General features: G+C 62.8%; 1 protein-coding gene and 1 long non-coding RNA gene across 24 annotated transcripts; both read left to right on the plus strand.

Moving 5' to 3' along the window:
- The first annotated feature begins 37385 nt into the window (after positions 1-37385).
- On the plus strand, positions 37386-121660 carry FBRSL1 (fibrosin like 1). 23 transcript variants are annotated; one of them, XM_064578141.1, is made up of 21 exons: positions 37390-37881; positions 54766-54966; positions 69009-69113; positions 71250-71285; positions 91397-91426; positions 94131-94331; positions 107635-107680; positions 110197-110515; positions 110601-110821; positions 111547-111615; positions 111783-111798; positions 112789-112839; positions 113031-113229; positions 113673-113741; positions 113873-113902; positions 114094-114165; positions 115311-115443; positions 117560-117637; positions 117852-117935; positions 118150-118348; positions 119301-121660. In XM_064578141.1, exons 1-21 carry the CDS (start codon positions 37603-37605, stop codon positions 120301-120303), a joined length of 3441 nt encoding a protein of 1146 aa, XP_064434211.1. In that variant the 5' UTR covers positions 37390-37602; the 3' UTR covers positions 120304-121660. The 23 variants fall into 23 exon arrangements, with proteins under 23 accessions (XP_064434212.1, XP_064434207.1, XP_064434222.1 ...); XM_064578135.1 differs by having other exon boundaries at positions 37391-37881; positions 111783-111997; positions 113031-113126; XM_064578136.1 differs by having other exon boundaries at positions 37392-37881; positions 111783-111997; positions 113031-113126; positions 115314-115443.
- On the plus strand, positions 71294-78172 carry LOC135362547 (uncharacterized). Its single transcript, XR_010407375.1, has 3 exons — positions 71294-72959; positions 73253-73370; positions 73485-78172. It is a non-coding gene; the product is annotated as an uncharacterized LOC135362547 (long non-coding RNA).
- Positions 121661-121896: the final 236 nt, after the last annotated feature.

Raw genomic sequence — 121896 nt, forward strand, 5'->3', positions numbered from 1 at the left:
TGTGCCGAGCTGGCCACGGGGAAGGCTCCGGGGCGGGGGGCTCACTCCAGACGGAAAGCTAATGAGGCAGCGCGACTCGCGGGCACCCCTCCGCCCGTCCGTCCGACCGTCCATCTGTCCAGGAACAAGCCCCCTGCAGGGGGACGCGACTGCTGCCCCGGCCCCTCCCGGGACGCCACCCCAGCGCAACTCCCCGCGTCTCGGGTGGGCCTGTCCTCACCAAGACCCCAGTCTCCCAGGACCTCAGGCGTGAGACATCAGGAAAAAAACCACACGTGTTATAAAATCGCTAACAACCCGAGTCCAAGAAGGTCCCCTGCCCTGTTTCGGGGTCACATTATTACCATTGTACGCGGTAAGGACGGTAACACAAGCACATGCTGACATTGGGCTCCGCGCTGGGCGCTAAGCACCGCGGCTGGATAAGCCGACACAGGGGTGCAGTCACTCTCCCTGACACGGAAGAGGAAACGGGCCTGGAAGGTTAAGTATCTTTCTCAAAGCCGCGCAGTCCATGGGGGCTGAGGGCAGATGGCGCCGGCCGCCTGGTTTCTGACTGGCGGGATCCATGCGTGGACGTCCGGCTCGCGGTCCAACGCGCTTTGGCCCCACACTCACTGGTGGCGTCCAGCTTCAGGCGGCCTCTGCGAAAGGAGAAGCCATCACCGGGCTTCCGTGGCAGCACCCCGGAGCGCAGAGAGCGGGCCTGCCCGCTGCTCATCCTGGCCTGCTTGCTCCCCGACCCCCTGCGGATTCTCTGCTCTCCATTTGCGGGGCAGCAAATTAGCGTCCCAAACAGAGCAAGAGGGAGGAGGCCGCCCCACAGGTCTTGAGGCCAAGCGCAGGAGCCGCCAACTTTCTGCGGGGCTCTGGGGATGGCGGCCCTCGGGCGGGGCAGGGGGCTTTGCTCTGGGTTCCTGGGGCCTCGGGACTCCCCAGGACGGGGGCGAGGGGCGTGTGCTTCCGGCCTGGTCCTCTCCTACCACAATGGAGCCGTGATGAGCGTCCCCAGCAGATCTGGGGAGATCCACGCCCCGCCGTGGGCAGGCTCCACGTCCCTTCACGAACACCTGGGCAATTTCTGGCAGTCTCGAGTGAGAGCGCAGGACGGGGGAGCCCCACCATGCTCCTGTGGACTGTCAGTTGGGAGCCTAATAACTTTTCATCAAACATCAGATACTATTTCTCTTTGTATCTAGTCCTGATGGTTGTCCAACATCTTTTCTTCCTCCCCAAGGGTCCCTACTAAAGACACATTTTTGAACTGGACGACTAGAGCCCTTCTCTCTCTATGGTCCCTCCGGGTGGCTTCCCCGTGTGGCCTCCCCACGTGGCCTCTCCACAGTCTGGGCGGCTGAGTTCATGCCAATTCAGGGCACCCAAGGGGGTGCCCACAGAAGCTACCAGAACTTCTGAGCTGGCACGGGGGAGGGGCCACCGGCAGAACAGCCTGGGCCACGGGAGGCTGAAGGCGCCAGGACCCAGGGCCCCAGATGTACCTCAAGCACTCCCCACCGCCCCTCCCCTGGACTCCCGTGTTTTCCAGACCTGCCCAGGCTGCGGCTGGAGCACGACCCGGGGCCCAGAGTGGCCGGTTCTGTTTGGGGTTGAGCTCTGGCCAGGGGCTCCTCTCCTGGACACGGACAAGGGGGAGGAAACTGGTGGGCCCAGGGAGGGGCGTGCAACCAGATCTCCTAAGCAATCCCTCATCGTCCGGGCTCTGGCTAAATCCTAAGTGGGAGGACAGGTTAGACCATCTCGGGAGCTCGGGTCGGGCAGCTGGGGTCCCCCTTCCTGAGCCTCTCCTCTGGGGCAGAGAAGGGTGGTCCCACAGGGCTCTGCAGGCTCCATGAGTGAGCAGTCCTGGTGAGCACGCACGCGGCGCCCACAGGAATGGCCCACGCGCCCAGCCCCGCCTACTCCCGGGCACGGCTGTGCACACATGTGCATACACCCCCACGGGGGCCCGTGCACAGACAAGGAGGTGTCAGAGCGCTCAGTCATGCGGATGCTGAAGCAGAGGCGGGGAATCGTGCCACACAGGGGACCCCGGGCAGCCCCCACGCACACACCGGTCCCACCTGCTTGCTGCCCGGGGCCCCTCCTGTCAGCCGCACCCAGAGTCCCCGTGAACCACGGGCTCACCCTGCACCGACCGTGGCCCCGGAGAAGTGGGTGCTGCTGCCGGCCCCGAGGCCAGGCAGGGGTGTGTCCGCTCAATGCATGACCGGCCCGGAGGCCCAGGTGGTTCTGGTCAGGGACACTGGAGCTGTTGGCGGAAGGGTAAGCACAATGGCTGCCCACCCTCTGCATGCGGAACTCGGCGGGATGGCGCGGGGCCCTCAGGAGTCTGCACGGCCTCTGGGTGAGCATTGTCTGGCTCTGACCCTCGCTGTGTGACCATGGGCGGGACACTTACCCTCTCTGTGCCTGTGTCCCATGTATAAAATGGGGGTAATAACATACGTACGTCTCAGGAACGGTGCGTGCCTCCCGCTCAGAACGTGGCCTCGGTGTCCTCACCACTGCAGCGGAAGGACAGACCAAGGACAAAAAGCCATGTGGACAGTCCATGGGGCTAAGGGACCCCCCAGAAAAGGCCCTGGAGAGACCCTCCCTGGCTGGGGCACAGGGGAAAGGGCCGGTGGGCGCTGTTAGGGGTAATCAAAGCGCGTGATCCACAGCCATGCGGGAGAGGGGGCGGTGGCCTCGGCCAGGAGCAGCCTCCAGGCCTCAGGCTCTGTGTCCCCTTCACACCTAATGAGATTCCCTTGTAAAGAGAGAAAGGCTGTTACTTTGTATCGGGGCATCTTCCTCTGCAGGGCTGAGTTCCCAAGAGGGGAGAGCCAGACAGGGGGCTGGGGGGAAGGAGCCGGCACTGATGGACTCCAGAGTCAGATCCCGACAGGCTCAAATGGATTCTGCAGCCTGAGAAAATTGAATGCAGAGGGAATTGGATTTATGCCCTGTTAAATGTAACTGCCTCCTGGTATCTCTACCCAAAGCTGTTAAAATGGTAATCTCTGGAGATGTGTGGAGATTGTGTGTGAACAGACCGACGAGCCGACCCGGGGAGCAGGCTTCTTCCGTGGGAGCCATGCACAAGCCAGCACCAGCATCATTAATAACATTATAAACACCTTGCACTGCGGCTACAATTTAATCAGAGCATCTAAAAGTACGAGCAAACCCAAGGCTCCTGGCAACTTCTCCAAGTGTGGGGTCGCTCGGGCTTCTGGGAGCCACGGGAGCAGGCTCTGGGGGCTGTCGGTCCCGGGTGGGCTGGGGGGGTCTCACCTCTCCCGGCTTGGGGTGGGGAGGGCAGGATTCACATCTGTGCGTTCATCAGCCTGGATCCAGGACCTGCTCAGAGGAGGACCCGCCCCTCCCTCAGCACAGAGCCCAGGGGACGCTCACGACCCGCTGCCTGGCCCCACACCCCTGCAGATGCCCCACTGTGCCTCTCACTGTCTCTGAGGGACCCAGGAGTAAGGTGTTTGAGCGTCCCCGAGAAACGGCCCTGCGCCCACTGCCTCCGGACTAGGAGGGGAAAGGCAGAGCCCACTCGTGTGGGGGGGCACCTAGCAGTGGGGCTGGGGTAGGCTCTGCTGTGCCGCGGACAGCCCCCCACCGTGCATGCACATGTCCAGCTGCACCTGCTCCCCCGTGTCCAGGGTGGGCCAGCGGAGGCTTTTACTCTTGTGTTCACCGGGGGGACTGGGACCCCAAGCTGACACAGCTTTCCACCACCACCAAGCAGGAAATACCGTGAACTGACCTTCAAAGGCTCAAAGCCGGTCACGCAGCCAGGCCGAACTAAGAAGCAGGGGCACGTGTCTGAAAAAGGAGGCCAAATTATTTGAGAATAGCTCTAAAGACTCCTGTGGTCTGCCTTCCAGACCAGTTAATTCTGCTCGCTGTCTCCCCGGCCATACGGAGCCGGGGCCTGTGGGTGAGGCCTGCCCGGGAGGGTTCTTCCCCGGCCCACAAGGGGCACCTGTCATCTGAAGACCCATCACCTGAGAAGACAAAGCGTTTCCTCCACCCGCTCTGCGTCCCAGAATGTACCTGAGCCGGTCTCCCGGCTGGCGGCCAGGCGCGCGTCCCTGTGCAGCACACGGCGTCCAGGGGACCACCCACACGCCGTCGGACCTGGCTGAATCTGGGGGTCCGGAGATCTGTCGGCAGTCCCGGCACTGAGGGGCACAGTATTTGGAGTCTCATTCTCTCTCCTCCCTGCTCCACGCCGGCAGCTCCCGTCTGAGTCTGGCTCCTTCTCAGAGTCTTTGCCAAGCGCAGCCGACACCTGCTGGCGTCCTCCTCCTCCTCCCCCTCCTCCTCCTCGGGCCTGTGGCTGGCGTCCGTGGCTCATCTGGCCCCACCCCGTCTCTCACCGTGTGCACAGAGCTTCCTCTCTGTCTGCCACGTGGGCAGGCTGTGCCCCGAGTTTCAGGCTGCAGCAGTGCCCGTTGATCAGTGCCCATTCCTGCAACGGTCCAGGCGGGCTACGTTCCGTGGCACCGAGCCATCCCCAGGCTTCAGTGACAAGGGCTGCTTCTCACTCAAGCACAGCGGGTCCTGGGGGGACTCGGACTCGGGGGCCAGGCTGGCAGACGCTCCGGCAGCACACCCACCATGGGTGTGGGGCAGGAAAAGCCGCGAGGCCCCCGCCTCCCGGCCCTGGGGTTTCCCAGCGCTCGCGGACCCCAGAGAGGGGGCTCAGGAGGCAGGGGCCAGAGCGGGCTATTTTATCTGCTATCTTTGAATTTTTTGCAGGAATAGATTCGGGCATTAACTGGTCGAGCTAAAAAATGTTTCTCACAACTTTTTTTTTTAATATTTTATTTATTTATTTGAGAGAGAGAATGAGATAGAACATGAGAGGGGGGAGGGTCAGAGGGAGAAGCAGACCCCCCGCCGAGCAGGGAGCCCGATGCGGGACTCGATCCCGGGACTCCAGGATCATGACCTGAGCCGAAAGCAGTCGCTTAGCCAACTGAGCCACCCAGGCGCCCCTCTCACAACTTTTTTTAAGGAGAAAACAGGAAGAAAGGTTGGGAGTCGACAATGCTGCAGAGCGTTCCCTCCTGCACGAGGAGGCAATGGGAGGAAGCTGGAGCGGCCAGCGGGGGGCGGCCCCCCCAGCGGTCGGGGGCTGCAAGGGCCCCGGCCGCCCAGCCAGCCGGACACGGGTGTGAGGTGCCGCGTGCAGGCTCCAGCGGCTGTGTCCAGGCCTCTCCTTCCTTCCTATCCCTCAGCGGAGCATCACGGGAACAGGACACGCGGGGCAGGCCCTCGGACTGAGTTTCCTCCGATATGCTCAGGTTTCGAATCCTGGCCCGCGTCCTGTGGGGCGCAGAGACGTGGACCGCCGAGCATCAGAGGTGGCTTTGTCCCGGGCAGACCGGATCAGCCTAGGCTCCCTTTACCCGTCCTCTGCACGGACATTGTTTGAGGGCCGCCGCGGACGAGGATCCAGGCGCTGGGGGTGCAGCGGTCGGCGGGGGGGATAGGTGCACAAAGAAATCCCTGTTGTCCCTGAGCACAGGAGGAGGGGGGCGACAGAGGACCGCACAGGCGCTGACGGACGCCGTGGGGTCCAGCACGCAGGGACAGGAAGGTGCCGGGAGGGGAAGGTCAGGTAGCTGACCTGAAGGAGGGGAGGGAGTGGGCTACTCACACAGCTCGGGGCCGAGGGAAGGCCCAGCGCCCAGGCCCTGAGACAGGCACGTGGAAGGTGGGGAGACAGCAGACGGGCCTGCGGCTGGAGGAGAGGGGGTTCGGGCGGCTGCAGGAGGGCTCTGCTGTGCTCGGGGTGTGACGGGGCCGTGCTGACCTGAGATGGGGCCAATACAGGCCCACACGTCTGGGGTCTCTCCCCGCAGAACAGGGAGGTGAGGCGGGGGCATGGAAAACGCGAGACCAGAGCCCCCGAGGGCAGAACCCGCCCAATGCCTCCTACCTGCAAGCGGTCTCCGACCTCATGGCCACAGTCCTTGCAACTGAATAAATTAATCTCCGCAGGAAGGGGGAGCCATGGATGCCTTGGAGGACGCGCTGCCTGGGTCCCTAAACCCGCTAACCCTCCCCCTTAATCCGATTTCAGACTGAGGCCATGGCAGGTCCTTCATCAGTTTTTAAGGTTAGGGACAGCATCCCCGCTCCCGCGGCTGCCCAGGGCAACGGTGGGGGCTGGGCACCAGAGCTTGCATTCCTGCCCACGGGATCCGGATGCTGGACACTAGCCTGCTCTGCCCGCCCCCGAGAGGGGACCTAGGGCTGCGGCTGACGGCGGCCGCCGGTGTACCTTCCGTGCAAAGCAGTCCCCAGACCGAGGGTTGAGCGCCTGGCTTGGAAGACAAGATTTCAGGAAAGGGCCATGGCAGCACCAGCTCGGATCTCCAGAGGCCAGAAAGAACAGAAACAACCCTCCACCGAACACCAGTCCCGGAGGCCGCCCCGAGGAAAGCTTTCAGTCCTCCGCACCTGTGTGCCCCCGGCCCCTGCCCCCTCCCCATCTGCAGGCTGCTCTCACTCACTGGCCACCTCCCTCCTGGACCCCGGTCACTCCAGGGCACTTGCCACTGCCCGGGACTAACTTGCAATGAGCCTCCCTCCCCAGGATGAAGGTCCCAGAGGGCCTTGTGCATGAGTCACATCCCAACGCCTAGGGAGGGAGTGAACGGGTGGGTGGGTGGGGGACATGCGGGGTCACGACAGGAGGGGGCTGAGCGTGGCAGGAAACTCTCGGTGGGTGCGGTCGCTGAACCGCATCAGGCCCTGGGGCGCAGGGGCCATCAGCGCCTGTTCATAGACACAAGCCCAGCCGTCCAACCGGCTCGACCCGCCAGCGCCCAGCCCGGCCCCGCTCTCCATCCTGTAGGCCAGCAGCTGGTGACCCCTGGGCCCCAGACGGGGAGGAGCCCGTCCACCGTCCACTGGGGAGGGAATGGCTGCGCGGGGAGGCCAGGAGTCTCCAGGAGCTGTGGCAGCAGGGACGCTGGCCTCTCCTGGGGGGGCTTCTTTGTTTGGGGGTCTGGGTGTTTCCAGCCCTTGGGTTCCAGAGGCTCCTGAATTCTTCCCAATCGTTCCTGGATGACGTGTGCCCCATGCAGGATGAAGCAGACAGTGAAGGAAGCATCTGGGCTGGAGCCCGTGCTTGCGAGAAACCCCTGCCAAGTCCACTTCCGGGCCTGGAGGAGCCACAGGTGGACCAGGTACCCAGAATTTCCCAGAGCTCGGGCAGCCGCCACCAGGTGGCAGTGCGGGGACATCCCGCCGGGCCAGGCCGACTCTGGGCCGGATGCCGAGTTCTGCGCCCTGTGGGCAGCGGGTTGGCAGACCTCCCACACCAGGCTTCGGGCAGCAGGAGTCCCAGGTAGGACACGCCGCAGTACGTGCACTCCTGGGCCTGCGTGCCCCACCACACCTGGGACAAAGACCAGGCTCCACCTGGCTTTCTCTCTGCACCCCAGACACTCGAGCCTGGAACCGCCACTGAGCCGTGAGGAGGCCCAGGCCTTGGGGGAGGCCAGCGTCCTGTCGAGGCCACAGCTGACAGCCAGCTGGCCCTGAGAGATGAGCTTGACCCCAAGATGCAAGCCAGCCCCCCATGCCCTGCCCAAATCCACGAACTAGGTCAACGCTGCTGGGGCTGGATGCCGCTAAGTCTGGAACCACAGGTAACTGAAGCGTGTCTGCTCCCCACGGGGCCCCTCCGTGCACGTTTTCCACATCTCTGCCCACCCCACAGGGAGCTCGTGTTGTGTTGTACGGGTTCAACAACAACACACGCGTATCGTGCTGGGTGCATGGTGTCCCCCAAACACACGCGTCCCCTAGAATCTCAGAATGTGACATTACCTGGGAAAAGCGTGTTGCAGACCTCATCAGTGCAGATGAGGTCATCCTGGGTGAGGGTGGGCCCTGAGTCCAATGAGCGGTGTCTTACAAGGGGAGGAAGCAGACCCGGGGGAGGCAGGCAGGGTCACCGCGTGACCGGGGGCAGAGGGAGGAGGGATGCGTGGGGGAACACCAAGGCCACCGCCAGGAGCAAGGAGGGGCAGGAAGGACTCTCCCAGAGCCTCCAGAGGGAGCAGGGCCCGGCCTACACCTTGATTTAGGCTCTGGCCCCAGAATGGCAGCCGGGACGCCCCCACGTGCATGAGGGGCCACGGAAGCATTCGCTGCCACCCATCCTGGGCCCACAAGAACTCTGTCACTCTGGATTCCAGGTGGGATGAAGTGACAAGAAAATCCCGCCTGCTGCAGGGTCCACCAGCTGCCAGCCAGAAACACCTAGAAAGCCCCTTCCCCCGCAGGGGTGGAGGAAACTGTTCTCCTGCTGGGTTTGCAGAGCACCTGAGCCCGGCGACCCACAGGGAGAATGCCAGCCCTCGACCAGCCCAGGGGGCACACACTGCCGTGGCCGGTTTCCCAGACGCCCACACCGAGCCCGTGTCCCAGCCGCGAAGCTCAGCCTCTCGGGTGGGCGCCGCCCCAGAGACCCCACCGCGGCCCAGCCGGCAGCCCCCCGGCCTCCCCCTCCTGGGCACATGGAGGGCCCTCAGCCGCCACCTGCATCCCCAGAACCCGGAGCTCAGAGGCCACCCACCCGCCGGGGAGACATTGCCAAGTGGGGCCCGGGGGGCGGGGCAGGGGCTGGGCTGCAGCTGTTTCAGCAGCTTTTCTTCCAGAGCAAGGCCTCTGAGCCTCACTTCCTCCCTGCTGTTGGGAGTTTTGCCAAAGGCACTGAACGGGAGCCCCCGCTCTCGACCTGCCCCCACCTCCGCAGAACAGCATGCAGCTGTTCTGTCTGTGCCCAGACAAAGCGCCGCAGAAGCCAGGGGCCAGGCCCCCGCGTGCGTGCAGGTCCGCGTGCGCCGGCACGTCCCGTACACGCAGGCCTGCCCGTGCACACCAACAGAAAGGCCCGCCCGGGCCGGGTCTTCCGAGGTCCAAGGTCGGGGGTTGTCTGTCCTGCCAGCTCCCAGAGTCCCGGGCTCTGCGCTGCTCACCCCGCCCGCCAGCGGGCGGGGGCACAGGCTTCTCCAGCCGGCTGGGGTGGGGAGGCCAGCCCCAGGGCCTGCCAGAACGCACGCGTCCCCTGAAGAGGTCTCCCTGGTCTCCCTGGTCTCCCCGGCTCCGGAGGCGTCTGTCTCTCCACGGAAGGAAGCTCTGTCCAGAAAGGGAGAGCAAGTAGAAAACCTCCAGAGAAATGGGGCTCGTGCGTGTTAGAACCTCTTCCACGGGGCTCCCTTCCCTGCCTGCAGCCTCCAGACCCCTGTGGGCCCAGCGTCCTGCCCCAGCCCTGGGCGGCCGTGACAACAGCCCTATTCACCAGCAAACACTCCCCCTTATGTGCTTCCCTTGGGATCAACCTGACATCCTCTGCTGTCACTGCAGGAATGGGTTTGCCATCGTGAATAACAGTGATTTGCCACATTTTGTGTGTTCCATTGCCAAGCTGCGCTCAGGGCGTGAAGAGGGGCTGGAGGGAGCCCGGAGTGCTGAGTCATTAACCGTGTGATTAACGGTCCTCAGCAGGGTGGCCACGAGACCCCAGGCCCGACCTCCGAGGGTGGGGGCCCAGCTCTCAACTAGTAAGGCATCAGGTCGGGGCCTCCCAGGAGCTGGATCTGAGATCACGGGCACCTCCGCCTGCCCTCCTTCCAAGTAATGACCCCGACTCCCCCAAAGGCAGACGGGATCCAATCCTGTGGTTGTGGCATTTAAAGATCCCTTTTTGAGGGTCCCCAGGTTCCACCCCCCAAAAGCTGCAGGCTCTGTAGGGCTTCTGGGATGGGTCCTTCCCAGGGTGGGCTGGTGCGTGGCTGGTCAACACCGGACCCACCCTGCTGCCCAATCCAGTCTCCGTCTTGGGCCACCCTGCTGTTCGGGAAAAGCTTTAGGGCCGCCTCTCCTGGACTCCCTGTCCACTGTCTCTCGCACTGGCCAGCCCGTCTTGGGGGGCGTCCCCTCCCGGGTCCCCAGTGCGCACGGCTGTAAATCCTCTGTTTATAAGATTTCTGTACTTGATTCTTTCGTGCCGGTAGCCGGGGAGAGACCACAGGAGCCCAGCGGGAGCTGGCCACTGCCTCCACGGACAGCCGCGAACCCAGACGCGTGGCCGGAGAGGAGAGGTCCTCGCTGAGTCCTCTCCCTGGAAACCTCGCGGACGTCCCCTCCGCTGCGCAACCCCAACACTCGTGCCCTCGACAGCAGCACCCAGATGCCAACCCGAAGCCCCGGCCATCAGCACGGCAACGCCCCCTGCGCGGAGCCCAGCGTCCGAGGACTGGCCGTGTAGTCCGCGGGGCCCAGCGCGCCGGGAAACGGTGCCAATATGGGCCCCAAATGGGAAGTTTCTCTTTGTCCTCTGTCCCTGTCTGCTCGTCTGCTGTATTTAATGCCATTCTCACTAAATAAAAGTTACAATTATTAGCATGAATTTTGCTCCGCGTTTACGTTAGGTATCTCAGCGCCACTCGGGTGCACGTAAGCCACATCCCGCATCACCAAACCCCATGGTTTGTATCGTGCGTCCCAGGAGGCGCCTCCAGCTGCCAGAGAGAATATGCGACCCGTCCACGGACAGTCACAGGTCGCAGAGGACCCCCAAACGTGGAGGCCGTCCGAGGGCCGTTGGAAAATAACGAGTTTTGATGGGAACTGTGAGGCTCAGCAAGCCAGCGGGTCAGGCCTCGGCCACCTCCGCGAAGAGCGCGTTCCTCTGGGCCCAGAGGAGGGGCACGCCGGGCCACGCGGGGCGTCCGGGAGGAGGGGCATGCCAGGCCACGCGGGGAATCCGGGGGGAGGGGCACGCCGGGCCACGCGGGGCGTCCAGGGGGCCTGCAGGGTTGCTCAGGGTCGGAGGCAGGGGTGCAGGGGGCTGGGTGGTTTGCACACAGAAGGAGCCCCTCTGGCAGGTTGCTCACTGCCCCTGAGAATCGGCTAGTCCAGGGAAGGGCAGCCCTTCCAGGGTCAGCGAGCGCCCCTCCCCGCACCCCCCCGCCATGTCCATAATGCAGAGAACAGAAGATGCAGTTGGCGCGAGGGAGATTTCTGTGGGACCCGTGTGGACCCTCCCGGGTGCCCATAGCCCAGTCCTCCCACGTGGGCCAGCCCTGGGACTTGACAGTCGTCAGGCCACCCCCACCCCGCCCCGTCTGACAGCAGGGGCAGGATGGGGGGGGTAGTTGGATGAGGCGTCCCCCCTCCCACAGGCCCCCACAGCCATCCACGACAGATGGGTGACCCCTAAGGAATTTAAATCTCCGCACTGGGACATATGTGGTTCCTGAATCAGGACACAGCCTCCTGCTAACCCCCACCAGCCCTGCCGGCAGCCAGGGGAGGGGCAATGCCCCCCGCCTGCACTGAGACTGTGGGGGGATCCCCGACCCCTCTGCTCACGCCCCGGCCCCTGCAGGGGAGGCCAGCCAGCGTCTGGGATCCCGGGCAGGGGGATGGTGGTCGCGAACCTGTCCCCGGCGTGGGGAGGGGAACGCCGTGCCCCGGCACACCCTCCTTTGTCCTGTTGGACTTCATCACAAAACAAACACCAAGACAAAATCAACAAAGTTTTCAAGACTTCGACCAGGGAGCATCAAAGTTCAGCAAAGTCTCCTCGAGATGGGCCCTGTGCTGCCCCCAGGGGCCGGCTTTGGAGAGAGAGTTTGGGTCAAGGATCCCAGGAGAGCTGTGCGTCCCCCCGAGGAATCGAGGAATCGCAGCGCAAAGACCCTGTGGTTGCAGTGAGGGGGAGTGGGGGGGGGGGCTGTGCTCTAAGAGGACCTGGCCGGAGGCAACAGGTGCGCCCGAAATGCAAATTGCACGTCAGCTGGTGGGGAGTGGGGTCAGGGAAAGGTGCCTACGCATGTCATGGGAAGGGTCTTCGAAAGAGACGGCAGCGAGGCAGGAGGTAGGGCTGCTGGCCGGCCCTGGGGTGTGGGCAGGAAGCGGCCTGCCTAGGAGCAGGGCCAGGTGCAGGGAGAATGGTCACAGGTCAGGGCGGAGGCCGCACCCTGCAGGCCTGGGAAAGCCCTCTTCCCTTCGCTTCTCTCAGTGAAACAGGAAGCAAGGTCTCCCGAGAGTGAGGGTGGGGGCGGCGGCCGTGCGGGGGGAGAGCGGGGGCGGAGCGGGGGGAGCCGGCCGGCCAGCCTACAGCCCACAGCCCAAAGAACTCGAGGGAGCTCCGAAAGCCTCAAGTGAGACCCGTGGGCGCTGATGTGCAAAACAAAGGCAAGAAGAATAAAAGATTGAATTTCCTTACTCCCTGCAGCTCCTCCACAAGCCCTTGAACCAGAGTGACCTTCCCCTGGGAGCTTGGCTGCCTTGCTGTGGACACTCTGCTAAGGGCAAAAGGCAACCTTAGCTTAACCCTAGCCCGACCCCCCGGATCCTGTGAGTCTACTTTACCATACAGAAATTCCTCTGGAAACTCCCTTTATCTCTGCCCCCCAAGACACTGTCAGCAATCACCCCCCAAGCATACGGCCCACCAGTACACATCCGAAGGGTCTCATGACTGAGTATTTCCTAAACGGTAATAAATGACCTTTTCCTAACAATAGCGTGCCCCCTCAGGGTCCTAGAAATCTTGCTTCCAAAACACCTGGGAGGCTTGTGCTGTCCCCAACCCCCTCCCAACTTGAAAGTGTGTAACAGACCACTCCTCATGACCTCGGTGCAGCTCTTCCCACCGCGGGTCCTGTCCCCGTGCTTGAATAAAACCACCTTTTTGCACCAAAGTCGTCTCAGGAATTCTTTCTCGGCCTTCGGCTCTGAACCCCAACACTCACTTACTTTCTCTGCAGTGACTCAGCTGAAAGATGCAAAGAGCAGGAAGAGTGCTGGATTTCACCAGTCAGATTTTCAGCAGAGCAGATGAAGAGCTTCAGGAGTCTGAGCCATGAGACTGGGCTGAGGGGGCAGAGCCTGGGGACAGGAGAGGGATCATTGGCGGCAGTGGGACCAGGGATCCAGGTGGGTGCTTGAAACTGGTACCGAGGGACCCACCAGAAACCGGGGGGACCAGCGCCCTAGACCCGGAACCGGCCAACAGGGCGGCTCGTGCACCTGCGTACGTGAGGACCGGGAGCGGCGCCTCCGTGGAAGGCATCCAGGCGAGGGCGAGCCCGGACTCGGGGAAAGCTGCTTCGGGCCCGTTCTGGCCACACCTCACGGCACTAATCGTGCTGGGGACACAGGTGCTGCCCCCTCCTGCCCACTCACGCCAGCGAGGTCTGGTCTCCTGGCCAGGAAGGGTCCAAGGAGCACGGGAGAGGGGGCTGTGGCCCACGCTCGTGGTGGAGAAACAGTGGGGTGTCCCCTGGACCCTCCTCAGGCCCTCCCAGCGTCAGAACAGGACGAGGGCAGACCCCACACCTGCAGGCCAGTGAGCTTGAGGCCTCCGTCCACCATATCCCAGGGCACACACGAATGAGCGTAATTCCTTCCCCGTCACCTGCGAAGTTTGGGGGCAGCAGGACCACCCTCATTTCTGACAGTCACGTGTAATATGCATTCTCTTTGTTGCCTGCGTCCTGCAACAAGAGGGGCGTGGGCAGGGATGTCCCGGGTCTGCAGAGGGCCGTTCTGTGGGCTTTGTGGAGGGGGCTGAGGCCCTGGGCAGGGGGTAGCCAGAGAAGCCGGGGGGAGGGCTCACCAGGTGACAGGCCCGCACCCCCTCTCCTGGGGGCTTGCTGAAGTCCCGCCTGGCATCCCTGCTCAGTCCCAGCGTCTGGGCTCTCCTGTGGCCACGTGACACACACTGGGGTGGATGCTGGTGGAGGATCCACAGGACTTCAGGCTCTCGCAGGGGCCTGTCCCGTGTCTGGTGGGACCGTGGGTCGGGATCCGAGGCTGTAGGCAGCTGTCCTGTGGGAGGAGCTGGCAAGGGACGGCCCCCACAGCCCAGGGACGGCCTGAATCAGAGCCCCTGAGCTGTTGTTGTCCCCAGGAGACCCTGGTGGCCGGCTGCCTTCTCACCGACTCTGCCCACGGGAGGCGCAGCGAGGGGCTGCTTCCTGTCAGTGAGGACCTGTTCCCTGCCCAGCTCTGCCAACGCCCAGTGGCCTGAGCCAGCCCCCCTCCCCCATCAGGAGCAGGCTGCGGCTACCAGTCCCCAGACACCCCTTCCCCTGGGCTGCCCCTAGCCCTCCCGGCGCCAGGTTCCCTCGGAACCCTCAGAGGCTCCTGACTGACACGGGATTCTAGATGCAGTCCTGAGCCCCGAGGTCACCGCATACCTGTTGTACAGCCAAAGTGCCTGGAAGGACCCAGACCTGGTGTCCCCGCAGGTGCAGCCCCAGCCAGCCCCACCCTCCACCCCTGGAAACAGCCAGTAAATAAATGCTCCTCGTGACCTAACCCCCAGGAGAAGAGTCGCCCACCAGAAGAACGGATCTCCTTGCAGTGATGCATTAACCTGCTGGCCCAGCTGCCCCGTGCCCCTGCGGGAGGTGGGATCCCCCGTCTGCCCCGGCAATGTTCCAGCTGCGGCCTGGCATCCCCACACGCTGCTGGCCCCAGAGGGCAGGGCTGACCGAGAACCAGACGAGGCTGTCTGGGAGCAGCGGAATCCGGCATCGGGCTCCCCCGCACTCAGCTGCTGAGCCCACATCGATCAAACACCGGGAAGGATTTCCAAAGCAGGGTCACCTGAATGGGGAGCCCCTGGGCTGTGTGAAGGGCTCAGACCCCCGCCCCACGGCATGGACACAATCTGGCAGGAATAACCACAGACCACTCCGTGGGAGGCCCCCGGGAGCTGGGCCAGGCCTCACTGCCCCTGGGACACTGCCCCTACCCCTGAGCCCAGTGGGAAGAACCCAGGGAGCTCCTGCAGAGCCAATACTCCAGGCCTGGGCGGGCCTGCTGTGTGGTCCTCCCTCCACCCAACAGAGGCTCTCCAAGGGGCCAGACAAGGCCGAGCCCGTCCCCACCAAGCCCTGTGTCCCAGCCCCTCCAGAGGCCGGTGGGGAGGAGGATGAGCCTGGCTTGGCAGCCAGGGGGCAACGGGGCACCCGGAACTCGTGCTGGGCCGTGGGCGCCCTTCCTGGGAGCCTCCAGGGCCTGCCCCCAGCCGTCCTGCACCCCAGGACCACATCCACTCTGCCCACCTCCTGCCTGCTGGTCAAGAACTGTCTGGATGAAGGGCATTTCCTGGTGCGTGGTTTCTGGGGGCTTTTCTTTCTGCAGCTGCAGCCTGAAAATTCTCTTAAATGGGAGAGACTGGGCCCGGCATTCGCAGAGGCCGGTGGGGGGAGGGGCACATGGGGAGGGGGCACTTAGGGGCGGCACTCCTGCCCCTCCCCCACCGAGTGACCTGCTGGCATCTGTGGGCTAGGGAAGGCAAGGAGAAGCGTGGCTCGTCCACAAGGCACTGGGCCGCTGAGCATGCTGGCGGGGCCCCCGGGCAGCCCGAGACACACACAGGCCAGATGGACGGCTTCGGAGGTCAGGCCCTAGGGTCACAGGACACGTTTGCAGCCCCTGGGTCTCATAGCGGCGATTCCTGCCCCGCAGAGTGGGGCCATGGTCTCCTGCTGGTCCCTCCAGCCCCCGCCCCCTGCCCTGAACACTCAGGTCCCTGGAAAAGGCATCCAAGGCTGCAGAGCTAGGGGTCTCGGGGAGCAGGTGTGGGGCATGGAGGGAGGGGCCGAGGCCCGGGCTCGGGGTCCCCAGCTCTGCCTCGAGGGGTCACCCCATGCTGCTCCCTCCACGGGGGCTGCACAACAGCAGGATGCACCCCCTGCCTGCATTTCTGGGTGTCTTGCTCCTTGGGTTAGGCTGGGCGTGTGCTGGGGTCTGTCAGGGTGACAGGCCCTGCTCCTTGGCTGCAGAACCCATCACACGGTTCCTTCAGAACTCGGGCTCTGGAGCATGGACACCCAGGCCCACAAATAACAGCCAGGGATGCCCTGAAGATAGTCTCCAAAAGCGAAAGCACGTGGTCAGAGGGGCTGGCGTGATCTGCCGGGGACCGTGCTTCGTGCGGAGACCCAGGCAGCATCCACCAAAGCATCCCCTTCTTCCCGAAGTCATGGATGCCTGTGTGTTCCCTGCATGACTGGAGCCCTTCCTTGCTGACATATTCCTCTGTGGGCGTGTGAACGGCCTGGAGGCTCTGGGGGCTCGGGGACCTCTGCCTCCATCTTCACGTGACCTTGTCGGTGTCTCCTCGTCTTATAAGGACCCCAGTCCCTGGATTCAGGTCCCACCCTAATCCTATATGACCTCATCTTAACATGCAGAGACCCGTGTCCAAATAAGGCCACATTCTGAGGTCCCTGTGGACATGAATCTTCGGAGGGGACGCGACTCCACGCAGCACGCCGTCTCGCAGAATGAGGGCCTTGGAGGCTGCATCCCCGCACCTGGCTCTCCCTTCTGCTCCATCCCACAGCCCCCAGTCCCAACACCTTCCCTGGTCAGCCCTGGAGCCCAGCAGGCCAGCCATACCAGCTCTCGTCAGGCCCCATAACGAGGCACCAGCCACACGTGGCATACAACGTGGCTCCCCGAGGCCACTAGGCCCCATCTTACTGACCTTCTCCGCTGACTGGTCATAATCCCTGAGGCATGGCCGTGTCTCCTGGCACAGCTCCTGGCACAGCAGGGCCGACAGCTCGGGGTGGGGGAGTCCGTGCATGGAGGGCTGGGGGCTCCCGGGCAAGCCGGCCCCAGCAGCCGGGCTCCCGACTGCCCGGCCTCTCCCCGTGCCCAGTGGCAGGAGGGCCGCTGACTTCACTGAATTGCAGAATCCCTGTAATGAGCCAGGAAATGTGTACCTGTAGTTGGTGGGGCTGGGCCGAGCAGGCGGACGCCTCGGGCCTTGTTACTCATCAAAGGAGAGGATTGGTGGAGGCCAGGGAGGCCTGCGGCCAGTTAGCCACAGGCCCTGTGGACAGCTGGGCTGGGGGTGCCCTTCCTGCCCCCAGCATGCAGGCTGTAGGCCCAGGGAAGGGCGAGCGTCTGGCCAGCCTGGCATCCGGGTCCTCATCCTTGGCCTGCGTGGGAGGGGTTAAGGGAAGGTCTGACCCGCCATGTGGGGGGCTCCAGGGCCATGGGCAGGCCCCCGAATCCGCTCCTAAGGACTCTGATGTTTATTCTGGGAGATGATGTGCTGCGTGAACGGGGTCCCCAGAGCTGCCTGCCTCTCTGACTCCCCCTTTGCCAGGCCCACAGACCACACAGGACCCAGGACCCCCCTCCTCACTGTCTGGGGAACCCCTTCCTCCCCCACCTGCCCCAGAAGCCACTTGCTTTTCTCCGAGGAATCGGGGTGCAGGCCTGAGGCAGAGGCAGGCCTGGAAAACCCAGCTTCACAGGGACGGTGGGAGAGGGCTGAGGCCACCCAGGGCTCCCCTCCCCAAATCGGGGTGCCTGTGCAGCGAGGGGAGCACTGGCTGCACACGAGGACAGGAGCCAGAGAGGCCAGCGTCCTGGGAGCATCCCGGGAGCGTCCCAGGGCAAGGCAGCGGCGCTGGACGGTCGTGAGAGCAGGGGCCAGCGGTGGGAGGCGGGGGTCTGGGCAGGACTGCCTGGGGGGAGGGGCAGGGGCGCAGGGGCCTCCAGGGGTCTCCAGGGGCTGCTCGGAGAGGAGCGCTGCAGACTGGTGTGGGGTGCCCGCCTTCTCTCTGCTCCGAGGGCCCGGGCAGAGGCCAGGCACGCAGGGGCCCCAGCAGCCGCCCAAGGGCACACCACCCTCAGCGTTACACCGGCTCGCAGGTGGACGGCCCCAGCCAGGAGAGCCGTTGACTTGGAATAAACACGGGTGTTGGGGTGCTCTAGGCTATGGCCTTGTGAGGAAAATCCTGCGTCTCTGTGTGCGTGCGTGAGCGGTGAGCCTGTGTGTGTGCACGTGCATGCAGGTGCACGGGGTGAGGGCGTGCACGGTGCACGCACACCAGGCTTGGGGGGGCGGTGAGGGCGTGCACGCGCGTGCAGGTGCACGCACGCCAGACGGGGGGCGGTGAGGGCGGGGTCAGCCAGCAGGACGCCCTCCCAAGTTCAGAATAAAGTCAGACAGATGCCCTGCTGGGTTTGGGTGAGGCACGCCCGTGCTGGTAGCCAGCTGTCCCCTGCCCTTGGCTGCAAAGACAGCCCGTCCCGCCATCCCCCTGCCCTCGGGCGCCTCCCAAAGCAACTTGGCTGTCTTCCCATCAAGGGGTTCTACTTGCCCCACTCCAAACCAGGGCCAGCCTTGTGTCCAGCCTTGACCGTTAGGATGTGTGTGTGGGGGGGAGATGCCATATGAGCTCCGGGCCCAGGCCTCGGAGGCCACGGCAACCCCCTTGCCCTGGGGGAGCCCCGAGGGCAGCTGCCCCACAAGCCATCAGATTAGCCAGCTGGAGAGCAAGAGGCCACAGGAGGGGCCCCTTGATGGCCACCCCAGCCACCCGGCCGCAGACTGCGAGCACGCTGGAGCGTGACAGCCACGGTGCGGGGGCAGCTTCCTTCCTGGTCCCCGTGGAGAAGCCAGGGGCAGGTGACGTGGCTCCCTGGGGGCGCGGAGGCTGGCCCCGGGCCCCTGCCCCCGCCCGCCTGGCCGACCAGCACGCCCTCGCCTCACGGGGCGTCACACACTCGTCTAGGGGCTTGTCAGGGGCCCCAAAACAATGTGCCCAAGCCCTAACCCCCGGTACCTGTGAATGTCACCTTATTTGGAAGAAGTCTTTGCTGATATAATCAAGGTGAAGTGAGGCCTTATTTGCCACACTGATCCCCGACCTGTGAATGTATTAGGTTACATGGTGGGGGAGGGTTAAGGCTGCAGATGGAGTTAAAGCCGCTAATCAGCTGACCTTAAAACAGGATTATCCTGGATGATCGGGTGGGCCCAGTGTCTCCACAAGAGTCCTTTCCTGGGGGAGGCAGACGGGCCGAGACACGGAGAAAGACGCCCGGTGGGAAAACCACAGTGTCTCGGATGTTGCCAGGTGTCCCCCGAGGGCAAAATCACCCCCAGAGAGACCCCTGCCCCACGCCGTCCACAAGCCCAGTGCCACGTGGGGCTCTGCTGCAGAGAGGGGGCAGGGACACAGAGGGGTGCACGGTGAGGCACCCTGAGGGCCCGGGGCTGCAGGAAGCCCTCCTCCCCTCCCTCTGAGGGCCCTGGAGGGCAGGGGCCCTGGGAGAGCAGACCTTCGCGGAAGGGGGGCACAACGCCCCACCGAGCCCCAAGATACTCAGGAAAAGCTGACGCTGGGAAACAGCGTCCCTGCAAAACCTCCTAGTGGCTCTTAGACAGAAGGGGGGCTCGGCGCCCAGAGCCTGGGGTCCAGGACCCCCAGGATGAGGGTGCAAGCAGGGGCTCACTCCAGCCTCCACGGAGAGTTGGCTCCTGGCCAAATGCGTTCCCTTGAACGCACCTGCTGTGTTTCCGGGTACGCACAATCCTACAACCGTGGTGACAACACCCACTGATCCGAATGACAAGAAGAGCTGACGTTCCGAGCACGTACCATGTGCCCACGCTGTGCTCAGGGCTTCTCGAAGCACATGGGTTTTCTGCTGCCGCTTGACAAGCCACCCCAAACCCAGTGGCTTAATCCACTGCACGCATTGTTTTGCTTGCGAGCCCGCCGTGTGGGCAGGGCTCAGCAGCCACGCGCATCTCTGCTCCAGACGCGGTCCCCGGGGCAGCTCCGCTAGGCTGAGGACCTGCTTCCGAGGTGAGCGACTGGGGGCCGAGGGCCTTGGCTCCTCTCCCCACGTGGGCTGCGTGGTGGTTGTCCCCCGCGTCACTGGGCCAAGGGAAAAGCCTGCCAGGTTCCAGAGAAGGGCCAGGCCCCACGCAGACGGGAGGAACGCACAGGGGTGCGGGTCTCTGCCAGCATTCTAGAGACGCACTGTGCCACGCCAGGATCATCCTGCGGCGACCCTCATGCCCCTCTCATGTGGACTGTGCTCCCGGCGAGGAAACGGGGACGTGGCGAGGTCAGTCACTCGTCCGAGGCCACGTGTGACGAGCCAGGACCGGCACACAGGCCACCTGTCCCCAGCGGTGGGATGGGACACGGTCAGCACTGCCCTTGGATCTCTCCCTGGGGTCCCTTGTCCACCTGCATGGGCCCCGCAATCCAGCGGCCACCGCCTCCCTCAGCATCCAGCCTCACCTGCTGTAGCTCGCCCCGGAACACGTCAAAAGTCTGCCAAACACCCCGTAAAATCCACACATTTCCTTGTCACACGGGTGTGGTGGGCAGAAGGACAGCCCCAAGGACACCAGGCCCTACTCGCGGAGACTTGTGACTATGTCACGTTATAAGGCAAAAGGGACTTTGAAGAGATTGTTAAACAAAGGCTCTTCTGTGGGAGACTGTCCTGGATGATGGGGTGGGGAGGTGGGAGGGTCGGTCCACAAAGGAACTGAAGCAGAGGGTGGGGCGTGGGGGGAGTGGAGCCGAGGATCAGGGCAGAGGCCAGAGCCGGCGGGGGTGGGCTCTCCCCAGAGCCTCCAGAGGGAACCGGCCCACACGTGGACTTCAGACATCTGACCCAGAACCAGGAGAAGGGGTGCTGCTCTGAGCCACAAAGTTTGACAGTGGGGACCCGACTGTGGGGACTGCTTCCTCTCTGGACGCCCCCGAGCATCGTTTTAGGTGCCGGAGAACGTCGCCCAAGGCCCGCGTGTCCCAGTGGTCCGTGGGCTCCATGCCCTGTGCCCTGGTGGAAACGGGACCCCGCCTTGGTCCTCCCTCTTCCTCTGGGTCCCAGCCTTGTCTCCCAGCTGAGCCCTGCCAACACTGCTGGGGCAGGGGGCACGTGGACACGCCCAGGCCCAAGGCTCGCCCTCCCTGCTTCAGGGTACGTAGGGTCTGTCTGTTCAGAGGTGGGGAGCCAGGCTTGCATCCCCAGGTCTGAGGGGAGCAGCTGGGATGGGAAGGAATCGGGAGGCGAAGGCAGAGCCAGCCCTCAAATCCTGCCCTCATCAGAGCCCAGAGCCCCACGCCGCGGACCCTGGGGAGCCCCAGTGAGGAGAACATCCTCTGCAGCAGGGAGAGGACGAGGGGCCTGCCCTGGCTCTGTCACCCAGCCTCCTGCACCCACCCCCACCGTCGCCGCCAGGCCACCTGCCGTCCACCTGCCCCCCCAGCCCTGCCCACAACCCACCGACCTTCAGGGGTGGCGGCAGGGGCTCTCTTGTTTGTAGGTCCTTCAAATTTAAATTTTAATCTGCATTTAATTACCATCATTATCCACGTGTGTGTGCGCTCGCTCACAAATGAAGTGTAAGCAGAACGGAGGAAAAAGATGAACAATGGGGTCACCCCCAGCATCCCCATCCCTCAGCCTACCCCCCAGAGTTCCTAAACCCCACCTCTGGATTTGCAGAGATGACCAGCTCCGCCTGGCAGGGGCCCCTCCCCTGAATGCAGCTCTCTTGCCTACCATTTGGTGGCCCCCCAGAAGACATGTCCATCAGGGACATGAACTTTATCTGGAAAAAGGGTCTCTGTGATGTAATTCTGTTATGAGCCTAGATTAGGGTGGGCCCCCAACCCAGGGACAAATGTCCTTACAAGAGACACACAGAGGGGACGGCACGGGCTGGCCAGGCAGAGATGGGCCACGGCCACGGACCTAGGACACCAGGGGCCCCCAGAGGCAGCAGTGGCCAGCGGCCCCGGGTCTCAGACTTCCAGCCCCAAAACAGGGAAGATAGACTCCTGGGGTCTTCAGTTCCCGGGTCATGGAGACTTGTTTCGGCCGCCCGGAGAGGGGGGGTGGGTGGGAGGCGCTGGCGGAGTCTGGGCGGCGGGTACACAGGTCTGCCCTAGACGGTCCTGCAGCTTCTTTATGTGTCTGAAAGTTTTGATTAAAAAATGTTGGGAGGGGCACCTGGGTGGCTCAGTCGTTAAGCGTCTGCCTTCGGCTCAGGTCATGGTCCCAAGGTCCTGGGATTGAGCCCCGCATCAGGCTCCCTGCTCAACGGGAGGCCTGCTTCTCCCTCTCCCACTCCCCCTGCTTGTGCTCTCTCTTTCTCTCTCTCTGTCTCTCAGATAAATACATAAATAAATCTTTTAAATAAAATAAAAATAAAACAAGTTGGGAAAAACCTGAAAAATCAAAGAAATGCAAACCTCTCTCCCCACACAGACTCACTGAACTCTGCATGGGTGTTGAAAGTCTGCAGAGGAAGGGCTGCAGAGTCCAGCCCACCAGCCCATCTCCCTGCTGCCTGCTGCTTGGGCGGAGGGCGCCTGGCTCCTCCCCAGGCGGGGGCCAGGGACCCCCGACCCCTGTCCACCCTCAGCGACGCCTTCCTCCCTTGCTCCCAGACCCCGGGGGTGCCCAGGCCTGGAAGCTCCCGGGGGCCTGCTCCTGCCCCGCCTGGCCCCCACTGTGTCACCCGCAGAGGCTCCAGCATCCCTGGCCTTTTGAGGCCTTCCCAGGAGGACCTTTGTCTCACCTCCCACCGGATGGTGGACGTTCTTGGAGACAGATGTCAGCACCACCTCCTTCTGCCCCAGAGGTGCCCCCTGGGAAAGCCCCAAGTGGGGAGGGCCCCTCGCGTCCTGGTCTCTGCGGTCGCCGGTGCCCAGAACAGGGCCTGGCCCTCAGCACGCCCACCGTCCCACCTGCTGCTGAGCAGATGAGTGAGTGAGTGGCAGCTCTGGCCATGGCCCAGGCGGTCACCCCAGCCCGGCGAGGCTGTGGTGCCCGGGGCCCCCTCCCAGCTTCCAGACGAGTCCCCCTCGCGGGCAGCGCAAATACCGCCCCTCATGTCACGGCTGGCAAGGGCCGCTCCGGCTTCTGTTCTGTCTTCTCTCGAAGGAGAGCCTGGAAGGAGGCGCAGGAGCTTCCCACCGAGCGAGCTTGGCCTGGCCCTGCACTTCTGCAGGGATACCCGCCCCGCAGGAGGGAGGTAATGCCCAGAGTGCCTGCAAATGCCCACATGCCCCCACCAGGCTACTGTTATCCACGTGACCCCCTGGGGTTAGACATTGCCTCCCGAACAAAGTCCACCTGGGCCACACCCACAGACACCCTCCGGACCTCCTGCGCCCCAGGGAGGTGGAGGGGTCCAGGGCTGGGCGGCCAAGGAAGCCCAGCTGAGCGCAGGTCAGAGAGCAGGGTGACGCCGGGAGCCAGAAGCTGGATGAGGCCGGAAGGACCCTCCCCTGGGCCCTGCAGACTCCGTGATCTCAGACCGGTGGCCTCCGGGTCCAAGAGGGAATGAATTTCTATTGTTTGACGCTGCCCGTGTGTGGTGCTTTGTTTCAGTGGCCCCAGGAAACAAATACAGCACCCCAAACCTACCTCCCCCCAGCATGCCCCACTCGAGAAACGGCCACTCCTCCCTGGTTGCTGAGGCCTGTAGGACACCCTCAACGCCCTCCACCCTCCTGTGTTCCTCTGTCCCCCATCCCTCCCCGTAGGGGCACCCTCGCGCTTTGCTGTAGGTGGGTGCCGACCGCGGGTCAAGGACGGGGTCTCCGATGGGATGCATCCGACACGGGGAGGATGAGAGGGGCCCATCCAGCCCCACGCCCCCGGCCTGGGCTTGCAACCTCCCCAGCCGGCCTCCTGCTTTTGTTTGTCTATAGGAACTGGTTCACTCGTTATGGAGACTGAGCAGTCCCAGCCTGCCCATGCCCAGCTGGCGGCCTGGGAAAGCCCGCGGTGGGATGCGTCTGAGTTCTAAGGCCCGAGAACCCGGGAGCCAGTGTAACTCCCGGTCCGAGCCAGAGAAGGTGGGATGAGGCACCCAGCAGCGCCCTCACCTGCTGCAGGCACCCCTGTTTCTCTCCGCAGTACCTGACAGGGCACATAGCAGGGCCGCCGAATGCAGCTGCATCCCAGGGCCCAGAACTGGGGCACGCGGCGGGCGCTGGAGCCGGGCCCGGGGAACGCGTGAGCGTGAACGCCAGCGCGCAGCAGGTGCTCGAGCCGGGCCTGGAATGGGCCGCACGGCATCCACTCCATGCTGGGAGGGGCTGGACCAGCAGCTCCCACAGCCCCGTAAAGACTGGACACAAAGGCCTGGTTGGCAGAGCCTGGTGCGACCGTCACACATCAGGGCTGGGAGCCGACTCTGTCCATGGCCCCACGGGGACAACCCCAGAGATGGGTGTTTGGGGAAGCCCTGGGCCTGCCCCGAGCCTTTCCCCTGGCTGATGATGTCCCTTCCCTGCAGTAAACCCTGACAACGAGAACAACAGCTCTCAGGGAGTTTGGGGGTCCCCCTAGGGGGTAGCCCAACCTGAGGGGGTCTCAGGGACCCCAGACTGGCTGTGGGGGTCAGACATGGGGGATCTCAGGGACCCTGGACTGTCCATGGGGGTCAGATGGGGGGTCTCAGGGACCCCAGACTGGTCGGGGGGGTCAGACATAGGAGGGTCTTGGGTATCCCGGACTGGCCGTGGGAGTCAGATGTGAGGAGGGTCTCGGGGACCTTGGACTGGCTGTGGGTATCAGAAGTGAGGGGGGTCTCAGGGACCCCGGACTGGCCGTGGGGGTTATATGGGGGGTCTCAGAGACCCCGGACTGGCCGTGGGGGTCATATGGGGGTCTCAGAGACCCCGGACTGGCCGTGGGGGTCATATGGGGGGTCTCAGAGACCCCAGACTGGCCGTGGGGGTCAGACGTGGGGGGTCTCTAGGACCCCAGACTGGCCGTGGGGTCAGACGTGGGGGTGTCGGGCACCCCGGACTGGCTGTGGGGTCAGACGTGGGGGTCTCAGGGACCCTGGACTGGCCGTGGGGATCAGAAGCAAAGGTCCTGTGTGCACTGGGCTCCCCCAACGTCACAGTTGGCTGCCTCTCACAGAACAACCGACACCATGTACCCCTCAAACTCACTCTTGGGCACCGCCTCTGCTCGGTCTCTGCATCCCTGCAGGGAGGATGGTGCCCGGCCCAGAGCTCACGCTTGAACGATTGGCCCGGATGGACATGAGGGTAGGGGAGAAGCCTGGGGCACCTTCCAGATTCCAGGAACGCCGGCAGGCCACGGTGACAGACAGCAGGGCTGGGGTGGGCTGCCCCCGGAGAAGTGTTTGTCGTGGGCTTGAGCCACACGTACGTCCTGTCACGTCTGTACGGACAGCGAGTCTTCGCCAGGCCACAGGGGCCTCTCGCTCCTGCTCTTTCGGGACCACCTTAGCCCACAGGTCTGACCTTGGCTTGGGCCGCAGCTCACATGGGATGCTAGACTGTCCAGGCGTACCTCCCGCGTCCGGCCAGCAGCTCCCACGCCACACCGTCCCCACAGACACTCCTCACCTCACACGGTCCCTTCCCTCACCTCCCAACTCTGTGCCCTGCACTTCAGAACTCTGCCTCCTCCCGCCCAGCCTGATCCCGCCACCGTGCCCATCACCCCATGGCCACCCCCGCCGGCTCCTCTCCACCTCAACACCTGTCAGGGGGCCCCGGGCTCCTGTTTACGCCGTAGCCCCTGAGCCCCGACTGTCACGGCTCTGACTCTATTCTGTCAGACGCCATGCGGGGCCACACAGTGTTCCACGAGCCCCTCCGAGGGCCGGCTGGCTGGGGTGGACGCCCCGGTGTCCCCAGCTCAGCCCCCTCCCGCTCTGGCCTCAGCAGCCCCGTGGGGCGCCCCGAGGACACACCCTGCCCAGCAGTCCACGCAGCCAGGGCAAACCGGGACGGCTTTGCCAAAACCGTTCCTGCTTGAACACCACCACCCAGGCCGTCTCCCGAATTCACCCTCTGACAGAGCCCCCAGGGGTACCCCCAGAGCGGGAGGTGCCAGGAGCCAGCCCTCAGCATGGCCCGGCGCTCCCCACCTGTGTTCTGGTTGCCCCAAGGCCGTGGCGGGTGGAGAAGGATTGGATTTTTCAAGTGAGTAACATTGGTTATTTCTTCAGTTTGCTGGGCTGGCAGTTTGCACGCCGCCGCCCGCCTCTCTCTGGTGGACAGAGAATCTGTCTGAGGTGGTCACAAAGATGGTAACTGAAACACCCCAGGGGCTAGACCCAGCCAGCCTCCATGGACAGACCCCAGGTCCCAGCCTCGCAGAGGCCCACAGGCTGCGGGTTCCAGCCATCCAGGGCGGGAGACGAGGGACGAAGGATGGGTGCAGGCCCCCCATCTGCACATCTCCCGGAACTTCTGTCTGGACGTCAGAGCCTCTGGCCTCACCATCCTGCTCTGGCCCTGGAGGTGCTGAGTCGGGGACTCCCTGCCCCGTGGTAGTACCAGCAGGAGAGAGAGGGCAAGGCGTCAGTCCCCTGGTGCCTCCGAGCCCTCGCCTGGCCTCAGCCCTGCCAGCCTGTTCCCTCGCCCTCCCTGCCCCCGTGTCTCTGTTCCAGCGCCTGTTGGGTCCCCTCCGCCCTCAGCCCCAGAGCCTCACCACCTGTGGTTCCCGCACCCCGAACACCCGCCTCCCTTTCCAGCATATCAGCGATATTTCTCGGACAACCTGTTTAGTGGTCACCCTAGAGTTTGCAGTGTGCATTTACCACGAATCCAGGTCCGCTCCCGGTAACCCTGGTGGGCTCCCCGGGCAGGGCCACACCTTGGACACATGTCACCAGTCCCTCCCCGCCCCCCATGGGACGCCATCACTCGCGCACCCACAGCGGCCGTCACCCAAGATGGTGCTGCTGGTGCTGTCTTGAAGAGACTGGGATCTGCTAGATCAACTGAGAAGAAGAAGGAAGGACCCCGTTTTGTTTGCTTGTCCCTTCCTAGACCCGAGTACCTGACTTTAGTCGTCCCCTCGGCCCGAAGGACATCCCCTGGCGCTTCCTGTGAGGCCCATCTTCCGTCCGCCACCTGTCTCCCCCATCCGTGCAGGAGGCCCCACAGATTCCACTTCACTAACCTGTGATGGTCCCCAACCCTAGGACATGGGCACGATTATTTGTGTCCTACAGATGAGGAAACTAAAACCCAAGTTGCTAGCGTTTGAGGTCATTCACCCAGAAAATGTCAGGTCTGGGCTCAAAGCTGTGCTCTGAGCCACTTCACCTGCCGCCCTGAGTCACTGCGGGATGCGCCCTGCCTGGTGCCCGTCCTCATCAGGATGCGGGGTGTGGCATCAGTGTCCCCCAGAGGCTCATCAGTGGCTGCTGAGATGAACAGTCAGCTGGTCCAGCTGTTGCCATGGAAAAGCTTGGGGCACACGGGCTGCCTGGCAGCCTGACCATCCACTCCCCCAGGACCCCTGGCCAGGCTGCTGGCCCAGCACCCACAGTGTGCATGCAGCAGGGAGCTGCTCGCTGCCAGGAGCCTCCCCTGGGAGGGGCAGGCAGTGCTGCCCACCCCGGCGTTGGTCGGGGTCTCTGTAGCCTCTTTGTAGGGTACAGGGGCTCTCTCTGCCTGCTGCCCCCACCCCCTTTTTGCTAATGGCACCTCAACCTGCTTTGAAGAGCATCCCCCGTGAATGCAGTGTCAGGGGCCCAACTCTCCCCTTGGCCAAACCCAGGTCTGGCCAGTCAGGGTGTGCTCTTTCCCAACACCCCCCACACACCTGGCCCATTACCTGGACAGGTTGATCCAGGTATGGGCAGCTAACTTTAGTCAAACCAGTGATGCTCCTGGGTCTGTGCAAACAATCGGGAAAGGTGAACAGCTGAGCACAGAGCCAAGGAGGTGCAGACGTGTCGGCCCGGGTTGACCTCTAGATTAAACCACTCCTGAAGTCAGCCCCCCTGGCATCGCCATGTGCTGTGCTAACTAACACAGTTCCATGTTTATTCATTCCTGATGGGCTTGGGTTTTTCACTGAGGGTCCTCACTAACGTCCTTTGGCTCCTAATGTCCCTGGATCCACCGCAACCCACCCGGTGTGACTTTGAACAAGTCAGCCTCCTGGGGGCCTTGGTCTCTATGTGCCATGACGACTGATGCCCAAGATGCCCCCACTCTGAGTACCCTAAACTTCTGTGCCGTCAGGACCCCAAAAGTCTTTCATGGTGACATCAGCCTTTCTCCATCTTTAGAAAAGTGTCAGGATACACAGGGGACCAAGGAGGTGAACACTTGCCTCTAACGGAAGTCTGAGCCTTCTGCGTCCCTGGGGTGGGGGGTGCTGTCTGTGTGCATAGCCAGGCAGGAAGTGCTCTGTGGTGTCCATCCTGGTGCTCCATCCTGTGTCCAGCTGTGTGCCTGGGATGCAGTCCTTGCCTCATCCTGACCCTGCAGTGCTGGCTTCTGCCAGCCGAGAAGCCTCAGGCAGGAGACTGTGCATCTATCAGCCTGGACAGGAACTCTCCCGCACCTCAGCGCTCCCTACCCTGGTGTGGGCATCCAAAGTGGGGCTCAAGAGACTGGGAAAGGGGTACCCCACATCCAATTCTGCCTTCCTGGAGGAAAATTCCACAACTTACCCCAACTGCCTTCGGTGAGCCAAGTCCCCCTGTCTCCACATCACACTAAGAGAAGTGATGCTCCAGAGAAGGTGAGCCTGGAGCCAACATATTGATCCTTCAGCAAAGGCTTGTCCTAGCTCCAGTGTTTCCAATGTGCTCCTCTGACCCTCTTAATGCAGTAAATCACTCTTGCCTGACATCTGGGCTGGAGACCCCTGGGGCCAGAGAAATCTTCCCTGCACCTTCATACTTCATCCCCTCCAACTACACTTTCACCTTTACAACGATGATGATGGTGGTGATGGTGGTGGTTGTGATGATGGTGATGATGATGGTCATGATAACGATGGTGGTGATGGTGATGGAGATGGTGGTGATGATGATGATGGTGATGGTGATGGTGATGGAGTTGATAGTGACGGTGATGGTGGTGATGTGGGAGCCATAATGCCTAAGTTCAAATTCTGGTTCATGAATAAAAGTTATTCAACCTCATGTACTTCAGTTTCCTCATTTATGAAATGAGGATTAAAAAAGAATTGATGGGGGCGCCTGGGTGGCTCAGTCGGTTAAGCGTCTGCCTTCGGCTCAGGTCATGATCCTGGAGTCTCGGGATCGAGTCCCGCTTCAGGCTCCCTGATCGGCGGGGAGTCTGCTTCTCCCTCTGATCCTCCCCCTCTCATGCTCTCTGTCTCCCATTCTCTCTCTCAGATAAATAAATAAAATCTTAAAAAAAAAAAAAAAAGAATCGATGGGGGTGCCTGGGTGGCTCAGTCAGTTAAGCATCTGCCTTTGGCTTAAGTCATGATCCCGGGGTCCTGGGATTGAGTCCCAGTCAGGCTCCTTGCTCAGCAGGGTGCCTGCTTTTCCTTCTCCCTCTGCTTCTCCCCCTTGCTCATGCTCTCTCTCAAATGAATAAATAAAATCTTAAAAAATAATAAAAATAAAAAAGAATTGATGTCGTTGGATTTTTATGACAAATGTCCAGATAGATAGTACTTTTGCAGTTGATAAGCACTAGTAACTGCTCACTATTACTGTCATTGTCATCCCCCCCTGGGTCAGTGTTGGAACAAGCATGGGCAAATAGCCCACGTCAGTCCAATGAGAGTGAGCCCTGGGATTTTAGCGGGACCGTCTTGCTGGGGTCACTACCCTGGGAGAATGTGATCCTGGAGATTCAGTTCAGGGCCATGTTGCCACCCCAGGTGTGAGCTTGGCTAAGAACAGGGCCAACACAGAGGACAACAGGACTGATTGAGGGAGGCAGGGTCCGGGGGGGGGGGGCATCATCTGAAACCCTGCGTCAAGCTGCGTTTACCCTCCTCAGCTACACCAATAACGTCTTGTCCTGTTACCCAAGCCAGGTGAGTTGGGTTTGGGTCCTTCACAACAGGAAGGGCTCTGCTCTACAGAGCTCTGGGGGCAGGTGATATGTGAAAGCTAAGCCAGGCGAGCTCTGAAGAATGGGGCGAGGAGGGAGAGGACGACCTGGCATCAGGTGGCCACCTCTTGTGCCCCTCCAGTGCAGGGCCACCACGTACACCCACGCCGGTGGTCCCCTGCACGAGCCCAGCAGTGCGGAGCACTCAAGCTCTGCAGGCTGTATCTGGAGTGACAATTTTCAGCCCAAATCTCTACAGGTCATCTTGGATCAGGCTAAGTCATTGTTTGGGGAATTCTCTGGAAGCACCTGGAACAAGGCCTAAAGAGTAACCTGAACAGAGAGACGAGGACATCCCGCGCCGCAGATCCCTGTGCAGGCAGGCAGGAGACAGGGCGAAGCACACGGCTGGGGCTGGAAGAGAAGAGGCAGGGTGGGGGCTGCGGCAGAGGAAAGGTCCTATCTGCCTGCAGGGTTCCCGGTGACTGGGCTGGGGACCTCCTCCCGCCAAACAAGGGAACTGCAGCAGAACTCAGATCAGGTTCGGAATCTTTGAAATAGAGACACGGGGGCTCAGGCAGGGATGGTGTCCGATGTCTCCCACGGAGGGCTCAGCACAGAGTGGGCGCCCAGGAGTAACGCTGACCTGCCTTAGCCTGAGACTCAGGCTGCATGTTCTCTGAGAGGCCAGAAAGCAGGGCTCCCGCCCCGGAGTCCAGACAGTCACACACAGAACAGCCCGTGTGCATTGGGTCCGGTCCACACACCGTCGCGGAGATATCCACTGCTGACAAATACCGGTGTGCCTTCCCTTCCCAGCCGCCTCTCTTGTGGGGGGCCCCTAACGCCGCTCCACCGCGCGTCACCTCGGGAAGCAGGCATTACAAGTCGGGGTGTTCCCTCTCGGGCTCCGTTTCACAGCTGGGGCAATGACAGACCCTCCACACACCTGGACCCCTAAATGACTAGGTGGAGCAGAGCCCCCCTCACCCCCAGCGCGTGGGCGAGAAATGAACCGGTACTGAGGGGCTGGTGGCCACAGCAGGCCACCGCAGCGTCACGTGGTCCATCAGGGCTGGGGTGTGAGTGAGCAGCCACCACATGGCCGGAGCACCTGGCCGCCCAGCCCAGCCCCCGCGGCGCGCTCACAGTGGCTTCCTTCAGCTGGCGCTGGCCCCACACCATCCCAGGACGCCCTCCTTCTGCCTTCATCCACGTCGAGGCTGGGCATCTGGGAAAGAAGAGCTGACATATACAGATGCTGTCCTGCTTCTCTCCGGGTTTCTCATAAACGTCTGGAGCTCACAGAGCTCAGAAATCGTATGCCGGATAAACCAAGAGATGAAGGACGTGCCTGACGGCTGCCAGGGCCAGACCCCCGGGGGCCACTGCCTGCCCTGAGCAGGCGGGTGGTGGCATCAGCCCTGACGGAGGGCAGCCAGGAGCCTGCGGAGGAGTATCAGGCTTCAAGGCACCGGCCCCACCCGGCTCTGGGGCCTGCATGGGCTTTCCACAGATAGTAGGGTCATCTCAGACAGCATTCTTTCGGGAAGATGTGCTTGTGGCAGAAAAAGCAACACAAACTGGCTCAAGCAAAAAGGGAATGCATTGAATTGTGTTTCTGTGAAGTCCATGGGAAGTTCTGGCTTCAGGTACAGTGGGATCCAAGAGTTTAAAATGTCTTCAGGACACAGTTCCCTCCGTCTCCTTGCTCAGCTACCCTCCATGTGGTATCCATTCCCTAGCAGGTTCTCCCTCCCCTTGTGATGGCAAGATGGCAGCCAGAAGCCCCCCCCCCCCCCGCCCCCTGATGTCTGCCTGTCCCCAAAACCTGAGGGAAAGAGTGACCTTCCCTTCCAAGTGTGACCAGCCATTCCTGGACCAATTACTGGGGACAGGGAAATGGGATTTTTCAGTTGGCAAAACTTGGGTGATGAGCTCACACCTGGAGCCAGAGATGGAGTTCACACCTCCCTAATTTTGCCGACTGAGTATAGGAAAGAGCGGCCCCAGAGAAAATCGGGGTCCTGTTACCAAAGTCAGCATGACGGCACAGTGCTCATGTCCACCAAACAGCCACACACGCCCTGCTCCCCTGCCCACGCAGCCCCGTATTGTTGCATAAGTGGCAGAAAGCCCTTGACCACAGCAAAGATGGGCACCCTCCCCCGGCCTTATGACGAATCCCATCTGGTTTAAGGCAGTCTTGGTGAATCCCGCCTCCCCCCCTTTGCCAGATTTTCATTTTCCCAGAGACCCTTACAACAATTAATAGCCATGAGCCTCTGTTCGGGTCCATGAAAACCCCTGGGACTGGCACCCAGTCTGCTGTCCTCGTCGGCATGGCCTCTGGAGTGAGCACATGATGTCTGGAGCTACAGCAGCCGTGTTGTGCCTGTGAAGTACTGGGTAAGAAGAGCAAAAGCCAGAGCCGTGAGCCGTGCTCTGTTTCTCGACTGTCACATGGGTAACACGCACACTTTCCCTGTAGGGGACAGCTAAGAGTGGCTATTATGAATTGGTACCACCACCTACCAGCTAAGAGTCCTGTAAAGATTAAGGGAGTCTGCATGGGGAAGTGTTTGAAACCCTAGGGGTAATAATGAGCTCCCAATGACTGACGGCTGCTAGACTCATCACTGTCACACCACCACACTGTGCTTCCCCCGGAGGAAACTGCTCTTGGCCCCATACTCCCCTCCAGCTGCCGTCCGCATCATGCTCCCCTGCGCAGACACACTCACTGACCTCACATCCAGTCACTCAGCGGGGGCCTCCACCCCCTCTATGCTGCAGAAACTGACAAATACAAGGAACTGGTAACGTGCACTGTAATGATTTGCGAAGTACTCGCCCCCTCTGGCTGACCGCAGGCCCTGGGGGGCCGGGTCTGCGCCTCTGGAGATCACACCCCCTCGCTGCACACCACAGATGTTCTGAAAGTCACCGACGGCTTGTTCCTGTAGCCTGGGCTGGCCGAGCGGAAACACTTCAGTCCCCACGCACAGCCCGGTCACACATCATCCCATCTGCACCTGTCAGCTAGTCCACAAAAGTGCCAAGTAACAAACACCCAGGAGCCTCTCAGCTCCGTGGGGTGGGGCCCCGGAGCCTGGCCTTCCACCACAGAGGGACGGGGTGGTGGGGACAGCACGCAGGGTGTGGGCACGCCTCTGGGGAGGATAGCGGCAGCTGTGAAGATGGTCTAGACAAACCCAAGCTCCCGAGCAGGCCACTCGCCACCTCCACCCACATGACACAGCTATCCTGCTTCATCGGGACTAAGAGGAGGAAGGAGAGGGGCAGGAGCCCTCGGGCTGCAGGCCTGGAGGTGTCCACGCCGGCGTGGGGGCAGGGGACCGTGGATCCTAACTCCGTGTGTGACTGAGGCAGACCTGGTTCCTTGCAGGCTCTCCAGAGAAAACTGGTCCTGCTTTTACTTGTGCCTGCCTGAGCACGCACCAGCTTCTCATGTGGGCACCCTGCTCAGCATGAAGCCACCAGCCAGCCTCTGGGAAGAAATGATATCAGAGTCAGGGCTGAGGAAGAGGGAGGGTGTGGACGGACAGGGGCAGGATGTGGGTAGCCCCCAGGGCAGGAGCAGGCTCAGAAACTGACCACAGAACAGATCCTGAGGAGCAGGAATCAGGGGAAGGGGCACATTTGGGACAGGTGCACCCGGAATATCTATCAATCTCTTGGATACTGTCCTGAAGACAGATTGTAATCTGTCTGTGACAAATGGGAATCTAGTCCCCAAAGGTTCACTTCCTCTCTGTCGCAGACCCACACGCATCCCCTGCCATGGGGTTCTGCAGTGCCAGCCCCCACCCACCCCAGGGGCAGGCATCAGCTTCCTATCCCACATAGGATGGTCTTGGCCACCTGCCTTGCCTTGCACCAGATGTGAACAGACAAGATGCAAGGCCTACAGCATAGACTTTCAGCGTGCCTGTGTGGTTGAGCTTGGCCCTCTGAGTTTTGTACAGAGAACGCCCCAGGTAGCTCTCCTCTTGCCGCCTGGGTCCCAGAGAGATACCTGAACCTGACCCACAGTCTGGAGCAGAGTCCCTCAGGTCAACCGACAGCCCTGGGAGCAAGAAAGAAGAACTGGTGTTGTAAGTCACAGAAATTCTGTGGGCTGTTCGTTACACAGCATTATCGCGGCGGGAGCAAACACACCTGCCATTCCTTGGCTAGGGGACAGTGGGACTTCCCAGGGAGCCGACCAAGATGGCGTCCATGGAAGTGGTCTAAGTATCCGAAATGCACTGAAGTGCTCTTACCTGAAGGAGGCGCAGTGGATACCGGGACGCACAGAGGAGCTGACCTCCGGTTCATAGATGCGGCACCAGGGGCTGTCCTGCTAGCCAGGACTCATCATCTTCTGGCTGTCACCCTGCAAGCAAAAAGCATGTTTGAACCGCAAAGGAGCAGCTGGCCCTGCTGATTTATAGGGCCTGAATCGGATCTGTGAGAGCAAATTGAATTTTGAATAGAATTTCATGTCAATTAACTTGCTCAGAGCCTTACAGAAGAGCAGCTACTCTCTAAAGCAAAACCAAATGGTGAAGATCGATGGGGCTGACAGGCCATCCTGGAAGCGACTAATTACCAGCAAAGCCTCTCCGAGCTGTGCTGGGGAGGGCGCTGTGCTGTCTGCAGTGACCGGGTGAGGGCTGGGCTGCCGGGCCAGCACTTCCATGGCAGGCTGGGGTGGAGAGAGGCTTCTCTCTGGCGGAGTTCGCGTCTGTGGGCAGGGACCCCCTCTGCCCTTACTGCACTCGGAAGGATGGTCCTCGGCGACAGGATGAAGTGGCAGGGGAGACCTGGGCCGGTCGCGGGCCAAAGAGCCAAGCCCCAGGCCTGGGAGGGAGCTCGTGAGGCGCCCAGAACTAGGGCAACAAGAAGAGGGAGGGTATCATGGTCGTCATGGGCCAGCCAGGCCCTGAGGGTGGGATCGCCTGGGGAAGGGGCAGGACCCCATTCTCAGGGACACTGGTGGCTGCAGAGGGGGGCACACGTCTGCAAGCCCTACTATGCGCCAGGTGCTGTTGTGGTCCCCAAAGTGTGGTCCCCAGAACTGCAGCCTGTTTGTTGGACATGCAAATTTTCAAGCCCCACGTGGGACCAGATGAATCGGAAGCTCTGGGGCAGGCCCAGAGATGCACGCCAACGAACCTCCCAGTCCCACGTGACTGACAGTTTCAGAGCTGGAGAACGCGCTGAACCTTCAGACCACCCACTGCGGGAGCAGAGTCATCACCTCCAGCCCTGTTTTGGAGCAGGGACCCCCAGGGCAGAGAAGCCCAATCATTCCCCTAGTCTCGTGGGAGGAAGCTGAGGACGCTGGCTCTATGACTGCCCTGCCCAGTGCGGCATTGTTCTAGGAGGGGGGGAAGGGGCGGCAGGAAAGGGCCCATTGGAAGCCCCAGGCTGGGTGTAGGGCGGGTCTCTGCACCCTACAGAGCAGATGTGGAGCCTGGAAGTTGCCCTTGGAACAAGCCTTGGACCCAAGGGCCTGTATCCAAATGAAATCCTGCAATATTATCCTGGGACACCCTCCAATGCCCACATTTTCTGGCCTTCTGTCCTCAGAGGGGAATTAGGGTAGCGGGAATATAGAGGGACCAGTCTGGGTCCATTTCTGTCTTCCTAATGAGGCTCTTACAACTCACAGGGGATGATGCTGGAGGAGTCAGAGAAAGTTTTCATAACAAAACCTGGAATGGGAAGAGGTGGAGGAGAACCCTGACCCCACCCTGGGAAGGCTAGGAGAAGGCTGGGGAGGGCCCAGAGCAGAGACAGCCTCGCCGAGGGGAGGGGCTCGGGTGGCCTGGAGGCGGGCAGTTCTGGGGCCTGAGAGCCCCAACCCTGTGTCTGGAAGCTTGTAGAGCTGCCTTTCCAACGACCACCAGGGACAGCTCGGCCAACGGGGCACCCAGACCACCCACCTCCCTGCCCCCCCCCACACTGGGGCCCTCAGCCCTCCAAGGGGCAGGGTGATACAGACTGAAAGCCAAGTCCCTATATGGGGGGACAGTGGACTATCTCTCCAGTATTGCCCAGGGCAGCACTTCCTCACTGAGCAAGGGGGCACCTTCCAGCGCTCATGTACTGTGTTCCCTTCAGTCTCCACATAGTGCAGCAAATGTTACCATGCCTCAGTGCCTTTGCATGGGCTGTGCTCTCTTCAGGGAAACACGGTTCCGCCAGATCCTTCTCATCTTGCGGGTCTCAGCTCAGATCCGCACTCAGAGGCATTCTGAGACTACCCAGTACTCACTTTCTATCGCACCTCCCTATTCAGTAAGCTTCGTGTTATCATCAGATACTCTGTTATTTGGCTCTGTGGTCGTGTTCTCTCCCACTTCCAAAAGGGCTGTCTGTCTCGTCCACTACAGCCTCACAAACAGTGCCTGGACCTAGTGCATTTGGTAAGTATGTGTTGAGTGAATTAATGATCTTGGGATTGAAGAAAACAGCCTCTCCCCACCTGCAGGTCCCTCCTTTCCCCAGGTGGTCCCCTGTTGATGAAAGAGGAAGTTCACCATTATATCTAGCTTTCAACTCTCCAGCTGCCCCTTCCCATCTGTTCCTGCTCTTCGGTAGCACCCCTGCAGCCCAAACTGCTGTCTCAATGCAAACCAGGCAGACCCCAGGGTGCATTCTGGGGTCTCTGGTCTTGGGAGGGCTGTCCTACTCTAAAATCTGAGCAACCTGACATGGGAGAGGGAGGGGGTGCACTGCGCCCGGAAGTGCAGCAGGGAGGTCAGGACTCCACCTGGGCAGGGGCAGTGGAGAGCTCCAGGAGCTGAGAGCCTACAGGAGACCCCCTGCAGGAAACGGGCAGGGGGTCACATGGAGACAGCTCAGGTTGGGGTGCGGGCTAGTGGGAGGGCCGGGAACCTTTCACCCGGCCTTCACGCCCTCCCTCTCTGGGAAGGAGGGGCAGTCCATCCCCCTTCTACACACATCCCCCCGTGGGCAGGACTTCTAGTGCCTGGGAGAACTCCCCCAGTGAGACCCCACCCCCATCGCAGCCCCCAGCTCGGGGTGACGGTGAGCTTGCCCCTCGGCCCTCGTGTCGGGTTTGGCTGGAGAGGCCGCCCCTCCCCTTTTCCGGAGTGAGACCGAGGCTGGAGAAGGGCAGAGACCCCTGGACCCTGCACTTCCCACGTGAAGGGGCCACAGCCCAGGTGCGGGCAGAGGGGCGGGAAGAGGCGCGGCCTTCCAGCTCCCTCCCCGAGGGGCGGAGCCTGCAGGGACGGGGTCGGGGCTCGGCAGAGCGCAGCGCGCACGGGGCGGGGCCTCGCCCGCCGGAGGCGGGGCGGGGCCGACGTGGGCGGGGCGACGGGCGCTTGGGGCGGGGCCTGGGCGGGTCCGGCCGGCGGCGCGCCGGAGGGGCGGGGCCAGGGCGCGGTCGGGGCGGGGCCTGGGCGGGGCTGGCGCCGGGCTCCGCGGAGCGCCCACTTCCTCTGGCGCTGGCTGCCGGGCGGAAGTACGTCAGTTGTTATCCGCTCCGGGCGCCGCCGCCGCCGCCGCCTCCGCCTCCGCTTCAGCCTCAGCCTGACCCTCAGCTTCACGAGCCGCGGCGCCTCGGCCCGGGACCCGCCCCGCCCGCGCTCCGCCCGCCGCCGCCGCCGCCGCCGCCCGCCGCGCATGAGGCGCGCCCCCGGGGCCGCGGCCGCGGGCCGCTGAGCGCCGGCCGCCCCGCCGATGCGCGCGGCCGCCCGCGCCGGGGCTCCCAGGCCGCGCCGGGCCCGGGGCTGAGGGACCCCGCGCGGCATGCCCGGCCCGGCCTGCCTTCCGCCGCCGCCGCCCAGGGCCCGAGCCCGCGCGGCCCGCACCGAGCCCGGCGGCGCCGCGTAGCGCAGCGGGAGCGCGGGAGCCCGACGGCGCGGCCGCAAGGTCACCGCGCACCATGGAGGCCAAGGTCCGCCAGAGCCGGCGCTCGCGCGCGCAGCGGGATCGCGGCCGCCGTCGGGAGGCGGCCCGCGACGCCCGCGACCGGAGCGCGTCGTCGGGCGACGAGACCGAGCCCGGGCCCGGGAAGGAGAACGCGGGCCTGCCCCGCGCGCCCGCGCCCCGCGCCGCCGCCGCGCGCCCCCCGCGCCGCCGCCGCCGCGAGTCCAGCTCGCAGGAGGAGGAGGTCATCGACGGCTTCGCCATCGCCAGCTTCAGCACGCTCGAGGCCTTGGAGGTAGGTGGGGCGGCGGGCGGGGGCTCCTGGGGCGGCGGCACACCCACCCTTCGGGCTGCCCGGCCGCCCGCGGGGGCGCCGGCGGGCGCGAGTCTTGAGCGGCTGGGGGAAGAGTCTGATCGCACCGTCCGGCCGAGCGCCGTCTGCTTGCACACACGCCTTGTTTCCGCTGCTCTCCTTCCAAAATACCGCTGTGTTCGGCTCAGGACGTGCCAGGGAGGTGAGCTCCGCTGGTCGTGGTGAAGGCGGAGGCGGAGGGGAGACCTTGCGGTTCTTCCTGTTCCTCTTCTCCTCCTTGAGGTTTCTGTTTGGACGGCGGGGCGGGGGGGGATTTCTGAGACCCCTTTCCTGACGGCTGTTCCCCCGGTTAGTTAATAGGGTGGCAGAATTACCGCTTGTCTGGCTGAGCTGTCCTGGGCAGTATTTGCTGAGCAAATAACCGCCCTTCTTGCGTGAGCCCAGGTGAGTTGAGAAGGAAGTGCGTACTGACTGTCAGAGATTTGGCAAGTGGGGTGGGTGGGGACCACGGCCTCCTAAACTGGGTAGAAGTGCTGGCGAGATCCCACAGCCCTGCCAGCCTCAGCCAGCCAGCCCCCCTGCCCCGCAGGGGCCCCATGCCCCGCTTACTAGGGGCCGCCAGCATCTGCTGGGCTTGGGGGTCCCAGACATTGCTCAGTTAACAGCCCCCCCCCATTTTCCTGGAGCCTGGGAGCCAGTGGCCTGGGATCCCCAGTCAGAGGCTCAGCTTGGGGAGAGAGGAAGTGCCTCCCTTGCAGATCCCTGCAGTGGGTCCTCTCCCTGAGGTGGGCCAGGTCTGTGGAGAGCCTCGGGGTCGGGTGCTGGCAGCCAGAGGGACGTGGCCCAGGGACAGGTGTGCTGCTTTCTGTCTGGGCAGGTGCATGTGTAGGTGGGGCACTTACGCCAACCACACAGCTCCCCCACCCCCACTCCGGTCCTCTTTGTGTACACCTGGGGGGCCCTAGATGGCTCCCGGATTAAGGGGTCCCCAGCTAGGACACCTTGGGGGGTGGCACGTGCCCCAGCTCTGAACTGGGAAGGCGTGGCCAAGTTCTGCGCCGCAGCTTTGGAGAGTGGTTACTCCAGCCACCTTCCAGATGTGTACCTGCCCTGCCAGGTGGGCACAAAACAGAACCCTGACTGTGGTCTCCAAGGCCCTGCATGCTGGCCTCTTGTGCCAGCATATTGGCCCCCCTGAGGTTTCCTGCTGCCTCGCGGCCTCTGGACCTCTGTCCCCTCTGCCAAGGTTGTTTGGAGCCCTCGTGTCTCAGCACAGACGTTACTCAGGCCTCCCTAGTAACCTTCTGAAGCAGCACCCCTTCTTCCCCACCCCGCCCGTCGCTCGCTTTCCTTCCTGTCCGTGACCACTCTCTCGGAAGGCATCTAGAGACGGGCTCTCTCCCCACCAGAACTTGTAAGCTGGAAGAGAGCAGGCACCACGTCTGTCTTGTGTGCCCTCCGTGAGGTCCCCCTGCCCCATACGTGTTTGTGCAGTGAACAGGTGAGAGGAGAAATTGCTTCTGAGGAAGGTTGTGCCAGAATTCACTGCACCCCTGCTGAAACGAGCCCGCAGCAGCCTTGGCCACACCCCTCCGGCAGCGGGGATACTCAGTGCAGCCTCGGGGGTGGGGGCTTCTGCAGACTCTGAGCAGCCCCGGTCAGGCCATAGTGAGACTGAGTCTGCTGTCTTCTTGGTGTTCACCCAGCCGCGTCACCATGCACCTTTTTCTGCCCTACTGAGCCAGGGAGGGACCCGCCTGCCTTGGAAAGTACGGGGCTTCCGCACAAGTCATAACTTCTAGATTGGTTCTCTTGTTTGGGCTCATTTCTTACTAAAGTGTAATGGTTTTCCCCAGAGTTCAGATAATTCGTCAGGACACTGAATGTAGCACGATTCTGAGTCTGCTTGTCCTCAGACTCCACTGTACAGATGGGGACACTGAGGCCCAGTGCCATGAACATCAAGCCTCCCCTCCCTGCCCAGTGTCAGAGCTTTGCCAGGGCTGCCGTGGCATGGGGATGTGAGCAGCTGTCACCCCCAGGGCATAACACCCAAATGTCAGGTGTAGACTTGGCTCAGGAGGTTTGAGAGTGCCAGTGTCCACGAGTCCTCCTTACCCTTGTCCTGAGGGTGCAGCCTCCCCCGCCCCCCGTGCCCTAGGCAGGTCCCTGACCCCACCCTTCCAGCACCTCCCTGTGCACCTGTGTTTGCCCCGAAGGGGGGATGAGTCTCTGTCTCGGGTGGCTGAGAGGATCACAGGCCACTTCTGTGAAATGCTGGGGACACACACATGTGACAGTGGTGGTGTTGGCTGAGGAGAGGGCTCCCAGGTCTGGCCAGGTTCACAGTGTGTCCAAGGCCCTGGGCATGGAGTTGGACGGCTAGAGCTTGCTGTCTGAGCTGAGGGGGTGCAGGGGCCGTGGGCCGGGCAGGGGTTGCACATCTGAGCGCCGGTCCTCCGTCAGCTTTCTCACTCTGTTCAGCAGGGTGGGAACAGTGAGCAGGTGGCAGCACGGCGGTCTTGTGGTGTGGTGGGGGGACAGGGGCGCCTTTCCTCTGCTCTCATTGACCAGGAACACTGGGGACAGGTGGATGTTTCTTGCTGTCCTGGTTCCTGTGACATCTCTGTCTCCAGAGATGACGGCAAGGCCCTTGGGGGACAGGCCAGGGCAGAACTGAGGTCCTCCTGACCCTTCCTCCCTAATGGCAAAGGAACCTATGGCCACAGGTCAGGTTGTGCCAGCCCCTGGGTCTCCTGGGAGGTCCACTTTGCAGGCAGAGCCTGGGTGAGCCCAGCAGACCTACTGTGCGCCTCCCAGCCCTTCATCAGGGGTGCGTGCACGCCTGGGCCCCAGCGCTTCCCCTTCAGGCTCTGTCTGTGCGCTGCCCACCTCTCGAGAGGCACGTGTACGCGGTGGAAACCACCCTTCTGGTTTGGCGTCTGTGTGGTGCTTTGCTAATTTGCTTCAGAACAGCGAGACACTTTCAGTTGGTTCAAAGATCGGTATCAGTGAAAAGGTATATCTCGAAAAAATGTTCAGTTCCAGCCTTGATCTCCTGCAGTAACTACTCTGGCCAGCTTCTGGCCTTTTCGGAGTATGTTGTGCAGATAGAACCACACCGGCGTATAGTCTTGTATCCCTCCTTTTTCTGCTGAAAGAGAGGCTTACGTACCACCTCTGTACATGTGTCTAGGAAGCATGTATCCAGGAATAAAAAATGAAAAGGAAAACACCCAGTTTTAGCTGTGGTAACGGGTGACTTCCTGTCTGTAATTCTGTTTCCCACACAGATCACTACACGTTAACTTTGATAATTCATAAAACGGACACCTGAACCCAGATGCGACCTGCTGCACACAGTTGTGCTTGAGAAACCCTGCCCTGGCCTCCCAGTGGCCACATCAGCAGGTGAATGGCTGTGTGGGCTGGTGGTCCTGGCCTGGCTGCCCAGCTCCCAGCTTTGGGTGATGTCAGGGGCGTGCTGTGCATTTCTGCTGGAAATGACCAAGTTCTTCCCAGTCTTAGGACGCTGGGGCCGTGGGCCTCGAGGCACGCAGTGGAGGCTGCCTGAGTCCTGATGGTGGTGGCCGTGTAGGGGGGCCAGAACTCCCTCAGGCCCATGCAGGGGGCTCAGTGGTAGTAATTTCTCTGCAAGCTGGTGTTCAGTGTCCCCCCAGGCAGGGGGCACATGATCATGCTAGGTCTGGTTGCTAAGGGTCAGGAGCGTGGGGGGCCAGGATGTGGCCCTCTTGTCCATGTGTAAAAGCCTACACTGTTGGTCCCGCCTGTGGGGGCCTTGATCTGGGGGGCTGTATGTGTGCCCAGTCCAGCCCTCCAAGGAGGGGGACAGAGGACCGTCACTGCTGAGAGGAGCTATCAGCTGGGAGTGTCCATGCCCACCAGCCAGAGCACCTCCAGGCTGCTCTCTACTCTCCAGATGGGGAAACTGAGGCCCAGAGAGCAGGAACACTGACCTGCAGTCATGGAACGGAGGTACGACACTGAGCCTGGAACCTGCCTAGGCCAGCATTGGTCTGCTCCCTTATTCTGCCTAAGGGCTGCCGTGGGGGAGGGGCTGCTCCCTCCAAGGGGTCCCCGCCAGCCGCTGAACACAAAGCCCTTGCATAGCCTCCTCCGCCCGCCCCGGTGGATGTCTGCTACCTTGCCTTGGCAGCAGCAGTTTGCTGATGGGGGGGTGGGAGCCCGGACTGGGCTCTCCTGTTGTGTGGGTCAGTGCTCTGCTGTGATAAGGCTTGTCATGGGAGCAGTGGCGACACTGACTGCTGCTGAGGGCCCTGTCCTCACACACCCACTTGGTAGGTGAGGAAACTGAAGCCGGGGTGGAGTTCCTGTCTGGGATCCACCCACCATAGCACCAGACAACAGAAATCTCGTGAGTCTTCACCCAAACCTGGGTCGCATTTTCTGGATGCTCTTTGGGAGGAATCTGAGCTTGAGCAGAGGGGACAGTGGTCTCCCTAACATCTAAGGGGGTGGCCTTTCCTGGGCTGCAGGAGCAACAATGGGAGCTTGTGCTGCCCTGGGTCAGCTGCCTGACCTCTGGTGAAGGCCCCTCTGAGCATCATGGGCATCGAAGATGGTCTGCAAAGCCTGCGGCTACTCACGGGCTGGGAGCAGTCTGCTCTGTCCCTGCACGCCTGTCATGGGCCGTGGAGCCACAGGGTGAATGCTCACACACTGTGGCCCAGCGCAGTGGAGCCATGGTCCTCCTGATGGTGGCCCTGTGTGTCTGCGAGCCAGCTTGTTGTCCCTGGCCTCCATCACCTAGGCCACTCCCCTGCTCCTCTTTGGCTGGGATCACAGACACAGTGCTTGTGGCTTCTGGGCCTCAGTTTGTCTGTCTGTCCTGCCCACACTGTGTCCCAGCATCTGTGAGGGCTGTGTGGGACTGATGGCGGCAAAGGTGGCAGACCCATGTCTCCCCACTTCCACCCTTCCACTGAGTGCCTGGAGGCTGCACCGCACCTCACTGCGGGTGAGGTGGAGCCTCACCTCCCAACGGGTTGGGTTTGCCCAGACTGGGCAGCATGGCCATGGGGGCACCCCTGTGGCAGGCCACAGTGCTCCTTTCCTCTGCCCCCACTCTGAGTTTCTAGACAGTCTCAAGTCCACAGCAGGTGCGTGGGGGTGGTAGGTCCATGTCCCAGGTGTGTGTGCACGTGGGAACACACGTGTGTGCTGTGTCCTTGCTGGGGTACCTGTGTAAACCTCTTGTGTTGCGTATGTCTGTGCTCCAGACCCCATCCGGGGCAGCAGCTCTGTGGCCTGGACAGAGCAGAGGACAGGCCTACATGTGACCCTTTGGTCACGCACGGTGAAACCCCATCCTGTAGCTCAAGGATAGGGCCTTATGTCCTCTATCCGTTGTCCTGGGCCCACTGCAGGACAGTCACCCCCCGACACACACAGACACCAGAGCAGGCAGCAAACGCTCATGAGTTCATAGAACTGGCCTCTGTCCCCAGCACCCCTTTGGCTTCTTGGGCCTGTCACTGGTCTAAACTTGCAATTCAGTACTTGCTCTGCTGTGGCCCCCTTCATGCCCCACTGCAGCCCTCACTCCTGTAGCTCCAGCCACATCTAGCCCCCCTTTCCAACACTCCTGTTGGAGAATCCTCAGACATGCGCATGGGCACGCTTCTGGCCCTTGCTAACTGCTCTGTCCCCTGCCCGGAAGATTCTTTCCCCAAGTGTCAGGGTGACTCACTGGTCACATAGCCCCCTTCCCTGGCAGGGAGCCTTCACCCCTGTGCCTGGGCCACCACTGACCCATTCCGGCTTAGTCTCTGTTCCTTGTCCCTCCCACGAAGACTCCAGCAGTGTTGGTGTCCTTGTGGACATCTCCCTACCCAGAACCTCCTTGAGCACGTGCTTGTTTCCAGGGAGAAGCTCCCAGATCTGGGGCTGGGTGGCTGGTGCTCTGCGGTGGTGTGCTGTTCACTTTGGTACATGGGGAGGCGGTTCTTGAGTTGTGGCACCAGGCCTCTTCCTGCTGAGGGTCTGCGCCGTTGCCCACTGGTCTGCCTCACGCCTCGGTCACTCTGCTTTCTGATTGGCTGCCGCAGCGCTCATGCCTGGGCACAAGCAAGTTCCCTTGTCAGTTCTGACACCGCCCAGTGGAGTCTCCAAGGTTTCTCACTGGCCACTGTGGCGTCTGCTGAGAACATAGCGTTGTCACTGCTCATCTCCTTTCCTGTCTTGTGGCCTCTGTCAACACCTCTACCCCATCCTTTCCGGTGGGCCTCTCCTGCCTCCCCCTGACTCAGCACGGCTGTGTGCGATCTTTCACGTGGACACGGTGTCCCACCTGGGAAGTGTCTGGACTGGCACCAGAAGTGAGCAGTGAGCCTGACCCGCGCCCCTTGTGAGGATCGTCATCCTTCTCTGGACCTGGTGACATCCCTGAATTCCAGGCCATGTCGGCAGTCTTGTGTCAGGTTGCTTTGCTGATATTTCAGTTGGGTTTTTAGCACTATATTCTTACATAAAATTAGTCTGAGATTGTCTTGTGTCTGCTGCATTTTTTCTTGTGTTCTGGAACAGTCCGAATGGCATAGGAATCGTCCACTCCTCTCCACACTTGGGGTCCCAGTGTTCCAGCCTCCTTTGCTGATGGCCAGTTAGAGACCCGAGTCAGCTCCGTTTGTGGTGGGGAGGAAGGTATTGAGTAAGGGATCCATGGGACCAGCTTGCTGGAAACGGGGTCAGCAGGGCGCCCCTCACCCCCCACCCCCACCCCGGAGCAGGCTGGCCTAGGACACTTGCTGCCAAGCAGGACTGCCTGTGAGCTGGCAGGTGGTGAGGCCTCAGGCCCTGTCCCCCTGCATCCTGTTCCGGTGGGCAGTGGCTGCCTTCTGGAGGAAGGACACTGGAGTCTGGACACCACCCCCACCGTGGGCTTGGGCATGTCATCCTCTCAGGGCGGCCAGAGCAGTAACAAATGCATGGGGACTGGGCAGGGCACCTGCTGGGGGCCACCGTGGTGTTGGCCCCGACCCCTGCAGTTCACATGCTCTGCACGCAGCTCCCAGAGGTGGGGGCTGTGGGCAGCCCTGTCAGGGAAACAGGGGGAACCCAAGGCACCAGGCTTTTGCTAATTGCTGGGGTGGAAGAGTCATTGGTCAGTCCAGCCATGGCCACACCACCCAGGCCATGGTCACCTGCCCATGCTCTCTGCTTAGAGCCCTAGGTGCAGCCTCCTCCATGAGGCCTCCCAGAAGCCTGGGCAGCCAGACCATGTCCCAGGCAGAGCTCTCCAACACTGGGTTAGATAAACCAAGCCGTGGCAGCCCCCTCTCACCTGGACTGTTGTTCAGGATGGTTTCTCAGTGCCTCTTGTTCACTGGGGCCCAGGCAGTGGTTGCCACAGGGCAGGCCAGGCCCACATGTGGGGCTGTAGGCCTCTAGAAGTGACCTCTAGGCAGCAGGGAGTGCTCAGACCCATTTCTCCTATCCTGACTCACTGATCATTTATTGAGCACCAGCCACGTGCCAGACTCTGTCAGCTGCTGGGTTGGCTTCAGACAGGACGCAGACAGGTAACCTGACTGGCGAGTGCCTGAAGGGAGATTGGGGGCTCGGAAGGAGGCTGCATAGGCCAGGAAGGTGCTAGGGAGGTGCCCGGCAGGGACTAGCCCAGGAGGATGGCAGGGCTGGGTGGGACGTCCAGGTTGGGACGCCTGGAGAAGGTCGATGAGGTGGCTGGGCTGGGGCCCCACAGGCACCCAAGGCGCTTTTTCCCTTGGGAGCCAGAATATGAAAGCCACATGGAATTGAGTGCTTTGGGGACTCTGGGCAAACGTGGTATCTGGTTCAAGTTTCATGTGGAGATTGTTCTGGTGCCCCGGTTTGCCCGAGTAGCTAAAGAAAGAAAACTCGCCAACGAGTTACCAGCCTTATTCAGCTCCGCAGGACGGTGTGTACCAGGCTTCTGTTTGAAGCTGCGTGTGGGGGAGAGCTGATTCCGGAACCTGGTCCCCAGCCCAGCATGTACACCACCCCTGCTTGTCTTTCCAGTTGCAGTCAGTGTGTGTGCACATGTGTGGGGTGCGGGGGTGGGTGCGTGTGTCTATGTAGGGGAGGGAACTCCCGGCAGAAAGGCCAGGCTGGCCTGGCGGGGCACATCCATGCCTCCCCCACCCACACCGTCTGTCCAGCTTAGATTCCGCCTAGTGAGGCATCTCAGGGACCCCAGCTGTGCTTCTTCCTTGGTGCAGCTGTTTGGGGTGGGCACTGCTCCCTGGACTCCACCCAGGTGGCAAGCACGGGGCCACCTAACAGGCCGACCGGACTGCAGGCGCCTGTGGGCCCCAGACAAGCTCTCTGCTGAGAGCAGGGTGTCAGCAGGTAGGTGTGGGGGCAGAGCAGACGTCTGTGCAGGACACATGAGTGGCCCTGTTGGATGGCTGCCACTTGTACCCCTTTGCCAAGGAGGAGCGGGAGGCCACAGCCCAGTCTCATGTGCAGCGATGCCGAAAGTCAGACCTAGAGGCCCCACAGGGACCCTCGCGATCTGCCATGACCCCCATCAGCTCTCTGGCCTTACCCGTTGCAGCTTTCTCCTAACCCCCCACATGCTGGTCCTCAGACCCTGGCAGGCCTCTGGCTAATCCTCAGCCCGTGCCGTTCCACATGCCGCATGGCTCACGCTCAGTACCTGTAGCACCGCGGGGATTCGTCAGGCTTCACGTAGACCTGCCTCCCGGGTAAAACCAGGGTCCCCTGTCTGTCACCCATGGAATGAACCTGCATTCTCCGTGAGGCGTGGCCCTGCCACCCCCTCACCTGGGGCCCCGGGCACTGCTGCCTCGGGGCCTTTGCACCTCCTGTGCTAGTCCCATCTTCCAGGAGCAAGTTCAGGATGCTTCCTGTGAGCCTCCCCTGCTTCTAGCCCGCTGAGGAGGACAGTGAAGTGAGTGAGCCCAGTCCAGACGCCTGGTTTAAATTCATTTCTCTTCCTCACTACCTGGCCCCAGGTGTCCCTCTGCCTGCTCTGGGCCTCAGTTTCCTCATTTGGGAAGTGGGGGTGATGAGCTGAAAGTGCCTGCCACATGGTCCTGCCCCCCATCCCCATCCCCTCTCCAATGTTCTTCTCTGAGCTAACCCTGAGGTTGGTTCTCTTTGTGCTCCACCCCAGGCAGGGGACGTTTCAGCAACAGTGGCCCTGGCTTCTGGCCTCCGTGGGCGGCCCCCTCCATGTGTGACAGCTGAGCAGCAGCTGAGCAAGTCCCAGAGACTGAGGGGGAGCTTGAAGGGCAGTGAGCCTGAGGCCAGCTCTGGCAGTCATGGGCAAGCACACAGAGCAGTCTGTATGTGGAGGGGCTGGGAGGGGCTTGGGCAGAGACTGACCTCCAAACCCAGTTGCCAGGAGAGCAGTTGTGAACATGAAGATCCTAGTCGAGTGTGGATTAGAGGGCGGCCTGGGTGGTCAGCAAGGGTCACAGTGTGGGGTCGCAGTGCGGTGTGCACGCGTGGACATGGGAGGATGTGTCTGTGGCGTGCAGACCTGGGCAGGGGGCCCAGAACGGGGCCTGCCTGCCCCTCAGTCTGGCTGCCTCTTTGCCTCAGGCTCCATGCCCACCATCCTCCTCCACCTTCATGCCTTTGTCCAGAGCTCCTGTCACCATCCTCATGTCTGACTGGTCCCAGGCCATGGGGTGGGTGGGTCTCTTCTGTTTCCAGGTGACCTCCTCTGCCCCAACAACTACTCAGCACATGGTGGGGGCTGGATGGACATAGGAAGGAATGAGTGTCTTCACAGAGCCTGGGAAGGTGGGTCCCCACTGGTGTGCTGAGCACTGGGTGTGACCGAGGCTGTCCTGCTGCTGGGCCGACTCCCCAGCTCCTGGGTCTTTGACCATCTGTCCTCAAGCCCTGCTGGTCCTGCCAGGTGTTCCAGTGCATAGAGCACACTGTGGGTGGGCACCCAGGAGCAGGGTGCTGAGGAGGAGTGCTGTGAGCTGGCAAGACATCGACCCAGAGGGACCAAGGTGCATGAGGCAGGTTCCAGAAGGTTCTGGAGCAGCTAGGGGGTCAGTGAGCCCTTCGGGGGATGGTCCTTGAGGGCAGTGTTACCCTCAGGTAGCCACAGCCCTGGTGGATTGAGGGACCTCTCCAGCAGGATGCCTTAAATGGAGGGACAGCAGGTGGGCTGTAGGGGTGGGAAGATGATGGGGAGCAGTATCTATCTGGTGTGGGTGTGAGCTAAGGAGGGGACAGGTCAGGGAGAACTCCTGTCCCAGCATCACAGCTGGGGGGTGCGACTGGACGTGGCTCTCATGCTGGGGCAGGGCAGCGGGGTGGGGGCCGCCTGCAGGCACTGTCCGGGCCGGCTCTGAGTCCGTCTTCGACTCGGGGACGTGGTCAGCAGCGGGTGTCGGAGATGCTCCAGGCCTTGCGACACCTGGACGCCGGGGCCCGGGGTGGGAGGTTGGGCCCGGCAGAGGGACCCTCTCACCACCCCCCCCCCGCTGCCATCCTGTCCTCCAGCTCTCTGTGACGCCGCGGACGGTGGTCTGTGATAGGGCCATGCTGCTGTTCGGTCCACAGGCCCTCCTGTGCCTTCCCCGGATCCAGGGAACCTTCTCAGTCCCAGACAAGGACAGTTGGCTAACTCTGGGGGTGGGGGGGATGTGCCAGTTGCTGGTGGGCGGTGGACACACAGGCTGCCTCCTTTCTAACTGGGGTGGGGGAGGAGGGTGCCCTCCGGGGGGGAGGCCCCTCGACCACATGGAAGGAGACTCCTGTGCACGTAGTCTCCGTCACCGGGGCTGGAGGGGGGTGGGTCACGGCACAGAAGGTAGGTAGGGTTTGGGGCTGGGGTTTTACTTGGTGGGGGCATGGTGTGAAGTTTGAGTGAAAACTTGCAGGTGAAGGAGAGTGAGCCACATAGATAGCAGGGTGGTGGGAACAGCTGTGCCGAGAGCCTGGGGCGGATGTGTGCTGAAGGGCTTCCAGGTTGGGGCTGACAGCCTGCCAGGTGAGCAGCGGGTGGAATTTGGCCTGAGCTTCTGGAACAACGAAGACTGTTGACTGAGCCGTGAGCCAGCAAGGTCTGCTGGGGGCCCCGAGGCCCAGAGGTTCTGGGAGACAGGCAGCCTCAGCCATGCAGGGTGGGAAGGTAGGGACGTGGGCTGGGGTGGGGAGGTCAGGTGGGCCGAGAGAGTGCCGGTGCTTGGCAGTGAGGGGTAGATCCTGTGTGACGCTGGGGGCTCAGGCCCAGGTGCTGGGGGAGAGGCCCCAGTGCAGTTCCAGGAGCGGAGGGGGCACCTTCCTGGCTGGAGGGGTGTGGCCATGCCTCGGCCTGCAGGATCTGGGAGCCTGGAAAGGCCCTGTCCACATCGGACCTAGCAGCCTCAGCTCTCAGTCAGTCTGGGTCTGGGTTTGCCAGTTCTCATTACTTTTCTCTCTGCGCGGTTAGTTTACTGAAGTGCAGGTAGAGATCGTATTGCTACTGCATAGTAATGTTCTGGGGGAGCTAAAAGTAGCCCCATAAAATTGCTACAGGAAAATGTAACCATTGATTTCAGCAACGTGCATGGAGATCCCCTTGTGGTCCAGGGAGGGTCCAGGGGCCCGGCTGCTACTGGGGGCGCTGGGGGCTTCATTGTGGGACTGTTGCCTCGGGCCTCGAGGGCCGTGGGCTGCGGCGCTTGGCCATGCCCCCTCTTTAGGGCCCCTCTGTGTGCAGGCACGCGTCCTGGGGTGCGCCCGGCCACATCTGCCGCCCTGCCTGTGTGGGCTCACAGATGGGTCTATGGGCAGACGGCAGCTCAGGGGTACAGCCGGGCCCTGGACTGCTGGAGCTCGTCCCAGCTCACCCCAGACTACTGCTGCAACCTCGGCAGGGCCCGCTTCCCTGTGGGCACATTCCAATTCTGTGGGCTCCTAGTGTGGATCCACCAGCAGCGCGCTGAGCATCCTGCAAGTCAGACACCAGCCCACCGCTCGCCTCAGCCTCCCGCCCTGGGGGTCCGCCCCGAGGAACCCTCTACTCGGAGACCTGCCCTGGCCCGTGGTGGGGCAGTCACTGCTGTTGCGGCTCTCCCTCGCCCAGAGCGGTCACCACAGCCTGGGCAGAGCTGCTGCCCCAGTCTACAGATGAGGAAACGGCACCTACCCAGAGGCCCCACGCTCCGGGCAGAGCGTCGACTGGGACCCAGGGCCAGCACCCCCACTGCAGGCTCAGTGGGGGCAGAACTGCGGTGGTGTGTGCCTCAGCTTGGATGAGCCTCCAGAACTGGCCTGGGCTCACACGGGGTCAGCATAACAAGTGAAGGCCAGCCCCAGCCTTGGCATGCTGGGAAAGGGCCAGCCAGACATATCCCAGCAATGCCTCAAGGCAGGAATTGTTGAGTCCTGTGACCAAGAGCCCCTTGGGGGCACAGCATCGGGTCTCCTCCAGGAAGCCCAAGGATGCCTGGGGTCATTCTCAGGGCAGTGGCTGGGTGGAGATGGCCGCCTCTGGATCCTGGCGCACCAGGCCTCTTGCCCGCTTGAGCCAGAAGGCCCATGGTGTCGTTAACCCTCCGTGTGCACAGGGCCCAGGCCTATCGCCTATTGGCTCACCTTCTGCTGGGCGGGGGGCGACTTGCTTCCCAGCTCCCCCCCTCTTCCAGATGCAGGAGCTCCTGTCCTGGGGCCAGGATGCTGCTGGGTTGAGTCCAGGCCAGAGGAGAGGCCCAGTCACTGATATTTCAAGGGTTCTAGCAATCTAGGTTTTTTGTTTGTTTAAGAAGCAAACAAACAAATACAACAGGTTTACAGAAAGCGATGTGATCGATTTGTGGTTGATGCATACTTTGGGTGAAAAATGTGATTGGAGGTATCTGGAGAAGTGGCCTAGGGCTGCCCTGAGGCCCTTCCAGAACCCGAAGAGGGGCCAGGGCAGGGCCTAGAGGAAGGCCTTTGTGGAGCCCGCCGCCTGGTCTGCGGCTGGCGGTTCACCGCGCTTGCTGTGCAGTGTCTGCCCTTCCATCCGCCCCCCCCTGTTTTGTCTGTTTTGACTATAAACGCTCATTAGAAAGACGGATCCCAGCCCAGCCAGGTGTCCCAGAGGGGCAGGCTGTTCCCACAGGTTTCCCAGTTAGTATCTGCTTGTGCTTCTGATCATATATACCGCAGGCCAGCCCTGTTCTCATTACAGGGCTCAGATATGGGACTTCAGAGGCAGTCCCCCAGGCTAGAAACTGTTTCTGTGATTTTACCTGATCGGAAGGTCCTCAGAACCAGTGGCTCTCTCTGTGAAAGTGGGGCTCACCCCACAGTGGCTCAGGAGGTCCATGTGTGGAGTCACGGCTTCTTGCAGAAGGAGGTGGCCCGCGGGCATCTGAGGAGAGAGGCCTGGCTGCTTTCTGTGGCAGTACGAAGGTCTAGGTGGCCCGTGGGGGGTGCGTGGTGTGTACGCCCCAGGCCACTTCTCCAGACACATCTAATCACATCTTTCACCCAAAGTATGCATCAGTCATACTGATACTTCAGGCCTCCCTCTAGGCCCTGCCCTGGCCCCTCTGCGGGTTCTGGAAGGGCCTCGGGGCAGCCCCAGGCCACTTCCAGCACCGGGGTGCTGAGAAGCTGATGTTAGGGCCGAGGTGGGGTGGGGCCCAGGAGCTCACACAGTGCAGCCGCTGCACAGAGAGAGGGCCTGGCAGAGACACCCATCCGGCTCTGGGACTCCAGCCCCGTCTCCTGCCCAGGCTGTGGAGGCCAGGGGTGGGTGCACACATGGGAGTGTGAGCATTGCGCATGTGCTTCCACGTGCGTGTGGGGCGCCTCAAACTCCCACCTCCTCACCACGCCCGCATGCGCTCCAAATAGTGTCTGTACCTGCCCGTGGCGGGGCCCATGTCCCCCAGGGACCCAAGCGTTTGGTTAGACATCATTCTGGGTACCTGTGAGGGTCTTTCTGGATGACTTTAGCATTTAAATCTGTAAAGTGAGTGAGACAGGTGGCCCTCCAGCGTGTGGGTGGCCTTACCCAATCCCCTGAAGGCCTGAACAGAGCAGAAAGCCAGACCCTCCCCCAAGGAGGAAAGCGCTCCTCCTGCCTGGGCCCTTGAGCTGGGACCGAGGTTTTGCCCAGCCCTGGGAAGAACTGTACCCCTGCAGATCTTGGGGCATCTGGGCCCCACACCTGCGTAGCCAGCTCCTCAGAGGAAGGCTGTCTGTGTGTTGGCGTCCTGCTGGTCTGTTTCTCTGGAAAGCTGGTCCACCCTTTACACCATGTTGCTCTGGTTTTTCCCTGCGGGCCTCTGAGCACAGTCTGCTGGGCCTACCCTCTGTACCATAATGCGGGGCTGGGGCCAGGAAGGGACCCCGAGGGTAGGTGGTGAGGTGCTGCGGCCTGCAGTTGGGTGGCAGCATCCAGGGCGCAGAGGTAGGGGCGGTGGGGGCCTCCGTGTTGTCTAGGGCCTGTGTGGGGGGACCAGCCTGTGAGCAGCAAGACTGGCCCTCAAGCAGGGCAGGAGGCCTGAAAGCGATGAGTTAAGAGTGACCGACTGTCTGAAAGGGGGTATGGCACTCGGGTGTCCTGGGAGCACCGGGCGTCAGTAAGTATCAAGTGCCCGCATGTGGAGAGTGGAGAATGAGCTGCGGTCTTCAGGTCTTCAGGACGTTCTCATCACTGGAGGGACCGCCCCGATTCCCTTCCACAGGGAGGCTTGTGGCCCTGTGCTGACTAATGGAGCCAGGGAAGCAGGCACGAGAGAGGGAGGGAGGGAGGGAGCATGGAGCTCCTCGCCCCCTCGGGCTGTTTGCACTTGCCGCACTTGCCGCTCCTCTATGGGAGGCTCTAACCTAGCCCCTTCCCTTGGGCTTCCCAGCTGGGGCTGCCCTCGTGTCCGCTTGAGCCAGCTGCCTTCTGAGCTGCTTGCTGGCGCCTGGAGCTGAGCTGGCTGGTCAGTGTTTGCTGCCAGCTTTGTGTACGCAAAGGTGGGGGACCCCGAGTCTGGAATCGACCTGAGACCCATAGGCAGGGCAGGGGCTGGGAGGTCTTACAGTGAGCAGGGGTTCCGATGTCAGGGTGTGGGGGGGGCGGCCCCCTTGGGCTGAGATGAGCCAGGGCTCTGAGGGGTTCATCTGACCGGGACTCCAGGAGCGGCCACCGAAATGCCAGCAGCCTGTGGGTGTCCCTGGGGTCTGATACTCCAGAAGGCCAGTGTGGTCTGAGAAGTCAGGGTCCACTTGCTGCCCTCACAGAAGCCTGTGGAGCTTCGGGCAGAGCCACGTGGCATGGGCCAAGCTGGCCATCATCTTCCAAGCTGAACAGCTTCAGCAAGGCAGGGTTCCCAACCTTGCGGATGTCCCAGGGCAGGCGCCCCTGCCAGCCCAACCTCCCCTCTCCCTTCCCGCTGCCCCTCAGTGAGCCCTGGGGAGGCGGTGGGGATGCAGGGTGAACCCCTCCTCATGCAGGAGGATGCACACTCCAGCCCTTAGTGTCACATCAGAGGTGAGAGGCTTTGGTGGGGCTGTCCTCCGTCTGTGTGACTGTGGTGTGGGCCCCTCGGGAGAATCCTGGGAGTGTGGAATGTCCACCCTCAGAGAGGAGGAGTCTGCTGCTGCCCCCAGGTGCGGCCTGCAGCCACGCACGGTTGCTCCCAGCCCAGGCTGTGGGGTCACACACAGCAGGACAGTCGTGGGGGCTTCCGGGCCTGGAAGGGCAGTGCCAGTCTGGCCAGCCATGTTGGTGCACCTTACTAGTTCTGGGGATTGTGGGCCCCTCGCACAGACAGGAGGAGGCGTGTAGTGCGAGGTCGGAGGACCTCACCTGCCAAGCACAGCGTGTCCCCGTCTCCATCGCCAGGCCAGGGGACCACAGCAGACTGGGACGTTGGTTCTCCCTGCCACCTGCCCAGGTGGACTGAGGCCTGGCTGGGGGGCCAGGTGCCCAGCTGAGCACAGAGGCCAGCCCTTGGAGAGGCTGCCACAGTCACCCCTCAGGTTCTCAAGAAGCACTTCCTGCGGGGCCGTGAGGGTATCACCTGGGACGTGGGGGCGCACCTCAGCCACTGCATCACCTTCATTCAGGCTCTCCTCCCCTCCCCCTTGCGTGAATGCTTTCCCAGTGGGTCCTTCCCTCGTCTTCAGCAGCCAGTGGAGATGGTACCTCCCACCCTGCTCCATGGGCCCAAGCACAAGGCTGGCCACCGCCAGTAAATGCAGCTTCTCCTGGGCTCGGCTCACTGGCAGGACCGGCTCTGCATAGTAGGGGCTGTGCTTGGTGCTGCGGGCACCCTTCTGCTGTGGTTGGCATCGGCACAGCAGGGCATGCTCAGTAAACCCCCGCTGGGTGTCAGTCCCTGCTTTGGGACCAGGTGCAGCTGTGAGCAAGATGGGCACAGGTCCCTGTCCTAGGGAGGGGGTCCAGGGTCCCTGACGTTCTGCATAGCTGGCTGGATGCCGTGCTGCATGGAGTTGGGCAGAGGAACCTATGGGTGGCTCCGGACCAGGGGCAGTGGTCAGCTGCTGTGGTGATGGCCCTCAACTCAGGAATCGGAGGGACACCCTTAGAAAGGCCAGTGCGGCACTTGCTGCATTTTGGGCCACGGAGTAGGGGCCCCCGTGACCGGCTGGGGTCCCTTGGGAAACAGCTGCTGGTCCAGCTGTGTTTTCACATCACTCTCTGAGCCCCCCAGTCCTGACAGGCCCACCCACACTCGTCTGACCCATCTGCCCGTCTTCCTGAGGCGTGAGTCCGGCCTGATAGCCCACTCGGGGGAGGGGGTGGTGCTTGGCACTCCAGGTAGGTGCTGTCACATGCCCAGGGACCCGCCCTCAGGGCACGGTCTACCATGGTGTCACTGACGTCACTGCCAACTAACCAGCTTTGTCCTTCCTCACTCACAGAAGGACATGGCCCTGAAGCCACATGAGCGGAAGGAGAAATGGGAACGTCGCCTTGCCAAGAAGCCCCGCGAGTCAGAGAACTGCCCATCCGCAGAACCAAGTGAGAATGGGCGTCCCCTGGAGATCGTCAGTCCCGAGCAGGACCTGGAGCCTGCCTGCGACCGGGGGAAGAAGAAGGTCCCACTGCAGCCCACCAAGCAGGTGAGCACTGGGCCCTGCCCCGCTCAGAACCATGGGCTCTGTGCCCTCTCCCTTGGGTGCCCTCGGGGCCACACCAGCACCTGGACACCACCGTCGGCATCTGGGCCTGCCTGGCAACGTGCTCCATCGTTGTTGGGCGTGGGGTATGGGGCACATGTGGACTGGCGCCCGAGGCAGCCGCTCGCCGTGAGCCCAGGTCCTGAGCAGACAGGAGACCTTCCCCTGGTGGGTCACACAGCCAGAGAGGCCAAGCTGGGAGCCCAGGGATTGGGGGTGGGGGAGCGTGTACTTGGGGCAGGAGGGTGCACCCGCTGATAGGCTGGCCCCGTTTCCCCATTGCGTCTGTCAGGCTCCGCCGACCACGGGGTGTCCAGGGTGTCTGTAATGCGTGGGGGCCGGGCTCAGCACTGGGTGTTCTCCATCTGCTGATCTTCTGTAGGGTACAGCGTATCTGTGAGGGGGGGTGTGTCACGTGACTCGTGGTCAGGGGCCCCGGTGCAGGGAGCAGCCCCGCCCAGGGGCCTCCCTCCACAGCAGCTGGGAGACGGGCCCTTGGTGGGAGGGGCCATCCTTGCTGTCACCAGAGCCCAGCTGGGTAGGGTGGGGAGACTGGGACTGGGGGGCCCTCTCCCAGAGCGTGGGGCTCTATCCCAGGTGCCGGCTCAGCCCTGCAGCTGCTTTCCTCCTCAGGGACTCACTGGTATGCGCCTTCTTTTCAGAGAGGGGTTCTTCTTGGTGTTTCACACTCCACTTTCAACTCCCTTGGGGATTGGGCTGCTGGTGAGGGGGCAGCATGTCTCAGGGGCCCGGGCTGGTTGGGGGGTCTGCAGGCACACCTGCCCAGGTGGACACGTGCTCTTTCTTCCATGCAGGTGTGCTCCCCAGAAGGGGGGCCGCTCCCAGCCAACCACTGGGACCAGAACGGCCCGGCCCAGCGCCAGCAGCAGCTCCAGCCCAGCCAGCCCCAGGGGTCACTCCCAGCCCCGTGTCAGCGCTGCCAGCCCCGTCGGGCTCTCCCGGACCCCGGGCAGCCCTGCCAGCCCCAGCGGCCACTCCCGGGTCAGCGCAGCTGGCCCCAGCGGTCACTTCTGGGCCCAAGACAGCCCTGCCAGCCCCGGCGGTCACTTCTGGGCCCGGGTCAGCCCTGCCGGCCTCAGCGGCTGCTTCCAGCCCCAGAGCAGCCCTGCCGGCCCCAGCAGTCACTCCTGGCTCAGCCCTGCCGGCCACGTTGGGCGCTCCTAGGCCCTAGGCAGCGCTGCCGGCGCCTGCGCTCCCTCCTGGCCCCCTGGCAGCGCTGCCGGCCCCTGCGCTCCCTGCTGGCCCCATGCCACCTCTGCCGGCCCCTGCGCTCTCTGCTGGCCCTCTGGCACCGCTGCTGGCCCGTGCGGTCGTGGGTGGCCCCCTGTCTCCGTGGCCAGCCCAGCAGGGCATCCTCAGGACAGCGGTGCCGTCCCCCGCAGTCACTTCTCCTGCTGCGTCCACGCCGCCGACCCGCCAGCTCACTTTCAGTCCAGTGCTGCTGCCCCCGGCGCACTCTCTTAGCCCCTTGCCAGCCCCGGAGGTCCCTTCTGGGCCAGCCCAGCTGCCCCCAGGGGTCACTGCTGGGCCTCAGCCAGCCCCAGCAATTAGTAGAAGCCCCAGAGCACCCTGGCCCCCCAAAACCTTCACTGCTGGGCCCTGGACAGCCATGCCAACAGAAGCGGCCACTCCTGGGCCCAGAACAGCCTCACCCGCCCAAGCGGCCACTCCTGGGCCCAGAACAGCCCTGCCGACGAAAGCGGCCACTCCTGGGCCCCGAGCAGCCCTGCCAGCCCCTGCAGTCCCTTCTGGGTCCCAGCCAGCCCTGCAAACCCCAGCCGTTACTCCCCATCCCTGAGCGCCCGTCGCTCCTAGGCCGGCCAGCCCCGCCCCGTCGGCCCCTCCTGGGGCCCCCGAGCCAGCCACGGCGGTCACTGCTGGAATTGGTTCGGGCCCATCAGCCGCAGCTCTCACTCCTGGCACTGGGCCGTCCCTGCAGGCCCCTGAGGTCACGACGGACTCGATCTTCCACCCCTGCGGTGGCCCGCCAGGCCCCGTCTGTGAGTCCTGGAGCCTGATGCCCGTTTTCTAGGCCACCCTGGGTGTGGCTGTGCTGGGCAGATGTGCTGCCAGCCTGGCCAGAGGCCTTCTCCAGACAGGCCGGGCTGTTTGCGGTTGGAAACTGAGGCTCAGCAGAGGCAGCCCCTGCAGGGCCGCTACCAGGCTGAGGCCCACCTGCACCAGGAAGAGAGGAGAGGACCCCCAGCGTCTTCCCACCTCCCTGCCATGCCTGCTCCCATCGTGTCAGCTACTTTGGGATGCGCACGCTCCTAGGAGAGTGGACACGGCTGCCCCCAAGGGCTCGGGCTTATTGGAGGCCTTCCTCAGTGTCTCTCTGTGCCTCTGAAGTGCCCACGTGTCCTTGTATGTCAGAGCCTGTGCACGCCCAGCCCGGGTGTGGGTGCGTGTATGTGGTGTGTGTGCATACGTGTTGTGGGGGGTGCCAGCTCAGGCCTCGTGCTCCTTGGGCCCTAACCCATTTGCCAGTGTGCATTCCATGCCCCTAGGCAGAATGTGGGCCCAGCTGGAGCCAGGCCACAGGTCCCGCTCACCTCCCCTCAGGCGAAGGGCGAGGATGCGTGTGCATCTCCAGGGTTCTGTGAAGGCAGGGAGGGGACACGGGGGGCACTCAGGGCTGTCTGTGGCCAAGTAGGAGCTGCTGGTGACAGGAAGGTGTCCTCCCCCACCCCCCCAACTCTGCCTCCACCCCAGTGGCTAGGGACTGAAGTGGAGGCAGAGTCTCCCATCCCCCCAGCTCTGGACCAGGAGGGCCGGGGCCATTCTTGGAATGCCTCCTCCTGGCCTCCCACTCAGCCCGTGCAGCTGTCCAGCTGTTGGCCCCCCAGGACATTCCCTGTCGGGACAGACCTCACACTACAGGGCTTTTTCTGCCCTCCGCCCATCCCAGACCCATGCCGAGGGGTCGCCCGTTCCTCACCCCAGACCCCTGGCTCAGGGCAGTCCCACACTGGTGCTCCTGGAGTCCTGGGCATAAGGCAAGAGCTCAGCTCTGACCCTCCAGAATTTGAGGGTCTCTGGAGAAGGGGGCTGCAGCCCCTTCTGGACAGCCGCATCAGCCACTTGGGGGTGCCCTGGCTGGGCTCCCGGCAGCCCTTTGTGTGCCTAGTGTCACTGAGCCGCGACAGCCACTCCAGTGCTGACCCTCTTCGTGGAGGCTTGGAGGTGCCCCCCCCGCCCACCCCATTTGCTCATGAGGACACTGGCCCTCTGGGGTCCCCACTGGCTGGGTGTGGGGGCCGCCCAGCGCCCACAGCAGGGCTCACGGGCATCTGGTCCTCACCAGGGTCTCCCGAAACGCGGGGCTTATTTTTCCGATTAAAGAAAATAAAAAGTGCCGTGCCATTATTTTTATGACAGCATCAGTGAGTGTGTGTCATACGTGAAGTGATTTATTCCGACAAGTGGTTTTCTGCGCATCTGGACTTGCCGCCTGTTCGCTGCATTCCTGCCGAGCATCGGGAAAGCAGCCGGGGAGGGGGCGCCCAGGGAGGGGTGCACGGCCCGGACACGGCTCACCGTGCTGTGGTGTGCGTTCGGGGGGCTGCGCTCGCCGTAGTCACCCAGCAGGCCGTCCTGCTGTGTCCCTCGGAGCCGCTGCTCGGGAGGGGGCCCCTCTCTGGGTGCTGCAGGAGGCGCCTCTGAGACGTGCGATGGGCTCCGGCTGTGCCCACCGTCCCCTCCCTCCTCCTGACCGGAGGGGCAGTGCTGGGATCTCTGCCTTCTGGGTCCTGTGCAGGTGCTCGGGCCGGCCAGGCAGGTGTGGGCTGGCGCTGCGTTTCTAGGCCCTTCTGCTCTGGGAGTGTGGCCCTGGCACTTGAGTGCCCACGTGGGGGAGACAGAATTGACAGGGCGCCGGTCAGCGGGAGAGGGTGGGAACCTGCAGCCCCCCGTGCCGGGCCCACCCCTTCTCCCTCCAGAATGGCCCCACCGGGATCGAGCCCCATGGTGCCCATGGGCCCCCGCTGTTCCTTGCCTGCTTCCTTGCCGAGACATCTGAGCCCAGAGGGGCCCCCTGGGGCCACAGCTGGCCTTGGGTTTGAAGTGGCAGGAGCCTGAGGGGAGGCACCCACTTGCTATCGGGGGGCCAGACCACATGTGCCACGTCCTGGGGGCCGCTGCCACCCTCATTGCCATGAGGGGACGAGGGTCCTGTGTGGCCAGATCTTGGGGGTTTCTGAGAGCGGCTAGTAATGTGGGGTTTTTTGTGGATTTGGAGATTTTGAAATGTTGGTGGCTCATTCCAACGTCATGAGCCACCTTGCTGGCCAAAGGACACAGCTGTAGGGTCCCTGTGTGGCCTGGGGGTAGAGGTTTGGGCCCTGGCAGCTTACGTGGCCCCAAGGCCAGAGGGGTGGGGTGTGGCCCGCCCCGTCGTGGGGAGAATGGGGGTAGCTTGGTCTGAAGGTTGGGGGTAGGTTGAGTCCTTCAGGGTGCTGTGGGTCTGAGGGGCCCAGGGTTGCTCCAGGGGACCCCTTGGATGGAGATGGGAGCCTGGGTGTAGTGCTCTGCTGGGGTCTCCCTTCAAGCCCTACAGCCCGCCCTGCGTAAGCCCCCTGCCTCCACCTCCCTGTCTGCGGATGGGGCCTGGAGGAGGAGACCATGCCCGGTCCCTGCTAGCCCGGCGAGGAGCAAGGGCAACGATGGTGGGTGTGGCTGTGGGTGTGGCTGTTTGCGGGGAGGAAGGAGGCCCCTCAGGGTGCACCTGGTGGAAGGTGAGATAGCCCTGGGAGGGGAGGGCCCTGAGCATGGGGACAGTCTATGCGGGCCTCACCCAGCGCTCGTCTGGGACATCCTGCCCAGGATTCCTGGGAGGTGCATGTCGCCTGCGTGCGTGTGCGTGTCTGTGTATGCTTCTGCCGCGATGGCGGTGCTCTGGGAGCAGGCTCCCAGCTCGGGTGAACGCCAGGGCAGTCCTGACAAGTCCTGCCCTCTTGCGGAAGCCCCAGGGCGGAGGAGCCCCTGGACTGCCCCGCCACTCGCTGACCGAGGATTTCGCCAGCACCTCTGTTACCAGGGGCCGCTCTGGGCGCAGAAGAGGCACCAGACCCATGTGGACCAGCCCTGCCCCGTGGAGCTCTGTTCTTGCAGACACTTGCTGAGTTAGAGGGGCCGGCGCGCATCCAGGCTGCACCGTAGCTTAGCTGCGCAGAGAAATGGGCCAGCCCTCCTGGCCTGGCCAGAGGCTGCAGTGACCACCATACATCCACGCAGTTTGCCAGAACCAGGGGGCTTTAAGGAAAGCGGTGTCCATGTCCCACCGTCCGCTCTGCCTGGGCGATTTGGCAAGAACCCGGCCCCAGGGCTGGGGTTCTGAGCCCGCAGATGGAGTCTAACAGCTGTGTGATGGGCTTGTGCTGAGAGCCACACGGTTGTGAACATCTCATGGTCACGTTGAGATTCAAGAACAGGAGACAAGATTAACATATAACCTCCGATATTCAGAGTGCTATCGGTGGGACATTTGTCCCTCTCCTTACAGCAAGTGGAAGGAAGGTGGTGTGTATCTTGCTCTTCTTCATTCAGACCCGCCCATTCACGTGCTCCGTAAGCACGCGGCTTCCAGCCTGTGGGGTGCGGAGGGTCCACAGTGACCTGTCTCCGTGAGTCTCTTCTCACACTCGCGGCCCTTGCCGGATGGCTCATTGCTCACGCTCAGCCAGCCTGTGGTTTGAATCCCCACCGGCCCGCAGAGCTGAGCGCGTCAGCCCAGAAGCTCCCCTCTGGTGCCACAACCCCCGTCGCCGACCACGAACCGGCCAGGAGACATCAGCTCTAAGCCTCCCCCACTGCCCAGGTGATGCGCCGGAAACAGGCAACCGCCTTTCCCTGCTCCCCACCCCCACGCAAGGCCAGTCCTTGGCTTCCACCTTCTAAATGTCTCTCCAAATGAGATTTCATTAGAAAATAATTCAGAGGAAGTGGCCATCAGAGTTCATCGTCTGCGCTCAGAGTCACACCCCGGTGCTCGTGCTGGAGGAGGAGACAGGTTTGAGGCCAGTGACCGCCAGGGGCTGGAGAGGGTGGAAGGAAGGACGCAGACAAGACTGGGCGTGAATGAACCAGGAAACGGTGGAGCACGGGCAAGGCCTGAAGCTGTTTCTTTGAAAGCACCAGCGACGCAGAGCCCCGGCTGCTCGGATGAGGGATAAAGGTCCCCAGTGACCAGGGTCAGCCCGAGAGGGAGGAGGCCGCGCCGCAGGGGCCTGGACAGGCACGGGAGTCGCCCGCCAAGGGGAGGTGCGCAGGCTGCGGGGAAAATACGGTCTGACCCCACAGACCGAGACGAAGCTGACGACCCGAGTGGGCCCATGTCCGTTGAGGAAATTAGCTCTGTGACGCGCACGTCTCCACGCCAGTCCCCACGGTCTCACGGCCCTGCCAGAGGCCGACCTCCCGCCGCCCAGGCCCCCGGGGTGAGCGCCAGCCTCTGCTGGAGCCCACTGGCCACACCCAGGAGGCACTTTCACCCGACTGCCCCGACTGCCGGGTTGCTGGGTGGGCCAGTGTTCACGCCCAGGCAGCTCCGTTCCTGTGGCCTTGCCCTCGACCCTTCCCTGGAAGGCGGTGGTGGTGGTGGCCGCCCAGGCTCTGTCCCCCGGCCGTCTGCAGGGAGCGAGGTTCCTCTATGGAGCCCATTTGAGCATGCCCTCCCCCTCTGCCCTCAGTAGAGCCCGATTCCTGGTGACCTGAGTCCCCCTCCTGCCCCGACGTGCCTTCCTTCTGGCTGCGACCCTCAGCTCCCCTCTCCAGGTGCCTCGCGCCCCGTGCAGCTGTGTGCGCTCACGGCCAGGCCGTGTGACCCGGGCCCGGCAGAGGCAGGTGCTGGGGGAGGCGGGTGGGGGTCGTGGCACAGCTCCGGGGGCTGCACGGTGGCCGTTGGTGCTGCTCACCACACCCGTGCACACCAGCGTCCACCAGTACTGGGTGTCCTGGGGGGGCCTCTGGCTCTGGCCTGCTGTGTGGCCTTGGGCAGCTGACACGGCCCCTCGGGGCCTGCTTTTCCCGCTGTGAGCGGGGTCCTGTCGCTCCGCGCTCAGGCTTGTGGGTGAGCGCGTGAACCGAGTGCAGTCTCAGAGCGGCGGCTCCTGCTTGCACAGATACTTGCCCCTCCCCGACTCCTTCCCACACCAGGTTGCAGCTCCAGGTCGACGCATGGGGCTTCCAGGGTCGCGCTGCCATCCCCCCCCGGCTGGGCTGGGCCGAGCACGCTGGGGGCTCAGACCCCACGTCTCCTCCCTTCAGGCCCGATTCCTCGTCCGTCAGGTGGGGCGTCCGCATGCTTCTCACACGGCTGTGCCCAGTGCTGGGGGCGTCTCCGCGGCTGTCATGGGACGGCCCTAGTTCTCCCACTCACAGAACGGTGTCTGGACCTCTCGGGACCTCTCGGGCCCCCTCCCAGGCGGCTTCCCCAGCAGCAGGCTGGGTCTCGGGTGCTGGGACCCGGCTGCTGCCAGTGCTGAGCTCCCACCCCAGACGGACGCTCGCTCACGGGAACCGAGAGCCAGGCCCTGCAGGACCTGGGTGGCTTGAGCGCAGGCACTGTTGGGAGGGTGGAGGAGAGCTGGGATGCAGGGTGTCAGGCACCTGCGGCCCCCCAGCCCCCCTGGCCTGCCAGGTCCTCACAGCCCCGCCTCAGAGGGCAGCGCTCACCATTCCGCACGAGCGTCCTGTCACTGCCCGTCTGGGCCCCGGGGTGCAGCAGGGAACGAGACTGAAGACCGTCCCTACCTTCACGAAGCTTGCATTCCCGTGGGGAAGACAGGTGTGAAACCGTGGAGGGACGTGGAGGTGCCCGCGGGCCTGCCTCCGAAGGGAGAAGGGGCTCTGTAGATGAGGGGCGGGGGGCGGCCGAGTGCCTGGCACTCAGGACGGGGGGCCTCGGGCCCAGGCGCTGCTGGGAGCTGGGAGCAGCGCAGGGCATGAACTGATGCGTGTCTTTAAGAACTAGTGCTGGCAGTGACGGGCAGCCGCCGAGCAGGAGGCTTCTGCAGGCACAAGGAGGTTGTGGGTGGCTTGAATCAGGTTCCCATCGACCAAGCAGGTGACGGAGGCCGGATGGAGCCCCGAGGGCCCCGCGTCAGCCCACTCTGATAGGATTCTGGGGGCCGGACACGGCGGCTTATCTTGTCCCTCTAGCAAGGGGGGTCACACCAAGCACAGACAGGGCTCACCCACAGCTGTGTCCCCCAGAGCCTGCTGGCCACGCATCTTCTCGGGTGGTGTCCCCAACAGCATCGCTCATGATCTGTGGTGCATCCTACGCGTCCGTCCGTCTTCCACCATCCACCCCTCGAGCCGTCCAAGTCTCCGTGGGAGAGCAGGGAGCAGTGGGAGGGATGGCCAGCCTCGGAGAGCCGCAGTTTGCGCCTCGGTGCCAGGCTGTCCGTGGAGACGTTCCACCGCCTGAGCCCCCTTCGCCACGCCGGGCCCTGTGCCGGGTCGTCAGGGACAGACACGCCAGACGGTGATCCTGCTTCACTTTCAGAGGGACACCCGGGGCTCTGGGGTCCTGGACGGTCCCTCACCCAGCCTGGTCGATGCAGGAGTAGACAGAGCATTGGGAGGGATTTCTGGAAGAAGCAGGGCCCAAGCCCAAAGCCTGAGTAGGTGTTAGCTAGCCCAGGGGAGTGGGGGCACCAGGATCTCCTCACAATGGGTTGCATTTGACCCCATGCGCAGCCCAAGAACTCCCGGCACGAGTCTCAGCGGGCTGCACGACCACACCTCACCAATGGACGCTGCCATCAGTTGGGGGACACTAGCCTGAAACACCCAAGCTTAGCTATGACCCGTTTTTCACATTCTAAGAGGGGTGCTGAGCGCACACAACAGAGCCCAGAGGCTGTGCACACAGCCTTGGCTGGGGGCGCAGGGGGGCTTTGTCTCATGCTCCTGCCTGCCCAAGTGTTTGCGCTGTCTGCATGAAGGGCCCCCCCCGGGACAGCCTTGCTCTGTGGCCTTGCCCAGGACTGGGGCTCCCTGAGGCAGCCTTAGCCAGGCTCACCCAGGGAGGGCCTCGCACACAGGCCTCTGCCGGCCATGGGTTCAGGCGCTGGAGCGGTCCTGTGCCACGTTCCCTGCTGTCATGTGCCGTGGGGAGGGTGGTGGCCGCACGTGCCCAGTGGGAGGGGGTGCAGGTTCTGCGGGGTCAGAAGACCCCCCCCTGAGCCCCAGGGAACCGTGTACCCGTTGCTGGTGGAAAGAGCAAGTAGTAGGGGATCCCGGGGGACAACCAGGCCTGGAGACACGTGAGGGGGTTTCCTGGGCTGAGCTGTAGGTTTACAGCCCTGACCTGGGACACTGAGGTCCAGGGAGCGAGGGGCATACCAGGCATGGGCAGTCCTGTCTGCCCGGGGGCACTGCTGGGTCCCACCTCCTGGGCCCGTTCTTAGCAGGATCCTCCGGACTGGCCACCCACTCCCCTCACCCCCAGCACCTCCCACCTCTGTGGCCTGATCGCCAAGTGGAACCACGTGTTGCCTGTCTGACCTCATGTGCTTGGCAGCCAGCCCAGGAGATAGATACTTCCTCCTGGGATGTGCAGTGGAGCCTGGGCTGGAGGGCCCTGTTGGGGGGGGAGGTCAGGGAAGGATGGATATTTGGGGTGGTGTCTTGGGAGGGGGGTCTTCCTGGGCGAGTTGCCATGGCCTTGCTGTTACTGCCAGAGAGCTCAGAACCCCAGGTTTTTCCTGGTATGCCCCAGTCTGAGAGTAGTGTCCCTAACCCCATAGTCTGATGGCAGTGCCCTGTCATGCTAGTCCAAGGGGAGTGTTCTCTCCCCCTCTTTCTGAGAGCCATAACCGGGCCCTCCAGATGGAGGGCAGTGCCATATTTCTACATGCCGCTCAGTCAGAAGGCAAAGTCCCAGCCCCACCAGCCTGAGAGCACGCTCTGCTGGCATGCCACCTTGCAGAAGCCGATTGTTCCAAGACTGTCCAAGCCGGTTTTCAGACTGTTGGCAGCTGAACCCAGCTATGGTGTATTTACACCGCAGAAGCGACAGACGCTCCATGTTAGGGTTCCCCTCCTTCCCCAGGGAGCCCATCTTTCTCTGTGGTGCCATTCTCCACTCTTGCTGTTAGTCTGCTGACTTGCCACACACCTTTCAGAACCATCCCCTTCTCAGTGAAGCCCTCCCTGGCAGCCCTGCTGGTGTCTTGGTACTTGCGGCTGCCTGCCAACCTGTGCCCGTCCCTTCTTTGTAGGCTTCAGGAGGATGGAATGTGTGTCTCTTGTGTTCACTGCCCAGAACAGAGCCAGTTCGTAGGCACCCTGTAAGCGTTGGGTAGGTGGGTGGATGGTGGATGGATGGTGGATGGACAGGTGGACAGGTGGGTGGGTGGATGGAATGATGTGTGGATGGATGGATGGGTAGGTAGGTGGGTGGATGGGTGGGTGGATGGGCCCATTGATGGATTGGTAGGAGAAGGACTGACTGATGGGTGGATGGATGGATAGATGGGTGGGTGAATGGACAGGTGGATGGGTGGATGGACAGGTGGATGGATGGATGAGGGGATGGATGGATGAGGGGATGGATGGATGAGTGGGCCGGTGGACAGGCAGATGGGTAGATGGATGAGTGGATGGGTAGATGGATAGACAGGTGGATGAATGGGTGGGTGGATGGGTGGGTGGGTAGACAGATGGGTAGATGGATGGATGAGTGGGTGGGTGGGGGGATGGGTGGATGAGTAGGTGGATGGATGAGTGGGTGGATAGATAGGTGGACGGGTAGATGGATGGGGATGTTGATGGGTAGGTGAGGGGTGGGGATGGACTAATGGGTAGATGGATGGGTGGGTGGGTGGATGGATGGATGGATGGATGGGTGGGTGGGTGGATGGTTGGATGGGTGGGTGGGTGGATGGATGAATGGGTGAGTGGGTGGTTGGATGGATGGATGGATGGATGGGTGGGTGAATGGATGAATGGGTGAGTGGGTGGGTGGATGGATGGATGGATGGATGGTGGGTGGATGGCTGGCTGGATGGATGGATGGGTGGGTGGGTGGATGGTTGGATGGATGGGTGGGTGGATGGATGAATGGGTGAGTGGGTGGTTGGATGGATGGATGGATGGGTGGGTGGATGGATGAATGGGTGAGTGGGTGGGTGGATGGATGGATGGATGGGTGAGTGGGTGGGTGGATGGATGGCTGGATGGCTAGGTGGATCGATGTGTAGATGGACTTGAAGGCCCAGAGACTGATCTCATCTCTCCAGCTCCAGCTGGAAGCAGAGATGTGCCATCCCTCACCCCACCCCGGCATAGCTGGCCCGCAACATTTCTGAGCAGCTAGGGAAGCAGGCACGCTACAGGATAGCCAAACCCCAGCTTGGGCTGTTTGGGGTCCTGGCCTGGGGACAGAAGTAGGTGACCAGCCATCCCATTGTGTCTGGGATTGGGGTGGTTCCCATGACTCAAGACTTGGTTTTACAGGATTTTCTGGGAAATGGGGCTTTCAGAGCCAAAACTGGTCCCCCGAGAAGGGTGACAGACCCCAGCCTACCCCTCCTGCAGGGTACCACTGAGGAGTCAGGCTGAGGCATCCTTTCTGGGGCCCAGCTCAGAGAGGAGACAGCCTGTTTGTGTGAAGTGGAATGTGGCATTCTCCCTCTTCCAGTCTCAGCTGTGTGTGGGTTGTAGTTTAGCCCCTCCATCCCCTCTCCTCTTACCGGGTAAACTTGTGCAGTGAGCAGTCTTCACAACTGTACATGGCAGTCCTGCACTGGTCTTTTCCCGTCTCTGCAGTTTCTCTGGGTCTCGCTCCGGGGGCAGGGACCATGCCCTGGGCTCAAGCTGAGCTGCTGTCCCCTAGCAGCAAGTGTGGGGCTCATGGGGGTGATTACTAATGATCAAAACCATGGATCTGAACTGAGCCACAGCAGAATCTCCCAGAGGGCCTGATGGCACATGGTTTGGGTTTCAAATTCAGGAAGCCTGGGGTGGGTCCTGAAAATGCAGATTTGTGTTCCTAACAAGTTCCCGGGTGCTGCTGATGCTGCTGGCCCAGGGACCCCACTTTGAGAAGCACTGGACTCTAGCTCTGGGTTTCTTACAGAGGCTTCCCCCAGCAAGGCAGCAAGGAAGGTCCCCCAGGCCCCGGTTGTCTCCACTTTGGGGGAGGGCGGATGTGGGGTCCATGGCAGGGCGAGCCTGCAGGTGACAACAGCGACACCTGGTGGCTTCTCGGTGCCGGCCCGGGGCTCAAGAGACAACCGCATCTCACACACACGCACACGCGTGCACACACCGCATCTCACGCATCTCACACACACGCACACGCGTGCACACACCGCATCTCACGCATCTCACACACGCGCACACACATGTGCGCGTGTGCCCCGTCACATGTGAGGGACTCAGCGGGCATCCCCATTGCAGAGGTGAGGAAGCTGAGACTCAGGGACACTCAGAAGAGCCCACGCTGGTCAGCGCTCAGCTGAGCAGGATGGAGCACGGGAGGCAGGGGTCCCACAGGCCTGTGATGTGGGGGCTCGTGCCTGGAGTGGGGCCAGGATCCTGCCCTTGGCCTGCCTCAGAGAAGGAGGGTGGTGCTGAGGCCTGGGCCTCCCTTGGGCCCTAGCACCTGGGGCCTTGGGCTGTGGATTGTGGACACTGCTGGCCAGCAACACAGGGCCCATGGCTTTTTGGGGCTATAGCCCCATCTTGGGACCTGGGGTGGCCCTGGGGAGCAGGGGCTCTGAGGGGCTGCCTCGAGAGAGGCTTCTGGCTGAGCCTGCCGTGGGTGTGCAGGAGGAGGGGCAGAGGTCCTGAGGGTGTTTCCCCGGGACTCAGGAACATTCTAGATCATAGCCGGTGTGCCTTGCCGACCCATCCTGACCTTTGACCCGGTCAAGGTCTCCAGGCTGAAGGGTGCTCGAGACAAAACAGCTGGGTGTGGAGGACTGGCTGTAGGCTCTGGACCCTGGCCAGACCTTGCTGACCCTGGTCGTGAGGCGGGTTCTGCACACTCCTGCACTTGTGGGCACCGCGCTGAGCTGGGAGGCTTGGGGGCGAAGAGGAGGGCAGGACGCTCACATGCCCCATGGTGTCCCCATGCTGGCCCACAGGGTGTTGGGGTCAGCAGCCACCTGGGTCTGCTCCAAGGAAGACGCCAGGCCACAACCGTTGACTGCGGTTGTCCCGCACGCCAACAGGACGGGGCTGCGAGAACGCTCCAGAATAGGGAGGCTGGGGGGTCGGGAGGTGGTGGGTCCCCAGACAGTGAGCGGGGGAACCCAGGACACCTGGGCCACGTGGTTGGGGTGGTGACTCCCTGGCTGCAGGAGGTCAGGGTCGGGGCTGACCTGCAGCGGTCTGAAGTTATTTCCCAGTGAGAAGGAAAAGAGGAGCAGGATCTCTGGATGCACTTAACCTTCTGGACTTGGATTAGCCGTCTGTAAAGTGGGCACAAGCGTCCGATCCGGGCTTCTGTGTGAAAAGCGGGAGACACTGGCCAACATCCTGGACGCGGTGCGGAGGCACAGAGAGGTCTATCGGTGGCCCTAGGTCACACAGTGGGGAGTGGCCAGTCCACACCCAGCCGTGCAGACCTGGGACTGTGGTGGCGTGGGTGCCGGGAGGGTGGCTGAGCTGCCGCTGGTCTGCCGTGGAGGCCCAGTGTCCGGCTCCCTGGCGCAGTGAGGTGGCGGGGCGGCCCACCGGCTCCAGGACACCAGGCCAGAGCTCAGAGCAGCATTATGTCACTGCGTGCCGTTTGCTCTTCTGGGTGTTTCTCCCCGCTCCGAGTGGTAAATGGTTAGCTCTGCACAGCCTTGCCCCTGCTGCCCTCTCCCTGGGCTGTGGCCCGGGGCTCAGTGTGGCTGAGCAGGTCAGGGCAGGGGTGAGGAGCCTGACCCTGGCTGTGCCCCTGCCCTGCCCCCACAGGCAGAGGGCTTGGGTCTGTGTTTGCTGAGCCTGCCTCTCCCTGTCCCCAGATGAAGGTCACCGCGTCCAGAGGGGGCGACCGCCACAGTGGGGATGACAGCCTCCACGAAGCCACCAGCTCCCGGACAAGCAGCTCTCGGGACCAGCTCAGTGACGTGAGTGCCCTGGCCGCTTGCTCAGCCAAATGCTCCTGGTCCCTCGGGTGCCCCCAGCCGGCCCCCCCACCTCCGGCAGACACTGCAGGCCACGTGCTTAGCACCTGAGAGTCTCACCGAGGGCTTTGCCTTTGCAATTAGTATTTTGCCTTCATTAAAGCCTGGCTTTTCACTAATTAGGACTTCCCTGCTAGGAGGGGTTTCTATGAGGAACTTGGATGAGGCCCCAGCAGGAGTCATGGGGAGGCCCTTGTCCAGCTGGGGGTCTGCCCTCGTCCACTGGTGCTGCTGGCTGGGCAGTGGGCAGGGAGGTGGGGCCGTGGTGGGAACAGCGGCGGGCAGTGCTTCTGGCCTGGTGGGCGGGCCTGCTGGGGCCACTGGGAGGGAGGGCGTCCCGGTCTGGGGACAGACAGTGTCCCAGAGGATAGGCCCCTGAGCCTCAGGCCTAGTGTGGGATGACCAGGCAGCACACAGAGGATTGAATTTGGGGTATGGCCAGCGTAGGCGTGCTGGGTACCCTCCAGGGCCCCTGGGTCTCCCTGGTCACAGCCACTTGGGGGTAGGTGGGCACAGGGCAGACTAGGATGAAGACAGGGGAGAGGGGTCCCAGGAGGGGGGGTCCCCCAGGAGGGGGGTCCCCCAGGAGGGGGGGTCCCCCAGGAGGGGGGGGGCGCCGGACCCCCCCAAGAGGCCTTTGTTTTCCTAGACCCCCAGCTGTGGAAGCACAGAGGCGTGGGGCTGGGTTTCTGAATGGAGTGAGCGTCTCTTATTATCATCTCAATAGGGGCCTGGGGGCGCGGCCTGTGGGGGGAGGCCAGGAGGAGGGCCTAATTGCCCGGCCCCGGAGCCTGTTGCCGCAAGATGGGAAAATAGGCTGGTAATTGTCTGGGGCCGTGGGGCTGCCCTACTTCGGACTCTAATTGCCGGTGGGACGCGTGAAGACGGATTCTGAGCACATCAGGGATGGCCCTGAGGGCGCACGCTGGGGAGCAGTTACAGCACCCCGCCCGCCCCCGCCAGCAGGGCTTAGGGGTGGGGCCCCCCCGCCAGGGTGAGCCCCCAGGACATGGCCAGGGTCTGCCTGGGGAAGGAAGGGTCCCAGAGCCCCGGCCGAGGCTGGATGGGGTGCTGTGTGCAGAGCTGAGCAGTCCAGGCTGCAGTAGGGAGACCCCCCCACCCACACACCACCCCCTGTGGTCACCCACCATCCTGGAGGAATCTGCAGCCAGACCTCCGTCCCCGCCTAGCATGCTCTGGACCCTGGTCTGCGGGTCCCGGATGAGCCCACGCTGGCCCGGCTGTGCACCTGCTCCTCACTCACACCCTGCACCACCCCCACATCCACCCGCCCTGTGGCCCTCTCCTGCTCCTTGTCCGCCCCCCTGCAGTGGAGTGCCCCTCCCCAAGCAGCTGCCTGCAAAGCCCAGCTCCTCACTGGTTTCTCCCGGCACATCTGAAATGCCCACTCAAGCCCGAGAGCACCCCACCAAGTGCTGTTGGGTCTCCCTCAAGGGACCTCCCTGGGTGGCCACAGTGTGCCCTGCCATCTCACTTCCGTGTCCCCGAGGTTACCCGTCCAGCTCCCCTTCCAGGAAGCCTGCCCCCCACCCCCGTACCCCCGCAACACTGTGACCCTGGGAGGCTGGAAGCTGCTGGGTGGTCAGTGGTAGGCCCACGGGGGCACAGAGGGGCGGGCCTGCCTCCCGTCCGTTCTCGTGGGTGGTAGAACTATGTGTGAAAAGGTGGGACCTGGCCCTTGCAAGGGGCCAAGATGTGCCCAAGGGCTGAGCCCATCACTGAGGGGACATGGTGACTTTGCCCGCCTCTCTGTTGGGTTGTCTGCTGGGCTGGGCCACGTCTCCTGAGTCTCTGGAGGAAGGTTCCGAACACGGGTCCTCAGGCACAGATGCAAGGCTGCTGGGGCTCTGGGACGCTCTGCTGTGCCCTCCTCTGCAGCTTCTGTCCAGGCCCCCGGCCTCATGCCCCACCGCCCCGGGAGTGGCCCGTCAGCCATCAGCACCCAGGAACAGGGGCTCTGAAGGAGGCTCAGGTCCTGGGCCAAGGGGGTGGTCCTCAGAGGAGGGGCCACCGTTGGGAGCCGTGACCCTCCTCCTGACTATGCTTCCTTCCCCGCAGAGCTCTACGCAGGCCGTCTCGGGCAGAGGCTACTCGGTAAGTCTGCCGCCCCCTCCTCTGCTGGCTGGACCCATGCATGCCCCGCGCCTCTGCAGCCCCCAGCCGTCCTGAACGCCTCCCCGGGGCCAGACACCTCAGGGTGGTCCTGGCCCTGCAGCGGGGCTGGGGAGGGGGCCAAAGCTGGCGGGGATTGGGAGGGAGCATCACACATGCTCAGGGTCCTGCCCTGGGAGAGACCAGCTGACCCTCATTCCCTGACTTCCTGAGGACTAGGGGTCGGGGAGACGCTCTCCTTCTGGGTCCTGCCGGGAGGCACTCAGAGTGAAGGGCCCCAGGCACCGAGCAACCGCCCCCCGGGGACTTGACACTCCCACGCCACTCTCCATACTCAGCCTGGACTCAGGCATGAGGCCCCTGGGCCCCGGGGGCAGGAGGTGGCTGGCCGGCCTGGGCCTGAGGAGTCCACCTCTGTGGGGGCCACCTCCCTACCCTTGCCTGCCGCCCTAGCCCCAGCCCCAGCCCCAGCCTCTGCCCCTGCTTCCTGCCCCTCCCCCTGCCCCACCCCAGGGAAGCAGCCCCTATCCTTTCCTCAGGACTTCATTTCGTTGCCCCTTAACTATCAGGAGGGACGTTAATGACACCATAAAACCCAGAGCTCCATAAAAGCCATTTCTGCAGATTCACAGCTGTTTTCGCTCATTGGAAGGCGGGGCCTGGGCCCCGCCCGCCTCATCCCTCCCCCGCCCAAACCACGGCCCCTGATTTGCTGCGAGCTCCACAGTGCCAGGCGTGCAGGGCTGCTTCTCTAACTCACATCGGCTTTTTATAGGGTGTGTAATTAACCCGCTGATTTTCTTTGTAGCAAGACACCCTGCAGCCCTGGGCCTCCCCAGCCGCCCAGCCGCCCTGACCTCAGGGTCAGGTGGGTCAGGTGCTGTGTTTTACAGCGTTGCACCCGGTGGGTTGTACGCTTCTGGGTGGTGTGACGCCGGAGGGCTGTCTCCCTGGGGGAGCCCTGCCCTCCTCGGGTCCCCGGTCACAGCCATGGGTGACGGCCCTGCACTGCCCCTTCCTCCCACCGCCCAGGCGGTCTCAGCATGTCAGCCACTCCTGAATGGAGCCGCACTCTGGCCAGGAGCTGTGCCAGCACTGGGCTCCAGCTGGGGACACGGCAGGCAGACCTGCCAGTGTGGGAAGTGGCTGGCGATAACACGCTGTGTGATGCAGGTCAGGATCGGGCAGAGTGAGGGGCCAGGACCCCTACCAGCAGGTGAGGTAAGCGGTGTGTGCCAGCCCGAGGGTCCCAGAGGGGCCAGGCTCAGGGGTGCCCCATTTGGAGCCTGCTTCTGTGTCTGAGAGCCCCTGGGCAGCTGGGGCCTCCCTGCCCTGAGCCTCCTTGCCAGAGCCCCTGGGCAGCTGGGGCCTCCCTGCCCTGAGCCTCCTTGCCAGAGCCCCTGGGCAGCTCTTCTACTTCCAGACTGCGTGTGTTATTCATGGTCTTCTCCCCAAAGAGCTCCTTTGCATGTTTCCTGAAGAACCCGTAATTAATGTGCCAGCTACTTGCAACTTAATCCCCCATGGCCGCGTCACGGGAGTGACAGGTGGTGGCAAGGACAGGCCCGGCCTGCTGCTGGGGCCATGGGGGTTCCTGTGTGTGCACACCAGGTGCTGGCATGAACAGGTGTGTGTGCTGGTCCCTAGCATGTGCAGGTGTGTGTGCTGGTCCCTGGATGAGCAGGTGTGTGCATTAGGCCCTGGCATGAACAGGTGTGTGTGCATCAGGCCCTGGCATGAGCAGGTGTGTGCATCAGGCCCTGGCATGAGCAGGTGTGTGTGCATCAGGCCCTGGCATGAGCAGGTGTGTGTGCATCAGGCCCTGGCATGTGCAGGTGTGTGTGCTGGTCCCTGGATGAGCAGGTGTGTGCATTAGGCCCTGGCATGAGCAGGTGTGTGTGCTGGTCCCTGGATGAGCAGGTGTGTGCATTAGGCCCTGGCATGAGCAGGTGTGTGTGCTGGTCCCTGGCATGAACAGGTGTGTGTGTGCTGGTCCCTGGCATGTGCAGGTGTGTGTGCTGGTCCCTAGCATGAGCAGGTGTGTGCATCAGGCCCTGGCATGTGCAGGTGTGTGTGCTGGTCCCTGGATGAGCAAGTGTGTGCATTAGGCCCTGGCATGAGCAGGTGTGTGTGCTGGTCCCTGGATGAGCAGGTGTGTGCATTAGGCCCTGGCATGAGCAGGTGTGTGTACTGGTCCCTGGCATGAACAGGTGTTTGTGCATCAGGCCCTGGCATGTGCAGGTGTGTGTGCTGGTCCCTAGATGAGCAGGTGTGTGCATTAGGCCCTGGCATGAGCAGGTGTGTGTGCTGGTCCCTGGATGAGCAGGTGTGTGCATTAGGCCCTGGCATGAGCAGGTGTGTGTGCTGGTCCCTGGATGAGCAGGTGTGTGCATCAGGCCCTGGCATGAACAGGTGTGTGTGCATCAGGCCCTGGCATGTGCAGGTGTGTGTGCTGGTCCCTGGCACGAGCAGGTGTGTGCATCAGGCCCTGGCACGAACAGGTGTGTGTGCATCAGGCCCTGGCACGTGCAGGTGTGTGTGCTGGTCCCTGGCACGAGCAGGTGTGTGCATCAGGCCCTGGCATGAGCAGGTGTGTGTGCATCAGGCCCTGGCATGTGCAGGTGTGTGTGCTGGTCCCTGGATGAGCAGGTGTGTGCATCAGGCCCTGGCATGAGCAGGTGTGTGTGCATCAGGCCCTGGCATGAACAGGTGTGTGTGCTGGTCCCTGGCATGAACAGGTGTGTGTGTGCTGGTCCCTGGATGAGCAGGTGTGTGCATTAGGCCCTGGCATGAGCAGGTGTGTGTGCTGGTCCCTGGCATGAACAGGTGTGTATGTGCTGGTCCCTGGCATGTGCAGGTGTGTGTGCTGGTCCCTGGCATGAGCAGGTGTGTGCATCAGGCCCTGGCATGAGCAGGTGTGTGTGCTGGTCCCTGGATGAGCAAGTGTGTGCATTAGGCCCTGGCATGAGCAGGTGTGTGTACTGGTCCCTGGCATGAGCAGGTGTGTGTGCATCAGGCCCTGGAATGTGCAGGTGTGTGTGCTGGTCCCTGGCACGGGCAGGTGTGTGTGCTGATCCCTGCCATGTGCAGGTGTGTGTGTGCTGGTCCCTGGATGAGCAGGTGTGTGCATTAGGCCCTGGCATGAGCAGGTGTGTGTGCTGGTCCCTGGCATGAACAGGTGTGTGTGTGCTGGTCCCTGGCATGTGCAGGTGTGTGTGCTGGTCCCTAGCATGAGCAGGTGTGTGCATCAGGCCCTGGCATGAGCAGGTGTGTGTGCTGGTCCCTGGATGAGCAAGTGTGTGCATTAGGCCCTGGCATGAGCAGGTGTGTGTACTGGTCCCTGGCATGAGCAGGTGTGTGTGCATCAGGCCCTGGAATGTGCAGGTGTGTGTGCTGGTCCCTGGCACGGGCAGGTGTGTGTGCTGGTCCCTGGCACGGGCAGGTGTGTGTGCTGATCCCTGCCATGTGCAGGTGTGTGTGCTGGTCCCTGGATGAGCAGGTATGTGCATTAGGCCCTGGCACGAGCAGGTGTGTGTGCTGGTCCCAGGTGTGTGCCGGTGGGCGCTGCAGGGTGCAGGTTGTTGTCCCGGCCCTCCCAGAAGCAGAGGTGCCTCTGGCACTGCAGGAGCCGGAACCAAGCCAGGTGACCCTCGTCCAGTAGGAGCAGGCAGGGTGGTGTGGCTAGGGCCAGGCCTGGAAAGCACTGTGAGCCCAGCGCCCGGATCGCTTGTGTGCACTGGGCCCCCAGGGCTGTCTGTGGCTGCCAGCACTGCCCACCCGTGGCGTCAGGGCTGGGCCAGCTGGACTGGGCAGAGGGGGGCTACAACCCTGCCTCTAAATCCAGGCCCTCACCATGGGACCCTCGGCCACTTGAGCATGCACGCTGAGGTCGAGGCCTGGGTGTGTGCCTGCCTGTTCCAGTGGGTAGGCCGTGTGGCTTCCGCCTGCACCCGCCCTGCGTGCAGCTCGTGGGTGGCTCTGTGAGAGCAGAGTGTGTGCCGGGGCCCCTGTGTCTCCACGTGGCTGCGCTGGGCTGGGCACACCTGTGCGTACCGGGGTCCTGTGTTTCTTTCTGGGCCGTCTGCGTGTCCGTCTGGAAGGGTGTGTGCGTGCCACGTGTGGATCTGCACGTAAGTGACGGGTATGGCCTGGGTGCCGGGGTGTGACCCGCGGCTTCACGTGCAGGGGTGCAAGTGTGCCCGGGGGCCTTGCTCCTGTGTGTCTATAAGTGGGCCTCAGGCGCGTGTCCGTCCCCAGTAGTGTCCCTGCCGAGGCGACCCGGGAAGTTGTCACCTGACCTGCTTTATAGACCGTACTTAACGGGGTTTGGTTCTGTGAGGTTTATTCCCAGCAAATCCCCAATTACTGCTCATCCTCGACAGCTTGTCCTGAAAGCTTGGTGCAGCCTCCCCGGCACGCATCACATGTGCCTTAGTGCCGTGAAGTCAATTGGAAAGTCATTTTCTCCATTCAGCTGCTGGGAACTGGGGATGTGATGACCCATCTCCCTCCGGAGCAGGGCTTGGGGGTTCCTTTATTAAAGGGAGATGCGGGTCTGGATGCCTGCCGGGGCCGGGAGGCCAGCTGGGTGCGGTGCACGGCGTGTTCTGGAAGGGCCTGGGCTCACAGAGGCTCCAGGGCTGTGGACAGGAGCAGAGGCAGAGCAGCAGCGATGACACTGGCCACCACCTGCAGTGAGCCCGGGAGGCCTCAGGCCCTCCACGTGGACATTGTCACCCTGGCAATGACCCCCAGCCTCTAGGTGAGGACACTGAGGCGCAGGGGTCAGAGAACCCACCACGGGTGCCCACTGAGGGGCCTAGCTGAGACCAGGAGCCGGCAGGCCCGCCCGCAGGTCCCCTCCCTTCCTCAGACCGCCCTCCTCCCGCCCCCAAGTGTTTGCTGACCCGAATGGCCAGTGTCCCTGCTCACCAGCCTCGCCGTGGGGAAGATGGTGAATAAAGCCAGTGAGAACCGCTGCTAGCTGGAGGCGGTGAGGGCCGTGGCGGACAGGTGGTAGGGAGGGGCAAGGCCAGGCTGCAGGTGGGCACAGTGTCCGTGGCGGGGCAGGAGTGCCTGCCACAGGGCCACGGAGGGGGGCTGCTGTGGCCAGCAGGGCACCCCTGCCTGTCCCCCGCACCACCGTGCCCAGGCAGCGGGGCCCTGTGCTGGCACACTCCGGCATCTAGGGAGACCCACGGCCTGGGTAATGGTTACAGAAGGTTCCTTCACTCCTGTGCCTGGGCCTCCGTTCCCCCGACGTGGGCGTCCCTGTGTGGTCCCTGCTCGGGCGGGTTGGGCCTCCTCACAGCTCAGGGGCCGCACCCAGGGTCCCGAGGGCAGGAGCCAGGAGGAAGCATTGGTGGTGGCTCCCACACCCTCTCGTCACCAGACCCACCTGGACTCGCGGGGCGGGACTGGGGCCCCTTTTCTCAGCAGGAGGGTGCCCACACTTCGTGAGATGGGCACAGGCTGCTGTGGGCTACACCCCACCACACAAGCCCCTTACCTGTGGACGAGGGGCAAGCAGGCTTGTATACCTGAGCATACATGCAGCCGGGGGGCCTCGGGCCACCCCAGCTCCCGGGGATGGTAGCTCCTGGCTCTGCACCTGCTTTCCCACTCCTGGCAGGAGGGTGCAGCCCGCCTTCTGCCCGAGGTAGCGGGATGGGTACGTGCAGACCACTTGGCAGGTTTGCCCCTTGAGCCAGGGACCTCTGTGGTTAAAGATGGGGGTTGCAGTATGAGATGGGGGTGCACTCGGGTCCCACTGAGGTGTTAGATGGCAGGAGGGTGGGTGGGCGCGCGCAGTGAAACCCTGGCCAGCCATACGCCCCCCGGGGGAGGGGGGGCGGGGAGGTGCCTGGGGTGCCCCTCGCTGTCCTGAGACCTGTTGGCTCCCCAGGAATGGCCCAGCACTCACGGTCCCCAGCCACCCCCCTGAACAGCACAGGCCTTCGCTGACCCAATCAGCGCTGGCAGACCCCAAAGCAGGCTCTCTCTTTATGAGGCAGGTTTATGACATCCATTACCCTGCTCCTTGGGCCACTTCTGAGCGGCCGTAATTTGTACAAAAGCAATAAAAGCCAGTCAGCCTCCCCCTGGAGTCGGGGAGCTGCGTTCTCCTCACGACCTCTGAGCACGGAGGCAGTCCTTAAGCCAGCTGCTGGGGAAGTGCCGCCGCTCAGAGGATGGTGGGGACGGCGGGGTGTGTCCTGAGCACAGCGTCCTGACCTGTGATGCAGCCCCAGCCTGGCCAGGCTTTTGTCAGATCCCCTGTCCACCCGCCCCTGCACCCACCCTTCACTCGGCCCACCTCCTAGGGCCCTGGGGTGCAGCCATGGCCCACATCTGTCCAGCTGGTAGGACACGGGAGTCCTTCCCTTGGGTTGGTAAGGAGCCCTGGGTCCCTGTCCCCCAGCACTTCGGCTGTGGCTGGGCTCAGGGGGTGTCAGCCCCAGCCTGCCCGCGCCACCTCCTCGGGCTGGTTGTAGGGTTGTCAGCATGGCCCTTGGGTACATCCCAGAGTGTATTTGCAGGGAAGCCAACCCTGATGTGGAGACAGACGAGGGAGTGGCCTAGCAGAGCTGGGCTGGCCCTTTAATGCTCATTCAGTAGATGTGGCACCAGGAGGGGTGTGGCCTGAGGGGCCCCTGCTCCTGAGCTTCCTTCCCGTGGGCCCTGCTGCAGGTGGCCGACTCTCAGCAGCTAGGTTGCAGGTTCTTCCAGAAAGGGGGCAGGGCAGTGAATTGCTGTGCAGCCCCAGGTAGAGCAGGACAGAACAGAGGATGAAAAGATAAACAGGTGACCTGACCTACCCAGTGCTTTAGCTGGTGGCAAGTGCTGAGGAGAAAGATGCACCAGGCAGAGGGGGTGCTGGTGTGGGGGGGTAGAGGGGAGGGGTGCCGGTGTAGAGGGGAGGGGTGCCGGTTTGGAGGGGTAGAGGGGAGGGGTGCCAGTGTGGAGGGGAGGGGTGCGGGTGTGGAGGGGGTAGAGGGGAGGGGTGCCAGTGTGGAGGGGGTAGAGGGGAGGGGTGCCGGTGTGGAGGGGAGGGGTGCGGGTGTGGAGGGGGTAGAGGGGAGGGGTGCCGGTGTGGAGGGAATAGAGGGGAGGGATGCCAGTGTAGAGGGGAGGGGTGCCGGTGTGGAGGGAATAGAGGGGAGGGATGCCGGTGTAGAGGGGAGGGATGCCAGTGTAGAGGGGAGGGGTGCTGGTGTGGAGGGGGTAGAGGGGAGGGGTGCGGGTGTGGAGGGGGTAGAGGGGAGGGGTGCCGGTGTGGAGGGGTAGAGGGGAGGGGTGCCGGTGTGGAGGGGGGTAGAGGGGAGGGGTGCCGGTGTGGAGGGGGGTAGAGGGGAGGGGTGCTGGTGTGGAGGGGAGGGGTGCCGGTGTGGAGAAGTAGAGGGGAGGGGTGCCGGTGTGGAGGGAGTAGAGGGGAGGGGTGCCGGTGTGGAGGGGAGGGGTGCCGGTGTGGAGGGGGGTAGAGGGGAGGGGTGCTGGTGTGGAGGGGAGGGGTGCCGGTGTGGAGAAGTAGAGGGGAGGGGTGCCGGTGTGGAGGGGGTAGAGGGGAGGGGTGCCGGTGTGGAGGGGGTAGAGGGGAGGGGTGCCGGTGTGGAGGGGAGGGGTGCCGGGGTGGAGGGGGTAGAGGGGAGGGGTGCCGGTGTGGAGGGGAGGGGTGCCGGTGTGGAGGGGGTAGAGGGGAGGGGTGCCGGTGTGGAGGGGAGGGGTGCCGGGGTGGAGGGGGTAGAGGGGAGGGGTGCCGGTGTGGAGGGGAGGGGTGCCGGTGTGGAGGGGGTAGAGGGGAGGGGTGCCGGTGTGGAGAGGGTAGAGGGGAGGGGTGCCGGTGTGGAGGGGAGGGGTGCCGGGGTGGAGGGGGTAGAGGGGAGGGGTGCCGGTGTGGAGGGGAGGGGTGCCGGTGTGGAGGGGGTAGAGGGGAGGGGTGCCGGTGTGGAGAGGGTAGAGGGGAGGGGTGCCGGTGTGGAGGGGAGGGGTGCCGGGGTGGAGAAGTAGAGGGGAGGGGTGCCGGTGTGGAGGGGGTAGAGGGGAGGGGTGCCGGTGTGGAGGGGGTAGAGGGGAGGGGTGCCGGTGTGGAGGGGAGGGGTGCCGGGGTGGAGGGGGTAGAGGGGAGGGGTGCCGGTGTGGAGGGGAGGGGTGCCGGTGTGGAGGGGGTAGAGGGGAGGGGTGCCGGTGTGGAGAGGGTAGAGGGGAGGGGTGCCGGTGTGGAGGGGAGGGGTGCCGGGGTGGAGGGGGTAGAGGGGAGGGGTGCCGGTGTGGAGGGGAGGGGTGCCGGTGTGGAGGCGGGTGCTGCTCTGCGGGGGAGGGTGCTCCGTCTCGGTTGATGTTCCGGATCAGCAGGCTCTGCCGGCAGGTGTGTGTCTGCAGGTTCCAGGCAGTCCCGCGGGCACTTTTCCGAACCTCGTCTTTCCGGGCTGTTCTCTGCAGGTAGCCTGGTCCTTGTCCCCTTGCTCTGCTGTCCCAGATAGAGGTCAGCCTGGCCAGGGCGGGGTGTGCACCAGGCGCACCAGGGCCACGCGCCCTCCCCTCCCAGGGTGCGGGTCAGAGAAACTTCCCACCCCGACCCCTTGGTCCTGCCAGGTGCTGGAGGTGGAGAGCAGCTGTCCCCCTGAATGGCGGCCCCACTGGCCTCTTGCCGCACCCTGCTGGTGGCCGCCCCCCACTCTCGGAGCCGGGCTGCATGTGTGCTGGGGAGGCAGGCATCCAGGAGCCCCCACAGGTCACAGCCCGGGCAGCACAGACCGGGACAGCCGCTGGCCCCTCCCAGCCCTGGGACCCGGGGCCTTGGGCAGCGAGGGGTCCGCACCTGGCCCAGCAGGTGGCCGGGACCACACTCGGCGGCACAGGACAGGTGTCAGAACTGCCTGCAGAGGTCACGTGTGGCTCCCCGGCGCGGGATGGGGGACGGGTGGGGAGCCAGATGCCACTTGCCCGTTGCCCTGCTCACAGTCCTCCCTTTGGGGGGGACAGCTGGGCAAGGTCGGGCAGGGGTCTCAGGTGTAGGGCAGGAGTGTGAGGCTGCCGTGGGGCTGGGGGCCTCGGTTTTCTCCGCAAGACGGCTGGAGCACAGAGAGGGAAGGAGCATCCCACGTGTTTGCTGTTCCTGCACCGCCCATGTCCCGGTCCCCCCCAGAGTGCACAGCACCGTGGAGCGCCACGTGTGTGCAACAATGCCGTGGCCTCAGCACCACCCGCCGCAGGAGGGCCCCATCCACTGGGGGTGCAAGCAGAGCGCATCTCGGGGTCCCTGCCCTAGCGGGCGGACAGTGGGAGATAACAGACCCTTCAGCGGCAGGTGCTTTCAGAGTGTTGGCTGCCAGCATGGGGGTTGCTGGGATGAGTGTGCCCTGTGGCCAGAGAGGAGCCAGCGGGGACATCAGGCCAAGGGCAGATTTGAGGTCAGGACTGAGTGGAAGAAGGAAGGGGCCACATGGAGGGTGAGGGGCCCAGCCAGCCCCCAGGGCTGAAAGGGAGGCGGGCTTCAGGAAAGGCTTGTCCCAGCAGCCCAAACACATCCAGCCCATTGGCACTTCTCTGGGCAGGTCACTCCATGGGAGTTTTGGGTTGCTGTCAACAAGAGGGGGCCTGGGTCCTGGGAGGTGTCTGGGGTGTCAGGGCACCCTCCTCCAGCTGGGAGCCTGGAGCCCTGGACCACAGTTATCCATGCCTCGGGGGTCACAAGGTGTGTCCCATTTCTTTTTTTTTTTTTTTTAGATTTTTATTTATTTATTTATTTATTTGACAGAGAGATAGGAGAGCAGGAACACAAGCAGGGGGAGTGGGAGAGGGAGAAGCAGGCTTCCTGCAGAGCAGGGAGCCCGATGTGGGACTCGATCCCAGGACCCTGGGATCATGACCTGAGCCGAAGGCAGACGCTTAACGACTGAGCCACCCAGGCGCCCGGTGTGTCCCATTTCTTGTGCTGCCCTCTGAGCAAGGCTTGGATTTAGGGGCAGGAGAGCCTGTGTTCATGAGAAGCCAGCTCGTCTTCGTGGCGTCCACCCATCTTTAAAATCTCCCTCCCCCATTATTTTGTTTCGAACTGGCCACAGGCCCATAAAAGAGAGTTCAGCCCGCTGCTGGTACGGAGCATTTGGCAGGAGAATGCCCCCAACCGGGCAGGCGTGGGGTCAGGCGCGTGGGTGGGCCACAGATTTGGGCCTGCCTCGGTCACTTTGCAGGGACTGCCAGGAGAAGCCACCCAGATGCCCCCCTGCACCCCTGTGCCTGAAGCCTCGAGCCTGCGCACAGGGTCCCTCCCCTCACCCAGTCCACAGGGAAGACCGCTGAGGGCTGCGTCCTCGTCTTGTCCCGTCACTGCTTTGTGGACTCAGCTCTAGGGAGCTGTGTCTCTGTGGCGTCCCCTGGGATCACTTGGGGACGTTTGGCTGGGGCAGTGTGAGGCTGAGCCTTGGACAGCATGGTCACCCCGCGGTATCCTCTTGACTGGGACCGCACACAGCGTGGACTCAAGGAGGGGCTCTGGGGGCCACCATAGCCCCCTCATCTTGCCGGGTCCTCCCCTGGAGCCCCAGACGGAGCCAGCCTGCAGCCCTGCCCGCCCCCACCCCCGCGCTGCCTCCACAGCCCTCCCTCCCCGCCTGGCCTGAGGTGGGCAGCCCCTGCCATCCCTTTAGCGGGAGGGCACTGGGCTTCCCGCGTTTGCCAGCCCCCAGCTGTCCTTTCCCCATTCCGAAGGCAGGCCTCCAGCTGAGGTCCCCGGCAGGCTCTGCCTTCTTGCCTGGACCCTGTGTTGCTCCACTGTGCCCAGGGCATGTAGTTCTGAGCCAAGGACTCCCATCCCGCCAGGTCACCGGGCCACAGCCCTGTCCCCAGAGGCTGGACACAGCCTCTCTGGACAAGCCCCAAGGAGCCCTGATGGCGGTGGCCACACGTGCTAGAGGGAGGGCAGGCCGGGTGCCAGTCGGAAGCTGAAATTCAATTATGTGGAACACGCAGGGATGCTGGGGCACAGAAGGTTAGGAATGACTGTTAACACTGTTCTGGTTAAGACTTTTTGTGTTGATAAATAATTCATAAGGCAGTTAGCGCTTTGAGTCTGACAACATGAGAATATATTAATACAGTCGACTCCGTGAAAGGTCAGCCGCGTGCGGCGGGGCTGTGGGCCATCTTTTATTCATTCTCTGACACGGGCTCGTTAATTATTCCGGCCCAGCAAGGGCTGGTGGGAGAGCCGCTAATGAGAAAAAGGGAGCGTGGGCTTGATGTCTGACGTGCTGTCCATGCACCAAGGGCCCGGTACAGCCCCTGAGGCGGGAGCAGAGGGCCCCCACCTGTCCCCTTGAGGCTCTGGTGGGGCCAGGGTGGCTCCGAAGGAGCCGTCAGGGCCCCCCAGCTCAGGAGTGTCACGTAGTGGCCGTTTGCGGTCTCCGAGTATTTACTGAGCACCTACTGCAGGTGAGGGGTGGCTCCTGGCCCTGAGGTCAGAGGATTGAAGAAAACCCAGAAATCCCCACTCTTGTGGGGGCCATGGAAGGAAGGGCGGGTGGGAAATAGGAGGGATGAGTAAATGTGTAGCCTGTCAGAGCAAAAGTGCACAGAGTGGATGGAGCAGGGAGGGGAGAGAACGTGGAGGGGCCGTCGGGCTAGGGTCCAGGGGTGCCACTGAGCGCCCCTGGGAGGATGGCATTCATACAGGCCTAGGAACATGACCACATGTGTGGGGGCAGGAGTCTGTGTGTGCGTCTGCGTGAGTGTGCGGGCGTGTGCATGGTGCAGGTAGGGGGAGGCCTGCTGTGTGGCCAGGAGCTGCTGGTGGGAATAGAGGGTCACAGCAGGGGCGGCCCTGTTGGGACTCGGACTCCCAAGAAGGACAGGGCTGCCCCAGCTGCGGTCCAAGCACAGCCAGCAACCAGGGGACCAGGCCTCCATCTGTCCAGGCGGGGTGTCCTCCACACTTGCCATTGCCATGGGGGGCCATGGGGTGTCCGAGCTCCCTGATAGGCCAACTCAGACAAGTTATCCCACAAAGCAATGCCCAGTTCTCCTTAGCTTCTGTGGTAACTGCAGCCAGAGAATATTAAAAGTCATCTGTGTTTTTCACAATGGTGCTGTGGGATGGCCCTCACTGTGAAACCCAGAATTCCCTTGGAAGTGCCGCCGCTGTGAGACCCGCATTGGGAGCAGGAGGATAGGGCAGTTCAGACATCAGTGGTCAGAGCCCAAGTCAACCCTCCGTCTGTCCGTCCGTCCATGCGTTCATTCCCTGACAGCTCCGTCTGCGTACTGTGTGCACCGTGCTAAGTCTGTCACCCGTCCGTCCGTCCATCCATCCGTCCGTCCGTCCATCCGTCCATCTGTCCATCCATCCGTCCGTCCATCCATCCGTCCGTCCATGTGCTAAGTCTGTCACCCGTCCGTCCGTCCGTCCATCCGTCCGTCCGTCCATCCGTCCGTCCGTCCGTCCATCCATCCGTCCGTCCATCCATCTGTCCGTCCATGTGTTCATTCCCTGCCAGCTTCGCAGCTTCGTCTGCGTACTGTGTGCACCGTGCTAAGTCTGTCACCCGTCCGTCCGTCCGTCCGTCCATCCATGTGTTCATTCCCTGCCAGCTTCGCAGCTTCGTCTGCGTACTGTGTGCACCATGCTAAGTCTGTCACCCGTCCGTCCATCCGTCTGTCCATCCATGTGTTCATCCATGTGTTCATCCTTGCTAACTCTGTCATCCGTCCGTCCGTCCGTCCGTCCATCTGACATCTGTCCATGCATTCATTTCCTGCCAGCTCTGTGTACATACTGTGTGCACCATGCTAAGTCTGTCATCCGTCCATCCGTCCGTCCATCTGACCGTCCATCCATGTGTCCATTCCCTGCCAGCTTCATCTGCATACTGTGTGCACCATGCTAAGTCTGTCATCCATCCGTCCATCCGTCCATCTGTCCATCCATGTGTTCATTCCCTGCTAACTCTGTCACCCGTCCGTCTGTCCATCCATCCGTCCGTCCATGTGTTCATTCCCTGCCAGCTTCATCTGCATACTGTGTGCACCATGCTAAGTCTGTCATCCATCCGTCCATCCGTCCATCCATGTGTTCATTCCCTGCTAAGTCTGTCATCCGTCCGTCCATCTGTCCGTCCATCCATCCATCCGTCCGTCCATCTGACCGTCCATCCGTAAGTTCATTCCCTGCTTAGCACAGTGCTAAGTCTGTCATCCGTCCATCCATCCATCCGTCTGTCCATCCATGTGTTCATCCCTGCTAACTCTGTCATCCTTCCGTCCTTCCGTCCATCTGACGTCTGTCCATGCATTCATTTCCTGCCAGCTCCGTGTACGTACTGTGTGCACCATGCTAAGTCTGTCATCCGTCCATCCATCCGTCCATCTGACCATCCGTCCATGCGTTCATTCCCTGCCAGCTTCGTCTGCGTACTGTGTGCACATGCCACATCATTCATGCATCCTTCCATCCATCTATGCATTCTGTCCAGGGGTAGCAAGGCAGGTCACATGGGCCAAGCAGTGGAAGGATCAGAGTTCTGTTCCAGTGGTCTTGAGATTTGGAGAGTTAGAGGGGTGGCTCCTTTCCAGCTGGCTTCCCCTCTGACCAGTTACTGGATCTGCCCAACACTCTGTGCCCCAGACTCTGCCCTCTGATGTGGCATCATGCCACTGGTCACTGATAAGCTGCAGTGTTTCCAGCCCCAGTGCAGACTTGGGGCTCAGGGCCACCAGGCCCCATGCTTTGTCACCATGGACTTCCCTCAGAGACTGCTCTCAAAATGCAGGAGGCAGCCTGGCAGCAGGACGCAGGTACCCCAACCCACTCATCTCTCAGGGCCCCAAGAAGCCCACTGCCCAGCTGCAGGACCGTCCTTGTCTCTGTAAGGTGGCCTCTGCAAGGCTCCCTCAGGGCTCCAAACCACTGCCCACCACTGCCCACGCGGAGGTCTCCAGGTGGGCGGCCACCCCGAGCTCCCCATTGTACCCAAGATGCAGACACTCGGGGTGGGAACATGAGGGGCCATGGGGCTGGGCAGGCGAGTGGTACGGCCTCTCTGGGCTGCTCTGGAGGAAGCACGCTGGTGAGGGCAGGTACCGGCCCCATCTGCCCTTGCTGCCCCCACCTGTGACAGATAATGTGGCTGCGCCTCCCCCCCAGGTGCGCCTGCTCAGCTCCAGCTGTGCGTCTCTAAGTGGGTCTCACTCACCATCAGCCCGTGGAGGCCATCCACACTTGGGCTATTAGGCTGCAGTAACTTAATTGCTCGTTAATTGGGTAATTAGTGCTTTGTTTTGCTTTAAAGCCTAAGCACTCATAAAAAGTGAATTAGCTGAGTAAACAAGAATAGGATTTTCGGGGTCCCCATCCAGCTATCGTGCATAATTAATCAGGCTCATGTGACTTTCTGGGCCAGTGTGGCCTGGGGCCCTTTGCAGGGTGATCCTGGAGCCCCAGCCCTGTCCCAGCTGCCCTGAGGGAGTCCCTGGCATGGGGCCCTGGTCAGAAGGGCCAGACTGAGACTGTGGGTGCCAGAGCCCACACACCCATTCACCTAGGTGGGCTCCCAACTACTGTGCCTCAGTTTCCCCATCCATAAGCAGGGGGGTCTGTGGCGGGGCCCGAGTTGTACAGAAATGGCCCCAGGGAGCCAGTGCACCATCAGCCCCACCCCCACAGGGCCCCAGGCCTCCCGCCAGTGGGACGTGGGGCTCCCCCCTCCCGCCTGCCCTGTAGTGCCAGGGCTGCTGCCGGGCACACCGAACCCCAGGTTCTAGTGCTTGGCTCCTGCCTGTGCGCCATGTTGCTGCCAGCAACTCCCTTTAACTTCTGGGCCTCTACTTTTTTTTTTCTTTTAATTTATTCATTTTGAGAGAGAGAGAAAGCACAAGCAGAGGGAGAGGCAGAGGGAGAGGGAGAAGCAGACTCCCCACGGAGCAGGGAGCCTGATGGGGGGCTCGGTCCCAGGACCCTGGGATCATGACCTGAGCCGAAGGCAGACGCTTCACTGACTGAGCCACCCAGGCGCCCTGGGCCTCTACTTTCTTGTCTGTGAAGTAGACTGGTACCCTGGTGAGCGCTGGCGGGCATGGCTCCCCGCTGTGCGGTGCGCCCCGCCCTTGCAGCTTCAGACACAGTCACCCAGCTGAGCCCATGGCCACCCCAGGCACAGACCAGACCTCAGCCTCCACCCTGCTCCTGGCACCCCTGCCCATGAGGTCCCGCATCACTGCCCAGCATCTGTGGCGCTCACGTACGTGGCTGGGGTGTGCCGACAAGGATGAAAAATGGCCTTTTTACCCTGACTCCGAGACAGTAGGTGATGGGAGGTGGCTCCCAGCCTGGGCCTCCTGCAGTGTGTTCACAGCTCCTTCTTTAGCTGAATTGCTTAATGGGGCAGGTGTACATCCCAGTGGGGCGTTTGCAGCAGGATGGAAGGTGAGCACCTTGTGCCCTTCTCTGTGGAGGCAGACGGATACCCATGCAGGCAGGCAAGGCGGCCACTCTCTTCCCCAAAGTTCTTCCAAGGCAGCACCAATGAGCAGAATGTTTACTAAGCTGGAGCTGATGGGACCCACAAGCGGCCACGGGAAGCACAGACGTGTCCTGTGAGCATGGCCAGTGCTCCTCGGCCACATGCATAAGGACAAGTGGCCCTGTGTTAGGTCACCTGGGTGCACACGTGCCATGTGCCCATTGGGACACTTGGCAGGACACCCTGGGGTAGAGCACCCATTGGGCAGGGTGCCCAGGTGCTCACGTGAGACAGGCCCGAGAGCACACCTTGACATGTCGCAGAACATGCACATACGTGACAGGCCAGCTGGGCTTGCACACAGGCATGAGTCATGAGAACAGGCCCAACGAAAACAGCCCACGTCAAGGATTTGTGCCTCCTGAAATTCCCTAGGTCCCAAGGTAGCCCAGAGTGTGGCCTCAGCACTGACTGTCTAGCAGCTCAGACCTTTCTGCCCCATGCTCAGGTGGGCTGCATAGAATGTTCCATGGCCTTCCACCCACACATGGACCCTGCTGATTTCTTTTGGCTTGCAGCTGCTCAGGCCTCTGCAGGCAGCAGTGCCCTTCAAGAGTGAGTCTCAAGCTGGTGAGAAGTCAGGTCCTCCTTGGTCCCCGGGCAGCTCTGTAGGCAGGACCTCTGTAGGTAGCATCCCAGACCGTGTGCCACAGCAAGAGCAGAAACCTGGCCCAGGGCCAGAGCACCAGGCCATGTGCCACCCCTCAACCCTCTCTGACCCCTGGATCGAGCGGTCACCTGAGTGGGAAGCTGGGGGGAGGCAGAAGCAGAGCTAGGGGTGGCTTTCAGTATCCTTCTCCACGGCAGGGCCCAGGGCAGCCTCTAAGCCCTCTCTGTCTCCATGGCATGAGAGGGTCCCCACAGTGAGCAGGAGGGACCCTGTCCCTGCTCCCTGCCTCTCTCCTCCCCACTCTCCGTGGGCACCTCCGGGCCAGGCCTAGGCCCAGGTGCTAGAGCATCTGATGGGAGAAGTGGACTCAGTGTCAAGGTCTCCCTGCCCAAGAATTTTTCATGCCTTTGTTAGAGAAATGGGAGACAGGCAGCCTCCACTAAACTCCACTGTGAAGCAGTAATTAATGTTCACACTGAGAGAAGAAAAAGGTCCATTTCTGTTGCTGCTCAGTGACTGTTGATTTGTGTCTCCCAATTCTGGAGGGTGACAAGCAGCCCCCACCCAAGCAAGTTGCTGCCCAGGTTTCTGGAAGAGGCCCAGGGATGGAGGCCAAGTTCCCCAGACCTCCTGTGCAGGTGCTCCTGGGGAAGCAGGGCACTGTCAGTGAGCGGTGTCTGTGTCTAGACCCTGTGGGGGTCTAGATGCCTCCAAGAGCTGTTCAGGTGATCTAAGGGAAGAGGCTGGGATGTAATGATGGTGAAGATGATGATGGTGGTGATGGTGGTGAGGATGATGAGGATGGTGGTGAGGAGGATGATGGTGGTGGTGATGGTGATGATGAGGATGGTGATGATGAGGAGGAGGATGGTGGTGATGATGAGGATGGTAGTGAGGATAGTGATGGTGGTAAGGATGATGATGGTGATGGTGGTGAGGATGATGATGGTGGTGATGGTGAGGTGATGGTGAGGATGATGATGGAGATGATGGTAGTGATGGTGAAGATGATGATGGTGATGATCGTAATGGTGAGGATGATGATGGTGATGGTGATGATGGTGATGGTAGTGATGAGGATCATGGTGATGGTGATGATGATGGTGGTGAGGATGGTGATGGTGATGGCGGTGAGGATGGTGAGGATGATGGTGGTGATGATGAGGAGGATGGTGGTGAGGATGATGATGGTGTTGATGATGGTGAGGATGGTGAAGATGATGGTGATGATCGTAATGGTAAGGATGATGATGGTGGTGATGGTGATGATGGTGATGGGGGTGATGATGGTGATGGCGGTGAGGATGGTGAGGATGATGATGGTGGTGATGAGGAGGATGGTGGTGAGGATGATGATGGTGTTGATGATGGTGAGGATGGTGAAGATGATGATGGTGATGATCATAATGGTGAGGATGATGATGGTGGTGATGGTGATGATGGTGATGGTAGTGATGAGGATCATGGTGATGGTGATGATGAGGATGGTGGTGAGGATGGTGATGGGGGTGATGATGATGGTGAGGATGATGATGGTGATGGCGGTGAGGATGGTGACGGTGATGATGAGGGTGGTGACGATGATGGTGATGGCGGTGAGGATGGTGAGGATGGTGGTGATGGTGAAGATGACGATGACGGTGGTGAGGATGGTGATGGTGGTGAGGATGATGACGGTAGCAGTGATGGTGATGAAGTGATCACCATGCTATATATCATGCCGAGTACATACCCAGCACTGTCCTAGTGCTTTGCATATATTATTCACTCATTGAAGCTGCACAATAATCCTATAGACAGGCTGTTGTCTGTGTTTTAAAGAAGCATAAACTGAGGCATGGAGAGGTCAAGGGGCTTGCCCAGGGCTGCCTGATGTGGGTGGCAGCACAGGTCCCAGTGGACGTCTGCTCCAGTTGCCCACGTTTTGGCCTCCCCACCATAGCTAGCACATCCCCTTGGGGCCTAGAGCCTGCCCTCTGCTCCATGGGCTCCCTGCTTGGACGCCCCCCACACACACACCAGCGTTACACCCACCAGGGCCACCCAGCCCAGCTCGACCCCGTGAAGGTCACCTCGCTCAGGCAGCTCCTGCAAGACAGATGTGGCTTTTTCCCTCCTTGCCCTGATTAATTGCCTCTTTCAGTTCCGACTCTATTGCAGTTAAACATTAATTCAGTAGGACTTAATAACGTGAATTCATTTACGACGTGGCCTGTGCTGGCTGACAAGGGTGTGCTGTTTGGTTAATTATAGGATCCATGCACGCTCGCTGGAAAGCACCCTCACCCTCCTTGAGTGTCGGGTCATTAAGTTCTCACTGTGACACCAAAAGCTGTGGGGAGAGGTGTGAAACAGCCCAGCCTGGGGGGTTCAGGGCACCCGGGCTGCGGTCCTGCCGCGCGCACACACAAGGCCCAACCCTCCGGGCGGTTTGATGGGACTGTGGTTTCCAAGGCAAGGGCTCAGTGCCGCTAATCGAGCAGGAAGAGGCCCAGCTGGGGGCCTCTGGCAGCTCCACCAGCAGCCTAGTCAGAAGGGCTCCTGGCCCCCACCCCTTCTCTGCCAGCACTGAGCCCCCGGCATGCCAGAGTGCAGTCCCAGCTCCGCAGGACAGGACGATGACACTCCCTGTGTTCCGGTGTGTCCCAGCCCTTCACCTCTCCAGTCCCGTCTCTCACACTCCCCTCCTCGCCTCGGGGTGCTCCTCCTCCTGAATTTCAGCCACTCTGCCCTCTCCCCGGCCCCCAGAGCTGCTCGTGAAGGACTGACCTGGCTTCTTGTCATTGTGCAGCCGGGGCACTGGGCCCATGCATCCCTTCTGCCATCTGTGCAGGGACACAACCCTGGAGGTCTCTGTCCAGGCTGTGCAGGGGGTCTGCGGGGCTTTGGGGGTGGGACGCTTGTTAGCCTCAGAAGAAACCCCCCCCACATGCCCATCCCCCAGGGTCACTCCCAGCTGCAGTGGGTGGCTGGTAAAGCACGGGGCCCATCCGTACAACCCTGTGAACTTTGCCATCAAGCGCACCCCGGCCCTCCCCCTGGGGCGCCAAGGGCAGAGCACCCCCCCCACGCTGACCAACTGGAGGGCACCACACAGACAGCAAGGTGCACGGCTGACGGGGGCCTGTCACCCTCACATGTGGCCCGGGAGATTTATTTTCAGCGGTAGATTCATTTGACACGACGTGTTGTAATTGTGGTTCCTAGGAAGGGATTATTTTTCTTTATATTCTTTTAGGGGAAAATTGCCGTGGTTTCTAGAAGAACAGTCTTTATTTTTAAAGCTCTGCCTACTGAAGATGGAAAACAAAAATTTGTTTGCACGATTACAAACCTTTCTCTAACCAGCTGAGCGAGCACGTCGAGTGGCTTACACCCAGGCTGCAGGGGCACGCGAGGCGACCCTCCCCATAGGCAGTGCCTGTGGCCTCAGGCCTGGGCTGACCCCCCCATCTGTCCGAGGGATCCAAGCCCCCTCTGCCCCTTCAATAGAGCTGGGCTGCTGAGGCTGGGCTTCCATATCCCTGCCCAGAGGACACCCTTGATCCCACCCCGGGCCCCCATCCATGCCCACCGCCCAGGAGTGCAAGCTCCTCACCTGTCACCTGGACCCGCCGCCTGGAGAGTCCAGCATGTGGGAGAGGCCTGAGGGGGTCACAGGGTAGCAGCTCTCCCAGGATGGGGTGACGCTGCCCCTCGTGTAGGCCGGGGTGAGGAGGAGGCTTAGTGGCTCACTCTGGCCCCGGTGTCTGTCCTGCAGTGGGTGCACCTGCCTGGCTGAGCATGCTTCTTTGCCTCACCTCTGCCTGGCCCGCCTCACAGAGCCCTTCACCGAGCATCTCGCTGGTGCTCTGACCTCCAGATCCCTCCCAGGCCCCCCAGGCCCCCTCGCCCGCGAGGCCCCCCTCCACAACCCTGCCACAGGGTGCTACGGGGCGCTGACTCTCCTCTATCTCTCTCCCCTGCAGTGTGACAGCGAGAGCGAAGGGGACGACAAGGTAAGCCCCCCACACCTCCTCCCGAGACCTCCACCCACGGGGGTGCAGGACAGGTGGCTTCCCCACACGTCCAGGCCCCGTCTCTGCCAGGGCTCCCTGGGATGGGGGGCACTGTGGGCAGAGCGGGGGCCCTACTCTGGGTAAGCCCCCCACTTTGCAGGCTGGGGCCGTAAACATCACCAGAGAACTGACTTCCACTAATAGCAGCAATGTGTTAGCTCCTCCTAATTACCCTCCTTTTCAGGAGCAATGCAGTTCCCGTTAACTCAGGATTTATGCACTTGGAGGGTTCAGCTCAGGAAAAACCACAGCACAGGCCTCCCTGGGGCCCTTGGCCCTGGTCATCTGCTGGCCACTGTGTGTCCTGTGGGGAGCAGGGAAGAGGCCGCCCCGAGCTCACAGCCCAGCACTGACTGTGCACCTACTGTGTGCTGAGCTCCGTGGAGGCAAACTGCAGCGGGGGCGAAGACCCTGAGAAGTGGCAGGAGTGACACAGCCGGGCCCAGGCCTGGCACTCACTCTCTGCTTGTCCTGAGGCCCCGGGGGGCAGGAACTGTGAGCCCCCCGATGCATCCAAGGACCCCAAGGCATAGAGAGGGTGAGGAGCCTGCCCGAGCTCACACAGCTGGCCCCCACAGTCCTCTGGGGTATGTGACCCGCGTAGCTGGGAAGAGTGGTAGCTGGTGGTGAGGCTGCAGGCGATGAGCACGCCGAGGGGAGGTGCCGAGTGGGTGAGGAGGACGAGTGTCCAGGCCAGGGGACAGCATGTTCCCCCATGCTTGTCGGGAGGCGGGTCCACTGCACACTGGCTTCTAGGTCAGTTTTGTGGAATGGAGCGAAGTCCCATTGGGAGGTCTGTGCGCACACAACCGTGCTCCTCGCTCACCTGCTGTGTCCTGGCCTGCGTTGGGCAGGTGCTGTCCAAGGTGTGGACAGCCAGACGGCCCCTCTCGGCAGACATACGTGAGCAAGCATGGAAAGACAGGCCTGCGGAGGATGCCCGGGGGTCCAGGTGACCAGCCTCAGAGCCTCGGGAGGGGTGGGGATAGGAAGGGCCAGGGGTCATCCGTGGCGGGGGAACAGTGGTGTGGATGGGTGAGGCCTGAGCCCCCGGGTGTGCAAGGGAAGAGTCCCTGCCCTGGATTCTTAGGAGGGCCAGAGTCTGAGTCCCAGAGCCCCCTGCCCGGAGGGACTGGCTAGGGTCTCTGTTGGGGCTCACTCCTCTGCTGTGCCAGGTGCAGCCACTTGGCCCAGACCCCCCTTCAGGCTGCCACTGGGGCTTGTGGCTGTGGGTCCTGGGAAGGAAGGCAGTGGCCAGAGTCAGCCTTCCCCATACCTGTGTGCTGGGCCCCAGCCATGGCCACAGTGAGCGGTCTGCGTGGGTGATGGGGTAGCCCAGCTCCATCTCAGGGCAGGTGGGAGGCCAGACCACCCCCATCCACAGCTTTAGTGAGGCCAGGGCCAGAGGAGAAAGCAGAACCGCCTCCACGCCCCAGTGTCCCCACCTGTTCCACGGGAGATGGAGACATGTCTTCCGAGCCACAGTGGGCTCTGAGTCAGTTAATACGGAGTGAGTAAGCCACAGGCAGCTCCCGTTTGTGGGTGGATAGAGCCGGAGGGTGCTCCAGAAAGCCCCTGTGCTGGAGAGAGCCAGGAAGGGGCACAGGCCTCCTCCCTGGTCACCCAGGTTTGCCCTCCCACGAGTGCCTGGGTCTTCTGTGACACTGGGGTGTATCTCTGGGCGGCTAGGGATGGAGGCCAGAGGCCAGGCTGAGACCCCATGCAATTGACCATGGGTCAGCATGGGCTGGCCAGGTGGGCACTCGGGCTGAGCCCCAAAGCTGCGTGATTGTGGGGAGGTGTCAGGGCTTCCCGGAGAGGCTGCCTGGGGCAAGGGCTCCCTGCCGGATAATTTGCCAACCACCACCGATGGGTCGTGCCTGGTCAGCACTGGCTGGGTCATGGTGCCGCACCAGGCTCTGTGTGGCCGCCTGGGCTGCCCCCCCGCCCCCCACCCTCCCCCCGGCCCTCCGTACCTCTCATCTGGGCACACACAGCCTCTCCGCTCATCTGCTCACAAGTCTGCCCCCGCCAGATGCAGAGACCCATACTGCCCGCACAGCCAACTCCCAGCCCTCAGTCCTGCCGTCCAAGGACGGACGCCAGCTCTCGGCCACACGGCCCCACGCTGGTTAGAACCTGCGTTTGACTGCTGTAGTGGAAACTGGAGTTAGCAGTGGCTTAATAGAGGGTTTGTATTTCTCACCGAGAAGCCCAGCTGTGGGCCCTCCAGGCTGGCACGGCCTGTGCGTGGTCATCAGGCTCCTGTCTGCTTGGCCGTCCTTGGTATGTGGCTGCCCCCCCACCCCCTTGGCCCATGAAGGCAGCTGTAGCACCAGCCACCCCATCTGCATCTCACCTCCCCACACCACTGCTCATGCAGAGTGAGTGATCACCTGTGCGGCGAGCCAGGGAGAACGTTGGTGCGAAATGTCCCATGGGGGCCAGAGCAGAGGGAGAGAGCATGAGGTCAGAGAGGCCACATTATGTAAACCGTAGCAGGAAGCTCAGGTTTGTTCCAAGTGCAGTGGGGAACCGCTGTCCCAAGAGGTCCCTGTCCCTCCGGGCTGCATGGGGACACTAATTACACACCGTGTGAGGTTGGACAGCAAGAGAGACCTGAGTTCCTTCTGCCTCCCTCTAGCCAGGCTGGGTTCCAGGGCTTCCTCCCAGCCCATCAGGAAGCAGGTGCAGCTCCGAGGGGTGCAGTGCCCGCTCATCCAGAGCCGCCAGCCTTCCTGTCCTCCCCCACCCCAGTCCAACTGACCTGCCGTGGGGCCAGCCCCCTCCCAGGAGCCTCTGCCCTCTGCAGCTCCCCACCACCTTTCTCCAGGGATACAGCCAGGTGAGGTCTTTTGCCCCTTCCAGAAGGAGCTGCTCAGGGGAGGAAGGCCACGTGTCTCCACAGTGTTTGCAGGATGGCAAAAGCCCTGATTTTATAGAGCTAGAAGAACATGGGAATGGGAGAAAGAGGCATCCCCCTGCAGCATGCCCTCCCCTGGGGCCCAGCCACCGTCCCCCCACAGCATGCCCTCCCCTGGGACCCGGCCACCGTCCCCCCGCAGCATGCCCTCCCCTGGGGCCCATCCCCCCACAGCATGCCCTCCCCTGGGGCCTGTCCCCCCACAGCATGCCCTCCTCTGGGGCCCAGCCACATTCCCCTGCAGCATGCCCTCCCCTGGGGCCCGTCTCCCCGCAGCATGTCCTCCCCTGGGGCCCGGCCACTATCCCCCCGCAGCATGCCCTCCCCTGGGGCCTGTCCCCCCACAGCATGCCCTCCCCTGGGGCCCAGCCACCATCCCCATGCAGCATGCCCTCACCTGGGGCCCGTCCCCCTGCAGCACCCCCTCCCCTGGGGCCCGTCCCCCTGCAGCACCCCCTCCCCTGGGGCCCGTCCCCCCCCCCCCCCGCAGCATGCCCTCCCCTGGGGCCTGTCCCCCCACAGCATGCCCTCCCCTGGGGCCCGGCCACCATCCCCCCACAGCATGCCCTCACCTGGGGCCCGTCCCCCTGCAGCACGCCCTCCCCTGGGGCCCGGCCATAGGGTGCCTCCCAGACCATCACTCAGCCCTGGGGCACCCGTGTGCTACACAGAGGTGGAAGGAGCTCCCCTTGCCCCACTCCTGGCTGCACAGTGGGCTGGAGACAGCAGGGCTGCTCTGGACCTGTGGTGAGGCAGCTGGACGTGCAGGTTGGGCAGCTCAGGGCCCTGGGTCTGGGCGCTGGGGAAATCGTGGGAGGCAGGCCGTCCCCAGGGAGGCCTCCCCCCGGACAGGGCAGCAGGAAGACCCAGGCCCCCTCTCTTCCAGCCAGTGTGCTCCTCCCAGACCTGCTAGGGTCTGAGGTCAGATGCCCCTGCAGCCCACCCACCCCTCGCCCACTGGCCTTGGGCTATGACACACCGGGAATGGTCCACGTCCAAGACATGGGCACCCGGAGACCAGCAGAGCCTCTGTCTACCTTGCAGCCGGCCCGGAGGCTGGTGTGTAGACAGACAGACAGACAGGAAGACCTCTGTCGCAGCCCCTCCTGAAAGAGCAGGCTCCACCCGTGGGTGCCCCATGCTGGCTCTGCAGGCCCCCCAGCCTGGCCCGCCCACCCCCCAGCCCTGCTCTGGGCGCCGGCTGCTGGTGGGGAAGGCAGCCGTGCTGCCAGAAGGCTCAGGAGCCAGGCAGCCAGATGGCCCCTCCACAAGGCTGTGGTTGGTGTCTAACTGCTTTTTTATTGGGAAAATATGGGGTGAAAGATTGTGTGGGGCTCGTTAGGCAGCCTCCTGGGCCTGGACTGGCCGCCATCTGCCCCAGTGGCCCAACCAGGTGGCTGCTGGGCTAGTCCTCCTGCTTGCTGCCTGTGGCCACTGCGCTCTCTCAAGGGATGTGGGTCTGGCCGGCCCGTCTGTCAGACCCCCTGCGAGGATGAACCCCCAGCGCTGGGCCTCTGCCGGCTCCCGAGCAGCAGGACCAGGAACGGGGCCGGCAGGCAGCTGGCCAGCCGGGAGGGGCCGGGGTCCCCCGAGGGCACCAGCACACTTCCACGGCCGGCCCATACCCTCTGGACTTCACTTTTCTCTCTGCTAAATGGGGGTCCTGGGGGGGCCTGTGGTCTGGGGTGGAGGCGAGAATGCCAGCCACTGGAGTGAGCATCTGGACCCTAGGAAGCAGGTTTGGGGCTGCCTGAAATGAGGTGAGTGGGCAGTCGCTCCTCCCCCGGCCAGCCTTGCCCCGTCTGTGTCCTGTCCCTACAGTGGATACACACTCAGGCCCAGGCTCCCCAATGCCTGACTGGGGTCCTCCCCGCACCTGTTTTCTCTCTGAAATGAGAGGTCCACCTCCTAGATCCCTGGGACCTGCGAGGAGAGGGCACAGCAGAGCACACGGCAGCCCAGGGCTGGAGCTCCCTGCCCTCCAGCCAGTAACCCTTCAGTTGCTGGACCATGTAGGATCCGGGGTCAAGGAGGGCTGATGCCAGGGCAGCGCCCAGTGTGTGTCCTAGGAGGCTGGGGCCTTCTGAGGACGTGCCCTGCACCCCATCCCTGCAGGAGCTCCCTGCTCAGTGGGCTTCCCCCACGTGTCTCTCCTGGACCCACTCCTGGGAACACCTGCTCAGAAGTCTGTGGGAGGCTCTCCTGTCCCCTCACCCGATGTCCTGCCTCTGCAGGTCAGTTGCTGTGGGGACGATGGTGCAGGGAGCTCCTTAGAGAGGTACAGGCCAGGTGCAGGGAAAGCCTCGTGGGCATGTGGGGGCAATGAAGCCAACCACCCTCTGAGCCATGAGCTTTGGCCTAGGGATGCTGAGCCCAGAGAGTGTCTTCCCATGGGTCTGTCCAAGGCAGGGCCTCGGACCATTGCATGCCGAGGGTCCAGATAGGCGCTGGGTGTGGCAGGTGGGTCCCAGTGAGGACCATCAGCTCACTTGGCCCCCGATAACCCTCCAGAGTGGCAGCTGTCCTGCATCCTGTTCCGAGCACGGCTCCCCAGGTTGTGGCATCCCAGCAGACGGGGTGCAGGGGTGGGGGGTGGGATTAGCACCTACTGTGATAAATTGTCACAAACTCGGTGGCTTAAAACAGTTCAAGTTTTATAGTTCTGGAGGTCACAAGTCTGAAATGGGTGTCATGGGGCCCAAATCAAGGTGTCAGCCTCGCTGGTTCCTTCGGGAGGCTCCAGGGAGAACACAGTTGCTTACCTTTCCAGCTTCCTGGGCTCTGACCCCGACTCTCCTCCTCCCTCTTGTAGGGACACTTATGGTCACATTGGGTCCACTGGGGCCCTCCAGGCTCACCACCTCCTCACCAGCTCCTTCACCATAACTGTAAATCCCTGGGCCCCTTAGGGTGATGGACATATTCTCAGGTTCTGAGGATTCGGACATGGATGTCGTGGGGACCACTGTTCTCCTGCTGTGGCAGGGGGCTAATGTCTGGGTCTCAGGCCATGGCACATGGTGGACAGTGCTTTCTAGGACCAGGGGCCCAGAGGAAGCAGGTCAGGGTGAGGGAGGTGAGAGAGACCAGGATGCTTTGGGCTGCAAGTGACCAACAGTCACCTCACAGGAGCCGGAGTGAAACGGAGCCTGGGGACAGCAGGCAGGAGGGGACGATGGGTTTCCCTCGTGCTGGGATCCTGCCGCCGCAGGGCGCCGCGGGGCCCCACTGATCTGGGCCAGCCTCCCCCTCCCCCTCGAGAGCGTGTTCGCATGGCCTTGCCTCCGTGAGTGCGCACAGCTCCAGCTGGAGCCGGCCGGGGCACATGTAGACGCTCCACAGGGAGAGGAAGTCGGGGGGCGGGGGGGGTGCTGTGTTCAGCAGGAAGCAGAGGTGCTGGGGTCATGGCCTGCATGCAGGGCAGGACTGACTGCCCCTTTCCAGCTCAGTGACACCCCAGATGGGGGGCCTCTGTCCCTTCCAGAGCTAGCTGCGCGGCCCCCATGCCTGACTGGGGTGGGGGGCTTACAGAGAGGCCGTCTGTCTGTTGGGCTGCTCCCCCTGTGGCTGGAGGGGTCACAGCCCCTCAGACCCCCCCTGCCTGGCAGACCTCATAGGCCTCGCTGGGCTGGGGGCTTCCAGCCTGGTGAAGGCTTGTGGGTGGGTGGTCCTTACCTCCAGGGCAGGTGGGGGCACGGTGGGAACCCCAGGGTCTTTCAGGGCCAGGTGTATGCTGAGCACACACATAAGCAGGCCAGATGCTCTCGGATGCAGTGAGGGCCTGAAGACAAGAGGGATGGGTGGGGCATGGGTCCGTGGGGGTCGAGACACCCCCCCCGACTCCCAGGTGCCCACCTCCCTCCCTGCTCCACCAGCTCAGTGCCACAGCCTCAGGTGGTCCGAGCCCCCACAGCCACCCTGGCCCCACCACAGGCTTCCGCCCCTTGGGGGTCCCCCCCGCAGGACCTGGGGTGACTGTCCCACTCAGCCCCATCCCACCCCTTCCCCATCCCCAGAGGGGAAGGGCTGAGAGCCAGGCCTGCCCGCCACCTCCATAAGAGTACTGGGCCACCGCGGGAGCCTTAGCGAGACATGCCTTCCCGCCCGCACACGCGTGCGTTCACACCACACAGTGCCGTTACACGGATAGATGCTCTGTGTGCACACACCTGCACGTTCACGGGCACCCCTCAGCCCTGTCCTCAGAAAGCCCAGGGGGCTCATGGCTTCTGCTTCGGACTCCAGCTGAGGATACCTCACCCCCGGGACGGGCTGGCAGGGGGCCTGCCCTGCCTCACTGGACTCCAGCGCAGGTCAGACCATTTACACAACAGGAACGTATTCCGCCATGGTTCTGGGGCCTCGAGGGGAGGGTCCTTCCTGCCTCGTCCGCCTCGTCCAGGTGTCCCTGGCTTGTGGCTGCATCCCCCGTCTCTGCCATTGTCATGTGGCTTCTCTCTGACTCCTCCTAGAGGGACAGAGTCCTTGGGTTTAGGGCCACTCTGATCTAGGATGATTTCAAGATCCTTGTCTCTCTCCCTCTCCCTCTCTCTGTCTCTCTTTTGCGAGAGGGAGGGGGAGAGAGAATCCCAGACAGGCTCCACACCCAGCGCAGAGCTGGGCGCAGAGATCATGACATGAGCCGAAATCAGGCAACCTGAGATCCTTATGTTCGTCACCCCTGCAGAGACCCTAATCCCACATATGGTCACATTCTGAGGTTCCGGGAGGACATGTCTTCTGGGGCCACCACTCAGCCAGTGCGTCAGGCTGCGCCATCCTGCTCGTGTCCACCTCCATGTGGCTGCCACGAGCCACATGGCTGCCACGGTCACGGCATTGAGGACGGCAGATGGCCTGGGGCCTCCTCCCCTGGGACCGGCAGCCTTCAGAGCCCTCTAGCCCAGCTCAGCATCCTGGAACTGCTCTCCCGGTGCTGCCGGGCCCTCCCTCCAAGTCTTGCCACAGGGTTTTCTTAATTCTGTGAAATCCACGTCTTTGGCAGCGTCTAGACCGCTTCGCACTGAATTAGCATTTCCCGGTCGGTGAGGAGGCAGCACTGGCCGTTTGAGCGGGGTCTGATTCCACTCTGTCAGCCCATTAGTGGGGTCTGTGGGTCTTTCTGGCTTCGCTTCCCTCCCAACACTGGGTGCCGGTTAGCGAGGGCCCTCCCTGAACCCTGCCCCCACACCCTGGCCTCCGCTGAGCCCGCCAGGCCACCCCCGTGGGGACCTTCCGTGCGAGGCCACACTCCCACCACGGCCAGGAGAACCAAGGCCAGGAGCGGGGTCCATGCTGGGCGGTGAGGGATGGGAGGGCACTCAGGCCCAGCACCCCGGCCCCCTCCCTGAGAGCCCCAGCCACAGCCACACTCCCACAGGGCCCTGACCTTGGTCTCAGCAGGTGTTCCTGTCACGCCCGCAGGCCTTCCTCACCTGCAGACTCTGCCTCTACTTACCCCCAGAGAGGCAGCCTGGGGGAGGGGGCAGGCACCTCCCCTGGTGCTGCCTGGGATGACAGACAGAGGTACAACATTCTCCGTTGAGTGTGTGTTTCCCTGGGAAGCCCCTGTGCTCCCCGACCGCTGCCTTCCTCCTCCTCTTTGTCTGCCCCTCTGTTCCCTTCCGGATTTTGCACCTTCTCAGATCTTCCATGTCACAGCTACCTGCCTTTCTAAACACAGACAGGCCTGCCCTGGGATCCCCCAGCTGGAGGGGGACGCAGTGCCCAGCTCAGAGGTGCTGTCTCGAGGACTGTCAGTGCCTCAGGGTGGCCTTGGGGACCATGCTTGACATGAAGACAGGCTTCCCTTGGGGTCTGGGGCTGCAGTGGGTGGGGGCACTCGGTGACGTGGCTGGGCTGGGGCTGCTCCCCCTTGGACGGCACGTCTGCAGGTGCCTCCTGCCGGTGCTTAGACTGGCCCAGCAGAACCTCTCGGCCCCCACCTGCTATCCCCACCCCCACTGGCTCTGCCAGGGGTAGGGTCTCTAGCCAGCTGGGGGAGAGTGGGTGCAGCCTGGCCACCAGCCTGGGTCTCTCCTCTGTAAGAGGCACGACAGTAGAATGCACCCCTGGGGGGCCCTGAGGATTCAGAGCTCAGTTAGTGAGGAGTACCCGACTTGGTGTATGTCTGCCCCCGGGAGGGTGGGACCTGCCCAGGGTCACAAAGAAATGACAGAGCTGCGACTCCACCAGGGCCCCTGTCCACTGTCGTCCCCTCCCCCTGCTCCTTCCCCTGCAGGCCCCTCTAGGCCTCAGTATCAAGCCCATGGTGGACAAGAGGGACAGCAGGGCCCCATGCTGGCCCCTGGCCGACCTCCCCCTGCAGAGCTCCCAGCTCCTGTAACCACGGCCACCTGCCACTCTACTGGAACAGCCCCATCTCCATCACATGAGAGGCCCCCCACTATGCCGCCTGGCTTATCCCAACAGCTCCCAGCTAGGCCCATTGCTCCCCACCCCCCACCCCAACCTTATGGTGGATCCTACAGAGAGGGTCTTAAAAGAGTTTCTCTCCTGCCTAAACCTGGAGCCACATCCTCTTGCTCAACACAAACACCCAAGCGCCCTTGAGTTCCTGCCAGGTTGCTCCTTCCTCAGGACCTTTGCACTGGCTGCTAGCCGTCCAAGAAGGGCTCTTCCCCAGAGATCCCCTCAGCCTGGTCTGCGCAGAGGCCCTGGTTGGAAGGGCCTCCCTGACTGCCGCTCAGAGCAGCACATGATCACCTTGCCCGTCCAACTGCTGTACTCCCACCCCATTTGTACATGTCTGGCCTGACTCCCGGTGTGTTTGCCAGTGGCTTGCACGAGGCTGTAAGCGGGACCCAGGCCTGCTGCTGGGCATTTGTGCGCCGACATGGGGGGGGCAGCCTGTCATGCCCCAAGGGCTGGTCTTTCTGCACTCCATCCCCTCATCGGAGTCCTGGATACAGACGTGGGGGTTCTGTGGCTGCTGTGGCCAACTTCCGCAAACTGGCGGCTGCAGACAACACAGACTGGTTATCTCACAATTCTGGTGTTCTGGTTTCCATGGGCTTAAGTCAGGGTGGGGCCAGGCTTGTCCCCCTTCCCTGCCTCCTCCAGCTCCCAAAGACGCCCACATTCCTAGCTCCTGGCCCTTCCTGTGTCCACAGCCAGCAGAGTGGCATCTTCCCATGTCCTTCCACTGGTAAGGACTGTGATTACACTGCCCCCCATCATCTGCCCATAGTAAGGTCAGCTGGTTAGCACCCTTAATTCCACTCTGCCGTGTAGGGTAACTACTCAGACTCCTGGGACAAGGGCACGACATCGTTCAGAGCTCTTAGGCTGCTGGGACACCCCACTGCATGAACGTCTTTCCCCTTGGCTGCCAGAGGCCTTGGAGCCAGGGCTGTGTGCAGGAGCTCATAACCCTGTGGGGTGCGGTGTGGCGGCTGAGGAGGCCCACAGACACCCCCCTGTGAGGCAGAGACTCCTCCCCAGCCCCCGATTTTCCCAGCATGTCTTGGCTAAGCCCACAGAAGCCACAGTCCTGCTGGGGTTCACGTCCCGGCTCTGCCACAGACCAGCTGCATGACCCCGGACGGGTCACATCGGTCTCTACCTCCGTTGGTTTTCTCGTCAGTACAGTGGGGGTGACGGGGTGTCCTCAGAGGATGCAGGCATGAGGGCCCAGCGATTTCACAGTTACAGGGCATATAGCGTGACATGTGACACGCAGCTAGTGTTTGCTGTTTTTATGGCAGGCAGCAGCAGGACCTGGGGGCACGGCGTTAATGTGGCAGCAGAAGGGAATACGTGTATTTGGTACATAATTCAAGCAGAACAAAAGGACTTCAGGTCCCCACCGCGAGTGGCGCTGCTAGCCGTTTCTTCTGGACCCTTGGAGATGAGCTGGGTCCTATGCAAATGTGTCCATTCGTGTGTATTTAGCCCGCGCACGGGATCCTGGAGCTCGCAACCACGGGTCTCTGGGAACGGCTACGCAGCGCGCTCCCCAGTGTGGACCCGGCCACTGATTCTCGCAGCCTGGGGCAGGTGTTTGCAGGTTCTGACCTGGGCTTCTAAGCCAGGGGTCCCTGGACGCCCCACCAGAGCTGGCCTCCTGGTGCCCCCCGAGCGTGTGTTCTGCGTGGATTGCCGCACAGCGCGTTTCATGATAGGAAGCTGTACCCCGCCTGTGCGCTCTGGAATGGAGGGTGCCGGTGCGCCTGGCTCGGTGTCCGCACATGCAGGCGTTTGCAAGGGGCGGTGGTTCGCCCGGATCTGCAGTGGGCTTTCGCCCGCCGAGCGGTGCGTGCCCCGCAGTACCCGTTTGCGCTTCCAGTAACTGGACCGTTCCCCACTCTGCGTTCGCGTTTCGCAGATGGTGACACCGAGCCCCAGGGAGGGCGGGGCTTACATCGTACGGACGTGCGAGCTCTGTCATCTTTCCTCGCCGCTCGGTGACTCAGTTTCCCCCTCTGTAAACTGAGCGTAGGAGCCGTGCATAAGTTGTTGCGAGTCGGAGGGGGTCGGGCCCATAAAGAGCTCAGCACAGCGGGCGCTGCGAGCGCTGACCTCGTGGCGGAGAGGGAACATCCAGGTTCCGACCGGCCTGCGGCCCCGCGCGGGCAGATCCGCGCCTCGGGGCTGGATTAGTCGGGCCTACCCGCGCCCCGCCCCCGCCCCGCCCGCCCGCGTTCTCGCCGCCGCCTGCGCGCCCGCCAGCAGTGCGCCCGCCGCCGCCGCCGCCGCCGCTTTCTCCGGCCCTCGCCGCGCCCGACGGCGCCGGGGGCCCAGCGCGCCCCGAAAACCGCCCAGAGCGCGCCGAGTCGGCGCGGCCCGCGTGCGCGTCCCCGGCCCGGGCTCCGGCTAGGCAGGGCGCGCGGGGAGAGGGGCCGCCTCGACGGGCCAGGGTGGCGGGGGCCCGCGCTCCGCCGCCCGCGTCCATGCCGCCCGGCTCCGGCTCCGGCCCCGGCCCGAGGACTAGCGGCAATTGCCTGCAGAGCCCGTCACACCCGGGGCGCCCGCGCGGTGAGTGCGCGCTGGTGGCTCCGGGGAGGGATTCGGGACTTCGGGGGCCGGGGACGAGAGCAACCGCCCCCTCCAGAGGAGCGGGGCTCAGGAGAGGCCCCCGGCGCTCTGCCCACCCCGTCTCTCCCGGGAGCCAGGCGCGCGGAGACCCCGTGTCTCCCCGGCTGCGCCCCCGCGGCCCACGTGGCGGCCGGCGGGCGGGGGTGCATCCCTGCAGAGGGTCCCGGGCCTTGGCCAGGGCACTGGGGGGGCCCTTGGCGGAGGCGGGGCCGGGCGTCGTGGGGGACGCGCGCTTTTGTCTGCGCCCCGGCGGGGGCTCGGCCACCCCGGTTCCCGGCGCCCTCCGCGCTCACCTGCCCGGAGTTGGAGTTCTTTGTCTGGGGCGGGGCGCGGCCGGCGGAGGCTGTGCCGCGTGTCTGAGCGGAGGCTGCCCCGCGGGTCGGGTCCTCGAAGACAAAGCGCGCTGTGACCTCCGCCCGCCGCCGGGATTGTGCACCCTAGGGGAGTTAGTGCCGGCCGTGACACTCTCCCTACCGGGCGTGCCCCCTCCACCGAGACCGTGAACCTGCAGCCCGGGCACCTCCCACCTGTATTTTCGCCCGGAGTGACCCCTTTCTTCCGCCCCCACGCTGGCTCAGCGCCAGGTGTAGAGACGATGTGGCTGCCTGGGTCACATCCCAGTAGATGGTCTTCGGGAAGTTATTTGCACAGGTCTGGTGGCTGCCCTGGGGCTGCCCACCCCCCTTGGGTCTGCTGGCCAGCTCCAGACCCCTCCCCGTGGAATGGAAGGAGCAGAGGGACTGTGCTGCGCGAGCTCCAGCAGGAGCGTCTCTTTTCGTGCCCGCGGAAGGGGGCTGGCACGCGGGCGCGGCCCCGCAGCGGTCTGAGGGTGCCTGCCCGTCTGTTCAGAGCCTTCCCAGGTGGGCATGGCTGCGCCTGGCCAGATGTCCAGGCCTCTCACTGTGGTCCAGGAACCTGCCCGGGTCCCTTCCCAGAACCCCTGCAGGGACTCAGGTCCTTCAACTTCCCCAAGCAAACTTTAACTTGGGCCCTCCGTGGCATTGGGGGTGGTGGGGACTGGATGGACCTGGGAGAGTGCCTTCCCTCCTGCCTTTGCCAGGCTGGCATCCAGGGTGGGGAGTGGTGGGGAAGACACCCCCCCCCCCAGCCCCTCCACTGTTCCCCTAGAATTTCCAAGTGTCTGGGGCGCCACCTCCTGGCCCCTACTCAAGCCCCAGGCCTTGAACTGAACCAGCATGGCCTTAGGTGAACTTGCTCCCCCTTCCCCCCAGGCTGGGACCAAGAGGAGTCGTGCCCCACAGAACACACGAATTTTCTCAGTGCCGCCTCTCCGCGTTCCTTTCTGATACCGCCTTGTTCCGACAGGAATGGCTGTGTCAGAACAGGGGCCTCGAATGGGGTTGGCGCTTGGGGGCCCCCCCAGCTTCCCTTTCCCAGCCCAGACTCCTGGATGGTAATGGCAGCTGGGGTGGTGGGGCCTTGAGCTCGTTCATGTGCTCTGCCGAGAGATAAGGAGCCCCTGGCCGTGGCGCTGAGCTGGGGACCCTCGAGGCTGCTTGCGCAGTTAGCACCGTCCCTTTGGCCCAGAGGGCCTGTCAGCACAGCAGATGATGAAGACCTTAAGGGGCCGCCTCATCAGAGGAGACGGCTGGCACACAACAGCTCCTCTCATCGGTGGCAGTGCCCACGCACATCCAGGGCAGCTGAGGCAGCCAAGCAAGAAAAGACTTTCAGACCCGTGCCCTGGTGCTGGGGGCTGTGGGGGAGGTGGGCCTCACACAGCCTGGCAGGATCAGGGACAGATTGCAGTTGGGGGCACTGGGAAGACACTGGAGTGCTTGAGTTGGGGGGTGACCTGTTCTGATTTGGATTTAAAAGAGACTCTTGGCTTTGTGGAGAATTCATCTGTGGGCATGTTAACAAGCCCAGGTAATGAGAACAACAGAGCTGTCACTCGGGCGCTGCCGTGTGGTCCTGGGGTCTCTGGACGGGCCCTGGGAGGGTAGGTGACCCCTGTGCCATCAGGCAGGGGTACAGCGTGGGGGTGCAGTGGTCATCGCTCCTGGCAGATCTGGGGCCATGACTGCCATAGAGCAAACTCGCGTGAGCTGTCCTCCTGGTCACTTTGCAGACAAACAGACCAGGGGCCTGGCCCTGAGGGGCAGACGGGGACAGGCGCTGTCTGTCCCCCCAGCCCCTGCAGACCCCCAGCTCAGGTGGACACCCCATGGGGACTCCTAGGGGTGAGGTGATAATCCAGGGACTCTGACAGCCACTACTCACCATGTAGAATGTACCAGAAACAAACTTGGGAGAGAAGAGGTCAGATGCATACGACTACATTTCCGCCGCCACCGTCAGATAGAGAACGCTTTCATCACCCCAGAAAGCTCCCTCGTATTTTCTCTTAATTTTGTATTTATCATGGTAAGATACACATAACAAAACTTACCATCTTAACCATTTCTAAGCACACAGTGAACAAGCATTAAGCAAATTCACACTGTTTTGCAGCCGCCGCCGCCTCTATCCACCTCCGTCCACCCCCGGACTCCACCTGGAAAACGGGCACTGTCCCTACTAAACCCTGGCTCCCCCGTCCCAGCCCCTGGTGCCACTTCTACTCTGTATGAATCTGAGTCCTCAGATAAGTGGGATCCTCCAATGTTTGTCCTTCTGGTTCTGGCCTCTTTCTCTCAGCACCGTGTCCTCAAGGTCCATCCAGATAGTAGCAGGTGTCAGGATTTCTTTTTAAGGCTGAGCGGTATCCATTGCACGTATGGACCATTTAGTTCCTCCATACACTTGCTGATGGACACTTGGCCACTCCCACTTCTTGGCTACTGTAAATAATACTTCTGTGCCTATTAGCATACAAATATTTGTTGGGGACTCTGCTCTCAGTTTTGGGGAGTATGTATCCAGGAGTGGGATTACTATATCACGTATTTCCACGTTCAACCTTGTGAGGACCTTCTGGACCGTTGTCCACAGCAGCTGCACCTTTTACTTCCTGCCAACAGTGCTTGAGAGTCCCAGCTTCTCCGCATCCTAGCCAGCACCTGCTGCTGTCTGGCTTTGATAGTGGCCGTCCTCACAGGCTGAGCCCCCATGCTCTTTGGTGCCCGGTCGTTCCCCAACCCCCGCCCCCGCCCGCCCAGCAGCAACCACTGACCGCTTTCCACCAGGAAGTCCAGCATAGGGCCTCTGCACACATGAGAGGCAGTGGTCCTGGGGCCAGGGGATGTGAGGGCTGGGGCGATGGCTGAAGAACTCACAGTTTCATTTTGGGGTGATGAAAATGTCCTAAGCCTGACTGAGGTGACAGTTGCTCACAGCTGCAAAGACACTAAAACCACTGAACTGTACACCTTTGACAGGTGAATTGTATGGCATGTGAATTATAGCTCAGTGAAGCTGTTTTTAAAAAAGTCAACTAGTGGGGTGCCTGGTTGGCTCGGTTGGTGGAGCATACGACTCTTGATCTCGGGGTTGTGAGTTCGAGCCCTACGTTGGCTGTAGAGATTACTTAAAAATAAAATCTTTAAAAAAATCAACTAGCAAGAAGGGCAGTCTTATGGAGCTCCTTCCTGTGAGCTGTGGCAGAGTCCTCCACGCAGGGCCACGTCCTCACCCTAACATCGCGCCATCTTGCATGCATGTGGGCGTCCCCCCAGGAGAGAGGCTGAGAGGTGAGGTCCATCAGAAACCACTTGGAGTAGGATGCTCTGCTCTGGACACTCAGTGCTTTGTCACAGCCGTGGTTCCCCAGACCTGTGACTTAGAGCAAAGTGTGGTGGGTGCTATCCTGCAGCCTGTTCAGTTCCAAGCTCTACTCCATCCTCCGGCACCAGGCCCAGCGGAGTCCTCGGGTTCCTGGGGCTGGCCCTGCCAAGATGTACCTGAGTTCCCAAGTGCCAGCCCCCCACTGGCAGGGCCACACTGAACCCCCACATCTCTGCTGAGCATCCTCGAGTCCCGGATCTTGGGTTGAGTGACCTGTGTGCCCACGTGCTTGCACCAGGCCTGGGCATGGTCACCCTCCTGGGTGGCAGCTGTGGACACAGGAGGACACGTTCTGCCAGGCCGGGCAGACCTCACATGCACAAAACCTGCCCAGACCTGTGTCCTGGGGGCAGGGTAAGAGCCAAGTTCACCCCCAGGCCCTTCATCCCCTCTGTTTCTGACCCTCCTCTCTGTCTTCCAGGCATCTGTGGGCTCCGAGAAGCTCTTTGCCCCAGCAGCCGATAAAGGTAAGCATGTTCCTTGGCCTCACCTCCTCACCTCTAGGAAGGGACAGGACACATCCCAGAAGTCATCATGGGAAGGGACAGTGGGCCTTTTGGGGCAAGAGAGTGGGCTCCAGGTTAGGCTGTATCATGGGTCGGGTTCTGGATGCAGAGCCTGAGGCAGGAGTTACGTGCTGTGATTTACAGCCCACCCCCCCAGCAAAAGCTACAAGGAAAGCAGAAGTCAGGAGCAGGGCCAGCACTGGAGCAGTGGTTCCCAAAGTGGGGTTCCTGCCCCTTCCCCAGAACTGTTAGCAAGGCATGTTCCTAGACCCTCCCGAGGCTCATGGGGTCAGGTGCTCTGGGGACAACTGGCAGCTCGTGGTTTGGCACCTGCTGAGGCACCCCTGGCTGCCAGGGCCACCACTGCATACATGGCTAACATTGCCATGAAGGGACTAGATCCCTGCCCAGCAGCCCCACCCCTTGGCCGGTGGCCCCCACATGGTAGCACAGGCACATGGTGCCAGGAAGCTCTCCTGGCCTGCACTGCTCTAGAGAGTGAGTTCCCTAGCATCCAAGGCCAGGAGAGGCCATTGTCACCCAGTCTGCCAGGGTCACTGGACCCAGCACAGAGAAGGGGCCTGCTTGGAAGGCTCTGTCCAGATGGGACTGGACGCAACAGCCTTGCAGCACAGACAGGTGGGGGCCCACAGTGACCAGTCCTACTGGCCTGGGAGCAGGGCATGGTCTCCCCGTGCTTCAGGTGGAGAAGCCTCGTCCTCAGATCAAAGCATTTCTGCAAAGCCTACACATGCCAGAGTCAGGGTAGGGGATGCCAGACTGGTCTTGGGAGAGAATTTCACACAGAGTGTAACACAGAACTGTGTCCTTTTCAACAAATAATCACAAAATGGATGGACACTTACCCTCTCAACGGTCCGGAGACCAGAAGTCTGAAATGAAGGTGTTGGCAAGGCCACACTCCAAAAACTCTAAGGGAGGTTCCTTCCCTCCTCTTCCTCCTGGGTGTCATTCCCACCTCCCATGGCCTCTTCCTTTTGTCTTCGAAGGACGCCCATCACTGGGTCTAGGGCCCACCTTGTTCCAGACTGGTGTCATCTCAATATTCTTAGCTTGATGACATCTGCAAAGACCCTTTTTCCAAATTAGGTCACATTCACAGGTGCTAAGGACCACAGTTTGGACAGGGCTTTTTGGCACAGTTCAGCCCACTGCCAGGTCCACTCATGCACGTGTGTAGGCAGAGCTCGGGCAACCAGTCAGGGTTCTGCAGTGCCCAGGGAGGCTCATAGCAGGGGTGACCACCCGTAGTGCTCATGCCTCCCCAGTGAGGGGAGAGGCTGCAGGAGGGCCAGGGCACTGGCCGCACACAGCTCTGCCCAGCCCACACCTGCCTCTTTCCATCCTCATGGCTGTGCTTACTTTGCAAGAGGTGGCACAAACATGGAGGAGAGAGAGGTCAGAGTGCCAGGCCGGCAGCCCTTGGCAGCTGTGAGCGGGTGGGTAGAGATGGTGCCATGAGCCATCAGGCCTCAGTCCCCGTTCTCGTGGCGGTGGTGGCCTCCTCCCCAGTTCTGGCCCTGAGCAAACATGCGGGCTGCTGGTTAAAGCAGGAGGTGTCACCCAAGAGGAGGCAGAAGGAGCCATTTCCTGCTGCCACCAGTTTCTGCCAGGGGAGGAGACGTCCCAGAGGTTCAGAAGAGTCCTCTGGGTCTCGCTGCCGGCCCGGGTCCCACGGCCTTGCAGCTGCAGGCTCTCTGCCCCACTCAGCGTGGCAAGTGCCCACATGGGCCCCAGGAGGACATGAAATCTGCCCACAGCCCAAATGGGGTGACCGCAATCAGGAACCTGGATTCCCACTCCTAGGAAACTGGGCCGCGGTCCGCTCCAGACAAAGCCTCCTGTGGCTGGACACGCGCCCTCTGCCTAGCCTGCCTTGGGGATTCCTGATCCGCCTGACCTCTGGGCACGTGACCTGAGACACTGCTTGGAAAGGCGGGTTTGGAATGAGTAGGAGGAGGTCAAGGTCATGAGCACACACACAGCTCCAAGGGGAGCAGTCTCGGCTGGATCTGCCTGGACAGTGGGTGTGGCGAGGGTGGGAGATGACCTGGACGGCGGCAGTTGCGGGGACTTATTCCCACCAGGTCCCAGCGAGGCCAGTCCTCCGGAGGCCTCCCAGGTCATGGGCCCAAAGAGGGCTCAGGCCATGGGTCACCTGGGTGGTTTCGAAAAGAACGCAGGCCTCTAGCGCGCGTGTTGCACAGTGGCAGGAAGGGCCTGTCCATGCGGGCATCAGGTTCGGACCAATGCCCTGCTTGGGCCAAGCGTGCGCTGCACTTTGCCCCCCTTCCGGAAACTGCGGGCTCTCTGGGCCGGCAACCCTCTTCCCCAGCCCCAGCAGGGGCCCCAGCCCTGGCCCCTGTGGAGTGGGGGGTGGGGGCCCAGCCCTGGCTATGACCTCGCTGCCACTGTCCCTGAGTCAGGCCCAGCTCACTCCGGCCCTCTCTCCGCAGGCCCCACGCTGGGCGAGGAGGCCGAGGCCAAGGCCGGGGCGCCGCCCAAAGTCTCGGGCCTGGAGCGCAGCCGCGAGTTGAGCGCCGAGCCGCCCTTCCTGCCCACGGTGCGCAGCCCCGCGCCCCCCGCCGATCCCGCGCCAGGCGCCCCGGCCAGCCCGCCGGTCAAGAAGGAAGCCCCCGCCCTGCCCCGCCTCACCCCGCAGCCGCCGCCCGCGCCCCCACAGCCCCGCGCCCCGCTCCCGACGCACGTGCCTCTGCCCCTGGGCGCCTTCGCGGGCCAAGGCCAGGCTGCGCACAACGGCCTGCACAGCCTCAGGTGGGGAGGGGAGGGGCCTGCGCGGGGCGGGGGCGGGGCCGCGCGGACGCCCCGCCCCCAGGCACTGAGCCCCCGCCCCCCGCAGCAGGAGCAGCGGCGCCGGGAGCAGCGCCAGCCTCGGGCTCGCGAAGCACGCGTCCCTGTCGCCTCTCGGGCCGGGCCCCCACCTGTCTACCTCACACTTGGCGCTCCGCTCGCAGGCCCAGCACCAGCACCACGCGGCGGCCATGTTCGCCGCCCCCCCGACACTGCCCCCGCCCCCGGCGCTGCCGGCCAACAGCCTGGTCATCCCAGGACACCCTGCCGGTAGGTGCTGGCTGGGGCCGGGGTCGCCGCCCCCCGCACTCTGATCCTCACCTCTGGGCAGGTGGGAGGGACGCGGGCTCCCCGGGGAAGGGGTGCGGGCTCCCGGGGTAGAGCCTCCCGCACCTGCTCCCGGGCCCCAGGGGCTGACGGCGGGGCCCTGGCCCCCGCAGGCCGCCTTTCCCAAGGGGGTCCCACTGCCCGCTGTCGGCCTGGGTTGTGCACGCGCACGCAGGCGCAGGGGTGCCCCGTATGTGCACATGGAAGCAGATGCATCCGCTGCTGCATCCTGAGCCCTTGCCAGGCCTAGTCAAGGGGAGGGGCGCCTGGAGCGGCTCCGCTGCTGGGCCAACAAAGGTTTCCAGGGCCTGCTGTGACCCTTGCAGTCCCTCATCCTTAGTGGGTCTGGGACGACGGGGCATGCAGAGCTGAGTCCTGGAGTAGGGGGTCTCCAGGTGAACCGCAGCAGCCTGGCCTCTCCCTCCTGCTTGGTTCTGGCAGGTGTCCCTTCAAGGCCAAATATCAGGTCATTGAAGATTTCTCCCAGGGGTCTCGTCTCCACGTTCTTTGTAAAATCCTGAGCAGCCCACCACAGGTCCGGGCAGCTTGGTGCCCTGGGATGGGACCAGGACGCTGGGCTGGGGGGGGGGGGTGGGGGGGTGGGCAGGGCTCCCCTGTGGCCAGCTTGGGGGGCACCGGGGGCTCACGGTGTTCTCTCTTGCCTTTAGATGCCAGCCTGTTGATCTCATTCAGCCAGCCAATCATGTATTGCCAGCCTCATTCGGGGATTCTGATTGGTACTTGGTCACAGGCACCTCTCTTACCTCCACCCTGGGGCCCGCACCTAGCGAGCGGCCACCACGGCTTGGCCTGCCGAAACCAGTGCCAGGTGACTATCCGCCTCGCCCCGCCCGGAGCCCGCGGCCGACGTGCCTCTCCGTCTCTCTCTCTTTTTCTCTTGTAGATCACGAGCTGCTCAGGCAAGAGCTGAACGCGCGTTTTCTGGTCCAGAGCGCTGAGCGGCCCGGCGCCCCCCTGGGCCCGGGGGCTCTGCTGCGGGCGGAGTTCCACCAGCACCAACACACACACCAGCACACACACCAGCACCAACACACATTTGCCCCCTTCCCCGCGGGGCTGCCCCCGACGCCGCTCCTGCCGCCCGCCGCACCCCCGCCGGTGCGTAGGCCCCCCGTGCGGGTGGGCGGGGGGCGGCCCGGGCGGCGGGACACACAGCAGGCACACGCAGACGCTCTCCGCACGCACGCGGCCAGGCCGCCCCGTCTGGCCACCTGGCGCCTCCCTCTGGTCCTTCTCTGGGTCCTGTCGTGAGGTTCCCTGTTGTGGGCTTGGGCGGGTGCCCCACGTCCACACTCGGGGGGCACGGCCTTGGGGCCAGTCGTACTCACATGGGGTTTTCAGCGTCTCAGTCAGCAGCAGGTCAGCAGGTCTGGAGACTGAGGGCTGAGAGGGCGGGGGGACCAGGACTCCCTCCGGTGGGCCCTGGGTCCTGGGCCCTCGTCTCTGGAGCCAGCTGCTGTGTGGGGCAGAGTCCATTGCCACCAGGCTTTAGTCTGTGAAGGGCCAGGTCGCTGGGCTCCTAGGTACATGTCCCTGCTTGACCACCAGCCCTGGGCTCTATGCCCCCCATCATGGCTGCAGTATCTCCTCCTGGGCCTCAGCCAGTACAGTCGGATGGTGCAGATGGGCCACTCTGCACCTCCCGCAGTGGGACCGTTAGAACAGGGAGGGGCCCCTCCCAGTCTGAGAGCTGGGCCCCAACGGGCCAGTTCAGGGCATTGGGCCAGTGTCCTCAGGGAGCCCAGGGGACGGCTGGCTGCAGACCAACAGCCGCCGGAAGCAGGACAGCGTCTGGGCCTCCACCTGGCCCAACGGGGGCGTGGGTGCTGGGCCCAGTGGAGGGTGTGGGCAGGCTCGGGAGACCTCACTCTCCGCTTCTTTCCTTCCAGTTTGATAAGTACGCACCCAAGCTGGACAGCCCCTACTTCCGACATTCCAACGTGAGTGTCCCTCTGTGGTCACCGGGCTGGCCGGTGGGCTAGAGGTCGCGGGTAAAGGGTGGGGCTGCGCCTGCCCAGAGCCTTGTCAGGTTCCCTTCCATGTAGAGCAGGGGGCCAGGCCCAGCGTCCCCACCCAGGATGTCCATGCTCCCAGCCGGGGCCCTGGAACGCTCCCCCTCTTTCTCTTGCAGTTTTTCCCGTCCTTCTCTTCTGCCATCCCCGGACTGCCCACCCTGCTCCCACACCCAGGCCCCTTTGGGTCCCTACAGGGTGCTTTTCAGCCCAAGGTACCAGCTGCTCCTGGGGTGGACGGGGTTCAGGGCACATGGGAGCCCCCGCCATGCAGTTGTGTGTTGCAGTCCTGGTGTTGGTGTGAGCCAGCCGTGCCAGGTGGGATGTGGTTGTGCAGCCGCACGGCAGGAGGGGGCTGGGGCTCACGTACTCCCTGCGGGGCCTCACAGGACCCCCGCCTAGGCAGCGGCAGGGGGGTCACCAGGGAACAACGGGAGTCAGGCTTCACGCGTCATTCCTCAGCTGGGAGTGCTCGAGGTTGGCGTGGGGAGTCTCAGGGCAGAGGGGAGGTCTGTGTGGGGTGGCCAGCACGGGGCCATCCACGCCGCAGGAGGCCCGGGAGAGGACTGGGCTTGCTCCTCTCACCTTCCCCAGAGCAGGGCTGCCTCAGCCCCCTAAGCCAGGCATGTCCTTGTCGAGAGCCCCTTCCCACCTTGGCAGAAACCTTTGGACTGAGGATGTGGGAAGCCAGGCCCCCCCGGGTGGCGGTGTGCAGGGGCGCGGGCTCTGCAGCTCTGTCCCATCCTGTTCTCTCCCTCCAGACTTCAAACCCAATCGAGGTAACAGGCCGGGCCAGTGCTGTTCACACTCTCCTCCAGAAAGGCCCCGGGGTAGGTGGCCGCACTGCCCATCCTCCCCTCCCTGGGGTCACCCCAGCCAGCCCAGTCCCCTTGTGGCGATGGTGGCAGGGCATGGCCCCCCCCAGAGCCTGGACCTAACACCTCCTTCTCCGTCGTGACAGGTGTCCGACCCATACCGGACCACGGTCAGGGTGAGTGTGCAGGCACATGTCTGTGCGCGTGTGTGCCTGTGCCCTTGGGAGGGAGGGTCGTGGCTGAGGAGGACTCTGGGTGCCTCCCGGATGGCCCCAGGGGTGCCCGACAACAGGAATCGGGGGGTGCTGAGGGCGCAGAAGGAAGAGGCCCCACTGTGTGGCTGAGTGTGTGGCCCGCCCTGTCACAGAAACCTGGGAAGTGGTGTGCCGTGCACGTGCAGATCGCCTGGCAGATCTACCACCATCAGCAGAAGATAAAGGTGAGCCGGTCACCTGTCCTGCCGGCCGGGCCGGCGGGTCAGACGGTGTCCTGATACACGCCTTCGGGGCCGCGTCTGAGATCCTCAGACATTCACCGTGTGCCCGTCATGTGGGCACACGGGGCAGGGCTGGGGAGGAGGCCGGGTGGTAGGGGTCGCCCAGGATGCCCCCAGGCAGGGGTTTGGGATGAGCTGACCCTGTGCCGTTCCCACCAACATCATTTGAGCCATCCACGTGACCTTCGGTTCTGTCCCCTGACCTTTCCTCCAAGCACTTATTGAGCACCTGCTGTGTGTGCCTGGGTGCTCAGCAGTGAACGGGGGACACTGAAGGGGGCAGGGTGGTGCCAGGTGGCCACCCTGGCCGTTACCCAGATAACATGAGGAAGAGGCAGCCACGGGTGCTCTGGAGACGCGCCATGGGCTGGGGATGCCAGGGAAGGGTGGGCAGAGGTGGTCTGGTCACCCGGACCAGAACGGGGGCAGCCAGGGGCCCAGCCCCCCGACCCAGAAGGGTCCTGACACCCTCTGCTGCTATCTCTGGTCACACGCACCGCCGTGCACGGCTGTCAGAAATGATCCCGCCAACGTGCACTGCGAGAAGTCCACAGGGTCTTAGGACAAAGCACTGTTGCACTCCGCAAATGTTCGGGCGTAGCCCCGGGGGCGGCCCCTGTGGGCCAGAGACCCCCACTGCTGGGACAGGGCGCCAGAGGTGGGCAGCGCCAGCGAGCACTCGGCCCGGCCGCTTAGCCTCATGGGACCATCACAGCAGAGCCACAGGCTTGTTTGTCTTATTTAATAAACTTAAACGCTAATAGCGATGCCAAATCCAGTCCCTGGAAACTTCTAAGCATGTTTAAAACGACAGGTATAGGAATCCACTCTTTCAACTCGGTTTCACAAAATCTTACCACAGGTAAAGTATTACCTGTGAAAATGTAATGTCTGAACTGAGGTGCTTTAGCGTAAACACAGCTCTCAGAGGCCCCAGAAGGCACGAGACACCCCTGTGTCCATCATGCGTCCTGACAGCACCTGGCTCTCCTGGGTCAGGATGAGGGCCCGTTCCCACCACAGCAGGTAGGATGACCCACAGCACCTGGCAGGACGGGCGGGCCCTGCATGTGCTCTGTCCCTCTCAGCAGATGCAGCTGGACCCCCACAAGCTGGAGGTGGGCGCCAAGCTGGACTTGTCCAGCAGACCCCCTGCCCCGGGCGTGTTTGCCGGATTCCACTACCCGCAGGACCTGGCCCGGCCCCTCTTCTCTGGCTCGGGTAAGGCACCCTGTCCAGAGCGCAAGGAAAGGGGAGGTCCGGCCTGTTCCCTGGGCTAGCGCTCCAGCAGGACAACTCCAGATGCCCTGGGGCACCCCCTGGCATCCCCTGCCTCCATGCCACCATGTGTGGTACCCTCTCCAGGCGCCCCCTCTGCCCTGGAGCTTCCGCTTCTGCTGTCCCCCCGCCCCCACCCAAGGCAGGGGTTGAGGGGGGAGTCCTCCCCTGCGCCCGGCCTGCCCATCGCCCAGGAAGGGTTTTGGCAAGCCCCCAAGAATCCCTGTGCCTGCCCTGGCACAGTCTTGCCAGGCTGGGGCCCCCGGGCTACCCCCAGGTTCGAGGATCATGGGGAGCCCTTCCAGGACTCAGCATAGGTCGCCCCCACAGCTAAGATGTGTCCCAGGGAAGGGATGCAGCAGAATGAGCAAAGGGGAAAGGCGCGTGGGGTGAGAGCAGCGGGAAGCCGGGCGCAGGACTGCTGAGGGCTGGCCTGTGGAGGCCCAGGACGCATCCCATTTCCTCGGCAAGGAACCGAGACGGCGCGCGCCAAGTGCCGTGTTGCCGGGACGCTCACAGACCCAGCGCCCAGGGCTCTTCCTGGGGGCGGGTCACGCAGCTCCTCTGCCCGCACACACCCAAACCACAGACTCCCAGAAGAGAAGCAGGCGCTCCGCGTGAACCAGTGTTAGCACAAGTGAGTCAGGTTCACGAGGCGCTGCTGTCCAAGAAAGGGGAGAACCTGAGCCCCGAGTTCCCAGCCTCACACGCAGGGGCTTCCGAGGCCGGCCGTCTGGGCCCGCGGTGTGAACACCCCACACAGCTGTGCACGGCCCACCTCTGGAGGGGTCCGCTCCTCCCCTCCCCAGCGGTCAGGGCCCTGCGGGTGCCGCCTTCTCAGCCCTCCCTGACTGCCCTGCTCCATCTTCATGCACGCTCACCTCCACCTGCAGCCACCTCCCACCCGGACATGCGGTCAGCAGGCTGGGGTGCTGGGTGTGGACAAGGGCACCCAGGCTGGCCTCCGGACAGAGGGGTGGCCCTGAGAAAGCAGAGGTCCTCCCATCTGGGCTTCAGTCCGTGGAGTCCACAGGATGTGTGTTCATTGTGGGGCCCAGGCAGTGGGCCTAGGCTTCCTCTGCCGTGTGGAGCCTGGACTCCCCGCCCACCCACAGCGCAGCCCTGCTGTGCCGTCCCCACGCCCAGAGCACGCCCCCCAGACCGGGCCCCAGGCTCACGGGCGCCAGCGGCCTGCCCTGCCTGTCGGGCGTTGTGTCCTGCGGCGGGGCTCTGCCCCGGTCTGGGGTTGGGTGTCTCTCCCCCCGCGTCTGTGCTACCGCCCTTCCCAGCTCCCAAGCTGGACGCCTGCCTGTCGGCTCGTTGGCTTTGGCTCCCTGCGTGTGCTCTTAGAGCAGCGCATCCCCCCACGCCCGCAGGTACACATCTTCACTAGCGCCACAGCAGGCTGTGTAGGAAATTATTTCCTAATTTCCAGTTTGATGTCCTGCGAGCGATTCAGGAGAGCGGCTAGCTTTCTGGTGGGGAGCTCCCGGAGATGAGAAACTGCGTGTGTGCGGTGGAGGGGCTTGCCGGCGGCACCCCAGCAAGCAGGTGTCCCCCCAAGCTGGGGGACACTGCAGAGACGAGTGTGGCCCCATCCTGGTCTATGCCAGGAATCCGCCCTCCTGAACCAGGGGCGCGTGTAGTGGCAGGGCCAGCCCCCCCAGAGCAGCAGCCCCTTCTCAGGGCCAACTCAGCCGCCCTGGAGGTGCTGCGGGCCGGGCTCCAGCAGAGGCAGGGTGGGCCCGCCGGCGAATGGTGGAGCTGACCACGTGGTGACCCCTGTGGGCTGTGGCTGGGGGACATCGCGGGAGCAGGTGCGTCCACTAGGACACTGCTTCTTAGCTTCTAGCTGGAAGCCCTGGGGCCAGTGTCTTCAGGACAGCCTTGGTAGCTCTCGGCACCTTCTCCTCTGGGGCCCCTGCTGCCATCGCCTCTCTCCCCTCCTCCCTCGTGAGCTTCCAGTGGGAGGTATAGACGTGTCCCCAGAGGAAGTTGGGGTGTCCCCACCCTGGGAATGACCCACAAACAGGAGGCCCCCATCCACTTGCCCCCACAGGTGCTGCCCATCCCACCACCAACCCATTTGGACCCTCAGCCCATCCCAGCAGCTTCCTGACCACCGGTCACCTGACAGGTAAGTGCACTGTCTGCTCCCTGGAGGCTGGCTGGCCCTCTGCAGCCCTCAGGGCTGGGGGAGGATGCAGGTGGGTGGGGAGGTGACCCCAAGAAGCAGGACATGCCTCAGACTGTATAGGAGCACCTGCCATGCTCTGGTGTCACAGGAGGGGAGTCAGGTGAGAGCCCTGGCATGAACCACGCAGAACCCTGAGCCCAGGTTGTCCCCACAGATCCTTTCAGCAGGCCGGGCACCTTCGGGGGCCTGGGGAGCCTGGGCAGCAGCGCCTTCGGAGGCCTGGGGAGCCACGCACTGAGTGAGTGACCACCGAGCTTGCTCTCTGCTCACTCGCATGCACGCACACTCGGGCTCCTGGTGTGGGTTTGGGCTAGACCCCGACTGTTACCCTCTGGCCACCTCCCTGGGATGCAGGAATGGTGTGCTTCTCCCCAGCAGCCCTGCGGTTCCACAGGGCACCCTCGGTGGGGGCAGGGAAGCTGTCCTGGCCTCACATTCCTACCCTTCTCCAGCTCAGGGCAGCGGCATCTTTGCCCCCAAGGAGAGCTCTGTGCTGCATGGCCTGCCCAGCCCCCACGAGGCCTGGAACCGACTGCACCGGGCACCACCCTCCTTTCCCACACCACCCCCATGGCCTAAGCCCGTGGACCCCGATCGGGTCTCAGCCCTGACCAACCACGACCGAGAGCCGGACAAGGGCAGGGAGGAGAGGTGAGTGGCGCCCCCCTCAGCTCTTGTGGGCCCCAGCTGGCTTTGCGGAACTCTGGGTGTGGGCCAATCCAAGCTCAGCGTGGAGATCCCCCTTGCTGTACCCTCAGGGCTGGGAAAGCCCAGTAGAGAGAGGGCCCCCGTGGAGAACCCCTGATGGAGCAGGATTTGGGCAGGAGCCGTGCAGAGGGCAGGTCCACCCCTGGAGGCAGCAGCAGGGAAGGTCGGCTCACTGACCACAGCGGGGCCTCTGCAGGGAGTAGAGCATTCGCAGGGAGTAGAGCATCGGCATCTCCTAGGTGGGGCTGGGTCTGGGAGGGGCACCTGTGGGCGAGTCCCCGGGCTGGGAGGGTGGGGCTGAGCGGGCTGCCCTGGGGCAGCAGGGCTAAGCTGGGACAGGGGAGGTGGGAGTCCTATTCCAGAGTCGGCAGCAGAGTCTGGAACCTGAGGTGGTTGAGTTGTGGCTGGCTGGCGGAGTGGACAGGAGCAGAGGAGGGCTCCCAGCCTCGCCCCTCCTGTCGGGGGTTCCCTACCAAGGCCCTGGGGGCCAACCCTCATCCCTGCCCCCAGACTCGGGGCAAAGGGCTTAGAGGCACAGGGCCGTGGAGCCTCATGAAGGGGAGCTATGGTAGGCCAGAGCCAATGCAGGACTCCAGGGTCCCATCCCCAGAGTGAACTTGGGGCCCAGGTTCCTCACTGAGGGTCTGTCCTGCCTCAGGGGCGTAGCGGCTTGGGTCTGTGGGGGGAGCTCTGGGGTCCTGCTGCAAAGCTGGTTTCCAAGTTGTTTGTCGAGGGGAGGGGAGATGTGGGGTATTGTGGGGCCTTGTGAGGGTGTGGGGACCCCCCCCCAACACACACATACCTCCCCAAGGACCTTGAGGTCATACAAGTGGGAACTTGGTGGCAAACAGCTTGCTTCCGGGCACCCTGTTCACGAAGCCCCTCCTGCCACTAGGCTGAGTGAGGGTGTCTGTCTTGTCGCTCCCAGGGACCTCCTGGAGAAGACGCGCCTGCTGAGCCGGGCCTCGCCCGCAGCCCCCGTGGGCCACCCAGCCAGCAGCCTCCTCCTGCGCGGCCAGAGCGAACCGTGCGGGCCCGGGGTCCCTGCTGAGCGCGAGGCCGAGCCCCGCGTCAAGGAGAGCCGCTCTCCGGCCAAGGAGGACGGCGCCAAGCTGGCCGCGCGCCCGCCATCTCCCTACAGCAAGGCGGTTCTGGGCGACAGCCTCCGCCTGGCGGGCCTCCTGGGCCGAGAGCCGGGGAAGCCGCCCGAGGCGCCGGCCGAGCGGCCCCAGGGCGACGTCAAGGTCAAGGAGGAGCGCAGGGAAGACAGCGACGCGCCCGAGCCCCCAGGGGCCGGCCTGCACCCGGCGCCCGAGCGTCCGCGCGCGCCCCCTGCGCCCCTGCAGCTCGGGCCCAGCCCGGCGGCCCGCGAGCGCCTGGGCTTCACGTGGGAGCCCCTGCGCGACGCCTACCGCGGCCTGGAGCTGCCCCGGCGCGCCCTGCCCGCCGCCGCCCCCGCCCCGGGCCCCGCCGCCCTCTTCGAGCCCCCCGAGCGCCCCTACCGCGACCGCGAGCCGCACGACTACAGCCCAGAGCGCCTACGGGAGGCGCGCCGCGAGGAGCTGGAGCGCGCGCGGGCCGCGCACCTGGGCGCCGCCGCGCACCTGCCCGCCGCCGCGCACCTGGACGGCGCCGCGCTCCTGCCCGCGCTGGGCGCCCTGCACTACCCGCGCCTCGGGCCCGCCGCCGCCGCGCTGCACAACGGGCTCCTGGCGCGGACCCCGCCCGCCGCCGCCGCCGCCGCGCTGGGCGCGCCGCCCCCGCTGGTGGCCGCGGGCGGGCCCCCCACGCCGCCCGGGCCGCGGCCGCGGAGCAGGACTACGCCGCTCGGGGGCCATGGGCCCGAGGCGCGCGACTACTCCCCGTCCCGCAACCCCCAGGAGGTGGAGGCGCGGTAGTCCCCGCGGGACCCGCACCCAGCGTGCAGAGGCCCTTCCACAAATGCACTGCTGTAAACTTTTCTACGTGGACGTTTCTAGAACCTAAGCACAGCGCCGTCAGTCCTGGGGTGACGCTTGCTTAACACCCGAAGTCGGCACAGTCGGGGAGCTTCATCCACAGCTTTGCTGGGGGTGATCTTTTGTTTTCTGAGCTTGAAATTAGGCTACTGGAGGAGAATTCAAGTTTGTACATCTTTTCCCACAGGTGAGAAGCGTTTTTAATAGATTTGTATTTTTTTCAATTTTGTGCTCTTTAGACATTTAAAAAGAAAAGAGAAACTTTTGCTTTTTTATCTTCAGTTCAGATTTGCAATGTAAAGGCCTCAGATCCCTCTCTGGAGCCCCAGGATCTTTTGTCTTATTTATGGAGAAAAAACGGTCATTTTGTCCAGCGCACTGTGAGGCCCCCACTCAGGGCCCGCCTGGCCCTCCCTTGGTACTTGGAACCGAAGTTACAGATATATATTAAAATAATAATTAATAATAATGTACAAAACTTTTTTTGCTTTATTATGCAGAAGCATAAGAGGATTTCTTTTTTGGTTTGTTTTTAAAGAAAAAACAAATATGTAAATAGTCTGTTAATATAAATATATGATGTTATTAAATTCTTAACCTAGGTAGACTTTATAAAAGGCAGTTTCTAGAAACCTCTCTGGTTATTTGTTTAACATGGTCACAAAAAACCCACTTGCTGTCAATTGGACACGCTCAGAAGCTTAACTGCAGCAGATCCTTCACTATGCAAGCGCTCAGAGGTGGGACTGGGCCGCTGTCTGGGGAGGGCCCTTCCCCCAGCCTCGCAGCGAGCTGGGCCCCGCCCTCCTCGGGACTGGCCGGGACTGGCCGGCTCTGGCCGCAAGGACACTGCTGTGGACCCTAGTGCTCACTTGAGCAGCGTTCTCAGAATCCATACCAGACAAGTAGATTTTTAGGAGTGAAGAGTCTAAAGGTTCATTGCAATCAGAAATAGTAACTTCTGTCCACTTTCCCTTCCATGCAAAGGCCATCGGCAAATGTCCCTCAGTGCGCTCCTCCACCTACGGAGGCCTTGGCATGATCTCCTTTTGGTTTCGGTTTTGCTTTCATAACCACCCGAACATCCCCTTGTCCTGTCCTCAGCGTCCTTCTCTGTTCCCTGACGTCCCCACCTGTGTCCACTGCACTCTTGAGCCTTGTTGGTTCGACCGTCGGCAGCCATCTGCTCTGTTCTGTATTTTCAACCCGTGTTTCCACTGTGGACTCTGGTTGTTTTAAACACTGAGTTCTCGTGTCAATCAATGAAGATAAATACAGCCTTGATTTTGGATCACAAGGTGGTCGGGTGTTTCTGTGTGGCACTGTAGAAGGTGGGGGTTCTCGGCCCCAGGACTGCTGTGGCGCATTGGGCAGAGCCGGGCCGCCGGTCACCCTTGCCTAGAAGCAGAGCACCTTCGCGGGTCTCGGCCTTGCATCTCCGGCTCCGCCTGGACCGGCACTGCCAGGGCTGCTCCTGCTGCTGGAATGCCCTCCTGCCCTTTGCCTGCCGCCTCCACCTTGGCTCATCCCCAC

This window comes from Mirounga angustirostris, unplaced genomic scaffold, assembly GCF_029215605.1.
Source record: "Mirounga angustirostris isolate CCGP_5_RB_7025 unplaced genomic scaffold, mMirAng1.0.hap1 SCAF_14, whole genome shotgun sequence".
In the NCBI taxonomy this organism is placed as follows: domain Eukaryota; kingdom Metazoa; phylum Chordata; class Mammalia; order Carnivora; family Phocidae; genus Mirounga; species Mirounga angustirostris.

Bases quoted from the DNA above. Each gene is read 5' to 3' on its own strand.
- FBRSL1 (XM_064578135.1), top strand. From the start codon at position 37,603: ATGGAGGCCAAGGTCCGCCAGAGCCGGCGCTCGCGCGCGCAGCGGGAT. The intron at 117,638-117,851 runs GTAAGTGCACTG...TTGTCCCCACAG, and splicing joins GACCACCGGTCACCTGACAG to ATCCTTTCAGCAGGCCGGGC. The intron at 117,936-118,149 runs GTGAGTGACCAC...ACCCTTCTCCAG, and splicing joins CCTGGGGAGCCACGCACTGA to CTCAGGGCAGCGGCATCTTT.